Genomic DNA, 144,179 nt, shown 5'->3' on the forward strand with positions numbered 1-144,179 from the left:
TCCTTGTTTTGGTTGCTATGAGGACCAAATACAGCCTCAAATATACATAGTGTGAACCCAGCCTGAATCAGGAACCAAGTGTTATGATGTCAGTTGGAGTCAGGAAAGGAGTGGGCTGTGAATTGCAGAGAGACTGAAGACTCATGGGAGATGTAGTCTTCAGTAGATAAGCAGCAAGGTTCTGTGGGAACAAGGGAACATTGTCGACCTGGGATAACTCATAAAAAAACAAACAAAAAAAAAAAAACAGCTCTACCAGACAGAGTAAGTGTATATCAGAAAGCCGAATGTCTTATCTCAGACACGGTGCAGGTTGGATAACCTATTTAAAACAAACTAGTCAGGTAATATATTCTGACCTATTTGAGAGCATTACATGGTTGAAGGTGAGAAGCTCAGCTGTGCGATATATAGGTCTGGAGCAGAATTTTTGAGTTAGGGTATGTGCACACTGAGGAATTGGTGAGGAAATTCCTCCCATAAAAATATGTGCAGAGCAAAGTCTCATTTTTTGATGCAGATCTGCTTTTCGCCTGAATTATAAGAAAGAAATAGGAAAAAAAGGCGCCTTCTGGTGCACTATCACTTGGGCAGCTGGTATCTTAGAAATGTATGTGCAAATGCACTCACCTTTTGGTGTTGTGCTAGTATAGGCACAACACTATTGAAGGCTCACAATATACACCGCAGCCGGTACCACTCGGAGTAATCCAACTGACCCAATTGCCAGCGGGTAGATCCAACAAAAGTTCTGAGGGGAATCAAAGGACAGACTCCAACCTCCAAAGTGCTCCTTGAGTGTCGTGGCGCAGATGTACCGTGATGTCCACAAAATTCAACATCCAACCGATGGGATAATGATACAAAGTAGCGGTTTATTGATGCAACGCGTTTCGGCTTGTGTGACAACGGACAAGCCTTTCTCAAGCCATAAAACCCATGCTTTTTTGAAGAACTTCGGATAGCTGCTTTTAATCCAAAATCTGTCCTGGGGTCCGTTCAGCAGGGGATGCAGTTATTGTCATAAAAACAATTTTTAATCCAGCAGCGCTGTGTCTAACGGCCGGGGCTTACATTTGTATATGCATTAGGCTGGCACACCCTCTCTGTCCTTCCTCCCCACCCTCCTCATCATTAGGAATGCTCCAGGCAGATTGCTTCCTATTCTCCACCTGTGTGTATAATGAACATGGGCTGGATCGTTAATACACCTGTGCAAAGCTCAAACAGCAGTAAATGTTCCTGGATCATTCCTAATGATGAGGAGGGTGGGGAGGAATGACGGAGAGGTGGTGCCAGCCTAATGCATATTCAAATGTAAGCCCTGGCCGTTAGACACAGCGCTGCCGGATTAAAAGTTGTTTTTATGACAATAACTGCATCCCCTGCCGAACGGACCCCAGTACAGATCTTGGATTAAAAGCAGCTATCTGAAGGTACAAGTGGTTTGGGGGGGGACAGATTGTGGGTACAGAGTCGCTTTAAATTCTGCTTGAATTCCGATCAAATTCTGCTTAAGCTGAATAGGCGAGGAAATTCAAGCAGAAAACTTTCCTCTACAATTCCTCGAGAATTCCTCAGTGTGCACATACCCTAAGACAGTGAATCTGGATCTAGTCAAACAGAGAAGAGAATACTAAAAACCTACTAGGCATCATTGTCGAGGAAACTACAGTTCATCCGAACCACCACAATAATTCTTTGTCTCTAGCATCACCGAGATCTGTTCTTTCTCATATTCAGCTCCTCGTTGTATATCTACAATAAAAGGAAGCAGAAAACATTGGACTAACTTATATATACAATCTGGTCAGCCTTGGCAGTAGACAATGTTGGATGCCTTAACTCCAATAAACCTGTCTGAAGCCTTGGCTGCTATGTATGTATGAGCAACAATGACTGATCAAGAACATACAGGCTAGAAGAAGGGCCATGTAACATCCACACTGTCTATGTTCTTAAAAATTACAGGAATTGGGCTAGGATGCCCAACCACATGATAATACATACATAGGACCTACCACCATGTAGTTTAAATAGACTTTAGGTGTGTAAGTAGACATCACTGCGGGAGTTTACAGTGGGCTATGCATAGTGTTGCCCCTTTCACCTGTGGGAAGCCCCAGTGTCACCTTCACAGTCGCACTAGACATATTAATATACCTCTATATACACAGATTTATATAGATACACCTAGAATAGTTTTACTACAGACTCTAAATACCATCTGGGTGGTCTCTGGTTCTTAGATAATTGCAGGGCACCCGAGCTGCATGTAACAAAGGAAAGACACACCTAGAAATTGGTACTCGGGGTATTTATTAAGGGTGTAGAACATACAATTTGGATAGATTTTGGGTCCAGTTTAATTCTATTCTGTGTACACATACATTCACCAACCATGTTAGCTGAGAATATTCATCCTGGAATACGTTACTATAGAGCCATATGATTCTGGGAAGACTCTGACCTGCTAAATGCTGCGGTTATTCCAAGGGACACTAAATTATAGATCTGTATATACTGTACTAAAAGCGAGGCAGACGGCAGGAACCACAAACTGATGAGAGGTTTCCATTTAGAGAACAGGCAGCATTTCATTCTGTCCTTTCCTTTAATCTTGGTTGTACTGGACAGACCACAACTATCTCCATACATGTGTAGCCTACATAAAAAGCATCTGTACCCCAGACTAGCGTAACATGAGGTTTAAGCATAAGGGGATATATAGCAACGCAAGTAAAAAGAACTGCAAACTTTGATTTATTTCAGTATAACCCAGCTGTGAAGTATGTGCAGATTTCCATATGTAATTTCATTCCTTCATTCAGATTAAAGGATAACACTGCCCAAATGTCAGTAGCATAGTAGATGGGGATCAGATGCCTTTATCTACTGGCGCAAGTGTCCAGGAGGCATGGCCAAGTTGCTTAAGTGTTAAAGCGAAAAATTTCTTCTTTCAAATAAAGTGGTGTGAGAAAGTTATATAGATTTGCAATTTACTTCTTTAAAAAAAAAATCTCAAGTCTTCCAGTACTTATCAGCTGCTGTATGTCTTACATATCTACCGTATATCTATGTCTATGACATACGGCAGTTGATAAGTATGGGAAGACTTGAAATTTTTTAATAGAAGTAAATTACAAATCTCTGGCACTTTCTGACACCAGTTGTTTTGAAAGGAAATTTTTTTGCTGAAGTACCCCTTTAATCAAACAGAGAAGTAAGGAGTCTAGTGATGCTGCGGTACTAGAGCGGCTTGACTGTGCATATTGGATACTTGCGGCCATGGATAAAAGTTGATTTTATAAAGACACATGGCCATTAGTACATCAGTTAAATTCCCCTAAACTAAGCAGCAGTCCGTGATGGATAGACGCTCGGAATTGTAATTTAATTTCATTACTGAAGTTGTAGCCCTAAGGCTGCCTGGGAAACATGGATAAAGCCATAGGCCATAGTCTGTATTCATGTTTTCCAGGACTGCTTAGAGTAGCATCCAAAAAAGTGCACAGTACATAATACAATTATTTAACATGCAAAAAATGCATTTTGAGCACATAAACCCTTCAATGTGTTTGAAATTTGTAAAATTATTATTAAAAAAAAAAAAAGGTGTGAGCTAATGTGCAACACTGTGTACCAGAAATGTGCCAAAATCTGGATGAAAATGCTGGCATACTTAAAGGGGTTATCCAGCGCTACAAAAACATGGCCACTTTTTCCCCTCTCTTGTCTCCAGATTGGGTGGGGTTCCATTAAAGTAAATGGAGCTTAATTGCAAACCACACCTGAACTGGAGACAAGAGAGGGGGAAAAGTGGCCATGTTTTTGTAGCGCTGGATAACCCCTTTAAAGTATACTAATGACTGGCGTGAACTAAAAGCAGGTTAAAGCTGGACATACAACTTCCATTACTGACAGACGAACAATTGTTCGGCTGTTAGTTATCTCTCCTGCATGCTGCCTGTCCTCTTCACACACAGGTATGTTCAGTATGGCCGAGTTATCATGTGTTCTCTATGGGGAGGGGAGAGCTCTGGCAGCAGCTTATCCCTGAAGTAAGGGGTCTCGGAGTGATTGTCCATCATGCCCGACTCCTATCTCCACAGACATCATCTATCAGTGATTGTTCAGGAGAGCCTCATGCAGATTGACGTCCCAACTCGCTGCCAGCATTGGGAAACACCCCAATGGACACTTCTACCATATTCATGTAGCTATTAAAGTGGCTTCTTTACAGGATTCTTTTCTAGAACAGTGCATCACTGCAAACCACTGAAACATAAGGAAAAAATTATACTATTCTAGCTTCAGATGGGTGGCTGAAGTCAATAGGTATGTCAGCTGTATGTGGTGGGAGATTTCCTTACTCATACAGCAAACAGACCCCACTAACATGGTGAGAAAAAGAGTCTCAGCGCAAATGCTCATTTGTACTTTACCCAAAGAAAAATCATTGGGTAGCTGCACAGAGCTTTGTGATGGCCCTCTACCTGACTTCAAAAAAAAAAAAGAAAAAGAAAAACAAAGTTTCTTAATTAATGACAGGACTTTACATCATGTCCTTTGCAAGCAAACCATTAAAACAAGAGTTTCGTAAAGCACCGACCTTTTACATCAATTGTTTAGTTTAACCAAAATGGTTGTAGCACACTTACATAGGACAGCAGAATAGCAGTGACTCAGTAATCCTAAAAGTGGAGTTTGTTGGCTGGGAGCATAATTTTGTGGGCGACGGGGACAAATGGGGCAGTGTAGGCATCATAGGTTCCATGATCTGCTGTCTGAGGCAGGATGCTCATCTCGCCTCATAGCAGATACAGTCTTAAAAAGTGGTGCAACTTTAGTATTCCTTTATATTGTGTTCAAAGCCTTGGTTGGCACACCTGAATGCTGAATGATGGTCAATGGCCCAAGGACACATAGGCACTCCATAAAACACTATTTTCCTGTGAAGGTGTGTCAAGGAAAAAGGTCTTAATAATAAAAGATGCAAAAATATATACAAACATTTTTGCCTCCACATGTACAACAAATATATTATATATATAGTGCCAATGTATGGGTGGTTCACCAAGTTATTTATCACCTAGGTGAAAGAACCTCTGTCAGGTGCCACAACAAGAGCTAGGAGCTGTGATTTCCACTCCAGTCACTAGATGTCTCACTTTTCCCCCAGTGCACAGCTGCAGTATGTAAAGGTTTGGCTATTTGCTATGTATTGACCAATCACAGGTGCAGACCTTCTATCCTCACACACTCTATCTTCCTTCCTGTGATGCACACCCACCAATGGGAGTTAGACCCGATCAACCCGATCGGGGGGGGGGGGGGGGGTCGGGGGGGTCTTGCAGTTAGTTCCCTATTCTGGTGTGGGAGACAGACAAGCCAAAGTTTCCTGCTTGAGTAATTAAGCAGGCCTGGCTTAGACGGTCCATTGACGGTACTGAGACAGACTTCCAGGAGTGAGCACTACCAACGTGACAAAGCTACCAGAGCCCACCAGCATCGAAAGCCCCAGGCAAAGGCATATGTATGTATGTGTGGTGCCACTGTCTGTATTTTGTAAAATAAAACATAAAACAGGCTACACGCCTTTCTTTTACAACAAAACTTTATTAAGAATACAGTGTTTAAAAAGGATATAAAAAACTTTATAAAGGAAACGTGAATTTTTTATAATTTCACAGAAATGACAACTGAACCCATGGCTGGTATTCCCATAATATGTCACATTTTGTGGAAAAACCAGAACAACTTCAGATGAACTATAAATCTACCCTCAATGCACATCATATCCTCTGTTTCCTGAGATAATCCATCGCGTGCAAAAACCTTAGAGTTCAGGCCTGAGAATTGGCCCACCAATACCAGAAATGTTCTGCACAACTTTACCATCCCAGTTTTTTAGGCATATAATAAATTAGCAAATATCCCCCCCCCACCCCCACCCCCCAAAAAAAAGAAACTTACAAAAGCAAAAGTTTAAACTATATGTTATGACTTCTTAAATACAAAAAGGGGAAAATATTTAAATATTAAAAATTCGGAAACAAAAGTTAGACTAAGAATATGCCATTAATTTAAGAATAAAAAAACAAAACGACTTCAGTGTCTTTAGTACATTAGAAATAAGCTTCAGGTGTTTAAATGCTATTGCTTAGAACAATAGACCTAGAAGTATGGAAGCGACACCACCAAATCTACTTACCCCTGTAAAGACTAATAGGGTTCACACCAACGATCAGAAAAAGTCCACTGTGGAATCAAGCATCAAAATCCGAGTCATATCATCAGATTCCATGCCCAGTGGTGTGAAGCTAACCCAGATGGAAATACCCTTATAGTATTTTCTAATACACAGATGACAAACTGCAGCCTTCCAGCTGTTACAAAACTACAATTCCCATGATGCCTGGACAGCCAAAGTTTTGTCTTTAGCTGTCCAGGCATGATGGGAATTGTAGTTTTGCAACAGATGGAGGAAGGCGAGTTTGCCATCCCTTGTCTAATATGTCAAAGATGATGAATGGTCTTTACGGGAAATCTTAAAACTTGCTAATAACAGGAAAAGAATACTAAAGTCTGCATGTTACCATAGAAATAAAGGTTTCATAGCTTAGCTATGGAGAAGCACAATTTCCTAGTACCATAGACACTGAAGCAGGGCTGTGTGCAGGCAGCCTATAGGATATACCCTACATGCTGTTGGATTCTGATTTTGTGCTCACATATAAATAAGGTGGTAAAATTCTCTCTATATTGGTAATTGCTATAGGGTCTGATGGTGAGGAACAAGTGTAGCAGTGTCCATACAGATAACTAAGGACAGAGCAGCTTGCTTAAATATCTATGTACTATAAGCAACCCATTGACATGAACAGGTGGTGTCATGTAGTAAGCTGGCATCACCACTACAAACATAGCCGAGGGGTGTTCGCAGCCCATAATCAGCTATTGATAGCCTAACCTGTGGGTAGGCCATTAACATTTTTTTTGCCGGGTAAAGCCCTGTAATGTTAAGAGCAAGCATATGGCTACACAAGGCCTAGGCAAGGACATGGCTACACAAGGCCTAGGCAAGGACATGGCTACACACGGCCTAGGCAAGGACATGGCTACACACGGTCTAGGCAAGGACATGGCTACACACGGTCTAGGCAAGGACATGGCTACACACGGCCTAGGCAAGGACATGGCTACACACGGTCTAGGCAAGGACATGGCTACACACGGTCTAGGCAAGGACATGGCTACACACGGTCTAGGCAAGGACATGGCTACACACGGTCTAGGATTCAACTTCTGTAAAGAGATATAGAAAACCCTGGTGTATATTATGCCAAGCCCCCATTGCCCCTTCTCTGTCCTCATCAGGAACTTTGAGCAGAAATTTAGGTAATCTGAGACAGCCTGGTTGCTAGGGACATCAATAGAGCTTTTAGACACGTGGAACCTAGCAACCAGATGGGACAAGATCAGGACTGTGCCACTGGCAGAGAAGAGAAGGGCTCGACATCAGTCACGTATCAGACTATATTAGTACTCTATAAATTTAGATGGGGAACCTCAATCTGCTCATTTACATGTATAACTATAAAATGGGACCAACAATAGCATCATAATAATAACTTCATGAAATCACCCTATGGATCAGAATCTATTTGACACATGAGCATAGGAGCCAAGCTACCTATGTGCTCATGCAAGGGCACTTTTAACCTTACATGCATAGAAATGGATGGTATAGAAGTAGGCTTTGTAACATGGACAGCTTACACCCTTTCATTACTTGCCACACTTCAAAAACATTATGCACTACTTATATAATAGCCAAAAAAAGGAAGTGTTGTAGATACACAAAGCACAAATGATCTGACTGACTGCTAGAGTATATTAACCCGCTAACTTTATTAAAGTGACAGGAACACTATAAGCAGGTTACGCAGGTTGCAATGTATTATGGGCCATAAAACCATATCCTTAGCTTTTACTTATACATGAATGCACAAGAATAAAAAAAAAATTATAATAAAAAATGAATACTACATGTACGAATACTACGTGTACAAGATTTTTTTTTTTTTTTTTTCCAAACACAGCAACTTCTGTTCACGGCCACTCTATGTAATGGGATGTGCTGCAATACCAGACATAGCCAGAGGACAAGAGTGGCACTTTTTCTTTATAATAAAAGAGATCTTTCTTTTCTTTTTTTTTTAAAAGTGTACTTGACATTAAGTGAAACGTTTGGCGTGTCACAGAGACATGTTGAAAATTTTAATAGATCAGGGAGAAGCGCAGGGCTAAGCACTGGTGATCTCCATTTCACTGCTTGAGATGAACTTCATTACAAGTCTATGGAGCTTGTATTGCGTAGTGAGAAGGAAAATGGCTGGAGGGTGAAGCACTTCACTGTGTACTTCTCCTAGATCATCCTAACAAGTTTTAACACCCGAATCAAAACTTTTTTTTGTCTGTGTGACAGGTCGAAAGTTTTTTCTAATTTTTAAAGGAGTTAAAATATTTTGGAAAAGCATAAGTAAAAAAAAAAAAAAAAAAAAAAGAAGGAGCATCCTTTGTAAGTCAGAAAAACATACGGCAGCAAGTGTGTAGAATTCCCCTATACTAAATGCCAAAAACACAATTTTCCACTTCTACTACAAGTAAAGCTCTGAGGAGTAACACAAACCAGATGGCACTGGAAACCCGACAATATTAATAGGAATAAACAATACTGAAATAAGACATGATATACAATGGGAAATGTAACAATAAAGCTGCAGGAAAAGCAACAATGGGTTTCATTTTACACAATAGAAAATCCTATGGATTTTACAGCAGCTAACACTATTTTCTATACAGGTTCAGTAAAACTAATAGATTTATCACTGCCCCTTCTGCTAAACAAATTAGGAAAAAAAAAAATCTAATTGTATATAAAAAGAGGGAATAGAAACAATGATGTAAACCATTAATGGTATGTTACATATAAAAGCAATGAGAACTGGTACACTGGATATAAGTACTGGCTTACTAGATACATAGATACATGTTGTATGACAGCGCAATGGACAGCCGCCATGCATGCCGATGTCTGGACAATCTCAGTCCGATTACATGAAAACTAATCCCAGGCAGCTCTCATGGTGTCTTATATACAGGAAAAATAAGGCAGATGAACATTTGTTTCACAGCTCACGATAAAATTAACAGGAGATGTTTTGCACAGATCCGGATCAGAAGCATATTAACAGCGTAATGAATAGGACACATAACCGCGGCCTGCCCTTATTTATATGACAGCTTCCAGTATATCTGGATGACAGGAGAAGGTTTCCTGCCTATATCTATAGCACAACCGCTGCTACAGGGCAATAAGCAACATTAATTCACACAAAACATCAGCAAGAATTAAAGGAGCGCTCCAGTTCTAAGATAATATTTTTGTTCAATGTATTATATATAAGATATTTGATAAACTGCATAGTGTAGGTTTCATTAATAGTTTCAACATCTAGAAATGTAAAATTTCTAAAAATCCTACCGTCCCCTTATGTAAAATAATCACAATAAATAACTCTTAAGGATGATGTGTGAGTTCATCAAAGATACCCGGTGTGAGGGCAGCAACGTATAGAGGGGAAGAGGCCGAGTTCGGAAATATATAGTACCCTACAATTTATTCTGTGTTTTTAACTAAAAAAAAAAAAAAAAGAGGGAAATGTTGCCTGTGAGTCCGGCTTCCCCCACTCCCATAGAGAGCAAGTCTGTGAGTCCGGCTTACCCCAGCCACAAACAGCTTTTTCGTGAAAATACATAATCAAATCATAGAAATCGATATATACCTGAGCTTGGCATCTCCCCCTCTATCCTACACTGTCCTCAGATAGAAGACCAGACAGAATGGCTTTCAGTTAGTCTAGTTACATCGATTGGAACAAAGACAAAAAGCTGCTGAATATTGGCTCTGGAAGATTCACAGCTTCAAGACACAAGTAACAAAAAAGTTTTTGGCAATTTTATATACAGTTGCTTATGCATATATGCTTATATAGTTTATATTACTTTAGAATATACTATATGATCTTTTATAAAGCTGCTTCTTTCTAAATATTCCAATGTGCGATTAAGATAGAACAAATAAAAAATATAACACAAAATAGTAATATATGAAGAAGCCATTACTCTCTATTCATACAGAACTTTTGTTACCACAGGTTGCAGAACAATACACAGTGAATTGCACACTCACTTTATCCAGTCTAGAGTATATATTTCTATATGCTAGAGGATTGCTTGGAGGGGTTGTCCTAGTAATAGGCCCTGATTTCTACCCATGTAAACAGTGCACATATCCCACAAACCAAAGCCTATCAGACATTAGTTTCCATCGCGTACAAAAAAGTTTCAAGGTAATTTTTCATAGGTTTGGGGACAATCTGCACCTCACCAGGGCCCATCCAAAATTACTAGCCAGAACTCTCCCGATACACTACATTGTCACATGATCAGCAGATACAGTAAGAATGACAGTCGGACAGAACTCAGTTGTGTCCTACATATAGACCCAGAGCCCTTACAATAAGTAGGGACATTGGATAACAGACTAAGTCACTTGGTTATTTAGGTCTAGAAAATAGTGAAACGGTCAAAAGCTACATTTTGCCCGTTTCACCATTTTTGTGACCAGGCTATAGAGGCATAGGTGAAAGGTCAGGCCTACTTTGCATATGTCATGAAACACCGGAGAGAACCTTATGCCAGAGATGATCCAATGCTTTCCTATGGAAGAACTCTGAAGTTTAATGTCTCCAAGGGCTGTACAGCATAAATACTGCACAGAGCTCAGCTATGGAGGCCACAGTGATGCACAAAAAGGTCATCAGTTGTGTCCAATTCAGGCATAAAACAACGGGTTGGATGTAACGTCATGTATCTGAATGCGGCCTAAGAACTTTGGGAAGTTGAGGTTATGTTAGGGAAGGTTGTATAAAGACTGGTTGAGAGAGAATGTGATGGAGGGTAAATTCATGAATGCGTATGTTCTGAATGGAGAAAGAAGCGAAAACTGCTGCCAGACACCTCTGGCAATAGAAATCTAACAAGCCTAATATTTATTTCCCCAAATTCTGCTTGAAGGGAAACTCCAGCAATCCCCCCCCCCCAAAAAAAATAATAAAAAATGCACGAAAAGCATATAGGTGCACTCACCGATCCCCCACCGATTGTTTAACACCTTTCCCACTTGTCTACGCTGCTCCTAGCCCCAGATTCAAACTTTTACAAACAATCCCAATTTTACAACATGGCACCCGTCCAGCTGTTGTTTCCCCGCCCTTGGACAGGTTATCACTGAGTGAAGTCAGTGGCGGGCAGGGTTACAGATAAGGTGTTACAGCTTATCTGGCAACAGAAGTGACAGAGATCATGTGACCTCTGTCTCAGAAGGAAGGGGGAGGACAAAGGAGTGGAGACAGAGCGGACCAGGAAGTGAGGATTTTCTGCAGCTTCGGGGTGCGAGTCAGAATGTGCTGCAGAAAAATGGACCAATTCATGTAATAGAAATCTATTACACACAAGCTTACATTATGGGTGGGATTGAACAGGGTTAAATCGTTATTTAACCAGAGTTCCTTTTTATATTTTTCTGACATGCACATTAGATGGCTGGCCAGCCCCGCTAAAATTAGTGGGTTCAGCCGACACATTTAATATGTATGGGAGATCAGGCTAGCTAAGGTGGATTTGCCCAGTCAAGTCTACTGCTGTCACCTAGATAACAAGCCCTAGAATTGTGAGGACTCTACGCATCGTCCCTACTACATCTTACTGCTAAAAGTTATGTCTACAATTGACCTAAATGTAAAAGGCTAAACTACAAGTGGAGAGGATAGAAGAGACACAAGCACAAAACAAAATTACATTGTTAAAGTGGAGGGGAGAGGATTTGTTCTGAAAAGGAATAACTATGCAAGGTTCTAGTGCAAAAAAAATAAAAAAGCAAATAATAAAGTAGCCCAATACAGCTCCTCCAAGCTCGATCATTTCCTTTGCTATGCATTACACATTATGGCAGACTATAGTTAAGTTAGATGTCTTATATCTACGGCTATCTAGCCTTATTCACAAAGAAATATGTAAATTAGTTTACAAAAAAAATAGTAACAGCACCGAATGTAAGACACTGAAATATTGTTCTGAAGAAATTAAAAAATAAGCAAGCATATTGCGACACTCACAGCAGAAGTAACATTGGTCTATATGCTCTCCCATAACAGAACATGGTTCTAAAAATCCCTTTATTAAAGATTCGAAATGTTTGTGTCCTGCACAATATGCTTAAATGAAGGGGGGGGGGGAAACATAAAAGAATAAAAAATAAAACATAAAAATTGATGTGTGGTCACATCTAGATTAAAAAGTTGTAACAGATGAGAAGTCATTACGCCAGGTGATATTTATACTACGTATCCTCCTCCGCTTGAGCAGCACACGGGCGCCAGTAAAGTCCAAAGGTAGAGAACTACACACACCCAGCAGGACGCCATCTTGACCCAGAATGGGGACCAGCTTCCGACAAATAACTTTTCTATATCGGCGTGGTTATAACTGTTGAAGAAGAAATAAAATAACCTGAGACAACCAGCCTATGAGTAACAAATATATAACCCTTAGTAGTAGAGGAAGATTTCTTACAAATCATCATACTAGAACTGAATGGCTGACATAGAGATTTTAATGTCCTGATACTCACTGAAACCAGTTGGTGATTGTCATCATCATGTACAAAGTACCAAGGAAGAAGATGAAGTGGAAGCCGGCATAGCTGTATACTGTCTTTATCTCCTCGTCATAGGCCACCATCTGTCCTCCCCTTGCTTCAACTCTTTCCTCTTGGTCTGTTAAAGTGCAAATAATATAAGCTTTTTAATAGAAAAGTAGAACGCAATTGAGAAAAATGATTAGTGTGCACTATAATCATTTTTCATAGAGGTAGAGTGTGTTTACACTAGGGACATGCATAGCAAAAGATTATTACCGTCTTGATTGTTTCCGCAGCAAAAACAACAACGTGCCACCTATAAACAAAATAATGCAGACTATTAGACTGTGCACTGTACGTGTCCTGTTACCCGCTATGTCTTAAATGGTTGTAATGGCCAATTGTGCTTTCTCTTCCTGGTATGGAGGATGCTGTATGGAGGCTCAAAGCATATGGTATCATAGAATGGTAATAGTCACTCCTAGAAGTGTAACTTTTAGATGAGGATACCTCGATCATACAATATTTGATGGAATGCAGGAAAAACCTCCTTACGGCTTTGTATGAAATAGATATACAGTACATGGGTATTATAAGAGTGCAGCACACTGAAGTAAAAGTCTGTACAACTAAGGATAGGGTTCATAATAGGGGGGGGGGTGCTCAATATGGTGAAGTCTTTAAAGTTCCCAGAGAACCTGCTGATATGCCGTAGTAGCTATGTATGTCAGTAATACATAGCCACTACTTTTAGCCCTCTCCGCCCCCGCATTGTTGGTTAAATCACTAAATGGTCTTATGCAAATTACCCGCATAAGAGCATTTAGGGCGTTGCTCAGGGCCGGAGAGCAACGCCACAGCCCGCCCCCTCCCGTCCTGCCCACTATGCATATTCATAATTGCATGGCGGGCTGTATACACTGCGGCTGTGCAGGGAAGCACAGGCTGCTTTCCGCGCATGCGCGAACCCCCTGGGCCACCGCCAATCCTCCCGGAGGTCCCTCAGGATGCAAGTATAAGATAGACTTTATTCTTACGCCTTAAGGGACCTCCAGGAGGCTAAAAGTAGTAGCTATGTATTACTGACATACAAAGCTACTACGGCATATCAGCAGGTTCTCTGGGAAGAACCTGCTGATCGTGCCGCTTTAAAGGAATATTCCATTCAAACATAACTTTTCATATGTTGCTGACCATGGTGAGACTAACAATTCCTTCCATACTTATTAGAGATGAGCGAACCTCTAGCATGCGCGAGTCCATCCGAACCCGAACGTTCAGCATTTGATTAGCGGCGGCTGCTGAAGTTGGATAAAGCCCTAAGGCTATGTGGAAAACATGGATATAGTCATTGGCTGTATCCATGTTTTCCAGACAACCTTAGAGCTTTATCCAAGTTCAGCAGCCCCCACTATTCAAATGCCGAACGTTCAGGTATGGATGGATTTGAACCTGAACCCGGTTCGTTCATCTCTACTTATTATCTATTCAGTCTCCTTCCCCCAGTTCTGAGATGCTGCTTTCTGCTGAAGACACAAAAAAAACTGTGTGAGCTTTTCTCTCCCTTCCTCCTCCCCCCTACTCTGAGACGGCAGATGTAAACAAGTCCCTATCTGCAACTTTGTAGCAACTTTTAATGCAGGGAGGGCTAATCACAGTGACTTTATCAGCAACATGACCTCAGATTAACCCTCCCAGCATTACAAAGAAGCTACAAAGTCGCAGACACAGCCTGCCAGGGACTTGTTTACATCAGCCATCTCAGAAGGGTGGGGGGAGCAGGGGGAGACAGAGTGCAAAGCTCAAACACATTCTTTTGTGTCTTCAGCAGAAAGCAGCAGCTCAGAACTGGGGGGGGGGGGGGAAGAGACTGAATAGATAATAACAAGTATGGAATGATATGTTAGTCTCACCATGGGCAGCAATATATGAAGAATTACTGTATATTTAAGTGGAATACCCCTTTAACATCTTCGCTTAGATGCATAAGGTGCACCTCAAGAAGCAGAAAATGCTATTGCTATTGGGCTATCAATAGTACAACAATAGTAGTAGAACTAGAGAGTCATGTAAGCCATTCCTTCCAGCAAAGCAAACAACACGTCATGAGCTCTCAGAGGTTTTCTGTATTGAAACTGTAAATAGAAAGACATCACAGGAAACTGGGTCTCTGTGCCTTTGGCAGACATTCAGAACAAAGAAAAATCAAGTCAAAAAATAGGAGGAGGAAATGGATTCCACCATGATATAAAAAGAGGCAATGACTCTGCATACAATTATGTGCATTTCTGTCTTTGTTGCAATTTTACATGCAACGCAACAAATTTTCAAGAAGTTGCCCAGACAAGTGTCTCAATGGACCTCTATAGACTGCCACTACAATTGAACTGTTCAACTACTGAGTGGATGTCACTTATACTCAATGTTCTTAATGTGGCCAACATTAAACAACTATACTGACAACTATTCCTCATGACAACCTTCATGTGTTCTCCATGGGAGAAGGGAACAAGCTACAGCAAGACCCCTCCAGTGACTTCTTATCTTTTGTGAGCACAAAGGATTGGGCATGTTAAAATCCAATATCCTCCTGCACTGGTGGAACGTCAGGATAACCCTATACATAGGATGGTCAGACAGCCTCAACAAAATGATATTCACACAAAGCATATGGCTGCTGCCGATACAACTAATTCTCTCCTGGTCCCCATTTCAACACACTGCAAATGTCTGCTCAGCCAATCACATGCTGGGGCGGATCACTGATGGGGCAAGTGATTGGCTGAGCAGGTATTTCCAGTGTGTTGAGATGTGGACCAGGATAGGGATGGGGGTGTTAGCGATTATCAGAATGAGTTTGGCAATGTTCTTCAAACCTGGGCATTTGATGCCCTGTAGCTGAAGAAGTTGGATGCTGTCCTAGCACTGCTAGGAAAATATGAATACAGCCTATAACCTATAGCTGTATCCATGTTTTCTAGGACTCCCTTAGGCTAGGTTCACACTGCGTTTTTGCAATCCATTTTTTCATCCATTTTTTGCAATGTGTGCATCCATTTTAATCCGTTTTTCCATTGACTTCCATTGTAAAAAAAAAAAAAGGATCAAAACGGATTTTTTTAACGGACACAAAAGTAGTGTCAGCTACGTTTTTGTGTCCGTCAAAATAAACGGATCTGTTTTGATCAGTTTTTTTTTACAATGGAAGTCAATGGAAAAACGGATCAAAATGGATGCAAAAACGCAGTGTGAACCTAGCCTAAGGCTGCATCCAACTTTTGCAGGCGCAGGGAGCCAAGTGCCAAGGATTCGGGTTCGGAGAACATTGCTGAACTCAAACAGTTCGGCCATTAAGTATCACTTAAAGGAAGGAGCAAACACAGTACAATGACCAAACCAAGTTTTAAAAGGGGAAAGGGTGTCCGACTGCAGAGCTCAAGAGAAAGGTTCCTAGTGATAAAGCATAAAATATATTCAGTATAACTATGTCTGGATGATTAAATAAATAAAAATTATCACAGGCCCAACACAGGAAAGGGTTACTATATCTGTATAAGAAAAAAAGACACTCGAAGAACAGCTGCAAAAAACAGGAAGACAGTGTGAGCTCATGGTTTGGTCTTGTCAGTTTTGATCACGCCAGTAAAAAAAGAAATAAAAAAAGAAATCATATGGCACAAGACATTTCCTTCAAGGATGCAGATTGACCTCTTAGCTTGTATTTCTCAAACGCAAATACTTATTAAGTAATTCCAGGAGGAGAGGTCGCCCTGTAATACTCAAGGACTTCACATTCTCCTTATTGTAGGAATGTTCAGATCCTTACATGCCAAGAAGATAAGGTGACATTTACTACAATTCCCTTTAAAGTACAGATCTAGAGTTCTGGGTTCTAAGTATGTTGAGGCCGACCCCAGTAGACAGACCGTAACACTACAGATATCATGCATGCACATCTATACTCCATCTGTGGCTCATATGTTGTTTTTAGATAAATATACAGGGTGGTCCAAAAGTAGGTGGGCAGTATGTGTAATAGGGTTATAAAGGGGGAGATTTATCAAACATGGTGTAAAGTGAAACTGGCTCAGTTGCCCCTAGCAACCAATCAGATTCCACTTTTCATTTTCCAAAGAGTCTGTGAGGAATGAAAGGTGGAATCTGATTGGTTGCTAGGGGCAACTGAGCCAGTTTCACTTTACACCATGTTTGATAAATCTCCACCTTCATAACCTTATTACACATAATGTCCACCTACTTTTGGACCAATATTATATATAATATATATATATATATATATATATATATATATATATATATATATATATATATACACACATATACATACATATATATATATATATATGTGTGAACTATGAGAGTGAAGGCAGAGGTCTGATGGGACTTACTTCTTCTTCAGGTGGTCCGTATCTTCCCATGAGGGCATCACAGCTTGATCGTGTTGTAGAGGACAGACTGTATGAAAAAAACACAGAAACATTTTACTGTGAGATTTTGTAAAAAGAAAACTGGCTATGAATGAACGCCGGTCACCATAATGGGCGGATTCAACCATGATAGATTTTTTGCAGAAATAATTGAATCTTTCCCATTTATCTCCGTGGGGAAATGTCTGTGATGTGTGAATATACCCCAATCATGCGACTCCATTACTAACACAGTGTGTGACTCCCAGACTACAGGATAACAAAACTGTAGACTCGAGCCTTTAGAGTTCTCAGGCCAGTAGAGAAAGATGGCAATGGGCCCGCCTGCTAACTAGCCATACACATTAGGGCTGGGTTCACACAGCGTATGGCTATGTTCACACTACGTACAACACACGGCTGTATTTCATAAAACCGGCCGTAATGGACGTTATTTCACAAATAACAGACGTTGCTTACGCAATTACGGCTGGTTTTATGAAATACAGCCGTGTTTTTTATGTAGTGTGAGCCCGGCCTATGACAACGTTCACAGAACGGCCGGTGTCAGTGAAGTTTATCCCGGTCAGTACAGTACTGTGAACTTCATTTGTGCCGGATTAGGATGTGGGCGCATCCGTGTGTGCCCGTGTCCCAATTCAGCATAACACACGGCCGCACTAGTAGCCCACACGGCCGCACGAATAGCGGCCACACAAAACTGACTGGTTGGAATCCCAGCTATAGTATAGTATACACTCCGGCCAGGAATCCCTCTGACTTCTATGCAACGTATCTTTTGTATTAATCACGGCCATTGTTGCAAATTGTGAACATAGCCTAGGTATGTATCGCCCTAACATCAATGGAGGTTTCTCGACTCATCAGGTGATGTAAGGGGATAAAAGGGTCAGATAAGTTAGATTACAACTGGCTTTCTCCACCGCTCTGCTCAGACACATGCATGATGAGTCAAGCCGGGCATACATGTGTATGGGGATCAGGGGACATAGCTGTTGGCTGAAGGCTATACTATATGTATGGTCAGCTTTAGGAAAGGTCAGTAGTAACCACTGACCACTAGACTTCTGAGCACCATGCCACCCAACATTATACAGGTTATCAGGAAGAACTCACCACGAGTATAGTATACAGCCCAGCAGAATGACGGCACCCAGCACGGACACCCAGCGCTCATCCTGGCTTATACCATTAGCGAAGCTGGGGACACAGATCGTGATGTTCATTCCAGTATCATCCAGAACTTTACATAAGAGATAAAACAGAATGAACACAATTAAAAAGCACAAAGAATAAAAAGTATAAAAGAGCTATAGTCTAAATCAGGCATGTGGAACCTTTGGCCCTCCAGCTGTTGCAAAACTACAATTCCCATCATGTCTAGACAGCCAAAGCTTTAGCTTCGGCTGTCCAAGCATGATGGGAATTGTAGTTTTGCAACAGCTGGAGGGCCGAAGGTTCCCCAACCCTGGTCTAAATACTCAACATTAGACCAGCATTGTTAACACAGTATTGGATTACTACAAAGATATCTTTAAATGCTGACCAGGATTACTGAATGAAGAATACGCTTTTTATTTCTAAAACAGTGGCTATGGCCGGTATTGCAGCCAAACGCTATTAAAATGACTCGAGCTGACATGCAATGCCAGTCAATGGGCAAAAGGGGGCTATTTCTAAAAAAAGTAGATCTTTTATACTAATATTAGATGACCCCTTTAATTTTCTGTCAAATACAAGTGCAAACCACAAAAAGACAATGGTAATAGTTTATAATCTATATAACTGCAATGTTAAAGAATACAAGATTAGTTAAGAGGGCTTATCCAGGATTAAAAAAATAAATAAAAAAAAAAAGCACAGCTTTCTTGCTAAAACAGCACCACCGCTGTCCTCAGTTTGTCTGTGGTATTACAGCTAAACGCCATTCACATCAATGGAATGGAGCTGCAAAACCCAACTGAAAACAAGACTGAGGTTATTTCTGTTTGATAGCAGCCATGTCTTTCTGATCCTGTATAGCCCCTTTAAGAGCTCAGCAGTGACCCGGCTCACGCTAACACTGTGCTCCTCCAGCTGTGAAGATCAGCATGTCCTTAAGGCAGCAAAGTGTTATAGCTTCCCACCTGCTGTATATAGCCACTGGTTGTATACATGTATTCATAGGGGAGAAAACGGCGTACTTTTCACCTTGTCTGTGTGCATATACTTTTCTATATTTCATAGACCAAATTAAAATATGTGAGATATGGTCTCCAGCATGTAACTCCTATAAATATATTAATGGAAAAAGAACTTCCTCAGATCCAGCTGCCAATATGGTTCTGGAGGGCTTTACACTTCTAACACATCATAAAATCCAAGTGATCTCCAAAGCAGCTGCTTGTCCCTGTGCTACAATGCTGCAATTCTCTGATGAAATTATTATATATATATATATATATATATATATATATATATATATATATATATATATATATATATATATATATATATATACACACACACACACACACACACACACCAACAAAACATAGTTATCACTGAACTCAAGGAGAACAGTAAAAAAAATTCCAATGAAGTACTCAATCAAGAGTCTCCACTGATGCCCCCAAAAATTTAAATATGCAAAACAGGAGTCCGTGGAGCCTCGGTTGCGAGTCTCAAAACACGGGATAGCCAGATATCTCTAGCCTGTTGCCACGGGATACCTCCATGATGGGGAGAGCACCACACCACCCTGATAAATAGCCGCTTAAGTCCCACTCGGTTGCGAGTATTGGAACATAAATAGGGAAACACCAGGGTGGCCCCTTTTTGTCAATGTCTAACTCAAGGTGCGAGTATTGAGATCATGACAAGGGCTTGCCACGGTATATATACACACACACACACTACAGAAGAGGATTCATAGTGATATCCCATCTAGTGGCAGCTGTTCTCCACAGGGGAGCACGGGGCTGTATACATCTCTATGTAGTCATCTGGGCCAAGTCAGGCTACAATGAGAGCAGCTGTAGAGCCCAAACCGGACACATAGTAAGAAAAGTAGGAACTGATCTCAGGGGCAGCTGCTTTCCACTTCCCCAACTTTGGTCTTTAATATGAACAAAGTAGAATATAGATTTTTCTTAAAGGGAACCTCTCACATTAGAAATGCAGTCCTTTCTGCAGGTATCATGTTATATAGCAGAAGGACCTGAAAAAGACTCATATATATTTTTCGGGGAAAAAAAATTCTGTGTAACTATTAATTTATTGAGGTATATCTCTGTTTATTTGGAGCCTAGGAGTCCAGTGGGCGGTCCTAAACAGTGGCTGACATACTTTCCTGTATGATTTTACATACAAACAATATTTATCAGTAACTTTTTAGAACCACCCACTGGACTCCTTAGGGGTAAGATTTACATCAATAAATTACATGTTATCCTCACCTTTATATCAATCTGCTCAGCACCTTCTGCTTTATAACATATACCCCAAATTTTCTATATGAACAGTTCCCTTTAAAGAGTCACTGTCGTATTTTTTTTTTTTGCAGAAATCAATAGTCCAGGCGATTTTAAGAAACTTTGTAATTGGGTTTATTAGCCAAATCTGCCATTATCTGCATGTAAAAAGCCTTTTCCCAGGTCCCCCCCTCCTTCCTCTTTTTCATCCACTCTGAAAAATCTGAAAATTGTGACTTGTTGCAGGAGACGTACCCTGTCTGCTCTAGGGAGAGGGGAGGGGGGAGGAGGAAGGAGGGAGTTAGCCGGCAGCAGAAAGCAGATAACAGAGGATTACAGGCATGGAGCTGGGTGACAGCTGTAATCCGAGCTCAGACAGGTCACTGGTGACTGTCCAAGAAGATAACAGGTGAGATATTTGTAGATTAACTCTTTGTTGTCCTGTTTTGGTCTTTTCTTTAGCTCTCTCCATAGGAGAACAATGAAGACAGGGGGGAGAGCTTCAAACTGCTTTTTCATAATAAAAATGCATTTTTCGGATAATAAACCCAATTACAAAGTTTCTTAAAATCGCCTGGACTATTGATTTCTGCAAAAAAAAAAATTCACGACAGTGACACTTTAAGTTCCTTCTAATTGAGATACTACAAACATACAATGAAATAGGTCAAAGGGCTTATCCAGCATCAGAAAAACATGGCCACTGTCATTCAAAGATGGCAACACTCTTGTCTCCAGTTTGGGTGGGGTTTTTCAACCACACCTCAACTGGAGGCAAGAGTGGTGTTGTCTCTGGAAGAAAGTGTCCATGTTTTTCTAATGCTGAATAACCCCTTTAAAAGTTTTTTTTTTATATTATGAGGGACACTGATCACCTATCTACAAGATTGGTGTGGTGGAGGCAGACCACTGGGACCCTCCTCCCCTTCACAAGAATGGGGGTCCTGTGTTCTACCTAGTCAAGCAGTGGTCTGATATCTGCCTGAAGAAGATAGCTGGGGGCTATCTTGAACAGGCCCATAGAGTTTGACCTGTTGTTGTGATCAGTAAGGGTCCAAATAATAGGACATGCGCCAATCCCACACATATCTTCAGCTGAGAACAGGGCAATGAGAGTCCTTTGTGAAAAACTGTCTCCCCCCCCCCCCCCCCCAAAAAAAAAACAAAAAAAAAAAAAAAAAAAACCTTTCAAATCAACTGATGTCGGAAAGTTCTAGAGATTTATAATTTACTTTCTGAAAGAAAAAAATGTCTTCCTGTACTTATCAGCTGCTGTATGTCCTACAGGAAGCAGTTATTCTTTCCAGTTTGAAACACAGTGCTCTCTGCTGCCGCCTCTGTCCATGACAAGAACTGTTCAGAGCAGTAGCAAATCCCCAAAGAAAACCTCTCCTGCTCTCTTGACTGGTTAGAATACACCATTTCCTGCAGGAAGACTGGAGATTTTTTTAATAGAAGTAAATTACAAATCTTTCTGGCACTAGTTGATATGTATGAAAACCTTTTTTTGTGAACTACCCCTTTAAGCCTCAGCAGTATAAGGAACTACGGGAACACTATACAAGTGACCAGAGAAGGTAGAACGTACTGTATTCTGGTGGCTTGTTTGAGAAGGATGAAAAGGTGAGATACATGACATAGCAGCTGATGATTCCGGACTGCAGCAATCCAGACTGAGGGTGACCTGAAAACACAATAAAAATGGAGGCATTAGTCTTCATCCAGGATGCTACATAGGTGAACGCCTAAGGGTAAGCTGTAAATACGATAATAACTAGAGTAAGGCATTTTATTAAAAGTCATCAATACATCTAACAAACATGCATAAGGACACGGGCAGAGAGCTTTTATAAAGGATATAGAACCTGTCTCCAGTCAGGTGCCACCCCCAATACCCACTAAAAGTCAGCGACACCTGCACAGATGCCTCTGTATAGTACCATTCACAATTATCCCAATACAGAGACAGTCAATAGCCTCTAAAAATGCAATCATGTGCGGAAAACAGAGCCAGTCCGAGCCACTCCCTAAACAGTGGCAGCCATAATGTATTGCCAAAATAAAGCAGCTGCTGTATACCTACCACCGCCCTCCCGCTCCTAGTTATATGTGTGCAGTCATTGCCTACCAGTATGTAACCTACTTTTTTGTGCCACAAGCTGGCAGAGAAGAAGGAACTTTCTCATGGATTCCAGAGTAAATAGTCCTGAAGAGTTCATGCTAAAATAAGGGCACCATGCTTAACTCAATGGCTTTGTATTTATGGGCGTATAGCCAGATTTGGCTAAAGAGAGTCTTTTACGCCATGTTTGCTGGAAAAAGTATCCAAGACAGCTCTCTTGTAGAAGGAGGAAAACTTTTTAACATATATAAGGACATCTGGTTACCCTGTAGGTCAATCTCCAATGCTATAAAGTTACTTGATCTGTCAGGTTATCTGTCTATAAGACATGCGCTCTGTACTGTATATACGAATATGCACTACTGTAAGACACAGGTCATTGATTTCAGAGATCTTGTATCATACTTACTTTTCAGCACACAGGGCAGTATAGAAACTATGGCTAAGAGAACGCACAGGCCACCATTGAGACCGAGCAAGATTTTGTTGAGCAGGCAGTGTTCAGGATGGGTATAGAGCCAGAACAACAGGGCAAAGGCTCCAACCGCGACAGTATACAGTATTAAGATGACGATAGCCAAGGCTCCATTCCAGAGCTTATTGTGCTGTGCTCCGGCCGTCCTGATAGAGGAAAGTATACCGCCACGTTAGTCAATGAAATAATACAGTAAATTTGTTAAATGGGGTTGTCCAGGCTTAGAAAAACATGGCTGCTTTCTTCCAGAAACAGCACCAGTCTTGCCCTGTTTAGGTTTAAGTTTTGAACCTCAGTTCCTTCGAAATGAATAGAGCTGAATTGTAATACCACACACAACCTGAGGATAGGGGTGGCGCTGTATTTGCAAGAAAGTGCTTTTTCTAATCCAGGATAACCCCTTTAAACATTATAAAGGTCAAATGCACATGGATAGATGTCCCATGCTACTAGTGCTACTTCTCTAAATCTCTAAACACTCATTTAAGAAGGTTATTACATGACTTAGCCAGGGGGTCTCATGAATGATCACTGGATTTACTCCTTAAACATTATTTAGGGTGTGTTCACACATACAGGATCCGCAGCAGGTTTTATGACCCAGATTAGATTCAAAGCAAATCTGTAACTTCAAATCTGCTGCGGATCCTGTACGTGTGAACGCACCCATGAAGTCACTTTCTGGTGACACATTCCCTTTAAAGGAAAATACTTGCAATTAGGATTGCATAAAAGATATCTCCCCCCCCCCCCTCCAAAAACAAAAAACCAAAAAAAAACCTACAATCAGGATACTAGTGTGAAGTAAGCCATAGAGACCATTTCAGTATATGATGACATACCAGTTTTTATTCCATTTGTGAGCAAATTCCACCAAAAGCATCAGCTGGATGAGCAGGAAGAAAAAGCCGAACACTGCACCGATGAGACGCCACACTGCAAGAGAAGCGTCAAGGGTTCACAATGCATCCTATTAACGTTTAACGTGTAAGCTGGGAAAAAATTCCAAAATATACAGCGAGTGTACAGTGCCCACATATACAACTCTGATATATAGATTAATAAAAATATATGATTTATTCCAGCTTCCCACTGACCACAATGCATATCATAATAGTCTTATGCTTCCTATTGTGTCATGATGACTTCTCAGCTTTGCTGTATAGGCTGGGACACAGTAGAGCCCTCTCACTGGGTGAATTATAACCAGCTATAAACTTGAACTTATATTCAGTGTGTTCTTGCAGAATAACTACTGGACTATAGTATATATCTATCTCATTCTACAGGACGGCCCATAGGGGATCATTGTACGTTATACAGCGGTAACAGTAAAATAACATCTGCTGCAACAAAAAGGAAGCGAAAGTGGACTCTAAACATTTGTTTTAATCTGAACACATAGAAATAAACCGCAGTCATTGTGATATCTACTTCCATAATTACTCAAAACAGTCCCTGAGGTTAAAATTATGCAATGCATAGATGTTGCTGCGATGATGTTAGCTGTACATAGATATTATCAGACAGAGAAAAATTATTCGGAATTAAAGGGGTACTCCGGTGGGGAAAAAATTGTGTTTAAATCAACTGGTACCAGAAAGTTATACAGATTTGTAAATTACTTCTAGGTAAAAACTAAAAAGTGTTACAGTGCTTATCAGCTGCTGTATGTCCTGCAGGAAGTGCTGTATTCTTCCCAGTCTGACAGAGTGCTCTCTGCTGCCACCTCTGTTCATGCCAGGAACTGTCCAGAGCAGTAGCAAATCCCCATAGAAAACCTCTCCTGATCTATCCATGTCTGGACAGTTCCTGACATGGACAGAGGTGGCAGCAGAGAGCATTGTGTCAGACAGAAAAGAATACACCACTTCCTGCAGGACATCCAACAGCTGATAATTCCTGTTTGAATCCTGTCACCCCTCTCCAGTATAGAAAACCAAGAGGATTAGATTTATTTTTTTTTACAGTTTTTAGTTTACTTATCCGTTTAAACCAGGGGTGTCAAACTTTAGCTTCTGTGCAGAGCTGTGTGTCTCCATGGTAACAGACTACAAACACGCTCAGACTGATGGAACCTCAAATTTTCCAGTATAAATGTAAGAAAAAAAAAAACAACTTACCATAGAGAAAAGTGTCCTGATCAGGAATGAAGAAGGCTCCAGAACACATCCCTATGAGGAGCAAAAATTTGATAAACCAGAAGCTGCAAAGATAAAAAAAAAAACCAAGACGGTTACATCACCTGGCAAATATATTATGGAAGGACATAAGCTGTAAAATAAATCTTCTAATGGGAATTTTATTTACTGTTAGATCTAACAAAACAGAAGTATATTAACTTGGGAATATATTGTCTTTTTTTTCTTCTTTTTTTTACCGGTTAGAGATGAATACTGAAAAGTTTTTTAGTTTTTTTTTAATCTGTTTTTATGGATTATTTTTTACTTAATTTTAGTACATTATTATGCAGGCAGCCACCTTCCCTGGGCTGATGTTAACAGCATTTTGAGATATGCTTTAGGGCACCATGCACCTTATCATTTTGTCGGCCGTACCTGCCGTCCGCGACTAATGACAGATGATGTCAGTGGAGATAAGGGAGTGATGGAAAAAAAAAAAAAAAAAAAAAAAAATCATCTGCCTGACCCTTTTGTTCTAGGAGAGACAAGCTGCAGTCAGAGAGGTCAGGCTGCATTTTAACCCTCCTCATAGAGAACACCAGAATGCTCAGCCGTACCGAACATTCCTGAGCATGGGTGGAAGCAGAGATAACTGACAGCTGACCAATTGTTTGGCCGTCAGTTACTGAAGGTGTTTGCGGACCTCAAGACCCATGGAAAAAAAGCACAATTGACTGGTCTAGACACTATTCATGTGAATAGGAGAGGTTTCTGGGCATGCTCTGTCACCTATCCAGGGTCATTCTATAAGGAGGTGAGGGCTCCAATAATCGGTCAGTGTAAAAGTCTCATTCATTTCATCACACGCAGAATTACAGTGAAAGGTGACATCAATAGACAACACAACATAGAAAAATGCTTTTTTTCCCCCTCTGGTGTAAGGAGTCAAAGATGCTTTCCCAAGTTCCCTGCTCCCCCTCCCATTCCGGCTTGATTTAAAGTGAACTAGAGGCCAAGTCCTGCTTCCAAACCTTGATCTTGTGCACAATTGATATGCACAGTGCAGGAACAGGATCTGGAAGCAGAACTCCGCGCTGGAAGTTGTCAATCAAGCAGGGACAAGGATGGGAAGGGGAGCAGAGAGGCATTACAGCCCCAGCACTTCAAGGCCTTGGGAACACCTCTTTGACACTTTTGCACATTTTTCTACATTGTGGAAGCACAGGCGGATATATAACTAACAGTGTCAGTGGTCTGAAACATTACCAGCAGATGGCAAATTCACTTTAAAGTGACACTGTCACCCCCTTTGTTCATTTTGACATCTCTACACAGGTGTAAAGGGTAAATTTAGTGTTTTTCATACCTTATTTCATATCATATGTCATGGTGCTTGTTCAAGTAAAAAGTGTCCTTTTATCATCTGCAGATTGTATTAAGTGGGCGTGGCCTCGCGGCACTAGCGCCACATAACCCCGCCCACAATGGCACAATTGGCCCCGCCCCCTCGCCGGCCATTGGAACAGGCTGGCCAAAAGGTCTAGACTCCACCCCCTTTACGTTGGACAACCAATGGGCGTCAAGAGGGCGGGGCCAACCGTGCCGTTGTGGGCGGGGTTATGTGGCGCTAGTGCCGCGAGGCCACGCCCACTTAATACAATCTGCAGATGATAAAAGGACACTTTTTACTTGAACAAGCACCATGACATATGATATGAAATAAGGTATGAAAAACACTAAATTTACCCTTTACACCTGTGTAGAGATGTCAGAATGCACTAAGGGGGTGACGGTGTCACTTTAAGTAATGTATATAATAGTAATGAACAATGGTAAAATAACAAAATGATGTTTCTAGTCATTTAATCCAGTAAATTCCCCTTTACCCGTTGTGGAGGTAGGCTCGGCATCCTCTGCTGTTCTTCACGTTCATTGTAAGGACGAAGAGTATGAAGAAGAAGCAGGCCATGCCAAAGCAGACTCTGTACACGGCCGAGTACCCAACCAGCTTGTCACAGTTCACTCCAGCCTTAAGATGTTCACAGATGTCCTCATAAAATGGAATCTAGTATGATACAACAGGTCAGAATTATCTCATGTCATATGACAGGTTCACCTTTAATACACCTCTATAGTATAAAGCTATGGTGTGGTACACTGCATACATTAAGATACACTAAACATGCAGGCTCGCCCCAATGTCTATAACAAAGTTAAAATGAGGAATGTTCTCTGGTCCAAGACCTGTTCTCGATCATCTAACCAGAAGGTGATAGATTCCATGCACTATATATAAGAGAGGTTAAAGGAAAAGTCCGGGTCACAGGGGAAAGTAACAAAGTGTATTAACTCACCTTTCCCAGTGTCTCTCAAGCCCCCAGTCGTCAATACCGGTCCCCCGCTGGGCTACGGATGTGCACAAGTCACAACCCGACTGATGGACTGGCCTTTCAGCCAGTCAGTGATTGGGGTGAGTCATGATGTTGTTACAACTCTGCCTTCTGGCAGGGGCCCCGAGGCCGGTCCCGCCGTTCATTGTAGGTACGGCGAGAGTTAAGTTAGGACTGGTTATTACATCCCCCCCTGCCTCTGCTGTTTTTGAATATGGCCAGACTTCTCCTTTAAAGGAGAAGTCCGGCAAAATTTTTTATTTAAGTATTGTATTGCCACCAAAAGTTATACAAATCACCAATATACACTTATTACGGGAAATGCTTATAAAGTGCTTTTTCCCTGCACTTAATACTGCATCAATGCTTCACTTCCTGGATAACATATCGATGTCACTTCCTGGATAAAATGGTGATGTCACGACCCGAGTCCCAGAGCTGTGCAGGCTGTGGCTGCTGGAGAGGATGATGGCAGAGAGATGCTCAGTGTCCCTCCAGTGCCCTGTGTCCGTCAGTGTCCCCCTGCCATCATCCTCTCCAGCAGCCACAGCCCGCACAGCTCTGGAAGTCGGGTAGTGACATCACCATGTTATCCAGGAAGTGAAGCCTTGATGCAGTAGTAAGTGCAGGGAAAAAGCACTTTATAAGCATTTCCCGTAATAAGTGTATATTGGTAATTTGTATAACTTTTGGGGGGCAATACAATACTTTAATAAACATTTTCGCCGGACTTCTCCTTTAAGCCAACCAGAAGTGTTCTTGTGTTGCCCCTTCTGGCTGCACAGTCTTGTACATCGCTGTAAATCCAGCCTTGAAATACTCCATGCAATAATAGAAAATAGACTCTGGGTTTATTTAAGGCTAATGAGCTGCTATTTGCTTCCAAACCATTTCTGCCCATGGCTTCTGTCTCAGATTTTCCATCTGCTGCTGCCGTGAGAGGAGACACCGTGGCTGAGACAAGCATGCCGATTATTACTTCTAACTGGAAGACTGGGAGAGAGGCAGAGAGACACAGACAACTGTAAGGACTAGCCAGGCTTGTAATGCTCTATTCAGGGCTGGAAAAATATGGAAATATGGTAGCAAAGCACTGCAGCAACTACACTCGCAGCAGTCTGAAGGGGTATTTTAAGAGGCCTTGTCAGATCTCCAATACTCTTCCATATGAAACATAAATGAGTGTCTGGGCCTGGGGATAGGATATTGTTTTTTTGTTAACTGTTTCTAGTACAATAATATTTTAATGCTGCCTATAACTCCAAGAGAATGATTGAGAGTCCTACTGCTCCCACCCACAGTGATTGACAGGTCGCACTATATGAGTTTGTATAGAGGGAGGGCTGTCAATGCATGGCAGCATTTAAAGGCAATAGACACCCTTTAATTTCACATTTTTATTCTTATTTTGTGCAATTTTCTCTATAGGGCTTTATTAAAAATTTAGCTTACTTTCTTAATGTTTTCCCATATAGCGCTGGCTGCTCTGTCCTGGTCACAGTAAAATCTGTCAAAGGAACTAGAGCTACATAACATGTCCATCACCACCTTTGTTCTGTCATAAACCAGCTTAGAATATCTTTTCATAGACTGTCACTCCTAGTGCGCAGGGTCCTCTCTCCCTATGTACCAGTATGTCATTAACTTTATTCATATAGTTTTTTCTTGATTTTATGTTACACTCTGCATGTATGAATTCTGTATGTTAACTCCCTATCATTTTTAAAACACTTTAGAATCAAAAGCGCTTTACTACTACTACTACTACTACTACTACTAATAATAATAATAAGAGTAGAGATAAGGGCTGGAGAACAAGATAGCAACAAAGAGGGTGTAGAAGAGAAACTAAATAAAATTTTTAATAACCACCTATGATGAACACCATTTGTATACCAAAATAAGTACAAAGCAATATAAAAATAAAATCAATAGCATATTGTTACATAGTATATATTGTATTGCATGGTTACAGCACGACCTGATAAAAGTTACATTTCGGTGTCATTTCCTTTTAACAATCTGGGCATGTTCAGATCCCATTCCCCCAGTATAATCTGAGGTATAAATTTGCTAACTGACAAAAAGGTATACTGTCATATATTGTGGTGTACTGGCAGCAGGCCTATCAAGCGTAATAGATCAAACATAGTGTACTCATGACCACAGGTAGACCAATCGTAAATGTTTATTTTGAGAGGGCTGCAGCAGACCATGCTATTGAGTCTGCTAACAATAACAATATACATACAGGAAATTGAAATATTCAGATGTGGACTAAGTTTGATGTATTAACTTTACCGGGTCCACCGCCAATGCGCTGCAGTATATGTTGCCGATGTATACCTCGTGCATACTGAGGAGACGTGTTCTGCACATAGCCTTACATACTGTAACTTACTATCGACCATCTCTTCTGACAGGTCACACAAAACAGCTGCCACCTCTCAGGGCAAATTTATTTCATGTTTTGGTAACAGGGAGAAGGGAGTTGTTCTCTCTCTAGAGAGTTTGGTTTATACTAAGAAAAATAATAGCGGATCAAGTTACACGTCCTACAGTCAGCGTATTCAGTATCCTCTGCATTACACTGACCAGAGGTCCTCTGGTCATGATCCTATATAACCCCATGGGGGCAGAAGGCGCACATTGTTCTCAATATCTGTTTAGAGTGGGAGCTTAAAGGGATTTAATATCATTATAAAAACACTTAAAAATTCCTTTAAATCCCAATGACAAATAAAAACATCTGCCCACAATGGTAATGGGATACCAAAATATAGGTATTTATATTCTCCAGCTGTATATTGTAAACGCTTTGGATTTCAGTATGGTTTCTACATTGCAGCAGTTTGTTGCTCCATGATTTATTGGTGAGGCAGGTGACCACTACTTATAGGGAGACATCCCAATACAACTAGGTTTTTATACTCACATGATCCTCCATTAGTTTAGCCACAGTGGTAGACATCATGACGGAGCAGACAACGGTTACCAGAAAGAAGAACAAGGCGTACATGATGCGAGTGGTCGTAGACTGCTTGACCCTCGGGCAGCATGTACAGCACAGGGCGCAGGCCGCAGCCCCGCAGCAACACGCCACCTACAAAACAAGAAAGGAAAAAAAAAAGTGGTTACGGTATATTGCTTTCTATTATTATCTATATTAGCAGAAACAAATGGAGAGTATGTGATTAATTGTAAAAGACACATTTGGCTCCATATTAAAAATCAGACGCTTAAAGGGGTTGTCCAAGATTAGAAAAGCATGGCCGCTTTCTTCCAGCTTTCTTCTTCAGCTCAATTCCACTGAAGTGAATGGAGCTGAATTGCAATACCGCACACAACCAGAGGACAGGGGTGGTGCTGATTCTATAAGAAAGTAGATACATTCTTTCTAATCCTCGATAACTCCTTTAAAGGAAAACTAACAGGTTAAAAGAATCTAATCTGCTCTTATGTACTAGGAAACGCTGTAGAAGAAGGTTGTTTTTCCCCCTTTATCCTCAGCGCTGGGGGCAGGACTACAGCTCTTGGTGCACCAATCCACCCGCCCCTTCTCATGTACTGTACATTCACCTGACGCTTTGTGGTGATGAGCAGCCATAGTAATGTCAATACATTTTTGCCCAGTAGGACATTGCATGGTCTGTAAGACTCCACATTTCATCTAGGCGCTCTCATCAAGGAAGAACCCCAAAAGAATACAAAAAAGGGGTTTACTGGGCTTTACACAACTGTAAAGATAGACACCAAAGTATGACCGTTGAGTCCAAACCATATCACCCGGTTCACTAGAATTGGCCATGCTGTAGTACCAACCACTCTTGTATGGATGTCAGGGAGTCATGGCACTCCAGGGTGGGTTATACTCTAACAAGTAAACTATAGGGGTATAGTGCAACCAGGTGGTAGGGAAAGTTAATTGTATGCTGAGCTGTATATATAATGGTATACTGGGCTGTATATATAATGGTATCCTGGGCTGTATAGCTAGAGATATAACCAGTAGGAAGAGGGAGATTGTGACCCCGCTGTATAGAGCTCTAGTGACATCACATCTGGAATACTGTGTCCAGTTCTGGAGACCTTACCCACAAAGAGATATTTATAAAAAATAGAACGGGTTCTACACAAACGGTGGAGGGTGTGAGGTATAAAACATATCAGGAAAGACTTAAAGGGGTTGTCCGGCGCTAAAAAATTATTCACAGAATAACACACATTACAAAGTTACACAACTTTGTAATGTATGTTATGTCTGTGAATGGCCCCCTTCCCCGTGTCCCACCACCCCCACCCGTGTACCCGGAAGTATGGTGCGCTATACTCACCTGTCACGTGCCGACCACGGTCTCCGATCCTCAGCAGTGACGTCTTCTTCGGGCGGACGGCGGATCTTTCCGAGTGCCGGCCGCCCTCTGCAGCGTCATCCGAAGCTCAGCCGCGATTGGCTGAGCATAACTGTGCTCAGCCAATCGCAGCTGAGCAGCTGATGACGTGGCTGCGTCATCAGCCGCGATTGGCTGAGCACAGTTATGCTCAGCCAATCGCGGCTGAGCTTCGGATGACGCTGCAGAGGGCGTCCGGCACTCGGGAAGATCCGCCGGTCTCCCGAAGAAGACGTCACTGCTGAGGATCGGAGACCGTGGGCGGCACGTGACAGGTATGTATAGCGCACCACACTTCCGGGTACACGGGTGGGGGTGGTGGGACACGGGGAAGGGGGCCATTCACAGACGTAACATACATTACAAAGTTGTATAACTTTGTAATGTGTGTTATTCTGTGAATAATTTTTTAGCGCCGGACAACCCCTTTAAGGATCTAAATCTGTATAGTGTGGAGGGAAAAATAGGGGAAGGGGGGGATATGTGCCAAACCTTTAAATAAGTTAAAGTACTAAATAAGGTTCAGGAGGGAAGAGTTTTTAATAAGAAACTGAATACAAGAAAAAGAGGACACAGTGAGAGGTTAGTTAGGGGGAAAGATCAGAAACAACATGAGAGAATATTGCAAACACACAAAAACACAGAAAAATGCAACAGCTCACCGCAACACCATAGACATGAAAATAATTAAAAGCAGCCCCCCCAACTGCCCAAAAAATTATACGCCATGGAGAGGCCATAGTGTACATACAGTGTAGGGTCTGCCTCGATATGAGTCCACCTTATCGTGGTGAGGCAGTTTACGCTGTTTGCAAATAGTAACCAAGAGACTCATTATTTTTGTGGGAATTTTTTGGGCAGTGGGGGGGGGCTGCTTTTAATTATTTTCATGTCTATGGTGGGTCTGTATCTTGCTGTTGCGGTGAGCTGTTGCATTTTTCTGTGTTTTTGTGTGTTTGCAATTTCAGCCATGGCAACGTGCTCCTGCCTAGTGTGAACAGTGTTCTAGGAGAGCTGACCAATTTTTTCCTTTTTTTTTATGAGAGAATATTACTTTACTGAAAGAGTAGTAGATGCTTGGAACAAACTTCCAGCAGATGTGGTAGGTAAATCTACAGTAACTGAATGTAAGCCTGCCTGGGATAAACAAATATCTATCATAAAATAAGAAAAGGAATAATATAGGGGCAGACAGATTGAGCAGGTGGGATTTTTTTTTGCCGACAATCTTCTATGTAAAAACAAAACCACACACACACACTAAGCGCGGTTTTCTTCATCTGCAGACGTGTAATGCTGTTATTACCACAATCACAGCTTGAATAACACGGGTTATTAACAGCTCCTGCCTGTGCTGTAGTGCTACAGTATTCTTATGGGTGTATCACCCTGCCAGGTTATATATATATCACAAGAATCTGTCAGCATAGGCGCGAATAAACCAAAATGACTCAATAGCGATAATAATAGAAATGCTTCATCCACAGCGACACCATCATTAGAAAAGTATCAGATTACAAATCAGGATGTAGGACATGGTATCTGACAGCGTGGCCGTGTGAATGAGGTCAGGGCGAGGCCATGTACATCCATTGTGGTCTCCATACTGAGGCGACTGGTGTAAAAAAGGAACCTCAAAATTCACACATCCCAATGCATAGATGCATCAATCCAATCCTATACTGTAAAAGATTATTTGAAATTCAACCTAAGGACAGAATGAACAACATATACGATAACGCCATTTATATTGATGGCTTAACATTAGTCTTTTTGACCACATCCTATTTTCTACACACCTTCTCACATGGTCTAGCGAAGTGTAAAAACATAAGAAATCTGGAGCCAAGTGTTTGTTGCTATCTGGGCAAGAATTCTGGTGCCTTTTACTAAGGCCTAATTCGCATGTCCTGCCATGTACAGATCCTATAGAAATCAATGGAATCCGCAAAAAATAAAATAAAAGGATTTATAAACATATGGATGCCCAATCCGTCATTTTTAGGAGATTGTACAACTGTACGGGTGGATAGCGGGAGGAATCTACAGACTTGGAAAAAAATACTGAATGTGTGCATAAGGCCTAGTCTCAATATTCCCCACAATGGTCGAGGAAAGGGCATGCGGAAGCTGTAGCCCATTATATTATTAATGCGCCCTGGCAGCAACAAAACAAAGGTGCTACACAGAAATAGACAATGAAAGTCATGTGCTGAGCACTCAAACACATATAGGTACTAAATATAATACTCCTCTGTATTTATTATAAAATGGCAAATCATACAATCACATAGTATACTAGTGTAGAAGAACCAAAAGGTGACAGCATACTAATGTTAATATCCTAAAAGGTGTAAGTGTACAGTCATTGCTGTAATTGACAAAGCCTCTCTATTTCCAGGAGGGTTGGGCCACAAATCCGGGAGGATTCACACGGCCTGGAATGTGGAGACGATGGATGTTTTTCTTTCCTATAAAAGCAGCGCAGTCTAGCCAGTTCCCAGTCCAAAGAGTTCAGAAGCAAACATGGCCGGGGACTCCTGTAGAGAGAGCGTCAGGCCTACAGTGCTGCTAGAAACACTAGAGATGGGTCTGGTACTAAGATATATCCCATGTTACAGGTCCATGCCCTTGTGTTCCCAACAATCTTATTAGAGTCAATGAGAAGTGGAGTCTTCTTTAGTGACACTGATATAAGTAGTATCTGGCAGCAGCTTATTTCCCTTTTCCTAGGAGAACACATGTACACTCAGCTGAGCCAAGCATGCATGTCAGGAGGAATAGCTGTCTGACAAATTTATCTGACAGCTAAGTGAGTTGTATGGCCGCCATTAGAGAGGAAATAGGGACAATGGGGGGAGATTTATCAAACTGGTGTAAAGTGAAACTGGCTCAGTTGCCCCTAGCAACCAATCAGATTCCACCTTTCATTTTCCAAAGAGTCTGTGAGGAATGAAAAGTGGAATCTGATTGGTTGCTAAGGGCAACTGAGCCAGTTTCACTTTACACCATGTTTGATAAATCTCCCCCAGTGTACTCTGAGATAGATATAATTTTATATATATATATCTATATCATAAAAATCAAAGTCTGTCTGTCTGTCTGTCTGTCCTCTATAGACTTCCAAACGCCTGAACCGTTTGACCCCAAATTTGGCACACAGATACATTGGGTGCCCGGGAAGGTTTTAGCGAAGGTCCCGTCCCCGCCAGATGTACAGGAGGGGAGGGGGAGGGGAAAGAGAGGCACCCCATAGAGATGAATGGGAAAATCTCCTCACTGCAAACACAGGTGATATAATTAGCTGCAGCAGACACGGCAGTTGGAGCCTTAGCAACCAATAGCATTACTGCTTTCATTTTCACAGGGAGCAATGGTTGCTAGGGAAGCTGCCTCACAACATCCACAGTAATAACTGGTAGATCCCCTACTCCATCTATACAGTACAGGTATACAGGACCCCCTACTCCATCTATACAGTACATGTATATACAGGACCCCCTACTCCATCTATACAGTACATGTATATACAGGACCCCCTACTCCATCTATACAGTACATGCTACCCTACGCACCAGACCATGGGTGCCTAATGGTAAATACGACCCTGCAGGTATACAGGACACTACAGGTATACAGGACCCCAAAACTATACACTACAGGTGCACGGGACCTCCACCAACTATATACTACAGGTATACAGGACCCCAAAACTATAGACTACAGGTATACAGGACCTCCACCAACTATATACTTCAGGTATACAGGACCTCCACCAACTATATACTACAGGCATACAGGACCCCAAACTATACACTACAGGTATACAGGACCCCAAAACTATACACTACAGGTATACAGGAACTCCACCAACTATATACTACAGGTATATAGGACCCCAAACTATACACTACAGGTATACAGGACCTCAAAACTATACACTACAGCAGGCATGTCCAAAGTCCGGCCGGAGGGCCATTTGCGGCCCGCGTTCCGAACTTTTACGGCCCCCCAGGTATCCAGCTTGCTATTATCTGCCTGTGTTATAAAGCATATAGCATTTAGCATGTAAAATGGTCGGCCCTCGCACATGTTCACTTCATCAAATTTGGCACTCTTCGAAAAAAGTTTGGACATGCCTGCACTACAGGTATACAGGACCAACACCAACTCTATACTACAGGTATACAGCACCTTCACCAACTCTATACTACAGGTATACAGGACCCCAAAGCTATATACTACAGGTATAAAGGAACTCCACCAACTCTATACTACAGTTATATAGGACCCTCAAACTATGCACTACAGGTATACAGGACCCCCAAACTATATACTACAGGTATACAAGACCTCCACCAATTATACACTACAGGTATCCAGGACCCTCAAACTATAAACTAAAAGGTATACAAGACCTCTACCAACTATACATTACAGGTATACAGCACCAACTATATACTACAGGTATACAGGACCCCGAACTATACAGTACAGGTATACAGGACCTTCACCAACTGTACACTGCAGGTATACAGGACCTCCCTCAACTATACACTACAGGTATACAGCCCCCCCAACTACACACTACAGGTATACAGGACCCCCAACTATGTACTACAGATATGCGAGACCCCTAAAAGTATACATTATGGGTATACAGAACCCCTCCAACTATACAGTACAGGTATACACGAATTCCACTGATTAACTCAGATGAAACAATACCTTTAGCTTGGCCTCCTGTGCACCTTAGAACAAATCTAATTAACACACTGACACTTTATACCCGGGCAGCGCCGGGTACATTTTCTAGTATATAATAAAAATGAAAGTCTGTCTGTCCCAAATAGACTTCCAAACGCCTGAACCGTTTGACCCCAAATTTGGCACACAGATACATTGGGTGCCCGGGAAGGTTTTAGTGAAGGTCCCGCCCCCGCCAGATGTACAGGAAGGGAGGGGGAAGAGCGGCAGCCCATAGAGATGAATGGGAAAATCTCCTCACTGCAAACACAGGTGATATAATTAGCTGCAGCAGACACGGCAGTTGGAGCCTTAGCAACCAATAGGATTACTGCTTTCATTTTCACAGGGAGCAATGGTTGCTAGGGAAGCTGCCTCACAACATCCACAGTAATAACTGGTAGACCCCTACTCCATCTATACAGTACATGTATATACAGGACCCCCTACTCCATCTATACAGTACATGCATACAGGACCCCCTACTCCATCTATACAGTACATGTATATACAGGGCCCCCTACTCCATCTATACAGTACATGTATATACAGGGCCCCCTACTCCATCTATACAGTACATGTATATACAGGGCCCCCTACTCCATCTATACAGGACATGTATACAGGACCCCCTACTCCATCTATACAGTACATGTATATACAGGGCCCCCTACTCCATCTATACAGGACATGTATATACAGGGCCCCCTACTCCATCTATACAGGACATGTATATACAGGGCCCCCTACTCCATCTATACAGGACATGTATATACAGGGCCCCCTACTCCATCTATACAGGACATGTATACAGGACCCCCTACTCCAACTATACAGTACATGTATATACAGGGCCCCCTACTCCATCTATACAGGACATGTATATACAGGACCCCCTACTCCATCTATACAGGACATGTATATACAGGACCCCCAACTCCATCTATACAGTACATGTATATACAGGGCACTACAGGTATACCAAACTGTGACTGGGTAACACTGCCATACCAGACCTGACCAATACCGCCATACTGTGACTGGGTAACACCGCCACACCAGACCTGACCAATACCGCCATACTGTGACTGGATAACACTGCCATACCAGACCTGACCAATACCGCCAAACTGTCACTGGGTAACACCGCCACACCAGACCTGACCAATACCGCCATACTGTGACTGGATAACACAATCATATCAGACCTGATCAATACCGCCATACTGTAACTGGATAACACTGTCATACCACACCTGACCAATACTGCCATACTGTGACTGGATAACACTGCCATACCACACCTGACCAATACCGCCATACTGTGACTGGATAACACCACTATACCAGACCTGACCAATACTGCCACACTGTGACTGGAGAACACCACCACACCAGACCTGACCAATACCGCCATACTGTGACTGGATAACACCGCCATACCAGACATTACCAATACCGCCATATCCCCCTCAAAAAGACACCAGATTTTCTGGCAAGTCTGAACGGGAGGGTACTGCCCCTCTGTAAGGGGCTACCCTACGCACCAGACCATGGATGCCTAATGCTAAATACGACCCTGCAGGTATACAGGACACTACAGGTATACAGGACCCCAAAACTATACACTACAGGTGCACGGGACCTCCACCAACTATATACTACAGGTATACAGGACCCCAAACTATACACTACAGGTATACAGGACCCCAAAACTATACACTACAGGTATACAGGACCTCCACCAACTATATACTTCAGGTATACAGGACCCTAAACTATACACTACAGGTATACAGAACCCCAAAACTATACACTACAGGTATACAGGACCCCAAAACTATACACTACAGGTATACAGGAACTCCACCAACTATATACTACAGGTATATAGGACCCCCAAACTATACACTACAGGTATACAGGACCTACACCAACTCTATACTACAGGTATACAGCACCTTCACCAACTCTATACTACAGGTATACAGGACCCCAAAGCTATATACTACAGGTATACAGGAACTCCACCAACTATATACTACAGGTATATAGGACCCCAAACTATACACTACAGGTATACAGGACCTCCACCAACTCTATACTACAGTTATACAGGACCCTCAAACTATGCACTACAGGTATCCAGGACCCTCAAACTATAAACTACAGGTATACAAGACCTCCACCAACTGTACATTACAGGTATGCAGCACCAACTATATACTACAGGTATACAGGACCCCCGAACTACAGTATGCAGTACAGGTATACAGGACCTCCCTCAACTATACACTATAGGTATACAGCCCCCCCAACTATGCACTACAGATATGCGAGACCCCTAAAAACTATACATTGTGAGTATGCAGAACCCCTCCAACTATGCACTACAGGTATACACTAATTCCACTGATTAACTCAGATGAAACAATACCTTTAGCTTGGCCTCCTGGGCACCTTAGAACAAATCTAATTAACACACTGATACTTTATACCCGGGCAGCGCCGGGTACATCTTCTAGTATATATATATATTTTATATATATACACACACACACACACACACACTGTATATATTGTTGGACCCGTGTCCTCACAGTGCTATAACGTTCCCCTACAGTGCCATGTTAAACCTGTATCCAGAAAGAACAGTACCTTCACAGTGCTATACTGTACCCATACAGTGCCATGTTAAGACCTGTATCCAGAAAGAACAGTACCCTCAGTGTTACACTGTACCCATACAGTGCCATGTTAGACCTGTATCCAGAAAGAACAGTATCCTCAGTGTTATGCTGTACCCATACAGTGCCATGATAGGCCCCGATTCTGCAGGAACAGTACCCTTACATTGCTATACTGTAACCATAGAGTGCCATCACCCTCAAAGTGCCATGTTAGACCTGTATCCTGCAGTATCAGTACCCTCACAGTGCTATACAGTACCCAAACAGTTGTGTTTAGACCACTGCTAAGCAAATTTCCACCAATTTCAATTACAAGTACGATCATGTCTGCCACATATCTACCCAATCCAGGAGACCACATTAACTCAATGTCTGGTCTGCCGTCCCCATCCAGATGACAGGGCTCCCTCCACCAGTTTGCCCTGTGATCCCCTAATGGCAGGCTTTGCTAGGAATAGCCCGACACCCAGTAATAAGCTAAGTGTGCAGACGAGATGACAGAGCTGGTTTTCATCTGTTGCCAACATGCAGCTTTTATTTCATCTTTTTATAAGAAAGAAGCCTTGTTCATGGATGTGGATGTGAGTCTAGGAGCTCCATGGTATGTGATAGGACTCTCCCTGAGGATCCTTTGTCAGGATAACATCTAAGAAAACCACAATTGAAGCCCTTGCACCACAATGAGCCGCTTTGGTTCTACAGAACGTAACATTACAAGTATAGCCTTAGGGATTGTAACAATCCATAGAGCACACAGGCACCTCTTCTTTCTATGTCTGCAGTAGATGCCTCCTGCGTTTTCCTGTATGACAGACAGTGTCCATCCGCGTCTTCGTGTTCCTTCATTACAGCTCTGCGTCCAATCTGAGGGTTATCCATCAGAGCTTAGAACATGGCCGCCGTCCTCCAGAAACAGCACCACCCCTGTCCACAGTTTGGGTTTGTAACTCAGTTTCATTAAAGTTAATAGAGATGAACTGTAATACCACATTCTACCTGAGGACAGAAGGGTGGCGCTGTTTTTGTAAGAAAGTAGCTGTGTGTTTTTTCTTATCATAGATAACCCCTTTTATAGATATATTTTCAGTTTTTTGGAGCTATAGACGGACCAGGACCCTTAGTTGTACTCCATGGTAATACACATTAGGGTACACATAAAAGAGGTAACAGTAAAGGTCCATAGGTTTATGGCTGTCCTATTACTTAGCATTACTAGCACAAACTCTTGAGACCCCATAGACCTTATGCATCTATATTTTACCGCAATGCACAAACCTGCATACACACGGAAAGATTATCGCTTACATTTAGACGAGTTAACGTTAAGCACATTGGTGGCCTATTCTAAAAAGAACTTATAGCAGATTCCAACCCCTCCCCCCAACCCCCGATCAGTTGTGTTTACATGGGTACCACATGCCATACATTTAGTAGTGCTGATGTATAAATAAGACAAGGCTGCAATACCCTGCACAACCACTACTCAATGTATGGCAAGCACAAGCTATGTAACCGAGAGGCCACTGCACTGACCCAAGCGTGCATTGTTTCTTCAAACAGGCGAAAGGAGGTGCCAGAATCCAGCCCCCCAACCTATATGGTACTGATGGATACAGGTTTGTAGTGGTATAATGTATTGCACCAACAGAGAGGCAAATCCCTTCCCCCATCTTGTTCCAAAATTATACTCCCCATACCAGACAGCATTTCATAGGAAGAGGATTGCAGATAAGAAAGTACAGACGACTGTGGGTGCCCAAAATCTGTGCATATAGCTAGTTTACAGAAATGCAAATAGTCTCTCGTAAAACATCAAAGGAAACGGCTCAGGAAATAAGTTTCATGTGAGTGATAACAACTAGAAATGTTACTGCAACTTTCTGCTGCTAGAGGGGAAAATTTATGATTCGTGACGACCATTTACATGAATGACCAACTATGTTATACAGCAGGGATGGGGAACCTGCCGCACTCCAGCGGTTGCAAAACTGCAATACCCATCATGCCTGGACAGCCAAAGCTTTGGATGGGAATTGTAGTTTTCCGACAGCTGGAGGGCCACAGATTCCCGATCCCTGTTATACATCAGGTACAGCAGAGCGAGGGTAGTCACCAAGTATGAAGGCCCTATAGGCCCCTGACCCGGGTCATGGCGGAATTACAGTAAATAACAGATTATTACGATACTTATACATAATAAGGAGTAGTCTTACAGGAAACGGCGGAAATCTTGAGTTGTCTATAATTGTCAGCCAATAATGGGAAATGTCTTTCCATAAACTATTTGCAGCCCACACACTGAAGCGTAATGGTATTGTGCACATCTGCAGGAGGTCATGGGAAGAGAAGCCATATCTAGGTCACACAAATGTTCATTATCCCAACGGCGGCAGCGAAGGCTGATCCCCATCGTACCATAGAGAAAGGCAGACAGAACAGCCATGAATGTCCAGACCTGCCGTCCGCCATCACCATGAATGGATGATTTCCCAGAACTCTATTTATCCCCTTAAACCTACTACTTCTACAGCTTCCGGTACCTGCTTTCATCCATGTCTTATTCACACTTTTATATAATACTATACTGTACAATGTATGAGCGAGAGAAGACATACAGACTAAGGGCCCTATTACACGGGACGATTATCGTGTGAAAAATCGTTATATTGTTTGAATTTAAACGATAATCGTTCTGTGTAATTGCAAGCAATGATCAAAAAATCATTTGTGTGTCATTGATCGTTGATTTAGATCTGAACCTAAAATTATCGTTAATCGTTCGCTGTAATTTCACATTCGTTCCCTCAAGTTCCGCATTTTTTCACTAATCTTTCAGTGTAACTGCACACTGTTCATTGTTTTGCTGGGATCAGAAGGAGTAAACGATTACAGTAACGATCGCAATAACGATCGTAACTAACGACTATTGTTCTGTGTAATATGGTGAATGATTTCAGGTTAACTATAAACAGTCTTGTTTGCGATCGTTTATCATTAGTCGCTAATCGTTAAAAAACGCTCCATGTAATAGGACCCTAAGGGTCCTTTTACATCAACCTTGGGCCATCCGTAGCTGCAAAAGAGTGGCGAACAGTGAGATCAACGCTTGCTTGCAGTGCCTTAAGAAGGCATGAATATTCACATGGCCGGGTCGCAAGATAGATCACTGCCTCATTCGTGTGGCCAGTTAAATATTATGTTTCCACAGAGAGATGTATGGAGATAAATTTTTAGACCTGCGCAAAAGAAGCGATCAGATGATGAGCAGGTATTTTCCCACTCCTTAGCTGATCGCTCTCACTAATAAAGATGTGGTCAGCTGAAGACTGAGTGTGATCGTCCACTGGCTGATCACTGTGCTATTAAACAAGGCAATATACGGTATGTAATGAGTAATAAAGTGGTGAGGATTCAGGTACCCGGCAAACGTTTTGAGGTAGGAGAAAGTTTAAAGTGGCACTGTTAAAAAATTTTTGCAGAAATCAATAGTCCAGGCGATTTTAAGAAACTTTGTAATTTGGTTTATTAGCCAAATATGCCATTATCTGCATGTACAAAGCCTTTTCCCAGGTCCCCCCCTCCTCTCCTTTCTGTCATCCACTGCTCAGAATCAGGAAATCGACTGTTTTTTTCCATCCGTGGGACTCTGATCTGTCTGGTCTATGAAGAGGGGAGGGGGGAGGGGGAAGGAGCGAGATTAGCGGCAGCTGAGAGGGAGAGCTATTCAGAGCCCTAATTAGAGGTCAGAGAGGTCAGTGGTGACTGTCAGAGGAGATAGCCAGCGATGTGAATGTAAATTAACTCTTTGTTGTCCTGTTGCTTTTACTTTCTCTCTCCATAGGAAAACCATGAAGACAGGGGAAAGCTTCAAACTGTTTTTTCATGATAAAAATTCCTTTTTTGGCTAATAAACCCAATTACAAAGTTTCTTAAAATCGCCTGGACTATTGATTTCTGCAATTCAAATTTTAACGACAGTGACACTTAAATAAGGTAAGGGAGAGAATTCCAGACAGCGGGGGCAGCTCAGGAGAAACCTTGCAGTTACGTGAAAAGAAGCTGTGATGAGAGAAGAGAAGTAAATGAGCAGATAGTGGGAGAGAAAGGAAAGAGAGTATCTGTAGATATGGAGGAGGCTGAAGTTATGTCAAGGTAAAACAATAAATTAAATGATACATGCCCTGCTCTTCATGACATGCAAAGGAATTTGTTCCAATTAAAAAGAAAATTCCCAAAAACTATGCAATCCCATGTAGGAAATTGTCCTTTGAAATTAGACTGGATGGACACATAAGTAACTTGGGCTATATTGGTACAGATGGGAACCACGCAACAAAAAGCACAAGGGGAAAATAAGACTGAAGCAAGTATAGTTTTTATAATACAACAAAGAAGACGCATATATTACTAGTTATTTCTATACACCAGCTCGCATTCTGTGCCAGGAATCTTCACCTAGTTTGCTCAGGTTTCAGCCTCCTCCATTGTATAACTGGCTCCTTTGTTTTGTGTACGAGATAGCAGAAACTCAAGGCTGCGCCCAGTCTACACAGGAGATAAGGCCATGTGTGCAGCTGTGAGCTAGCAGCATAATAACAATGCCCTCAGCTCATCCGACACCAACTACACTGGAGAAGGGTCATTCTCATCGGGGGCATTTATGGCATATGGACAGGCTTGGCGGTCACTGACAGTATAGAGCAGGGGTAGGGAATCTTGGCTCTCCAGCTGTTGCAAAACTACAACTCCCATCATGCCTGGACAGCTGAAGCTTGCTTTAGCTTTGGCTTTCCAGGCATGATGGGAGTTGTAGTTTTGAAACAGCTGGAAGGCGAAGGTTCCCTACCCCTGGTATACAGTTTTCTGTATACACTGGCCTCAGTGCTTTAACCATAAGTTTGCTACAGGGCCCAGCCATTTTCTAGTTACACCCCTGACCGCAACGCAATCAGCTGTCCTGACAGGCAGGGGTTTTCTGAAGCCCCCCATAGATTTGCCATAGGCAGGGGCAGTGTAACAGGTGCCGGGCAGTTCATGTAATTCAGTGTACTGCATGAGAGATCACACGATGTTCAGGTGTCCTAGGAGGATGAATCATAAGTGTAAAAAAAATAAAATATATATACATATACACTCACCGGCCACTTTATTAGGTACACCTGTCCAACTGCACGTTACCACTTTATTTCTAATCAGCCAATCACATGGTGGCAACTCAGTGCATTTAGGCATGTAGACATGGTCAAGACAATCTCCTGCAGTTCAAACCGAGCATCAGTATGGGGAAGAAAGGTGATTTGAGGGCCTTTGAACGTGGCATGGTTGTTGGTGCCAGAAGGGCTGGTCTGAGTATTTCAGAAACTGCTGATCTACTGGGATTTTCACGCACAACCATCTCTAGGCTTTATAGAGAATGGTCCGAAAAAGAAAAAAACATCCAGTGAGCGGCAGTTCTGGGGGCGGAAATGCCTTGTTGATGCCAGAGGTCAGAGGAGAATGGGCAGACTGGTTCGAGCTGATAGAAAGGCAACAGTGACTCAAATAGCCAACCGTTACAACCAAGGTAGGAAGAAGAGCATCTCTGAACGCACAGTACGTCGAACTTTGAGGCAGATGGGCTACAGCAGCAGAAGACCACACCGGGTGCCACTCCTTTCAGCTAAGAACAGGAAACTGAGGCTACAATTTGCACAAGCTCATCGAAATTGGACACAAGAAGATTGGAAAAACGTTGCCTGGTCTGATGAGTCTCGATTTCTGCTGCGACATTCGGATGGTAGGGCCAAAATTTGGCGTCAACAACATGAAAGCATGGATCCATCCTGCCTTGTATCAACGGTTCAGGCTGGTGGTGGTGGTGTCATGGTGTGGGGAATATTTTCTTGGCACTCTTTGGGCCCCTTGGTACCAATTGAGCATCGTTGCAACGCCACAGCCTACCTGAGTATTGTTGCTGACCATGTCCATCCCTTTATGACCACAATGTACCCAACATCTGGTGGCTACTTTCAGCAGGATAATGCGCCATGTCATAAAGCTAGAATCATCTCAGACTGGTTTCTTGAACATGACAATGAGTTCACTGTACTCAAATGGCCTCCACAGTCACCAGATCTCAATCCAATAGAGCATCTTTGGGATGTGGTGGAACGGGAGATTGGCATCATGGATGTGCAGCCGACAAATCTGCGGCAACTGTGTGATGCCATCATGTCAATATGGACCAAAATCTCTGAGGAATGCTTCCAGCACCTTGTTGAATCTATGCCACGCAGAATTGAAGCAGTTCTGAAGGCAAAAGGGGGTCCAACCCGTTACTAGCATGGTGTATATTAATATATATATATATATATATATATATATATATATATATATATATATATATATTTTATTTTTTATTTTATTTTTTGGGGTGGGGGGTGAGTATATATATATATATATATAATCACTCACCCCCCACCCCAAAAAAAAAAAAAAAATCACTCCCAAAAATCACCCCCAAATAATCAAAAGTGAAAGTTTCCAACAGACTGGTAATCCGTACCGCAGTGCAGTTTTTGCCCTGACTTGGCGTGAAGCTACAATTTCATGCAGTTTGCGGTTACAGAGTATGATGTGGATTTTCTCCACATAAATTTTGCACCTGAAAATCTATAGTTCTGAGGATGCAGTCAGGTCAGGTCATTGGACCCACAGTAATACGGATGCTAAGACGCATCTGTATTATACTAGTGTGAACCCAGCCTTGTTTTTATTCACAACACTATATACAGCGTTCCTGCAAGCACTTCAGTTACAATATACTAGATATATGGATATATAGATATATGGGTATATGGGTACTCCCAGGTAAGCGGAAATAACCACACATTAAAGTATCTATAGGAGACGACGTATACAGCACAACAACGGATCCTGGAATTCATTGTGGATTTCTCTTCATTCCTGTCAGATTCGCTCTTTAGTAGAGGAAGTCATCTGATAATAACATCCAGAGACGCAGAGGAATTCTTTCGTTCCCCAAGGTTTCCGTAAGAATTTGTTAGCAGTCTGTAAACAGCTCCAGACCAGGGTCGTAAAACCGTCTGTATCATCCCGCATGGTAGCAAAAGGGATCAACAGTAACCCTACCCCCAATACTATGGACATAGAGCTGCCACATCTACAGCTGGAGTATATGTCACCTCCACTATACAATACTATATAATGCAGTGGACAATATGGAGCTGTATACAAGGCCAATTGTTCTCATGTAAGGTTCTGTTTCACAGATGAGGGCTTTACCTAGAAACACTGAAACCAACACCAGGGAGAACTCTGATATAGTATTAGGACTTAATCACGGGATAGTTCAGAGGATTTGTGGTTGGCTCAAGGATAGATATCAGAGGGTTGTTGGTAATGGTGTATATTCCGAGCAGAGACTGGTTACAAGTGGTGTGCCACAAGGGTCTGTTCTGGGTCCTTTTTTATATGTTTGTAAGCGACATAGGAGAAGTTTTGTGAGGTAAGGATAGTGACATAGGAGAAGGTTTGGTAGGTAAGGTTAGTGATATAGGAGAAGGTTTGGTAGGTAAGGATAGTGACATAGGAGAAGGTTTGGTAGGTAAGGATAGTGATATAGGAGAAGGTGTAGTAGGTAAGGATAGTGACATAGGAGAAGGTTTGGTAGGTAAGGATAGTGACATAGGAGAAGGTTTGGTAGGTAAGGTTAGTGACATAGGAGAAGTTTTGTGAGGTAAGGTTAGTGACACAGGAGAAGGTTTGGTAGGTAAGGATAGTGACATAGGAGAAGTTTTGTGAGGTAAGGATAGTGACATAGGAGAAGGTTTGGTAGGTAAGGATAGTGACATAGGAGAAGTTTTGTGAGGTAAGGATAGTGACATAGGAGAAGGTTTGGTAGGTGAGGTTAGTGACATAGGAGAAGGTTTGGTAGGTAAGGATAATGACATAGGAGAAGGTTAGGTAGGTAAGGATAGTGACATAGGAGAAGGTTTGGTAGGTAAGGATAGTGACATAGGAGAAGGTTTGGTAGGTAAGGTTAGTGACATAAGAGAAGGTTTGTGAGGTAAGGTTAGTCACATAGGAGAAGGTTTGGTGATGACAAAAAAAGTGTGCAATAGGGTTGATATTTCTGGAGGTGTCAGTAATATGAAAAATGTTTTAGCTTTACTAGCTAAGTGGTCAAAACAACGGAAACTGCAGTTCAATGTTTCCAAATGTAAAATAATGTACTTGGGAAGGAGCAGGAATCCTCTATCAGAGTATCATATTGGCAGTTCAGAAGAGAAGGATTTAGGGGTAGCGTTTTCTGACATCTATAAAATTAGTTAGCCATACAGTTACCAGTGCAACCAGGCATTAGGGAAAGCTAGGCTGGGCTGTATAGCTAGAGGTATAACCAGTAGGAGACTGTGATCCCACTGTATAGAGCGCTACTGAGACCACATCTGGAATACTGTGCCCAGTTCTGGAGACCTCACCTACTAAAAGATATTGATAAAATAGAACGAGTCCAAAGACAGGCTACAAAATGGTGGCGGGTGTCAGGCATAAAACATATCAGGAAAGACTTAAAGAGGTTGTCCACCTTAGGACTTAGTTGTCCTTTATCCACAGGAAAGGGGCCAAGTAAGAGATAGCTGGGAGGTCCGACCTTCGTACCCTCTGTCAATCTCCAGATATGCCCCTGGCTCCTTTGTTATAAATACAGCCAGGGGTATGGCAGCTGACCCACGGCTCTATTCATTCCTATGGGGCCACCGGAGAGAGCAGAGTGTCTCTCTTCAGTGGCTCCATAGTAATGAATAGAGCAGCAGGTCATGTAGATAGGGGACAATCTAAATTTGTATCGTCAGGAGGAAAGAATAATAAGGGGGACATGATTGAAACCTTTGCATATGTTAAAGGGATAAATAAGATTCAGGAGGGCAGAAACTGAACACAAGGACAAGAGGACAGAGTGAGAGGTTAGTTGGGCAACAGATAATAAGCAACAGGAGAAAAAAAAATGACTTTACTAAAGGAGTAGTAGATGTTTAGAACAAACTTCCAGCAGATGTGGTAGGTAAATCTACAATAACTGAATGTAAACCTACCTGGGATAAACATATATATCCTAAGATAAGAAGAAAGGGAAGAACAATCTTCTATGTGTCTATGCTAATGGGCCAGGATTATCTAGATCTGTGTGATACACCGGTGTGCACATGACCTTGCTTTGCAATCCTAATCTAACCACCCAGGCCTCAGCCATTCCTATCATAACAATGTTGTCATCCTGTTTAGTTCACCACAGTTTAGTTACTTTCACACTGGTGTCTACTTGCTGAAAGCTCCTAATGTGCACATGAAACATATCCATAGGCTCCTATCAGCACCTGGCGGTACACTGGGGCCATACCTCTTGCTTCTGCTGTATGGAATAGCACGGCAGAGTGCACTATATGCCAGATACAAACTTTATTCTGCATATTATACTTTTTTTATTCTTGTATTAATATGGGAGCCTACTAGAGAAGACTGGGTGGTCACCATCTCTTTAAATAGCCATTACCAAGGATACATTAGCCTGATGATGAAGTGATCTAGTAACACGAGCAGACATTCCCAGCTGCTGTCCTGTAAAACTGTCAGCAGCCATAGACTATATAGGTGGTAATGTACTGGAGGCAGGGTGGGTTAAAGGGGTTGTCCAGCAAAAAGCTTTTTCTTTCAAATCAACTGGTGTCAGAAAGTTATATAGATTTGTAATTTACTTCTATTAAAAAAAAATCTCCAGTCTTCCCATACTTATTAGCTTCTGTATGTCCTGCAGGAAATGTTGTTTTATTTTCAGTCTGACACAGTGCTCTCTGCTGACATCTCTGGCCGAGACAGGAACTGTCCAGAGCAGGAGAGGTTTTCTATAGGAATTCATAGAAAACCGGGACAGAGTTCCTGTCTTGGCCAGAGATGTCAGCAGAGAGCACTGTGTCAGACTGAAAATAAAACAAAGCTTCCTGCAGGACATACAGTAACTGATAAGTATGGGAAGACAATATTTTTTTTAATAGAAATAAATTACAAATCTATATAACTTTCTGATATCAGTTGATTTGAAAGAAAAATCTTTTCGCTGGATAACTCCTTTAAAGCAGGACTAAAAGCTGCCTGGTGTCTTCTTCCAAAAACAGCACCACTCTGGTATATAGGTTGGCTCTGGTATTGCAGATTGGCACAAGTGACAAGCCAATGGACAAGGGTGGTGCTGATTGTGGAAGAAGACAGACGCTCTTCTGATCCTAAAAAACTCCTTTAAAATAGAACAAGAAACAATGTTTCAACCCCAGGCACCAGACTAGAAGGTCCTCGCTTGTTCTCCTCCTATCTGATAAAGTTGTCAGGGCGTAATTTATGGTTACACTGACTTCATCTCAGACCCTGACAATGGGGACCATATAAATACAAGACAGCAGCCCATACTGTACAGTGAGAGCCCAGAGCTGACAAAGAGAATGGGAGTGATCCCAGGCGGAGTCCTCCGCACCATGCCAAGACAATACTGGACGCCCTCCAAGAAAACCAAGATGTGACTCACACACCGACTTGTGGCATTGTCATCAGCGCCGATACTATAGTTACAGAAACTTTCTATATTCATATAAACATTGTAGATGACTAATAGGCATCCAGGTTATACTGAATCTATGCCCTATAAGCAAACCAGCGCTCAGGGAATCCCCATTCTAGAGACTGGACCCTGACCAGTAGACAGGTGATAATTTATCATTGGAATACCCCTTTAAGGCTCAGACCTCTCCAGGAATGGCGGCTGTGGAGGTGTGTGTTATTATAACCAGTCTCCATTCCCTTCAATGGAACTGAGTTGTAATACCAGATAGAATCTGAAGATGAGAGTGGCACTGTTTCCAGAATAAAGTAGCTCACCGAATAGTGACATCTACCCTTAGAACAGGGGTAGGAAACTTTGGCTCTCCGCAAAACTACAACTCCCATCATGCTTGGACAGCCAAAGCTAAAGCTTTGGCTGTCCAGGCATGATGGGAGTTGTAGTTTTGCAACAGTTGGAGGGCCACAAGTTTGACACACCTATCTTAGGATAAATAAAGCTTTGTGCTATACTAATTCCTTCGGTAACTTGTTTATAGTCTAGACTGATGCACCCCTGCACATTCCCCCCATGACCCCCTACCAGGCTGCACCCATTCTGTGCCCTACACCATGGGAACCCAACATTTCTACATGTCATATAATCATAGTCCACACCCTGCGCTTGACTAGTTACCTTTATGGCATCACTCCGCACTTTTCTATCTGCATTGTCTGATATGATGGTGGATGACGGGTTAATGTGGCTTTATCTATAATCCCTGTGCCAACTGAAGGGGCTGTAAACCCATATAAAGTTGGAATGTTATACCTATTGTCTGACTTCTCCCATACCAGTAGACTGTAAGCTCTTCTGCACAGGCTCTCCTCTCCTATTGTTTGCTCATTTGTTTTAACTAGTCATCTTTCCCATGTCTCATCTCCCTAATTGTAAAGCATTGTGGTATATGACAGTCAAGAGCAGATGCCGGACTACAACCCCCATGCATGTAGTGTTCTCCGGGACCAGTCCTTGGGGTGATACCCCATGCACAAGTACTGGCGGGAAGGTGCCAAGTAGGTTCAGGAAAGTCAGACTTGAACACAACAAAGAATTTTTGCACCAATGCTAAAAAGTGTTCATCCAATGACCAACAACCCCCATCAGGCTATGACTGCAGAGGTAGTTGGAGCAGGGCAGTGCATCAGAATAATACTGCTGGGATACCTGCACACAAACACTTCAAGACTCCCTGTATGTCTATTGTAGTTACACATAAGTAGAGGATGATCACAACTCTCATCATCCACACCTTAATAGCCATTACTGTTATCATAGAGGTCTATGGTGCAATAACAATACACATAAGAGGATACAAAGCTTCCATAATATATACTACTGCTGCAGAGAAAAGTTTGTCATATGATTGCAAAAGAACTACAACCCCCATCAGATCAGAGGATTGATCACAGGATAAGGCAAAAAGCCCAGAAGGGGTGAGATGTGGGAATGAGGACATCGCCTGCATGCTGACGGTTTCTGTGTGTATGTAAGCACCTGGACTCCGCTGTAGTCGCCCCCACCACCATGACCTGCTGGGAGTAGTAGTACTACAGGCTCTTACCTGCCTGGCGCAGCATCCCGCAGACATGGTCCCGGCTCAGTCACACTCTCCAGCTGTACAATGGCTGCGGCACCGGACCTGCTGCTGCTCTGTGTCTGCCGGGAGTGGCGCTCACATATACCGTGTCTCCCCGCCGTGATACCAGCGCTCTCCGGTGTGCGGGCTCCGGTCACTGTCCCGGGGTGACCCGCGGCTTATGTGCGGCTCCGGGACCCCAATGCCAGGAGGCTCCTAGTGTGAACAGCCGCAGTTTCCGCTGTCGTCACCAGGGCAGGAGGATCGGAGGATGGGCCACAGTCCTGGGGATACACAGGAGGGGTATATAGCTATATACAGGGCAGGAGGAGGGGTATATAGCTATATACAGGGCAGGAGGATCGGAGGATGGGCCACAGTCCTGGGGATACACAGGAGGGGTATATAGCTATATACAGGGCAGGAGGAGGGGTATATAGCTATATACAGGGCAGGAGGAGGGGTATATAGCTATATACAGGGCAGGAGGATAGGTATATAGCTATATACAGGGCAGGAGGATGGGCCACAGTCCCGGGGATACACAGGAGGGGTATATAGCTATATACAGGGCAGGAGGATCGGAGGATGGGCCACAGTCCTGGGGATACACAGGAGGGGTATATAGCTATATACAGGGCAGGAGGATCGCAGGATGGGCCACAGTCCCGGGGATACACAGGAGGGGTATATAGCTATATACAGGGCAGGAGGAGGGGTATATAGCTATATACAGGGCAGGAGGATCGGAGGATGGGCCACAGTCCTGGGGATACACAGGAGGGGTATATAGCTATATACAGGGCAGGAGGAGGGGTATATAGCTATATACAGGGCAGGAGGATCGGAGGATGGGCCACAGTCCTGGGGATGAGGGGTATATAGCTATATACAGGGCAGGAGGAGGGGTATATAGCTATATACAGGGCAGGAGGATCGGAGGATGGGCCACAGTCCTGGGGATGAGGGGTATATAGCTATATACAGGGCAGGAGGAGGGGTATATAGCTATATACAGGGCAGGAGGATCGGAGGATGGGCCACAGTCCCGGGGATACACAGGAGGGGTATATAGCTATATACACGGCAGGAGGAGGGGTATATAGCTATATACAGGGCAGGAGGATCGGAGGATGGGCCACAGTCCCGGGGATACACAGGAGGGGTATATAGCTATATACAGGGCAGGAGGAGGGGTATATAGCTATATACAGGGCAGGAGGATCGGAGGATGGGCCACAGTCCCGGGGATACACAGGAGGGGTATATAGCTATATACAGGGCAGGAGGAGGGGTATATAGCTATATACAGGGCAGCAGGAGGAGGGGTATATAGCTATATACAGGGCAGGAGGAGAGGTATATAGCTATATACAGGGCAGGAGGATAGGTATATAGCTATATACAGGGCAGATGAGGGGTATATAGCTATATACAGGGCAGATGAGGGGTATATAGCTATATACAGGGCAGGAGGATAGGCCACAGTCCCGGGGATACACAGGAGGGGTATATAGCTTTATACAGGGCAGAGGAGGGCTATATAACTATATACAGGGCAGAGGAGGGGTATATAGCTATATACAGAGCAGGAGGATCGGAGGATGGGCCACAGCCCCGGGGATACACAGGAGGGGTATATAGCTATATACAGGGCAGAGGAGGGGTATATAGCTATATACAGGGCAGGAGGATAGGTATATAGCTATATACAGGGCAGCAGGAGGAGGGGTATATAGCTATATACAGGGCAGGAGGAGGGGTATATAGCTATATACAGGGCAGGAGGATCGGAGGATGGGCCACAGTAACGAGGATACACAGGAGGGGTATATAGCTATATACAGGGCAGCAGGAGGAGGGGTATATAGCTATATACAGGGCAGAGGAGGGGTATATAGCTATATACAGGGCAGCAGGAGGAGGGGTATATAGCTATATACAGGGCAGAGGAGGGGTATATAGCTATATACAGGGCAGAGGAGGGGTATATAGCTATATACAGGGCAGGAGGAGGGGTATATAGCTATATACAGGGCAGGAGGAGGAGTATATAGCTATATACAGGGCAGGAGGATGGGCCACAGTCCCGGGGATACACAGGAGGGGTATATAGCTATATTCAGGGCAGGAGGATGGGCCACAGTCCCGGGGATACACAGGAGGGGTATATAGCTATATACAGGGCAGAGGAGGGGTATGTAGCTATATACAGGGCAGAGGAGGGGTATATAGCTATATACAGGGCAGAGGAGGGGTATATAGCTATATACAGGGCAGGAGGAGGGGTATATAGCTATATACAGGGCAGGAGGAGGGGTATATAGCTATATACAGGGCAGGAGAAGGGGCATTTAGCTATATACAGGGCTGGAGAATGGGCCACAGTCCCAGGGATACAGAGGAGGGGTATATATCTATATACAGGGCAGGAGGAGGGGTATATATCTATATACAGGGCAGGAGGATGGGCCACAGTCCCGGGGATATACATGTGGGGTATATAGCTATATACCGGTCAGGAGGATGGGTATATAGCTATATACAGGGCAGAGGAGGGGTATACAGTTATATATAGGGTAAAGGAAAGGCAGCCAGTATACAGAGGAGGGGTATATAGGTACACAGAGAAGAGGAGGCGTATATAGTGATACACACTGCAGCCTGTATACAGATGAGGGGTATGCAGTGATATACAGGGCAGAGGAGGGGTATATAGCTACACAGAGAAGAGGAGGGGCATATAGATATATACAGGGCAGAGGAGGGGTATACAGATAAACAGGGCAGCCAGTATACAGAGGAGAGGTGTATAGATGCACAGGGCAGCCAGTATACAGAGGAGAGGTATATAGATACACAGGGCAGCTAGTATACAGAGAAATGGTATATAGATACACAGGGCAGCTTCTTCAGGAAATGTAAGACTTCTGCCTTCATGGTTGTGGTGTTCCCCAATATCAGTCTCAGGGGGTGAACATTTTATTGCACCTCATGCACAAGTACAATAAATGCGACTTGAAAACCACAAAGCGTTTTTGCAAAAATGATTAAAATTTTTCACCCCATGACCAACAATGTGCAAGTAGCTGGCAGTGTCCTGGAGCCGCCATAGAGATTTCACAGAGAGATTTATCTGACAGATTTTTGAAGCCAAAGCCAGGAACAGACTATAAACAGAGATCAGGTCATAAAGGAAAGACTGAGATTTCTCCTCTTTTTAAATCCATTCCTGGTTTTGGATTAAAAAATCTGTCAGATAAATCTCTCTGTGTAAACGCACCATTAGAAACTGGGTCCTTACATAGGACCTCACAAAGAGAAAAAGCATTGAGGAAAGTGTTACTATCGCAGCTCACACATACATACATGGTATATACATGGCATATACATATATACAATGGTACCTTGGTTTAAGAGTAATTTGGATTGAGAGCGTTTTGCAAGAAGAGCTCACAGTTTTTCAAAATTGTAACTTGGTTGAAAAGCATTACTTTTATTTAAGAGCTCCTGTACTGGGGGAGTGGAGGAGGGGCATGGTTTGCGTAGCGGGGTCTACAGCACTGTACGCTGACCCAGGAAGTCTCCCTCACCTTCCAAATCATAGCAGATCCACTTCAGGCTGGGGCTTGCATCAGGGGACAGGGCTGTGGAGGAAATCTCCTATAGCTGTAACCCCTCTCTCCCTGGATGGAGAGTGCTTCTATACTGGGCCCACATATACCCTGCTCATTCCCTCATGCTCCCTGCAGTCTCTGTCAGCTCCTGTGTTTCCCATCCTCTCCATTCCTGCACTTACACTTAGCTATACGCACTGCTGCTGTAATGTGCCTGCACTTACACTCAGCTATACGCACTGCTGCTATAATCTGCCTGCACTCACACTGCTGTATATAAAGTTTCTATCACTGTCCTCCTGCACAGCTCTGTGATTCTCACTTCCTGATTGGCCCATGCTGAACACCCCCCCCCCCCCTTCCCCATTGCTGTCATGTGACCACACAGATCTCTCACAGCAGCCCTGCTTCTCTGTTCTAGCCTGTTGTACTACACTACTGCATTATGGGGATCTGCATCTCCATTTGCTGCTGTGTTATCAGGTTTATGCACTTACTATACATTATACTCCACATGCTGATTGCTATACTGTGCAGTAACCTATAATATCACATATTTATCTGTTTCTACATGTTTGTTTCATTTGTTTTACATGTTCGGAATACAAAAAAACATTATTTTTGGGGTGTGGAACCAATTTTTCTCCATTTCAATGATTCCTTATGGGAAATTTGCTTTGGTTTAAGAATAGATTTGGATTACAAGCATGGTCCCGGAACGGATTATGCTCGTAATCCAAGGCACCACTGTACATACATGGCGGATCCAGGAGGAGAATATAACGTTGTGTCATGTTCCATCACATACTACAGGGATAAGAGGTGGAGCGTGTACAGCATTGGGAATGGCAGAAAGAAAGTCACAAGCCTCCTGTGCAAGAAATGGTTAAATGTAATGAGGCAGTAACATGTCACACTGGTCAAGTGGTACTTGGCATCCATAAAATAGATGGGGAAACGTACACAGTCCCTTTTCAGGACCAAATGTACGAAAACAAGAATTCCCCAAATAACCGCCAGCGTGCGAGCACAGCGACATGTCATGGCTTAATGCGGCCTGGAAGGGCCCTTTCATGGAGCCGGACCGCGCTGTCTGGCTCCCATCAATGCCGCCAATTAGGGAACAATTGAGGCCATTTCAGCCCCATATAAAAGGAGGAAGAGCAGAACTAAGGAGTCGCATTTCACCAGGGCCGGCTCTGAAAAGTGGCCATTCACACAGACGGGTGACCTCACAATGGCACGGCCATCCATTTGCATTTACACTGAATGTGTATATTGTCCCCAACGCAAAAGAAAACGTATTTGTTGAGGGAGGATAACAAGAGCTGGTGTTGGGGAGGGGGGCATTAGAGAGCTGGGGTGGGGGTGGGAGTCATCATACACACAGACATCATTTCTGCTTTAGTATTGTGTCCCAGGGGCCAGATGTAGGGACTGGTAAAATGCTATTCACAAAACAGACCTTTTAGAAGAATCGCGCGGATTGTTGCCTTTTCCATATTTCTGCCGGAGACGGCCTTGATACACTTATAATAGAGACCATCTCCTGCAGCAAGCCAGGGAGTGAAGCACTTAGCCAAGCGCTTCTCTTGCCTATATGCAACGAGTGCAATGTGTGAAAAGGTTAAAAAAATTAAATAAAGCGGCTTTATGTTACAAGATCAGATGGTAAATAATGGGTCAGTTAATTATTTGGATGGTCGTAATTATAGCTGTTATTCTATACGGTGTGGCTATTGCCGCCATTATTATATTGAAATAACGGCCATATTTTCTTTTATTTTATGGTGTGGTAGTAAGACCTGAAAGTCCTACAAAACCCCTGTAAGTGCTCTCATTGCACTAAAAAGAGCTTAGGCCTCATTCCCACATCCCGTATACACAGACAATGTGCTATGGAAAGGAGTTCAGTACTCCCGACACCAGAGCTTGACACCAAAGCCAGGAATGGATTTGAGAAGAGGTCAAATCATAGGGTCCATTTACACAGAAAGATTATCTGACAGATTATCTGCCAAAGATTTGAAGCCAAAGCCAGAAACAAACTATAAACAGGGAACAGGTCATAAAGGAAAGCCTGAGATTTCTCCTCTTTTCAAATCCATTTCTGGGTTTGGCTTCAAATCTTTGGCAGATAATCTGTCAGATAATCTTTCTGTGTAAATGGGCCCTTAGTCTTTCCTTTATGACATGTTCCTGGCTTTGGCTTCAATAATCTGTTAGATAAATCTCTGTGTAAACACACCATAATAGTGGTATAATGCGCAGTCATTTAGTACCACACTCGCTAATCCTCTCTGCAGTGTACCAGACATCATTGGTGGATTAGAGCGACTGTACACCAGGGGTATTCCCATGTCAGGATTTTTCTAATAGGTGCAATTTCTGTGCATTTCTCCTAAAGACTGTCACAAACATGACCACACTATGAAATCCCGGTGGACCACCTGCCACTCGCCCTTGCCTGCCTCTCCGCTGGTCCCATAGGCTTTATTCTATGGTTTGGCAGATTCCGCCATCAGCCCGAAGAATGGGCCTCCTCCACAGATCAGGTCACTGATGTCCTAGAGAAACACAACATCAGGGATGAATTCATTTTGCATCAGTTTTTTTGTGGATTAAAAAAAAAAAAAATAGGAAGGTAATAAATGGCAACTGGGAGTAGTCTGCCTAGGGGTTGCAGGGAAATGCAGCAGTTAAAACAGACAATTTTTCAGGTGGATCAATGATGCAGTAAATGATTGGCTAAGCAGACAAATCCTGCACAGTAATAAAAATACCTACAAAAAATAAAACAAATTATCAGGATACACCTGTGCTCACAGGTCAGTACCTCCTATCTTTCCCATTCTGTCTGCAGCAGTGATGGTGAGTGTAATACCATATTCATACTTGTGTTGTTTGGGGGCAGCCTTCTCCGCCGGTGGTGCTGGCCGGGTTTTGGGGAGGCACTTTGGGGTTTGGTCCTGTGACATTGGGGTTGCAGGGCCATTCATGGCCTCCCTTCCCTGCATGTGCACACTTTGCGGGGTTGGCGACCCATGTGAACCAGGAGACCGGCATGTGGTACATGGGGCAATATGGTTTAATCAAATTATATACCAACATCCTGGTATCAAATCTGCTGTGTATCGCAGCAGGAAATTCACTGCGAGTCGGTGTGTGTGAAGCTAGCCTAAGGGTACCATTTGTAACCAGATTGATTTATTTCAGAAAATTAAGGTGTCTTATCTACCTACCTTCCTTATCTGGCTGTGTAGGTGGGATTGGTTTCTATTTGGCTAGGTTTATGGGGATCAGCATTGTTATGTCAAATATTCAGCCATAAACCTCCCCCGTAGTGTCAACATTGAAAGATACAGTTGTTTGTTGCTGTCAAAACCTTGTAGCTGTAATTGTACAAGCACTTTGTTACTGATAATATGTACAAGGCCTGGGAAAAGAGGATTTTTTTTTTTTTGTAATCACCAGAAAATCCCTTTCTTGTGGCTTCATTGAGGACACAGCACCAGTGGGTATAGGCTACTGCCACTAGGAGGCAACACTAGACAGAAGTAGTGACTCCGCCTGGCAGGCTATACCCCTCCTACAGACACCAGGCTAACTCAGTTTAGTCACAAGCAGTAGGAAAAGTAAAGAGAACAGGCCAAAAAAAAAAATGCTGGTCCCGGAAACGAAAACCCAAGAACAAAACAAGCCCCGGGAGCAACAACCTCAAAACGACAGGGTGGGAGCTATGTCTCCCCATGAAGCCACAAGAAAGGGATTTTACAGAGAGTACAAAAAAATCCTCTTTTCTTGTGCCTGTCATTGGGGGAAACCGCACCAGTGGGACGTACAAAAGCAGTCCCAGAGGGTGGGGAAAGAAGATGACAATCCCCATGCGGCCTGCCTAATGAACGGCAGCCTGCAGAACCTTGTGGCCCAGACTGGCGTCAGAGGAAGCCAGGATATGGACCTGATAAAACTTAGAAAAAGTGTGAACTGAAGCCCAGATGGCAGCCTTGCAGACCTGGGACACTAAGGCCTGATGGCGAACCGCCCAAGAGGCCCCCACAGCCTGAGCAGAATGAGCAGTGACCCGAAAAGGAGCCCTGCCACGAACGCGGTAGGCCTCTGCAATGGCCACCCTGATCCTCCGCCCAATGGTGGTCTTGGAGGCAGCCAGCCCCTTGCGCGGACCTGACTGGACCACGAAAAAGGAATCCGAGCAGCGGAAGGAAGCAGTGACGGACGAGTAGATCAGTATGGCCCGGACAAGGTACAAACAATGCAGGGACCTTTCTCTAGGATGGGAGGGTGCAGGGCAAAAAGAGGGGAGAATGATGTCCTCATTAAGGTGGAATGCCGACACGACCTTTGGCAAAAAGGAAGGAAGAGGGCGAAGCACAACCTTTTCCTTGTGAAGGACGAGATAAGGGAAGCGACAAGAGAGCCCTGCCAGTTCAGACACCCTACGGATGGACGTAATCACCACCAAGGCGGCGACCTTCCAAGAAAGGAGATGAAGAGACACCTCCCATACAGGCTCAAAGAGAAGACCTCGAGGACTAAATTAAGGTCCCAGGGCTCTACAGGCTGTCAAAAAAGAGGGGCCAAGTGGACCACCCCCTGTAGGAAAGTCTTCACCTGAGGGCGAAAAGCAAGAGCCGGCTGAAAAAGAACAGACAGGGTGGAAACCTGAGAACGCAAGGTAGAACGACTGAGGCCCTTATCCAGACCAGATTGCAAAAAAAGAAAAAAATCTTGGGAGTGGAACACACCAAGGGGTGAAAATTATTCTGTTCGCACCAAGAAAAGAAGGCCTTCCACACGTGATGTTAAATCTGAGCCGACTGAGGCTTACGGGCCTTAAGCATGGTTTGGATGACTGGTTACGAGCACCCACGAAACCTCAATACCGTGGCTTCAACAGCCATTCCGTTAAACTCAGCTGAGGTAAATTGGGGTGGAATATGGGCCCTTGTGAAAGGAGGTCGACCCGCAGGGAAAGACACCAGGAGGCGTCGGCCAGGAGGTGCACTATGTCGGCGTACCCAAGACCGGCGTTGCCAGTCTGGAGCGAGAAGAATGGCGGAAACGCCGATTGCCTTGATGAGCTTCAGGACTCGTGGGAGAATGGACAGAGGAGGGAAGGCGTAATTCAGGGAGAACTGCTCCCATGGGGTCACCAAGGCGTCCATCGCGAACGCGCAAGAATCCCCGACTCGAGTCACATAGGTGGGGAGTTTGTGGTTTAGCCTGGAGGCGAAGAGATCCACGTCTGTGAATCCCCAACGCCGACAGATTTGAGTGACCCGCTCCTGACTGCAATGTCCCTAAGGACTCTAAACAGGACAACCCCCCCAAGTTTGGAGGAACCCCAAAAGGAGGGAAAAGGGAGAGACCCAAAAGTACTGAACAGGGGGAGATACTCCCCTGTCCATTGTCTTCAGGTACGCGCAGGGTCATCCCTTTGGTCACCTTGCACCTGGGTGGGGTACCGGCATCCTACCGCAGGGAGTGGGCGTTGGGGGACGGGTGACCGGCACAGGGAAAGGGAACTTTCTGTGCACCCTCAGGGGGAAGCTACGTCTTGTGTGGCAGCCCACACCGACGATCCCCCTGATAACCTAGGAAACAAGAAAAAGAAATAAGACAGGTGCATGGCACCATTGTCTACCTCCTACGGACACTAGACTAAAACGGAGTTAGCCTGGTGTCTGTAGGAGGGGTATAGCCTGCCAGGCGGAGTCACTTCTTCTGTCTAGTGTTGCCTCCTAGTGGCAGTAGCCTATACCCACTGGTGCTGTGTCCCCCAATGACAGGCATAAGTAACTTCCATTCATGGTCAGACATTTCTAGAAGCACATCACCCCCAACCCAAACTTACTATAAAAGCCGGGGGGTATGAAGCTTCTAGTCAGCCTCAGCTGGGACCATGGAAGGAAGGTGCCCAGCACCCTGGTGGTCATGGAGGAAAGTGGGTGTATATTAGTGCATAATATACAATGGGGCTCCCAATTTCATTGTGGAAGGTACAACTCTCCATCTGTAACTGCAGCTAAGTATCAGTACCTGTAATAAAGCTCTTATTTTTATAGGTTATTGCCTTCTGCAACTATTATCAAAAGCAACAGATTACGATTTTTTTTGGCCTTCAAAAAAAAAAAAAAACTGCCATGCCACACATAGCATTTTTTTTGCAGTTTTTTTTACTTTATTCAGACAATTTTGGGGGGTTTTAGCCATTTCTCTGTGCACCAAGATGGCTTAATTTTCCTCTGCCATCACATGACATAGTTGCTGGACCAAAAGGGTACAAAAGCAGCAGAAAAGAAAATGCCATAGATACAGCAATGGACGAGCAGAACAATCCCATTTCAGTCTATGGGAGACAAAAATGCCACAGTTTACCAAAAAAACAAAACACGCTAAGTTTGGAAAAACTACCAAAGAGCCTCAAAAACGCCAGAGAGGAGAGAAAAATGACGACCCCCCCCCCCCCCCCCCCAAATAAAAGGAAAAACTCAAACATATGTAATCATATCATAAACCTCCAGCTAACATCTGGCCGCTGACATTTTTATACGTTTTTAGGCATCGTGAAGCCAATCTAAAAGCTTAGTAAAATTCCCACAGCTTTCTCACAATAGTGGTGGTAACCAAAATAAATAAAAATAAAAGACTGGGGTGGGGTGAAGACTTATGCTGATCTGTTCTTGGACATGGTTCACACAACACATAGGCTGTGTGCTTTCTCGGCTCTCTTCAGGTGCAGTTGAGCTGCAGCACAATAACAAATCCCTAGTATAATGCAAACAAATAGCCCTGAATATATAATGTTGTATATGGGACACATCAGAATTATATTAAAGGACAACTCCCACGAAAAAAAAATTTCCGCTTATTTAACACACATTACAAAGTTATGTAACTTTGTAATGTGGTTAAATACCCGGTCTGGCCCCCTTCACTTTCGGACCCCCGACCCTCCCCCCCAGAAGTTAAAGAATGTATACATTACCTATTACGGTCATCACAGTCCTCTTCTCCCGGGCGGCATCTGGTGACGACTACGTCAGAGTCGGGGGGCGGTCCGGGTCTTCTTCCTCCTTGGCATCTTCATAGAAAGTGAATGGGATGTAAAAGGCTGCTGGTGCACATGCGCACCAGAAGCCTTTTAATTGGCTGGAGCGCATCACATGGCTTCCAGCTTGCTGGAAGAGATTGCTGGAAGCCATGTGATGCGCTCCAGCCAATGAAAAGGCTGCCTGTGCGCAAGCGCACTGGCAGCATTTTCCATCCCCTAGACCCGGAAGTCAAAGACATCGCTGAACGGCGGCGACGGAGAGGCGGGCGCATCGAGTGGGGATCGTCACCAGAGGGATGGGGAGTATGGTGTCTGTGTTTTGTTTTGTTTTGTTTTGTTTTTTTGGGCGGAGTCCCGCGGGAGTTGTCCTTTGACTTCAATCAATATAAACACATATACACATTATATATATATATAATATATATATACACACACATATAAAAATAAAAAAAACTAAATGCAGTTCTGCTTAATAATCAAAGATACCACCAGTCATTATGACATTTAATCTATACAAGTAAATGTTGCAGACAAGTTATCATTCGCATCTGTGTCACAGTAAACACTGTCACTTACCAATTACCCAATATACTTTATAAAAGAAGAAGAGCATAAAAATATTTTTGTATTGAATAAATACCTTTTTGGTGTCCAGTTACAGCCTCTCAGGGGGTTATACCACAAAATCAAGCTATGTTCTCGGTATAGGGCATAACTATCTTATCACGGAAGGTCTGAGCACTAGGACCCCTCATGATCTTGAGAACAGAGCAGTTGTCACACATGCTCACCACTGTGCCATTCATTCTATATAGGAGCCACTAGATATACCGAGTGTTGTACTCGAATAGAATGCATTATCACCATCACTCCAATCAGTGAGTTGGGTCCCTGTACCTGATTTTGCAGGTGGTCCCAGCAGTCAGACAACCCCCCCCCCCTACGATCAGTTAGTTATATCCTGCCCTGAGGATAGGCATAACTTAATTTTGTGGGACAACCTCTTTAGGGGAACAACAGAGTTAAAAAAAACAAACAATACAAGTACATAGAGGCTGTGCACACAGATTGTAGGTATTTCTGTATGTGCTTGTTTTGAAGGGAATAGTTTAGTAGAGATCCTACAGAGAATTCCTGATGATTTGATCAGTAATGACATTAGAAGGGGCGGCGGGGAGGCTTATACAGAATACTGGCCGATCTCCAGAACACAGAAGATTCTTTATAGCGGTTCACACTTTTGATTGCAGTAATAGAAAGTTCAAGGGAAAGAATGGGGTTATGTTTGTTTGTTTTTTGTTTTTTTAAGTGCATTCTCTATATTAAGAGTTCCTTTTAAAAAGAACATGTGCTGCAGTCCAGAGTTCTCAGAGGGACGTTTTTGGCCCAACCAGGTCTCCCCAATTTCAGTAACCATTTCTGTACATTGCAGCTCCGAGCAAATGTAGAAGTGTACAATAAATAAATGTAAGACAATTTGGGAATCTTCAGAGTAGATTTTTTTTTTTTTATACCGGCTTCCTCAGGTTAAAAAAAATATTAACAAAATATATTGTCACTAGCAAAAGTGGTACATAGTACGTATTATACAATATATTACAAGTCCAGCAGAGGTGCCCATGCCCATAGGCTGCAGTTCTCTGTGATAGCAGCGATTCTTTTCCCGTAATAACAGGGAGATGGCTCAAGTCAAAAGTTTAACTTTTTCACAATGTCCTCTGAAAAGGAGAGAAAAAAAAAAAAATAAAGTCAGCTAACCACAAAAGACAACATTACACAATACATTGGCAACTACAAAAATATGAAAAAAGGTATGCAAGAATAAAACCGCATTCATCATAGAGTAGGTCACAGCAAACACTCTGCTATATACTTTTTTTTTCCCCTTAGGGATGGGGGATGCATGGCACACTATGACTATGTCTTCTTGATGTAGAACCCCAATGGAAGGCTTCAATGGTGTGTACATACAGCTTTATTTTACTCGGTCTCCCTTTTTAAGCCCCTTTTACACTGGCCAATTATCTTCAAGGAGCATTGCCAGAAACGTTCCTTCAGCCGATAATCGGCTTATGTAAAAGTGTTACCAATCAGCAAAGGAGCAGGAAACCCCTATGGTCAGCTGATCACACGTTTTTTGCTGCCATTGGCCATACAGTACATCTCTCTATGTAAACAGGGGGATGTGTGGCCGATAGCAATATATTTAAATGGCAACAAGAATGATGATCATTTGTGAGGCCCACAAATGGCACTGCAAACAAGCACCGGTCTAGCTGATTGGAGCTGGCTTGTGTCCTTGCATAGCCCCATATTGGACCATGCAAAAAGGTCCACACCCCTTTTCCTGGCTGATTTTTGTAGCAAAAAAAAAAAAAAAAATACATAACGAATGAATTTTATACAAGTTTGTTAAAAGTTTTGACCACTTATATTTTGCAACAGTTTTTTTTTTCTATTTTATATAAATGGCCAAAAATGGCCTCAGCTCCTATTGAAGTGATATCCGGATTCCATTTCTGATCAACTATGACCAATGGTTTGATCCTGGAAAACATCTACCCCACCTTGTCTGCCCAAAGCCTGATTTTTCATTGATAACAATAAAACACATTTGAAGAAATTCTGCTGATTTGTACTATTTAACCATAAAAAATGCAATTTTATAGCAGGAAAAAAGTAGCCATTTTGTACTGCACGTGAAAATGGCCCTATGGTAGCAAGCATGCACATAGATTGATGCAGCACAAGTCGTCAGTGGCTCCCCCTTGAATTAACTAGTTATGGCGCAATGCAAGTGCCGGATTATGGGCAAGCTGAGTCACATGACTGACAGAACAACCGACCCAATAAACTATAGCACCTGTCAAATAGGTGGACAAAAAGCTGCACTGTTTTGCAGTTGTGATAAACCAAACCAAGTAGCGGTCAGTGACATACTTTGTTCAGGGCCTTCCACACGTTTCCTTTTGATACCCAGGGAAAGGTTTTGCTGCTCCTTCAGTGCTTCCACAGAACAGTTGGGTCTTGGTAATAAGTGTCCGGGTGTTGGCGGAGGTCTGTTAGTAAAATATTTTTTCCGTAATGCCTAAAACATGAAAAAATATATTGTGAACAGTACCAACGAAAGTCATCCCTGCAACAGGATTCCCAAATAGCAGTGGACTCTCCCCTAGCATCCTAGCACTGCAAGACCTAATGAGAAATATAGGGACTAGCCCATTCTTATGGAGGCTGGTCGTCAGGAGTCTAGCTATTCGAACCAACAACTGGGATAAACTATACAAGGATAGGGGTATGATGATGGTGCCGCCAACTTCCCCCACAGATACCCACTGAAGTAAGAATCCTGCAAGGGGAAAGAGTCACCTCTGATTTTGCCCCATTAGGAAAGGGGTTATAGAATGGAATGAATGATTAATAAAGGACATAACCACCTAATCTAATGAAACAAGTTTGTTCCACAGATACCTAATAAGAAGCAACGTACTTGTGAAGCTGTACATCTTGAACAAGGGTTGAAAGTGAACAATCCCTGTAGAAGCTCAAGGAGGTCGTCACCTGCTGCGCTGAATATGAGATGGAGCGGGGTTCCGGGAAAACTTTTAAAAGTAACATAATCTGGTAAACTAGACATGCCCTGAAAAACAGAACCGGATGAAAATAAATTAAATAGTATGGCTCTATAAACCAGATCTACCAGTCAGCGTCATACTACAGATATGGGAGTATAAAGCCTTATGGAGCTGCCAGCACTGAAGAATACTTCTGTAACCCGGCATCCAAAAGTGCATGTCGGTATTTTTAATGCTGTATTTCATAGGTATAAGGCACTTCCATAGTTCTCTGATTTAACACAGAAAAGACGACATAGGTTTTCAGGTTCTGTATGCCTCTAAGGGAATGTAACATAACCAACAAAAACACAGTAATCACTGAACTCAAGGAGAACAGTAAAAAAAACTCCAATGAAGTACTCAATCAAGAGTCTCCACTGATGCCCCCCAAAAATTTAAATATGCAAAACAGGAGTCCGTGGAGTCTCGGTTGCGAGTCTCAAAACACGGGCTAGCCAGATATCTCTAGCCTGTTGCCACGGGTGCCTCCATGATGGAGAGAGCACCACACCACCCTGATAAATAGCCCCTTAAGTCCCACTCGGTTGCGAGTATTGGAACATAAATAGGGAAATACCAGGGTGGCCCCTTAAGGGGCTATTTATCAGGGTGGTGTGGTGCTCTCCCCATCATGGAGGCACCCCGTGGCAACAGGCTAGAGATATCTGGCTAGCCCGTGTTTTGAGACTCGCAACCGAGACTCCCAAACTCTTGTTTTGCATATTTAAATTTTTTGGGGCATCAATATAACATAACACTGCAAAAATATGACAGTAAAGGGTGGGGTCCTTGTTAGTGAGTGAGACCATAAAAGAACACTGTCTTGAAAAAAAAAACAAAAAAAACAACATTTGAGACGTCAGGACAACACGTCAAAAGTTTTGATAAGTTGGGGTCAGAAAGGGTGCGAATAGAAGAACGAGTCGTGAGAAGTCCGCATGGCACAGGTTCACTCTTGACTTACATTATGGAGCCATCCAGGTCACACAACACACAGGCGGAAGAGAACGTGCTGCACACAGACTCCCCCCAGCTCATTCTACTGATCGGTCATGGTCTGAACACTCAGACCTCGACTGATATAATCTTTTGACATGTCAAAAGGTTTTTTTTTTTCTCATGACATGATAATCATACAGACTTGCTCTGGTGTGGTTGGGTGCTTTCTTTTGAGGAACTGAATGTCTTTAAATGTAAACAGATCACATATGCAAATACCACCATATTCCCCTTTAGTTAGGCAAAATGTACTTTGTAAGGTAGAAGATCAGTGTCCGTCATCCTCCACTAATGGATGCAATTGAATTCTGGCCAAATAAAACCTTTTGTAACACGGACAGCAGGATACTCACAGGCCACTGCTCTTCTGTCGGAGTGCCCAAAGTCTCAAATATTTTAGTAAGCTGATCCAGATCAGAATCTCCAGGCAGAAACGGGACCTAAGATAGTTTAAAAAGTATATTTTGCTTATATTATGCTACGGCATCTGTCCCAGTTAATTGAAATGACAGTGGTAGTTCCTGAGCTATAACCTGGATTTATATATAAAACTTACCCTGAGCAACAGTTCAGCTAGAATACAGCCCACCGCCCACATGTCCACACCTACACCATACATCCTGGAGCCAAACAGTAACTCTGGTGACCGGTACCACCTAAAACAAAGCAGAAAAAGTTTTCAGTTGATATAATAAAGAGTACCTGACATTAAAATAACTTGACATGTCATCAGGCAAGCTGCAGGACTCCTCAATTGTTTACATCATCAGGCATGGCAAAAGTTATTGATCACAGCAGGTCTCTGTGGGGGGGGGGGGGGGGGGGGGAATAGGCGGCTGAATTGCACTGCTGCCGCACTCTCTCCCTGGCTCGCAGAGAGATCCACTGTGATCGATACTTTTGACAAGCCAGATAACATATTAAAAGGTTATTTTTAATGACAGATATTAAAGAGTATCACTTATCCAATTAATAAAGAAGAATTACCATGAAAGGACCAAAACTGCAGGCGAGCTGGTGGAGGCAGGAAAATAATAAAGAACTGAACTTGCTTCTCCTCGTGCCACTCCCGGGCCCTGTTCGCAGCAGCTGGCTGTCAGCTCCCGCTGGAAACTGGCTAAAACCAGCGGAAAGTCACAGCCCGGCTAAGCAATCACCTGCTCAGCCAGTGACTGGGGTGATGTCCCACCCCAGTCACTGATTGGCTGGGTGGGCAATCGCTCAGCCGGCCTGTGACGTTGCAGCTAGCGGAGGTACAAGTCACCGACTGATACGAACGGAAGCCGGGACCAGCGGATCGGAGGCACGAGGAGAGTTCAGTTCTTTATAATTTTCCTGCCCCCACCAGCCTGCCTGTAGTTTTGGTCCTTCCAAGGGACTTCTCCTTTACTTTCACATAGGAAATTATTTGACTGTCTGGACACGATTTCCTAAAGCTCTATTAATGGTGTGACCTCACATTACCACCAGGCTACATACCTTGTTACCACTTGATGGGTATAAACCCTGTTTGGACTCCCAAATGATTTTGCCAGACCAAAGTCAGCCAGTTTAAGGACCCCATTCTCATCCAGAAGCAAATTGTTCGGCTTCAAATCCTACAAAAGACAACTGAATGTCAGAAACATCTAATGTCTGGTACCCTTACCCACCCTAGAGGGCAACAGGACCAATTCAGCACTCTAGTCCGATCACAGTCTTTTCATGCACAGTGGCAGCTAGCTATTAGAACGGCAGCACATTCCTGTTCACACTGTGCAGCTTACCTGCACACTAGGGTGGCTGGCAGCATTGCTGTGCAAGAAGACAAACCTGAAGGCTAAGCTTTGGTGAAATGAAGTGCAATGATGTCTCAGCCACAGCACAAACCTGGGCCTAAAGGATTATCTTACAGGTGGTGGGTTTATTGACTCACCCTATGCAGGATCCACAGATGATGTAAGTATTCCAGTCCTTGCAGTGTCATCAGCATGTAAGACTTTATATGTGCTGGGGTTAACACCAAGCTTGTATCCCTTATAATAGCCTGAAGAAATAATGACATCAGAACAGTATGAATCAGACATTGCCTGTGTAAAGGCTGAAGTCACCAGGTATACAAACAGAAGAGGAATTTCCCAAATGTACAGGAATGAAAAGGAGATCAGGGCTGATGTGATCATCATGAGTAGAGATGAGCGCAACTACAGCATGCTTGAGTCCGATCGCTTGGCATTTGATTACCGGTGGGTGGAGAAATTCAGCCCTAGGTCTGTCTGAAAAAGGTGGTTACAGCCATAGGCCATATACATGTTTTCCCAGACTAGGTAAGGTTGAGTTCACACGGAGTAAAACTGGCGGAATCCTGCCAGCCTCCGTCTCATACTGGCAGTCTATGGGAGGCTCGCATGCCTCCTCTCTCCGCTCTGAAGAATTGACATGACCATTCTTTCACTCCGTATGAACTGGCCCTAAGGCTGCATCCAACCTCTTTAGCCACCAGTAATCAAATATTGAACGATTGGACTCAATTAGGAGTCTATCCTTATGACTTGCCATCCACGTGTGACTAGTGTTCCAACCCTGGGACCTCCTACCAGTGGTTAACTAAGTACAGCGACTCTTTCAGGATGTACTGCTTAATTATCTCCACTCTTGTGAATGGTGGGGGTCCAGACAGTCATGGATCTGGTTATCGCTTACCTCTAGATCTGTTTCCATGAAATCAAACACCAGACTTATGTTCGACTTGTGACCAAACGCATCCAAGAGCTGCAATGACAAATATATATTCAGTTTGTGTATAAATTTATTACATATTGTAAAGGGTTTAATACACACAGGCACAAGAACTATAAAAACAGCCAGATTTAAAAAATAAAATAAAATTGTAAGGAGAAATATATGTAATATATACAGATGTGTCATCCAATGGCGCATCTCTCAATATTACATCCATTATCAGTGCTACAACATATACATCTCAACTCTATCAAAAGCATTGCATGATAGTGTGTAGTAAAACAACAAAGTAAGCATGGTAAGTGACACATCACCCTGCAGGCTGGGTGAGCCCACAACATACGCTTTGCCTGTGGTTTTTCAAAAGAAAAGACCACAAGGTAATGTGTTATTTGCCATGCTTACTATCCAGTAGCACGCACACTTCTGTTGGTCACAACTTTTGATGTTGTTTTAAAGTATATGTTGTGGCACAGATATTTATAGGGGGCCGCTGCTGTAGGTAACTGATGCAAGCTTCTGACATGTTACCATGACAAGTCAGAATTTTTTTTAAAATGATCGTTACAATTTAATGTGTTGCCCAAATTTAACTTTTCACAGTTCGCTCAAATCTAGTGACGCAGACTGAATCAACTGACAAGTAGCACAAGACCAGGTGAGTATAGGTAAAAGCCACCAAATGCTTTGCCCACGTGTAGACACAGGAATCATTCTACGCTAGGATACAGCATACTTACACCTATTATGTTTGGATGACTCAACTCTTGTAGGAGTTTGATTTCCCTTAAGGCAGTTCTATTTATACCTGCAAGATAAAAAATAAAATTACATTACCTACTGAGGTATCAAAACTACTAACACAGAGACGTACCACAATCTAAAAATTTTACTTTTATTTATTGTAAAAAAAACAAAAAAAAAAACTTAACACACCACAATTAGAGACGAGCGAACCTTAAACAGCTCCAAACCCAAACTTTCGGCATTAGCGGTGGCTGCTGAAGTTGGATAAAGCCCTAAGGCTATGTGAAAATCATTGATATAGTCATTGGCTGTATCCATGTATTCCAGACAACCTTAGAGCTTTATCCAAGTTCTGCAGCCCCCGCTAATCAAATACCGAACGTTCGGGTTTGGATGAAGTCGAACCCGATTCGCTCATTTCTAACCAGAATACATTTACTGTCATCAAGGTCAGCCAAACTGCTCACTTAGTGTAACCGGGTCCCAGAAGAGCCAAATGGAGGCTCAACATTTGTCTTAACCAACCAAATAAGCACTAAAAATAAGCTCAAATATAACTAAGTATTGCAAATGGAACTATCCAACGCGTTTCCCCATTTAATAACTAGATACTGCGGTTCATCAGGGGGTTAACTGTTCCAATTAGCCATATAGTGGGAGGCCATACGAGCAGCCACACGGGCTACCGAACTGCATGACATTGCTTACCACAGCAGGGCACAGTAAGAGGCTCCTATTATGTATTGTACCATTTCACCGGCACAGTGATGATGTTTGGTTAGGGACTCATGTGTATCAGAAGACCTGCACGTGGTACATGAGGCAATATGGTTTGGCCAAATTATATACTAACTTCTGATGTTGGTTTTAAATGTAGCTGAACAAGCTTTCGTGTCAGCCATGGGTGCGATGTGCAGCCATTTCTGTCTTTTTGGCTTGTGCATATTTTATGTATTCTGTCCCTTTTTTCATTGTGGCTAGCACTCGTGCTGTGTAAGACCCATGTGATCCAAATTAGCAGGAAGCACCTGTGTACATAAGAGGAGGATCTCCTAGTATTCTCCCATTCTACCTGCAGAGGAATGGAGAGAGGTAAGAGCTTGTTCACAGTTGTGTTGCTTGGCGTCCACTTTTTCCGCCGGTGGCGCCTGCGGGGTTTGGGGTGCCCTTTTGGGTCTGGTCCTGTGACAATGGGGTTGCAGGGCCATTCCGTGGCCCCTCTTCTCTGCTTGCGCACGTTTTGCGGGGATTGTGGTCGCTGACCGGCACAGTGATGATGTTTGGTTAGGGACTCATGTGTATCAGAAGACCTGCACGTGGTACATGAGGCAATATGGTTTGGCCAAATTATATACTAACTTCTGATGTTTGTTTTAAATGTAGCTAAACAAGCTTATGTGCAGCCATTTCTGTCTTTTTGGCTTGTGCCATTTCTGATGTTTAACTATCGGGTGGCAGTGGACTTGTATTGCTTTGCGTTACTGAGCACGGCATAAGTGTGGACAGGTGTCCACTGATACAACCGACTTGGATTGGTGCTGTACTGTAAAGGGGGAAACACGTTGGATAGTTCCATTTGCAATACTTAGTTGTATTTGAGCATATTTTTAATAATTATTTGTTTACATTGTGAGTTAAGACAAATTTTGAGCCTCCATTTGGCTATCCTGGGACACGGTTACACTAGGCGAGTAATTCGGCTGATCTTAATGACAGTAAATGTATAGTGGCGTTTTTAGACTTTTCTTTAATAATAAAAAATTAAACATTAGATTGTGGTACGACAGATATTTGTTGTTGTAAAGGGGTTGTCCAGGGAAAATCTTTTTCTTTCAAATCAACTGATATCAGAAAGTTATATAGATTTGTAATTTACTTCTATTAAAAAATCTCAAGTCTTCCCATACTTGTTAGCTGATGAATATCATGCAGGAAATGATGTCTTATTTTCAGTCTGACACAGTGCTCTCTGCTGACATCTCTGGCCGAGACAGGAACTCTGTCTCTGTTTTATATGAATCCCCATAGAAAAAGTCTCCTGCTCTGGACAGTTCCTATCTCGGCCAGAGATGTCAGCAGAGAGCACTGTGTCAGATTGAAAATAAGACATCATTTCCTGCATGATATTCATCAGCTAACAAGTATGGGAAGACTTGAGATTTTTTTAATAGAAGTAAATTACAAATCTATATACTTGTTAGCTGATGAATATCATGCAGGAAATGATGTCTTATTTTCAGTCTGACAGTGCTCTCTGCTGACATCTCTGGCCGAGATAGGAACTGTCCAGAGCAGGAGACTTTTTCTATGGGGATTCATATAAAACAGACAGAGTTCCTGTCTCGGCCAGAGATGTCAGCAGAGAGCACTGTGTCAGACTGAAAATAAGACATCATTTCCTGCAGGACATACAGCAGCCAACAAATATGGGAAGACTTGAGATTTTTTAATAGAAATAAATTACAAATCTATATAACTATCTGATATCAGTTGATTTTTGAAAGAAAAAGATTTTCTCTGGACAACCCCTTTAAACATGTACTTTTCTGCCTAGGTCAGTTGATGCATTAATACTGACGTTCTGTGATATACCTATCAAAACTACTAAACAGGATTATTGGACTGGCTAAACCTACGTGGGATTCATGTAAAGCTGCCATGAACTACAAGACAAAATAGATGCTGAGCTTTAATGTGGCTAGAGATAATTTTCAAAAATAAATAAATCAAAGTGTGTGTGTGTGTGTATATATATATATATATATATATATATATATATATATACATATACATACACACACGTTTCTACAATTCACCCATTTATATAGCTGACAAATCAATTTCCGCTGACCATTTACAAAGGCAGCAGAGACATCTCAGCCTAAGCTACCCTATATAGTTATTCCAAGTTCCCTTGGAGCTAATAACCAATGTGTTATACAGGATTTCCTGCATCCTTAGGTCTAGTGGTCATGAACTGAATAACTTTATTGTGTTCTACTAAAACTAGGGTAAAACTTAGCTGCAAACAGTAACAAGACATAAATCACTTATAACCAAAACTAAACATCGCCTACAGCCCAAGCACAGAAACAGAAGGTGAACAGGCCGTGGGGAATGAATACACACATACAGGAGCATGGAGAGAGGGGTCAGCGACCAGAACATTCCCAGACTTCTCCTCAGTAGCCACATAAAAGTGTATTATGAAGCTGCCCCAGCGGGAGGGGGTTACAGGAGAGGTGAGAGCTTCATCTGCATGTGAATAGGATGGGAAAGGACCAGATCACCAAATGAGCCTAATGCAGGGGTGTCAAACTCGCCACCCTTCAGCTGTTGCAAAGCTACAATTCCCATCATACCTGGACAGCCAAAGCTTAAGCTGTTCAGGCATGATGGGAATTGTAGTTTTGCAACTGCTGTGATTATTTATATATATATATATATATATATATATATATATATATATATATATATATATAGTTTGACACAAAAGTCTGATAAATCTAGACACAGATAGTATGTTTATCATGATAATCCCATCCAATCTGGGCTGCTTACAGGTTTTAAGCAGTAATACAGCTACATTTTATGACCCCTGAGGTTCTGCTAAGTCAAACTTACAGCCCCCATGGTAATAATACTAAATTGCATACAATGCAATACTGTATGATGGTTGTAAAACCAACCTATAGTCAAGTATATACAAAGAAAAAAGTCTGGATCAAGAATAATGAGACACTAGAGATCAGTAAGGAGCAGCCACCATCCTCCCCATGTTCTACTGGGACAAGCAGCAGCTGCTAAATATGTATTGCAGCTAAATTACCACACCGTTTATAAGACTAAAACCTCCATAGAGGCTACATAGCACCATCTAGGGGTCACAGCCTGTTACAGGACACCATCTGGTGGTTACAATTGAATACTACAACTATAGTTACTTAAAAAAATTACTGCCACACTATCCCCATCTTAAACATAATGTATTCATTAGGGAGCAAAAAGACCTAGAGATACTTTAGACTGTAAAGTCTCCAGAAAGGAGTTTCTCTTCCAGCTTGTAGTTGGATGTCCACAGTAATGTAGTAGAATATCCCCCTTTTTAATCCCTTTAGCTCCCCAGCAGCAGCTCAGTACTTCGAGTAATCTTTTTCTAGCCGTGCTGCCACCATTTCTTTTATTTCTGCTCACATAGCACCTAATGCATCAGTAATTCATTCTCCCTCACATGTCATCCAGTACTGTACTGTGTAAATCATTAGCACATTCATTTCAGCAAGGCGGCAGGAGGTCCCGGTGCTACACCTGTAATATGGATAGAACTCACACAGATAAATAAGACTGTATGCTTGTTACTGCCCTGAGGTACTGTAGAGTATGTTGGCACTATATACCTACCATCGTTGGCTTCTGCTCTGTGACCCAGCTTAATCTTTAAAAGAAAAGAACAATAAAGTAAGATTTTAAAGGAAATTCAGTTAAAAAAAAAAAAAAAAAAACACAACTCCTTCCCCCCGAGAGACATCAAAAGGTTTTTACCGGTTAAAGGGGTACTCCAGCTGGGGGGCATTTTTTTTGCTGGGACCGGGGAGGAGGTGGCTGAGGAACACAACGTCCACTCACCTCCCTGGTTCCAGCGGCAGGTCCTGCATCGCAGCGCTCCGATCCCCGCCCGATCTGAGCGGACTATAAACGGATCCAGCCTCAGTCACTGACTGGCTGAGCGGACCTGAGACGTCACGTCTCGGGCCCGTGTCAGACACCAGGAAGCGGCCGGGGACCGGAGTGCCGAGATGCAGGACCCGCCGCTGGAACCGGGGAGGTAAGTAGACGTAGTTTCCCTCAGCCACCTCCTCCCTGTCCCAGCACAAAAATGCCCCCCGCTGGAGTACCCCTTTAAGGTCTACGCTGCGCAATGACTTCTGCCAATTTCCGAACGGTCACAGTTTGAACACTCAGACCTGGACTGATGAAAAATTTTTTAACAAGTCTCTCCATCATGTCAAAAAGCTCTATTTAAAGGGAACCAATCACTACACGACATGGATGCGGACACCTTTCGAGCAAGGGTGAACTCATACGTCAATTCCACGGCATTGCCTGCTCTCTCCGGGGAGGAGGCGGATGCATTGGATTCCCCATTTTCAGAGGCCGAATTGGCGCTGGTCATTAAGAATACACCCAATGGGAAGAGCCCGGGACCGGACAGGTTTACTGCTCCATTTTACAAATTATTTTCTTCTTTGCTCACACCTTTTCTGTCCCGGGTCTTTAACTCTCCCCTTCCTGTCCTTTTCCCTCCCAATCCCTGATGGCCACTATTTTAGTGCTCCCGAAGCCTGGCAAAGACACGTCCTTGTGCGCTAATTATCGTCCCATATCGTTGATCAACTCCGATATTAAATTCTTTTCTAAAATGATCTCAAGTAGACTGGCCCCATTGCTACCTGCCATTATCCATACGGATCAAGTGGGCTTTGTCCCCCGCCGAGAAGCACGGGACAATCTCAATAAGACTTTGTTGTTGATGTCACACGCCCAGGGGACGCGGTCTCTAGCTTGCATGATTTCGGTTGACGCCGAGAAAGCTTTCGACCGCGTCCACTGTGCATTCCTGCGCGCTACGCTGCGGCAGGTTGGTCTGGGAGAGGAGATAATGGGCAAAATCATGGCCTTGTACGGAGGCCCCACAGCCAGGGTTAAAATCAACGGCCTTGTCTCGACTCTTCTGACAATCGCAAACTGAACACGTCAGGGCTGCCCACTGTCCCCGTTACTCTATGTCTTAGCCATGCGGTGGCTTTGCGGGCATCCCCTGACATTTCGGGTATCCGCCTGGGAGGCTCCCACTATAAGGCGGCACTCTATGCAGACGACCTGTTACTTTATGTCTCCGACCTGGTTGTATCTATTCCTGCGATCCTCAGAGAATTTGACCTATATGGCCAAGTTAGCAACTTCAAGGTTAATTACTCAAAGACCGAAGCCTTAAATGTCTCCCTCCCGGCCGCCCTGGTGCGGCGACTCAGTGACTCATTTTCCTTCAAATGGCAACCTCAAGCCTATAACTACCTGGGGGTGCGGGTACCCATGGATCTGTCCTCTTTATTTTCTCTTAACTTCCCTCCCCTACTGGCCCGTACGAAAACAGACCTAACTACAATCGTGCCTGCCTTTCCTGGTTCGGCAGGATTAATGTCCTTAAAATGGATGTCCTGCCTAGATTTTTATATTTTTTTCAGGTCCTACCTGTTTGCATCCCGAGCCTTTTTCTAAAGCAACTACAAACCCTTCTCCGCAAGTTTGTCTGTGGCTCAGTGCGCCCGCGCATTAAATACAAAACGCTTACGCGGGCTAAACAGAATGGTGGCGCTGGCCTTCCTGATTTCTCTTTATACAGCAAGGCCTGCATTTTGCTACGCCTAGTGGACTGGTTTCACAGAGCCTCTGACAAACAGTGGGTTGTGGTCGAGGGGGCGCTGTCCCCAATACCCCTTAGTTCATTACCCTGGATATTCCCTGTGAACCATCCCCCGTTGGCCTCTTTCTCCCCCCTCACTAGATGTTTCTTGCAGGTTTGGGACAGACTTCTCCCACTTTATAATCTTTCACACCGCCCAGGGCTCATGAGCCCTCTATTCAGGGACCCGGCCTGTGGCCGGGCCACCTTTCTGCTCTGGTCGGCCTCGGAGGGTGCCAGGATAGGCCAGGTTCTGGGGTCAGCGGCTATGATCCAGCCACTGCAGGTGCTACAAGGCCTCTGCCTGGGGGGGGGGGGGGGGGGGGAGGCTGTCCTAGTTGGAGTATGAACAATTGAAGGCGTATCTGGCCCGACATTTCCCGGGGGGTATTCGTATCCCTGACCAGACTGAGCTAGAATCCCTGCTCCTGCAACCGTCACCTCGGAGAAAACCATCTCTCAGCTATGTCGCCTCCTACTGGCTAAGGATGCAGATCAGACCCTACCTTATATCTCGGCCTGGGAACGGGAACTCTGTGTTACACTCTCTGAGTCAGACTTGGTGAAAATATTCACTCTTACGCATAAATGGCCTCTGGCCTGCCATGCCCAGGAGAAGAATTTCAAAATTCTTACGCGATGGTACCGATATCCCTCTATGCTTCACCGGATTTATCCGGATGTCCCAGATACGTGCTGGCGTTGCATGACTGCTGTGGGAACTATGCTCCACATCTGGTGGGACTGCCCCATGCTACGACCCTTTTGGGATGCGGTCTTCGAGATCTATAATGTAGTTACTGATAGAGATGTGGCCCCTACCCCTGCCTTGGCCTTGCTTTCTCTGGTCCCTGGCCCCCCCTCTGCTGCGCCACTTTCTGACGGCAGCTAGAACAGTCATTCCTAGACATTGGAAGTCCACAGAGGCGCCTTCTGTTGCTGAGTGGTTTGTTGAGATGGATTTCATTTACTGGATGGAGTCCTTGACAGCGGAGGAGCAAGGCCGTAGCAGAAAGGTGGAGCGCAACTGGCTTCCGTGGCTCACCTTTAAGGAAGGCGCCTCTCTGGCACGATGGCTGGCATAATAGCCCTCTGTGGGCGACTGGCGCGTGTTCCTGACATTCTGGGGTGTCTTGAGGTGGATGTTCCCCCTCCTCTTCTCCCCCGCCCCATCCCCCCCTCCCTCTTTTTCTCTCTCTTCTCTCTTTCCTTTGCTTCTCTGCTCCTCTTTTCTACATCTTTTCTCTCACTTTGCTCCCACAAGTTTATTTGTTTGCCATTTCTGCAGTTTACGTATTTTTATTAGGTCACTGGGTGACCCTCCAAACTAGCATCTGTTTTGCCATGTTGAGGCGACATTTCTTTGTATATGCTGTTTATGAGAGGCCTTGCTACCTCCCGTCTGCCTCTCAACGAAGAGCGGACCAACCTAGATGGCCTTTCATGGTATGTTTATTTTCTCTCTCTTATTCATTGTTTTCATGCTGGTACCTTTTAAGATTGAGATTGTACTATTCCTTCTTTGCTTGTTCTACTTTGAAAATGTATTAATAAAATCTTGATTTACAAAAAAATAAAATAAAGGGAACCAATCAACACGATTGTGCAGATATGGTTTCCTCCAGCACCGTATACAGCTACTGTGCAGCTTGCGGCACGAACCAGCTGCAGCTGTAGCTTTAGTAAGGAGAAAAAGTCGTTTTATTCCGCTGCACGAGGACAGGAGAAGGGCGGCAACTAGTAATCTGTGCGGGGAGAAACCCATGACTAGTCACCGCTCTTTGCCTGTCAGTGCGGGGATGATTGGCAGGCAGGCAGGCCACTAAGGGGAGCAGCATGTATTTGCAGCCTAAAAACAAAAAAAGTTTCTCATTCTGGGTATGGAAAGCGTAGTAAGCACCCAGTTACCATCACCCCCAGTATATCTGTCTTTCTTTGTGATCTAGATGCAAGTAAACACCTAAGCCCTCCGTCTCGTCTGATAATATGCGCATGTAAACACGGACATAAGCGACACATGTCTCATTGTAATGGTACACCCTGTCGTCTTAGGGTCTTTTTACACGCACTGATAAATTGCTTAAAGAGGACCTGTCACCCCCTGTGCCGAGGTGATAGGCTCCCGAACCCGTTAAACCCCCCTATACTTACGTGATCCCGCCGGGTCTCGCTTCCTGAGCCGGCCGGGTCCCGGAGATATCAGCTCCCGAAGCCCGGCGCGCACAGAGATGAGTCCGATGCCGGTAGAGAATGACGGAGCATCGGACTCCCCATTCATTCTCTATGGGCGTCTGACTCTGCTGTCAGCGTGCGCGCCGGGCTTCGGGAGCTGATATCTCTGTGACCCGGCGGCTCAGGAAGCTGGACCCGGCGAGATCACGTGAGTATAGGGGGGTCTAACAGGGGGTCGGAAGCCTGTCACCCCGGTACGGGGGGGGGTGACAGGTGTCCTTTAAGCGTTCATTTAGCAAACTATTTTTTCTTTTAATCGATAGGCATTTAGACGCAGAGAGAAAATCGCTATGAAAATTCGTTAATAAGATGCTAATATATACTGGGAACAATCTCCCAATCAGTTTCTTATTTAAAGGGGGTTGCCAGCAGAAAACCCTTTTCTTTCAAATAAACTGGTGTCAGAAAGTCATATAAATTTGTCATTTACTTCTATTTAAAAATCTCCAGTCTTCCAATACTTATGAGCCGCTGTATATCCTGCAGGAAGTGGTGTATTCTTTCCAGTCTGACACAGTGCTCTCTGCTGCCACTTCTGTCCATGTCAGGAACTGTCCAGAGTAGCAGCAAATCCCCATAGAAATCCTCTTCTACTCTGGACAGTTCCTGACATGGACAGAGGTGGCAACAGAGAGCACAGTGTCAGACTGGAAAGAATACACCACTTCCTGCAGGACATACAGCAGCTGATAAGTATAGGAAGACTGGAGTTTTTTTTAAATAGAAGTAAATTAAAAATCTAGATAACTTTCTGAAACCGGCTGATTTTCACTGGACAACCCCTTTAACCATTACCAACACATAGGAGCTGTAGATACAAAACTATAATAAACAATTGAAAAAAAATTAACTTAAAGTTACAATAATGCGCTGAGGGAATCGTACCTTCTTAATCGCCACAATCTTATCGGTGTTCTTATCTCTCGCTTTGTAGACGGTGGCAAACTAGAAACATACAAAACCGTAAGTCATATTACTGAACATAGAGAACCTTAGCAGATATAGCAGCAATATCCCATAGGAGTCACTCAGTAGGCTTGTGTAGAACTACAAGTACCAGAAGAGCCAATAGTCAATAGGCTTGTGTGGGACTACAAGTACCAGAACAGCATGGTTTATATCTATGCTCTCCCCCCTGCAGATGTCAGGGCATGCTGGGAGTTGTAGTTTTGCAATCACTAGAAAGAAACAGATTGATGTACACGTTTTCCTCCACATGGTCTAGTTCCCATGAAAGAGAATCCACTTACCTGTCCCTCCCCTAAGAACTCCAGCTTCTCATACTGTTTAGCCCGGGAGCGCACTTCTATACCTCCAGCCCCTATTGCCTCCATCATCCCTGGGTTACCTCCACCTGCCTGACAACCCCGGCATTTAACATTAGACCCCGCCTCCTCTGTACTTCCGGTCGCTTCAGCAGCGCCATAATGACGTGCAGCGTATCACAACGCTAGAGGGTAAATCAAACGGCGCCATCTTGGCGGTGATTTATGTCTGATCCTCTGCATAGAGACCGAATGGAATTCCGTCCTACAAAGGTAGACACTTTCCTTCGCAAACGTCATCTCTCTAGTGTTCATACACAAGTGGCTGTAATAACTGCCGCTAGTTCTCTCTGACTTCCGGTTAGCTAGGGACATGTTTGACCACGTGGTGCAGCTGTTGTTTCTATGGTTACAAACGTTCTAAAGACGCAAAGTGGTGCTCTCTAGGTGCTAGCTAGGTCAAAGGTTGTTCCCATGTGCATTGTATCTAGTCATAGAACCAAGTTCTAAATACTCACCATAGATTTATTGTGTAAATTATTGATTTAAGGAATTCGATAGGGATTAAATGTAGAAAAAAAATAACCTTTTTTGGATTATTTTATTTTTACACTGCTGTATACATTTCACGTACATGTTAAAGGGGTTATCCAGGATAAAAAAAAAAAAAAAAAAAAAATTATTTTGCAAAAACAGCACCTCTGCTATCACCAGGCTGTGTGTGGTATTAAAGAGACTCTGTACCCACAATCTGACCCCCCCCCCCCCCCCAAACTACTTGTACCTGCTTTTAATCCAAGATCTGTCCTGGGGTCCGTTCGGCAGGTGATGCAGTTATTGTCCTAAAAACAACTTTTAAACTTGCAGCCCTGTGCCAAATGGGAGTATCTGTGCCCTTACTTTGCACCACCCCTCCGTCCCTCCTCCCCACCCTCTTTATCATTAGGAATGGCACTGGAACATTTTCTCCATGCTGAACATTGCAGGTCCTTAACAATCCAGCCCATGTGCCAGGCTGCCACAGGTGAGGAATAGGAGGCAATCTGCCTGGAGCATTCCTATTGATGAGGAGGACGGGGAGGAGGGAAAGAGAGGTTGTGCCAGCCATGGCATGGGGCTGTCAGTTTAAGGTTACAAACCCACTTGGCGGGTCTGCAGCGAGTCTCCATGCTGCGTTTTTGCAGCGAGTCTCCATGCTGCGTTTTTGCAGCGAGACTCGCTGCAGATCCCGTCCCTATGCTTTTAATGGCAGACAAACACGCAGCAGGGATGTACATCCCTGCTGCGAGTTTGTCTGCAGCCCGCCCCATTAACCCCCCGGCCGCCGGAGCTGATACTTCACCTGATCCCGGCTCCGGCGGTTCCCGATGTCTTCAGCAAGCCGGAGCGGGGACCAGGTGAAGTATATGCTCCAGCCAGCCGCCCGCAGCCCCGGCCGCCCGATCGCCCCCCCCCCCCCCCCCCCGCAGCACCGATCGCACGCCCCCCCGCAGCCCCGGCCACCCGATCGCCCCCCCGCAGCCCCTGCCACCTGATCGCCCCCCCGCAGCACCGATCGCACACATGCCCCCCTGCAGCCCCGGCCGCTCGATCGGGTGGGCGTGCGATCGGTGCTGCGGGGGGGCGTGCGATCGGTGCTGCGGGGGGGGCGATCGGGCGGCCGGTGCTGCGGGGTGGGTCGATCGGGCGGCCGGGGCTGCGGGGGGGGCGATCGGGCGGCCGGGGCTGCGGGGGGGGCGATCGGGCGGCCGGGGCTGCGGGGGGGGCGATCGGGCGGCCGGGGCTGCGGGGGGGCGATCGGGCGGCCGGGGCTGCGGGGGGGGGCGATCGGGCGGCCGGGGCTGCTGGCGGCTGCCTGAAGCATATACTTCACCTGGCCCCTGCTCCGGCTTGCTGAAGACATCGGGAACCGCCGGAGCCGGGATCAGGTGAAGTATCAGCTCCGGCGGCCGGGGGGTTAATGGGGCGGGCTGCAGACAAACTCGCAGCAGGGATGTACATCCCTGCTGCGTGTTTGTCTGCCATTAAAAGCCTAGGGACGGGATCTGCAGCGAGTCTCGCTGCAAAAACGCAGCATGGAGACTCGCTGCAGACCCGCCAAGTGGGTTTGTAACCTAAAAGTTGTTTTTAGGACAATAACTGCATCACCTGCTGAACGGACAGATCATGGATTAAAAGCAGCTATACGAAGATACAAGGGGTTTGGAGGGTGGGGGGGGGGCAGGGCAGATTGTGGGTACAGAGTCACTTTAAACCTTAGCTCCATTTACTTAAATGAAAGTGAACTGCAAATAACCGCACCCAAACTGAGGACAGGAGAGGTGCTATTTCTGAAAAAAGGGGCTATGTTTTTTCAAGCCTGGACAACCCCTTTCCCTCCAGCATACATTCTGGGCCTTAATGCTAAAGTAATTTTTTCCATGGTCTCCTCCCAAACAGTGTAACTTTTTTTATTTTTCCATTAACATAGCTATGTACTGCTGCAAGGTACACGGTTACTGGAAGTACCATAGACAGTAAGGAATCCCGACGGATCACCCACCGAGGATTCCGCAGCTTGCCCCTGCTCGCATCTCCGCTGGTCTCATAGGCTTCATTCTATGGTTTGGTAGATTCCGCCGTCTGCCCGAAGAATGAACCCTCATTCCGTAGTGTGGACATACCCTAAGACACAGGGCAGAACTTACAATTTAAGTATTTGGGGTAGCTTAATGACATCTATGGTTGAGGTTGCGATGTCTAAAAGTTGGGGTGTTGTATATGCCCCACTTATGGACACACATACACAGCCCGGAATGGGTTAAGGTGATGCATGCAGTTGACCCTTCCTGACGTTGGGCACATACCTATATATGAATGTGATCTAGTGAGTGACACCATGTCAGCACAGTGTGGCGTGAATATTAGTGATGTTGAGTTATGCGATGTATCACTCTATAGCCACCCTGTTATGGCCCTCTGATATTTACTGTTGTTACCATCTTGGATGTGTTATGGTGCATTTACACAGAGAGATTTATCTGACAGATTTTGCAAGCAAAAGCCAGGAATGGATTTGAAAAGAAGATAGATCCCAATCTTTCCTTTATAACCTGATCTCTGTTTACAGTCTGTTCCTGGCTTTGGCTTTAAAGATCTGTCAGATAAATCTGTCTGTGTAAACGCACCATTACGTGCGGTCATGTGATATGGAGGGTTTAAGAAATTTTTGACCTGATCGGACACGGTTATCCATCATTTTTTTCTACTATAGTTTGTCTGACAGGGATCCACAGTCTGAATAAAATCTGCACCCTCGGGAAGCTTATGTGGATTTGATTGCTGTTGATTTACTTTTGTTTTTTGGTGGCAGTCCAAGTAGTTTTTTTTCATAGTTCACTGTGCTGTATAAATAATAAAATGTTATTGTAAGTTGTTGCTATGGACATGGCAATACCTAATGTTTTTTTTTTTTAATGGTTTACGTAGAAAAAGATAATGTAAATTATTTTATATACTTTCTTTGTAACTTGTTTCTTGTCCCACAAAGGAACAATTACAGAGATCATCAGAATCACTACTATAATACACTGCTCTAGTACCACTGTATCTGGTCATGCTGCAGACACCACCAGGCACTCAGGCATTGATGGCAGGCCTGGGAGCATTTACAAGGCCTCTGTCTGCCAAGGAGACCCATTGGCAGTGGTCATGTCACTGTGAAGCCGATGAGTAAGCAAGGTGAAGCATACTCTTTACATGTCATGTCACAACCTGACAGCATGTAAAGGATTCCTGGTAGATCCAGCAGACAGCCAAGCTCCCACGGGAGACCAGCACCACTTCAGCCGGTGAACGGCTGAGTGGGCTATCACCACCGAGACGGGCTTGTCTCGGTGGTAACAGCCTGCTCAGCCAATCACTGACCGCAGCATTGAACCATTTGAGTCAGTGACCAGCTGAGCTGGCTGTCACTACCGAGAGTCAGTGCGAAAAATTGTTATTTCATTTGAATTTTTACAATAATCATTTCATGTGAAGGCAATTGAAAAATTGTTCATGTGTCGTTGATTGCATCTTTTGAGCTGAACCTAAAATCTTTGCCCAAGATTAACATTTTAGCCATTCTTCGATCAATTCAAACCATAGTCTCCATTTCTTTCACATTTCAGTGGCCACATCAAGGGTATTGGAGATCATTTTAGCCTATAATTTGCTTCACTTCTCTGTGCTATTTTCCCCTATCCAGCCAAAATCCATTTTTCTGACACACAGATACACAGGGCCCAGACACACATCTGCAATATACAGTCTCTGTATATACAGACAGTATACTGCACACCAGATCTCATAGCTCCCAACATCACATTTCGTTATTATGTCGGGAGCTCCCAAACTGTTTAAATATTCACAGTACTGTACTGACAAAGCTATAACAATAACTGGATGCTGGACCAAACCAAGGCTGGTCCACTACATTAGGTACTATGTATTTGTTTTAGATACATTACAAACGATTCAGCTCATTGGAATACGCAGTAATCCTTGGTAGGTCCCTGGTAGGGACCAAAGGAAAGGGAGGACAATAAACAAGATTCATTGACTGAAACCAGTGCAGAACACAAACATGAGGCTAAAGCCCTAAACTAAAAACGAAATATATTCTGGAAAAACACTGGTCATATGGGCAATTCATATACTCGCCATCACATTAAAAGAATGTTGGGGGAATATTTATTAAAGGTGTACTCTGGCCAAAATTTACTGATAAGCACAAGATAGGTCATTGGTAACTAATTGGCAAGGTCTGGCACCCAGCACCTGCACCGATCAGCTGTCTGGCACCACACAACACACTGAACCGAGTTTGTGTCCATTCATTGTGTAGCGGTGGTGATGTGCAACTGCAGCTCAGGTCTTATTCAAGGGAATTCAAGCTGCAGTTGCACATCACCACTACTACACAATGAATTGGTGTGAGTGCCGGGTGTTGGCACCCCACCGGATCAGTTACTGACGAGCTACTGATTACAATAATCAGGTTAGAGACATTAACAGTAGTGCGACTTTACGTTGCATACATAAAATATTTTTTTTTAGCATGGATAAATGTGTGTAAGTGTCAGTATAGTGGAACTCAATATCACATGTAAGGAAGCCAGGTGATTCCTGCCTGAAAATATTTTTGGACTATATTAAAGCGAATGTACCACCGATTCTAATGGAAACGCGTCACAAAGGGGCTGGGGTTTCCTCCCACTGGGGGGTGCCTACAGTGCTTCAGCCCCGCCTGGTGCCCGGCACCGCCTTCCCCGTGCTGGCGCCGTTCTATTGATATGTTACACTTAAAGCGAATGTACCTGATGGCACATTCGTTTTAAATTGCCTGTAACATGGTTGTAAAGGAAGCCGCATTTACCATGTGTCCTTCTAATACATTTATATGGCAAGAGAACAGGACATATTTGGATTGCTCAATCTAGATATAAAGGGCAGGGAAATAATAGGGCCCCTTATACGCATCTGTAATTTGTAATGTGCAATCAGCTATGGACCAGTGCATGATTAAAGGGGTTATCCAGTGCTACTAAAACACGGCCACTTTCTTCCAGAGACAGCCGCGCTTTTGTCTCCAGTTTGGGCGGGGTTTTGCTGCTCAGTTCCATTAAAATGAATGGAGCTTAATTGCAAACCGCACCTGAACTGGAGACAAGAGTCGTGTTGTCTCTAAAAGAAAGTGGCCATGTTTTAGTAGCACTGGATAACCCCTTTAACATGATCCATGCATTCATCCAGAAAAATCTATCTATACTAGACTTTAGCCCCTTTTCCATGTGCACAGTCCATTGCTGTGGGCAGCTCACAGACAGCTGCCCACAATCACTGACCATGAACTACGAAGACAAACAGGGATGTGTAAAGAGCACAAACCCCCATGGGCAAAATCCTTGACTGCAGATTACAAGTAAACTCCAGGACTAAGATTACAAAACAATTCCTTTTAATTCGATAATTACATTTATACAAAATGTACTGATACATGTTCTATAGGTAAAAGGCTCCTGTAGATAGTAAGTGAATACAGAGGTGGAAAGCTTTCCATGTGTCACTTCTTCCTTTATTAAATCCTTTCATTTACAATTATGCAGAATTACACAGATCCAGGAAAGCTGTAACAGGTGTATACTGGAAGTGGTTTGGGTGGCCAATGTTTCATTCAGGACCTCCGCGCTGAAATACAGAACCAGAAAAGCAATGGTTACTTACTCTTTTCTTACACTTAAAATGTCAAGCAAACCTACCATTCTATTCTGATTGTAGATTTGTTTCATTCTATATCTATACATAATTGGGGATTGTGGGTTGGCCATCTTGCCTGAACATCTTGATAGCTAAGGAGTACTCTAACAAACAATTTTTCCGGATGCGGAACTGCATCTGAAACCTTGTTACATTTATGGAGATAATGGGGTACTTAATTTTTGATAGACAACATAATAAAGAGCCTATTACTACCTCATCGCACTCCCCCTGACCTCCTGTGGCATCTTCAGGTCACCTGATGAATGATTTCACTTCCAAAACAAGCTTGTCTCAGCAATGACAGCCCACTCAGCCAATCATTGGCCTCAGTGCTGTCCCACCTCAATCAGTGATTGGCTGAGTAAGCAGTCACTCATGCAGCGGATCGTTCAGCAGGGGACCCGGAGGCACCGCAGGAGGACACTGGGGAAATGTGGCAAGGTAAGAATAGCATCTTTATGTTGTAAATAAAGACAGCATTATATAAAAAGTTTAAAAGTACCCCTTTAAAACCTCCATGACATGAATAAAGTGGCAGAAGTCCGGAGTGCACCTCTTCTTGATACCGTTACTATATGTGATTGTTGCACCCCCAGCAGTAAGGGATTCGAGTGTAAGAGTTCAGCTATAGCAAGCTTCATTTGATAAGGTAGCTATAAAATATAAAGTGGTAACATTCAGAAGGAATAAGGTATTAACTTTTTATTGGCCTCTGTTAACGTTAAATGGATAGTTCAGCAAAAAAAAAAAAAAACCAAATTCTCACACATCAACTGATGCCAGATATTTGTAATTTACTTCTATTATAAAAAAAAACTCAAGTCTTCCAGTACTTAATAGCTGCTGTATGTCCTGCAGGACATGGAGAGCAGTAAAGGATTTCTACTGTTTTGGACAGTTCCTGACATGTACAGAGGTGGCAGCAGAGAGCAATGTGTCAGACTGGAAAGACTACACCACTTCCTGAAGGACATACAGCAGCTGATAAGTACTGGGAGACTTGAATTTTTTTTTTTTACAGAAGTAAATTACAAATCTATATAACTTTCTGGTACCAGCTGATTTCGAAGAAAATATTTTTTGCTGAACTACCCCTTTAATGCAGCACTTCCCAAAAGTGGGATAAGGGTCTCACTAATGAGGCCGGCTCCACTGCCAATCAGCTTTTTGGTACCTGCACTGCAGTGGGAACATCATTACCATGTTCTGGGTGGGGAGGCCCAGGTAGAAGAACACTGCACATTGTACTAAGAAAACCTGCCTGGCTTTGTTAGATTAACCCTTCAGAGAGGATTTTAGTGCTCCCGCTCAGTTATTGAGACCCTGAGGGCCCCAGCAATTTCTCATTCTCTCCCATTTCAGGGGTCAGGATCAGAGAACACTTAAATTTCCTTCCCCTTACATACTTGTCCAAACACAGGACAGAACATACCCCTCTCTGCTGTGCCATGACATAGTACTGCGGTGCACTGAGCAGGCTGGCACTGTGCTGGGTAATGATTTACAGTAACAATACTACAGATGGCATGTGGGGAGAATATTGAACCCATGCAAGGTCCTATGTGAGCAAAGAGCAAATAACAAAACAGCAGTGGAATCACATCAGAAAAGCAGCATATGTTATAGAGTAGGAGGAGCTGAGCAGATTGATATATATCCTCACGGGAAAAAAAGTCAGTATTAGGCTGGTTTCACACTACGTTTTTGCAATCCATTTTTTTGCAAAAAAAAAAAAAACAGCTGAAAAACGGATGGAAAAAACGGACGCAACTGTGTGCATCTGTTTTTCCCATTGACTTCCAATATAAAAAAAAACGGATCAAAATTGATCCGTTTTGATCCGATTTTTTTTTTTATAATGGAAGTCAATAAAAAAACGGATGCACACAGTTGCATCAGTTTTTCATCGGTTAGTGTAAACCCAGCCTAACTTAAAAATCGAAATCTCTGATGTTTCCATGCTAAGCAGTCCAGTCCATTGAGTGACACCGCCCACTGGACTCCTTATCACAGAATGATCAGGGATTTCCATTTTTTTTTCCAGGTTAGGGAGTCATTTTTGAATAATGATGTGATGTACAAATATGTTAGAGAGAGTACACAGGCTATGAAACGGACAGCGACTGTTTAATGTTGCCGGACAATAGTGCTTTAGCATAAGCCTTGATCTTAAAAGTCCAAGTGAGTAACATTACCAGCGACTTGCTCTCTTTACAACTAGGAGTAATCAGTGTAATATATTATGGCATATAAAGAGACCCTCCTGCTTCCAACATCAATGAGGCCTCTGTGATATATGAATCTCAGCCACAAGGTTCCCTCCGGCTACCATCATTTATCACCAATATCATAAGACTAGCAAATAATAGACATAAGGGGGAATTACTGATCAATCCTGTGTGCAGGCTCCACACAGACTAGTCTCTACATAGTGAGACCAGACCATTGTCAGGACTCAACAGCACGCCAGTTGTGGTTGTCTTACTTGTATATAGTCCATCTCCTCAGCAGATACAGCTTTTCTCCTGTATTTCTGAGGAAGTGACTTCAGTAGTTCGCTAGTGTCTGGAGAGCCATGTGCTTTATGGACCGGTGCAGGATTTGGGGCTCCCGGAGGGTTTTCACTGCTGGCCTGATGTGCTGTTATTGGTGGTGCGGTAAATGGGTAGATCATAGACTTCAAGGCTTCTTGTACTATGGATAAAAGAACATCAAAGACACTTAGGATTACCAATGGATGCCTGATATGTGTGTGTCACTATAATGTGATCTATGGAACTGTGTATGTAAGCTTATTATGGAATACAAAATTCCCATATTTCTGGAAGTAAAGTCAGCACATATTTATAACTAGGATTTAGCATGGTTGATGAATCAGAAAAAAATCTGCTGTAAATGCATCGGCCCTCACCATTTGGTTTTGGACTGCCTTTCCTATCGGGGAATCTAATGGCTGGCACATGCGGCTTCACAACCTGTATGAAAACAAAGACAAAATGAAAAAAATCATTTTCATAACAACTAACATAGAACTTCAGATTTTTTTTTTGGCTAATACACGGGTTTAATAAAGTTATATTACTTTGTAACAGGGGTGTAACTAGCGCGGTAGCAGCTATAGTGGTAATACACTAGGCCCCCTAAACCATCATCATTTGCAGCACCTGGTGGTCGAGCGGCCTTCAGGGTGCTGTAAATGTCCCTTTAAATGCACGCGTTCCTGGCGAGTACTTGCAGTTAAAGTGACTGTACCACCAGGCCCAGGCTGAAGCACTGGAGGAGGCCCGACCCACCCTTAGTGGGAGGAAACCCCAGCCCCTCTATGATAGGGTTCCATTGATTCTAATGGAGTCACGTCATGGAGGGGCTGGGGTTTCTTCCCACTAAGGGTGAGTCGGGCCGCCTCCAGTGCTTCAGCCTGGGCCTGGTGGTACAGTCACTTTAAAGGGGTTATCCAGCGCTACAAAAACATGGCCACTTTTCCCCCTACTGTTGTCTCCAGTTCAGGTGCAGTTTCCAATTAAGCTCCATTTACTTCAATGGAACTGAGTTTCAAAACCCCACCCAAACTGGAGACAACAGTAGGGGGAAAGTGGCCATGTTTGTGTAGCGCTGGATAACCCCTTTAAAGGGAATATACCATCAGACCCGGGCTGAAGAACTGGAGGGGACCGACCCACGCCCAGTGGGTGGAAACACCCGCCCTTCTATGATACGGCTTCATTAATTCTAATGGAGCAGTGTCATAGAGGGGCGGGAATTTCCTCCCACTGGGGGTGGTTTGGCCCACCCCCAGTGCTTCAGCTCGGGTGTGATGACTACCGTACAGCGATATACAGAGGGGGGTCCCCAAGCTAGCGTACATTTAAGTTACAATATACACTAGGTCTCTGGCGTATATTGTAGTAAATGGGTCTGTGCTTAGACCACACCCCTTTGCCAGAAGCCCCATCCACTTTTATTAACCAGCATAAAGTTGCCAATCAAGCAGGTCAGCACTCGCTTATTCAGCCGTGTAATAGGGCCCTAAGTGTGTCTGAGGAAAACTTCTATATAGAGTACTTGGGACTGTCTAATATTGCACGTAGAGGGAAGCAGCACTTGGGCTCTTCTCCCTGCTGGTTCTAGAGATCAGTTATAACAGTTTTTTTTGTAGTGACAGGTACAACAACAGAGGAGCAGCACAATACAGGATATTTATTATATGTATAGCACCAACCTATACTGCAGCAGTGTACAGTGATTGTCACCAATAAGGGGGATGTAATACCAGAGTTCTCCTGCAGAGGGCACAGCTGGATAGAACCCTGCTGGGATCACCCACAATGCACTGGGCAGCTGTCCGTACATACTGGGGTCTCACCATATAGCTCTATAGACCGGTCACCCTCGAGCTGTCTCTAGGCTACAACCCCATCATACACTGACAGCTGTCCGGACATGATCTGGAGGGCCAGGCTCCCAGTGTCACCCTGACGTCTCCTCTGCCAGGGTCACCTCCATTACCTGCTCATACAGCAGCGCACTCCTCCGCCCCTCTCACAGCTCCCTCCAGCAGACGGGCCTCCCCGGCCTCCGGGCACCGAGGACAAGACCCGGGACATCCCTCCCCTCTACTTCTCTTCTTACCTGAACGACCCTGCTGGCCGCCGCCATCTTACTCCCCATGGCGACCCCTAGCGGCACTTGCGCAGCCGGAAAGGGGAAGAGGCTGCGTCACGTGATAGTCGACAGTCACGTGTCACAGCGGCCGCTGCATATATATGTGAATGGTAAAGGCAAAAATACCATACCTCAGAAGGACATTTGATGACGTCATGCTGATGTGGGCGGGGCTATCCTCAGTCTGCTGCGTTTCTGTGCTTTTTTTTTCCTTCCAGGGAGATCAGCCAGGATAACTTTTCTATGAATAAAAGTGTTTATGAGATTGGATTTTATGTTGTTTATGTGTGTGTGTTTTTTTTCCCTCTCTGGTTTAGTAGTGAAAGCAGTCTGATGGTGTCCACTACAGATGCCCGAATTTGCAGTAGTCACAAAGCGGTTCACTAGCCTGTGCCGCTCCTCTCCGGGTGCCTGGAAAAGCTGGATCCAGTCCTGGAAAACTGTGAGAAGTTTCCCAGGACTGGATCTAGCTTTTCCAGGCACCTGGGGACTTCAAAGGCAGCCGACCACTGGGCCTAGCGAAGCGCTTTGTGGCTCCTGCAAATCATCCCTATTGTCCACTACTAAGGCCTCAGTCAGACTTCCATTGATTTTTCTGGGCCACAAAAGCCTCCGCTATTTTTTCTCTGCAATCCGTGGAAAATTATGTTTTTTTTCCACATCACGTCAATATGTATTCCATGTTCCTGAAGACCTGGGCGGCTGCTCAAGGGGGTGCATTCCCCACGATCCCATATCATCTAAGACCTGGCAGTGCATCCCCACAGATGACCCAACCTGGCAGCGCATCCCTATCAAACTCTGTCACTGGCCTCTGTGTCAATGATGTTCTCACTTGCAACCAGCCCCTAAGGACCCTATTCCACCGGACGATTATTGTTCAGATTATCGTAAAATCGTTCAAATTGAAATTGAATCGTTCGGTTGAAATGCAGTTAACGATTAACGACCGAACGAGAAATCGTTGATCGCTTTATAAGACCTGGAACTATTTTTATCGTTGCTCATTCGCAAAACGTTCGCATTGAATAAGACATTGTTCGGTCGTTCGCAATAGCGAATAAATAGAGAAGAAAAAACGATCGCAATAACGATCATAAGTAACGATTATCGTTCCATGGAAATGAGTGAACGTTTTCAGGTCTTTCGCAATAGCGGTCGTTTGAGATCGTTAACGATTATGCAAACTATAATCGTCTGGTGGAATAGGGCCCTAAGCCCAGACGGTCCCACTGTTCTAGGACACTAGTTCAGGCCTTTCTGTCCCTGCCTGCAATCAGCAACCTTTCCCTAATGTGAACACAGGTCGGAATCTGTGGATGTTTTCACCCCCTCCTGCTGTCTCAGTGATGTTCTGGCAGCCACCAGCTCCTCAGCACAGATGACCCGAGCGTTGTGCTCTGAAAAGGGCAGTTAGTAAAGTTTTCGGCCTACCTATCTCTCCTTGCCTGCAGCGCCAACCTCTCCTTACACTAACCAGCAGAAGAATGGCGGCATTATTATACACCAGGGTCATGTGTCCCACCTGACCAATCCCAGGTATGCCCCGAAATCAGCACAGCATTCCTTCAACAAACTTTATGGGAGAACGAACAGATACACAAACAAATGCGTTGGCACGAACACAGTGACTGTCCCACCAGGCCCAGGCTGAAGCACTGGAGGCGGGCCAACCCACCCTTAGTGGGAAGAAACCCCAGCCCCTCCATGACGTGACTCCATTAGAATCAATGGAACCCTATCATAGAGGGGGTAGGGTTTCCTCCCACTAAGGGTGGGTCGGGCCGCCTCCAGTGCTTCAGCCTGGGCCTGGTGGTACAGTCACTTTAACTGCAAGTACTCACCAGGAACAAGTGCATTTAAAGGGACATTTGCAGCACTCTGAAGGCCACTCATGGCCGGCGTTAGGGGGGGGCAAGCAGGGCAAATGCCCAGGGCCCCCATCCCCCAGGGGCCCCCTCCCGCAGTTCCAGTAGGAGAGGAGAGCACAGACAGCGTCCTGCAGCGTCTGGGAGTGATCCCTGGCTGCTGCCATCAGGGGTCACGCAGAGGCTGCAGGACGCTGGGCTGGTGTCTGCTCCGTGTGTGTAGCTCCCCCTCCCCCTCCCTCCAGCTCCTCTTACTGCACGTGACTTCCTGCTCTGGTGTGGAGCTGTCGGGACGATGGAGGAGAGGGCTGCCGGGTGAGGATGACAGCCTGCTGCTGCTGCTGCAAGGTACATGAGGGGGATGTACCACTACACCCAGCATGCTAGAGGGGGTAAGTATACTGTACATGTAGTGTGTAATGTGTATGAATGTAAGTGTATAATGCATGAATGTAGTGTGTGTTACATGTCCTGTGTATAGTGTGTGGACTGGATGGTTTGTATCTGTATAATGTGTTTTCGTGGATGTGTGTGTGTGTGTGTATATATATATATATATATAGCTGTGTGTGTGTATATATATATATATATATAGCTGTTTGTGATTGGCTGAATAAATCCTCACTATACACTACTGGAGTGCCGTCCTCGTGTTCAATTTTTATATATATATATATATATATATATATATATATATATATATAATGGTGTGTGTGTATATATATATATATATATATATATATATATATATTATATATATATATATAATGGTGTGTGTATATATATATATATATATATATATTATATATATATATATAAAATGGTGTGTGTGTGTGTGTGTATATATATATATATATATATATATATATATATAATGGTGTGTGTATATATATATATATATATATATATATATATATATAATGGTGTGTGTGTATTAGCACTGCTGACTCCAAGTGTTGAGGTGAATAGACTGTATATAGGAGCTGCAGCCATTCTCTGGCCTCATCAGTCCTATGTAATTGCTGCAGGTGACCACTGAGGCCGCTGATTGGCTGCAGCTCCTATGTATATAAGGCAATACGGTGAGAAAAAAAAATAAGGTGGTATTCAGTCCTTAGGTGGTGGTCACTGTATGGCGGTAATATTGGTCTGTATATAGAGTCATTATGTGGCGGTCACTCTTTGGCATTAATATTGCTCTGTATATAGTGTATATATAGTCATTACTGCCATAGATTGACTACCACATAATGACACTATATACAGACCAATATTACCGCCATACAGTGACCACCACATAATGACTATATACACTATATACAGACCAATAGTACAGCCATAGAGTGATCGCCACATAATATTGGTCTGGATACAGAGTCATTATGCAGTGGTCAATCTATGGCGGTAATATTGGTCTGTATATAGTGTGTATATAGAGTTATGTGGCGGTCACTCTATGGCGGTAATATTGGTCTGTATATAGTGTGTATATAGAGTTATGTGGCGGTCACTCTATGGCGGTAATATTGGTCTGTATATAGTGTGTATATAGAGTTATGTGGTGGTCACTGTATGGCAGTAATATTGGTCTGTATATAGAGTTATTATGTGGTGGTCAGTCTATGGCGGTAATATTGGTCTGTATATAGAGCCATTATGCGGTGGTCACTCTTTGGCAATAATATTGGTCTGTATAAAGTGTATATATAGTCATTACTGCCATAGATTGACCACCACATAATGATATTGCCAAATTGCCGCCATACAGTGACCACCACATAATGACTCTATATATAAACTATATACAGACCAAAAGTACAGCCATAGAGTTACAGACACATAATATTGGTCTGTATACAGTGTATATAGAGTCATTCATTATACAGTGGTCAGTCTATAGCGGTAATATTGGTCTGTATATAGTGTATATAAAGAGTCATGCGGTGGTCACTCTATGGTGGTAATATTGGTCTGTATATAGTGTATATAAAGTCATTATGGGGCGGTCACTTTATGGTGGTAATATTGGCCTATATATAGTGTGTTTTCTTCAATAACGGTATGGAGGTAATATTTGGTCCTGATTATAGTGATTTTTTTATTTTATTTTTTTAATGCAATTCATATAAATAGTTCTTGTGTTTACACCACTAGCGGCAGTCCTGGCATGTAGTGGCAGTCCCATAATGTAGCGGCAGTCCCATAATGTAGCGGCAGTCCCAGAATGTAGCGGCAGTCCCAGAATGTAGCGGCAGTCCCAGAATGTAGCGGCAGTCCTGCCATGTAGGGGCAGTCCCATAATGTAGGGGCAGTCCCATAATGTAGCGGCAGTCCCGGCATGTAGGGGCAGTCCCGGCATGTAGCGGCAGTCCCGACATGTAGCGGCAGTCCTGACATGTAGCGGCAGTCCTGACATGTAGCGGCAGTCCCGACATGTAGCGGCAGACCCATAATGTAGCTGCAGTCCTGACATGTAGCGGCAGTCCTGGCATATAGCGGCAGTCCCGGCATGTAACCTTCTGAACTGAGTAAGGGCCCTAATACATGGAGCGAAAATTGTCCGAATCAGGACGCTATCGCTCTGAGAGGACACTGGGGAACATGATCAGGTAGTATATATCACAGACAAGGCCTGAGGACACCGGGGGACCTTAATCAGGTAGTATATATCTTTATTGTTTACTATATACAGCAAGGATTGCACACACATCACTAATGATATACTGTATATATACACATAGGGGGGGAAATTTATCAAACATGGTGTAAAATGAAACTTGCTCAGTTGCCCCTAGCAACCAATCAGATTCCACCTTTCATTACTCACATTCTAAGTAGGTGGAATCTGATTGGTTGCTAGGGGCAACTGAGCCAATTCTTCTTTACACCAGTTTGATAAATCTCCTCCATAGCTTTTGCTGCATCATAAAAGAGCCATGTAGTAGGCTCTCTAAGCGAGCTCCATTCTACCAGATTGGCGCTCGCTTCTGCGGAATATCAGGCCGTGTAATACGGCCTTAAAAGTGGCCGTATGCTTCCAATAACTGCTGGCTGAACAATCCTTCAGCTGACAATTATCTGTCCCATCCGGTCCCGTCCTCCCCATACACAGAAATTTGGCACATCTGAGTGTTCCTGTGTTCTCTATGAGAGGGGAAAGCCATAGCCATACAGATCTGATGCCGGCTTATCTCTCTGAGAACAAAGAGGTTGGGCGTTGATTTTCCATCAAGCTCGACCCCCTATGTCCACTGATATCATCTGTCAGAGGACTGTCCAGAGAGCCCCATACACCTTACGCTGATGGCCGAACCCACCAGGAGCAACAGGTACCACCAACAAAAGAGTAACATGTATGGGGACCTTAAATTGTTGCTAAAATATTTCAGCATTTGGGGCCCCACCTTCAACTTCGCCCAGGGCCACATCTAGTCTAAAACCGGCCCTGAGGCCACTTGGCCACCAGGTGCTGCAAATGATGATGGTTTAGGGGGCCTAGTGTATTACCACTATAGCTGCTACCGCGCTAGTTACACCCCTGTTACAAAGTAATATAACTTTATTAAACCTGTGTATTAGCCAAAAAAAAAAAAAAATCCGAAGTAATCCGAAGTTCTATATTAGTTGTTATGAAAATCAATGGAACCCTATCATAGAGGGGCTAGGGTTTCCTCCCACTAAGGGTCAGCCTGGGCCTGGTTGTACAGTCACTTTAAATTTTGCAGTTCAAGTTCACTCATCCCTTCTCCTGGGGTATGGAAAATAGTACAGTGGTACCTTGGTTTAAGAGTAACTTGGATTGAGAGCACTTTGCAAGAGCTCGTTTTTAAAAATTGTAACTTGGTGTAAGAGCATTGCTTTGGTTTAAGAGCTCCCTGTACTGGGTGGGAGGGGCATGATCTGCACAGGGTGGTCTACCTCACCTTCCAAATCATGGCAGATCCACTTCAGGCTGGGGCTTGCATCAGGGGACAGGACTGTGGAGGTAATCTCTCCATAGCTGTAACCCCTCTCTCCCCGGACAGAGAGTGCTGCATGTATGTGCCCACATCTGCCCTGCTCATTCCTTCATGCTCCCTGCAGTCTCTGTCAGCCCTTTGTGTTTCCCATCCTCTCCATTACTGTACAGTAACTTATAATATCACATATTCTGCTGTTTCTAAATGTTTGTTTAATCTGTTTTACATGTTATTCAGAATAAAAAAAAATAACCAATTGTCTGCATTTTAATTATTTCTTATGGGAAAATTTGCTTTGGTTTAAGAGTGATTTGAATTGAAGCACGGTCCCGGAACGAATTATGCTCCTAATCCAAGGCTAAATACCACCACTCAGAAGGACCTATCGTACGTGACACCTTCTCAGTATATAATAGATGAAAAAGGTCCTTCTGGACAGTGGGAATTAATTTCTAGATGAGGCGTCTAAATCTCATCACTCAGAAGGAGCTCTCTACTTATTGTATTCAGATGAGGGTTGCATAGTGACTAGAGATGAGCGAACCGGGTTCAGGTTCGAGTCAATCCGAACCCGAACGTTCGGTATTTGATGCTGCTAAACTTGGATAAAGCCCTAAGGCTATGTGGAAAACATGGATATAGTCATTGGCTGTATCCACATTTTCCAGAAAACCTTAAGAGCTTTATCCATCTTCAGCAGCCACCGCTAATCAAATGCCGAATGTTCGGGTTCGGATGAACTCTAGCATGCTCCAGGTTCGCTCATCTCTAATTATGCTATGTATTAATATTGTTCCCGTTTGCCACTGAAATTTAAAAAAATGCTAAAAATAAAATTACTATCAAGATTTTATTATCCACTGGTGTCACTTTATTCAATGCTACAAACTGAACCAAATACAAATAAAAATGTCACCGCAGCTTTAAGAGACCGGTCCTCATGGAGAATAGGATTCAACGTGAAGAAGCTAAATACAGTGAAAGATCAGGTCCAGACCAATAGGGGAATAAATGGTCCCTGCAGATAACGGGAAATAGACAGCTGCTATAGAGCCGGCTAATCCCCATGACTGGAGACGACCAGGTCCTTCTGAGTTATGAGAAATGGCAAATATACTATGAAATGGCTAAATACTGGATCTACTCAGGACCTGACCACTAGGGGGCGAGAAGGTCCTTCCCAGTTATGAGAAATGGCTGCGGTGGAGTCGGCTAAACCCCATGATTGGGGAGGACCAGGTCCTTCTGAGTTATGGGATTAGTATAACCTCTGTATACTGCACAGAATCCTGCAGGACATACAGCAGATAATAATTACTGGATGACAGGAGATTGTTTTAATAGAAATAATTTAAAAAAACCTATATAACTTTTAAGACACCAGTTTATTTGAAAACCTTTTTTTATTCTTTGGAGTACCCCTTTAACTTTCTCCTTTTGCCCACTGTGTCCCTGCCTTGTCTGCTCCACTAAAATAAGTCCACTCACTGCTCTTGATTGTGTCTAAGATGGCGGCAGCAATCTTGTGGCGGGGGGAATGGGGGCACTTGCGTTCTCGTTGGTGCAGGCGGGCCTCTTGCAGGTGCGGGCTGACTGCGATCTTATGGGTGGGTTGTATGGGGTGAGTGTGTGGTCCTACTCTGACCTGCAGGAGGAGCAGCTTGCCCGGATCACCACTGCTCCCCCTGCAGGTCCGAGCGCACTTTTTTTTCCCTTTGAAAATCGAATTTACTATTTTCAAACAGATTGAAATAGTCAAAACCTAGGCGGATTAATTCAATTAATCACCCAGCCCTAGTGTGACTGACCCACCTCTGTGACGCTGACAGCCAGAAGTAAAGAACGTTTTTATAGAGGAATCCAGATCACGCAGCATTGCTATAGGTATGTATGGGATTGGAAACTGGCAGAATGGATATAAGCACGCCCATACTGTCTGTTTCCCTTTAGGCTATGTTCACACGTGATTCCCACGGAACTTACGTAGTGCTGCAGGCTGAAGGGATCCTGGCCAGACTGTATACACTCCGTTTGGGATCCCTAGCGGTGCCATAGAAAACTGACATGTCAGTTTTCTGCGGCCGCTATTCACTTTTCTTGCGGCCACAGAAAACCCTGTCAGTGTACACAGTGGCGTGAGCTGCTCTGAACTCACGCTCCATAGTGTGCTGTGGGGAGTTCTGATGTGGGTACACACGGAAGTGTCCACATCAGAACTCTGCGGTGCTAAAGATTATCTTGATGATCTTTTCTGAGACCGGCCGTTCCATAACCCTGGGTCACGGAACGGACGGTCTCTTATGTAGTGTGAACATAGTCTAAATGTGTATGACAAAAAACGTATCTTTTTATTATTCATCCCGTTAGCAAGTAAAACAAATCTTACCAAAATAGATGTAAGCATAGATTTTTTTTTTATATCCAAAATTCAGATACAGGAACTGTTGCAAAACACCACTGGTAACTAATATAAAATCATCTAGAAACAAGACGTCCCAATAAAGTAGTAGTAAAAGTAGAGCAGGGTCAGATTAAGGATAATAATGTTAAAACAACATACATAAAATAATTAAAAAGATAAAACTATACATAAAAGTATGACTAAATTAAGACAGGATTAACGCCCAGTGTGAGCACAAGATTTTTCAGCTTTGGATCCTCTGCCCAGTTGACTTGACTGCTGAGAATTATTCTCTGAAGAGAGGAGGAAAAAAATAAAATAAAATAAAGTTAGGAAAAACTGTGACGGCCAACAGGATTTTATTTTAGACTTATCACAAGAAAATGTTTAACTTGGAGAATGTGGATTGAATGACAAAGCAAATCTCTAAAAGGTATAAAGAATCGATACTTAAAGCAAATGTACCATCACGGCACCGGTCTATTACTGAACACCAGCCTGGGCTGAAGTACTGGAGGAGGGCCGGACCACCTCCAGTGGGAGCAAACCCCGCCCCTCTGAGGCAGCTCCGTTAAAATCAATGGAGGTATTCCGCTCAGGATTTTTAATATGTGGCTGCCCATTCACAGAACATAAACAGCCTGATCGTACCTCTCTTTGCTTCCCCGGTGTCCTCCTGCAGCTTCAGTCCCTGGCGATGACGTAGGACGGGGGACCAGGGGGAGTGTCGAGAGGTAAGAATAGGCAGTTTATGTTCTCTGAATGGGCTGCAACACATTAAAAATTAATGCTGAGCAGAATACCTCTTTAAAGAATACCGGTCAATAATAAAAAGCTTTGATATATCAGCAAGACAGATCAAAGGGAAGATGCAGAGCAAAGAAGAGAAGGCCAGGAGCGGGGAGAATTAAGGTATCAAGTGTTTGGGCAATCGTCAGCTGTCGGCCATGTTTCATTGGCTGATCGCTGTTTCTAATACACTGAGCGATAATTGGCCGATTCGGACAGTATATCAGGGCCCTAAGCCTATGGAAGTCTCCTGCAGTGAGACTGAGGGGGACCTCAACCAATCAAAACTTCTGACATGTCAAATGTTTTAGGGTTTTTTTTCAAAACACAGGAAAAATTTAAAGAGGTACCGTCACCAAAACTTTTGTTACAACAGAGCAACATATCTAAAAGTTTTTATTGTTCTGAGACCCAGACCGATCAGGGGAAAGAGCTGGAAGAAGCTTGCATGCGGCAGCATAATGTAAGTCTATGCGGCCATCTCGCTCACATAGACACAGAGTGGAAAGAGATGTGTGCATCTTTCTCCGATCACTCTCCTGATCGGTCGTGGTCTGAACACTCAGACCATGTCAGAGGAAAACTTCTGAAATGTCTCTCTGACATATCAAAAGTTTTATCCATGACAGGAACAGTTTAGGGCTGTGTACACATATACGTCAGATTATTAACTTCAGCACATATTAACATAACAGCAAATTCAAAGTCTAGATGTTCCCTTACCTGAAAAACATTCTGGACCACAGTCACTGTGTCAATTTCTTGTGCAATTAATTTATTTAAGTTCTTTAACTCCTCACTTTCCATTTGAGTACGGTTGCTGTCTGCACTTTCCTTTGCGGCTTTAAGCTCCGCCATCACTGCCGTAGAGGTTTCTTTAAGTTCTGCCCATAAAACAGGATGACAAAAGATAAATGTATAGAAGCACAAGTTATGGAGGACTAGAGATCAGACAAGTAGAGATCAGAATAGGAGTAGGCCACACAACTGTTGCTACTAAGCAAAAGTTGTGTGGCTTACACCTATTCTACCTAACTGCCCTATATCCATACTACAGTACTTTAGAGATACCAACAGAGAAGTGGGAGGAGGATGTTAAGTGTGCAAGAAGAGGTGGAGGAGGATGTAAGTGTGCAAGAAGAGGTAAGCATCCATGCTGTTAGGGTGGACAGATCATACAAGCCCATGGATACCAGTCTGCAGGGGGGAGGGAAGAGATCAGAGTTTGTGTATTTTTATAGAGGAAGAGAAAACCTAGAGTAGAATGGGTTGAAAGTGCACACTCCTTAGCATCAGTTTGTCAGCGCCGCAGGAGGAGACGTGAAGCTGTGCTAATATACGATAGATGGTCCATCCCTGGGACATGCCACATGAGAAAAGTCTGATACTACATTCAGTATGCAATAGAGTATCAGAGGTGTGACAATGAATGAAGACTGTAACCTGAGAGGGCAAACTCAGGCAAACTAAAAATAATTATTTCAATGTCTTAAGTGTCCAAAGTAGCTTACCCAACCTCTTTTTTCTGACCGCAATCAATTTTTTTTCCAAAGTGAGGGTTTTCTACAAGGAAAAAAAAAAGTCCATTAAATTATTCATATGTATAATAAACAGCATTTGTGAAATTTGATGCAAATAGTCATGTAAAATTACTATCCAGTGGAATGGAGTAGTGGTAACAATATTCCTTCTCAGAATTCAAAGTCTAGCGGAAATCTTTTATAGTGGCAAATTACCAACATAGGAAGGGAATGTTCGAAAATCCAGATCTCAGACAGCCTCTCCTGACAGGCAAGACAGGCTCCCTTCAAAGCCAATGTACCACATATTAAGGTTTTCATATGCCTCCATGGGTGCCACTGCACTAATTCTGCTTGCGTGAATCTTTCTTCAATCTGCCGCCCAATTCTCACATTCTGCGACGTTTTCTAAATAAGCAAATTAGGTAGCTTGGAGTACTGGAGGTGGGCCCAGCACAAGTTTTACAGCAAGGCTCATGGACATAGACGACAAGAGTCTGTCCCCTTGAGATGAATGCGGAACATTACTAAGCGCACTCAAGTGCAAGTAATTTCCTGATGACACATTCCCTTTAATATGTCAATTGAAGTTTAAAAATAAGGACTGCTTTAAAAACAAAAAACACACAACTGAACCATGAGTCTGGCTTCTCTAAGGCTGGCTTTACACTGTGTTTGTGTTTACATGTTTACAATGTTATACAAATTATTAATATACACTTATTGCAGGAAATGCTCATAAAGTGCTTTTTTCCCTGCACTTACTACTGCATCAAGGCTTCACTTTCTGAATAAAATGGGGATGTCACTTCCTGGATAACATAGTGATGTCACTTCCTGGATAACATAGTGATGTCACTTCCTGGATAACATAGTGATGTCACTTCCTGGATAACATAGTGATGTCACTTCCTGGATAACATAGTGATGTCACTTCCTGGATAACATAGTGATGTCACTTCCTGGATAACATAGTGATGTCACTTCCTGGATAACATAGTGATGTCACTTCCTGGATAACATAGTGATGTCACTTCCTGGATAACATAGTGATATCACTTCCTGGATAACATAGTGATGTCACTTCCTGGATAACATAGTGATGTCACTTCCTGGATAACATAGTGATGTCACTTCCTGGATAACATAGTGATGTCACTTCCTGGATAACATAGTGATGTCACTTCCTGGATAACATAGTGATGTCACTTCCTGGATAACATAGTGATGTCACTTCCTGGATAACATGGTGACTCCCAGAGCTGTGCGGGCTGTGGCTGCTGGAGAGGATGATGGCAGAGGGATGCTCAGTGTCCCTCCAGTGCCCTGTGTCCCTCAGTGTCCCCCTGCCATCATCCTCTCCAGCAGCCACAGCCCGCACAGCTCTGGTTTCAGTCATAATCAGGCAATGGGGGGGCAATGCAAAATATATATACACACATACACATATATATTTTGCATTGCCCTCCCATTGCCTGATTATGACTGAAACCAGAGCTGTGCTGCACCAGTGCTATAACATAAAACCAAATTTGTAAACTCCAAATGCTATGTGAACAAAGACTAAGGACCCTATAACATGTCTTGATGACTTTCTGTAAGTGAGTGACAATCCCCTATAACGGTGCTCACTTACTGAGCCAATACAGTGCCCGATAATCAGCCAGCAAGGGCTGCACGAACATCCTTAGTGATGTCCAAACAGGCCTTGTAAAATAAAAAACTCCTACATATCTCCTCCACACTCCCTGAAGTCCTGCTAGCTTCGGCTCGCTCCTGGCACTGTGTGAAGTCACAGGGCGCTCAGCCAATCACCTGGATAGTGTTGCAGTGATTGCCTGAGCGGTCAAGTCACTTCACACAGTGCCAGGAGCGGGCCGAAGGTAGCAGGACGCCAGGGAGTGTGGACAGGTATGTAGAAGTTTATGTATTTATTTTACACAGTCACTAGCCGTCTGCCACACATTGCTATTACACATAGCAATGCACGCTCTGCAATTTTAGGTCTGGATCTAAAGAAATGATCAGCAGATTATCGTTTCATCAGCTGATCCTTCTCTCTATTACACAGAATGATTATCACTCTGTGTAATAGGGCCCTTAGTCCCCATGAACTGCTGCTATTGCCGTATACCAAAGCACTCTCCATTATAGAGCAGGGTCCAGAGTCCGCCTCTTACTAGAGCATATGAACACGGGTGGTTGTTGTGAGACAGCCCCTTTGATGCATTAAGTTTCATAACTTGGCCAAGGAAGAAATCCCAGTTAAATCCATGAGACATAACATACTGACATGGAGCTCCGCTGCTCCTGCATCGTGCCTTACCTTATGTGACTTTAGTATCTGTCTGCAAAGATTCCTACTGTGCTCTATGGTCTCATGTATGAGCCTAAAAAATAATTGATAGGAATTAGCAATTCAGCTCCTACTGCAAGGCTAAGTTCATACTTGTTTTTTTACGGTTTCCGTTCATTGAATTTTAATGTAAGTAATTTGTGTACATTAAAAAAATTTATTTTAAATGATAGCTCTGAGTCGCCCCTTGCCTCCTCTTCCCATCTCCGCTCCTATGATACTTGTAAGTCCTGCCATTTTTAACTTTAATCTTAAAAAAAATTATGTAAATTAGTACATTAGGAGCACTGGGGGCTTTTCTCACCCCTCCAGAGCAACGTTTGCCTCGCCTGTTGCCTCTTACATTCATGCCTACATATACAAGTATGCATCAGCATGCCGGTCTTAAGTAGGCATGGATGTAGGGGACTGAAGGCAAGCCGAATGGTGCTCCGAGGGGCCGGGGAACACCCCCAGTGCTCCTAATGTACTAATTTACATATTTCTTTAGGAGTAAAGCTTCAGAGGAACGGTAAGAGAAGGTAATGGGATACTGGGAGCTATCAGCAGGTTTGTCTGCATAACCCTGCTGATAGTGTTCCTTTAAACAATGCTAATGGCGCCACCCACCATGCACATATACTAAGCAGTGGGTCATTATGGGATGTTACATTTCTCTTATAGGGTATATTCACACGAACGGACCGAACGGTCTCGCAGCGAGTATTTAATTCTACCACCCTTAACCCCTACTGCTCCCGCCCGGCTCCCCCGCTGTAAGCATACATTACCTCTCCTCGCTGCAGGGGTCCGGCGTCCTGCTCTCCCGTCAGTCAGTGTGTTGCCCAGCCGCAGCTACTGATTGGCCGGATGGGAGAGCAGGACGCCGGACCCGTGCAGCGAGGACAGGTAATGTATGCTTACAGCGGGGGAGCCGGGCGGGAGCAGAAGGGGTTAAGGGCGGCAGAATTACATACTCGCTGCTGTCGTTCAGACCGCAGCGAGTATATAGTGTGTGGGAACTGCCAGGACCTGCCGGACTCACAGCGAGAATCTCACTGCAAGTCCGTTCGTGTGAATATACCCATGAGCCAATTTTGATACATTGATCACATGCAGAAGGGATATCCAATATAATACACATAAGTTACACTTACTTTGACTCGGGGTCCTTCTCTAACAACTTCCTATGTATGGCATCATACAACTGTATCCTGTAATGTAATGAACATAAAATTGTAATGAGAAGGTCACACAGCTCTTTAAAAGCTAAGAAAATGAAAAATTGAAAGACACACTCCCCCCCCCCCCCAAAAAAAAAGTCTTATAAGGCAAACATGCCAGCACACTGCTTTTACATCTGCCCACCACAGGAGATACCTCCGTCGTTTGCCCGATCTCCTGGGATCCATCAACAGGCCACTGCCCACCCTCCACAAAGCTCCGGCTCGCTGGTCCAGCAGCCGCCAGTGACTTCGTGTATCGGCCGATGCTGCTTCTCCCGGACTAAGGACTCACCTCCACCCACCTGCCCAACCCGATGAGCCTCTGTTTCCTGCTGCCAATCTTGCAGCGGTCGGTGCCAAGTTTAAAAAGCCGCCGCTCCTATTTTCTGCCCCTGGCTTCTGTCATCAACTCCTGTCCCTACCCTAGTCCCACTCAGTCACCCCTGTCTGCCCCAGTCACCACTGGTCCCCTCGGTCACCCCCAGTCACCCCACTCATCTCCAGTCTGCCCTTGTCGCCCCAGTCCCCCTCATCTATACCTGTACTACTACTACTACTACTACTACTACTACTACTACACCCTACATAGATAGAGGCACAAAGAAGATCTCCTATACTATATGGGGGCACAGAGTGGCACATATTTGGCAAACCTACTTATATGGGGCACAAAGGGGACTTGTCTACTACGTGGGGGCACAAGTGGAGCACTGTTACACTGTGAAGCAAAACAGTTGTCCCCAACGGCATTAAAATAGTATCTGACACCGCAAGGAGAAAAATGTTGTTTGTTTAGCAAAAAATGGAAAAAAAAATAAAAAAAATAAATAAATCAAGATTTAAATCAGGAATCGTCCCAAAAAAAAAAACAACAAAAAAACGAGATTTAATTTTTTTGCCCATATCGCCTAGCCCTAACATCAGGTTATGTTTTGAATTGGCGGCACATACTTGGACAGCCTATAAATCCCATTCGTTGGGCCAATATCCATTTAATCCCAACTTGAACTGGTTCACTGTTTCTCCTCATGACTCAATGCGTCCAGTATACAATATCTGCGACATACTCCTCACGAACAAAGTGTTAATCCACAGGGGAGGTGCCCCTGTATCTATTGAGTCCACGATCTGAAGTTATAGGATCATCTACTTCTACAAAGCACTACAGCTGGGGGTAATACTTGCCTTCGTAGTACCAGGGACTTGTTTTGGTGAGCAACTTTCAGCTTTTCTATGTCTTTTTCTAAAGATGCAATTCTGTAAAATACATAAATAAAATTGAGATATTAGATAGGAATAAATATATTTTGTGCATTGATTGGCAGCAGTAATGGGCAACACAGTCCCTCTGCTGCCACCAATGGCTGTGTCAGGAACTGCAGGGCTCAAGCCCTGGCCCTTCAGTTATTATAGCAAGTGCTGCTGTATGCACCACTAGAGATACTGAGCCTTCCCAATGTCTATTCTGTTGTATATTAGCAATATGCAGTAGTAGTAATGTATATTTTAATTCTAACATGCATCAGAAGAGACATCAGGCTTAGTATCTGGAAGGCCAGACTCACAAGTCTGTGATATATATATATATATATATATATATATATATATATATATACGGTCCATAAGCTGACTGTATATCACAGATAGTGATAGTTAAAGTTTTACACTACTGTACTGAGACGGCTGTATCAGTTCAGTAGCGGAGGGTCTAAGCTGTTACGGCTTATGGACCATATATCAAAGACTGAAAACGGATGTGTGAATCTGGCCTAACAGTGCCAGGTCCCGGGGTTGTGCAGCCCTGCATTTCCCAAACCAGCCATTGGTAGTAACATTGGCCTTTATTGCTGCTTTACAATCAGCTATTTTTTCTGGCCCATAAAGGGAAGCACTAACTGGGGGGCCTCCTCCGTGTGAAATACATAAGCCCTCCTAGAAAAGAAGTTACCTACTTAAAAGTGGTACTGGTGTCAGATTTGTAATTTACTCCTGTTCAAAAATCTCACGTTTTCCAGTATTTATCAGCTGCTGTATGTGGTGTATCTGTAGGAAGTGGTGTATCCTTTCCAGACTGACACAGTGCTCTCGGCTGCCACCTCTGTCCATGTCAGGAAGTGTCACTCCAGAGCAGTAGCAAATCCCCATAAAAAATCTCTCCTGCGTTGCAGACTGGAAAGAATACACCGCCTTCTGCAGGACATACAACAGCTGATAAGTACTGGAAGTCTGGAGATTTTTAAATAGAGGTAAATAAAAAATCTCTGGCACCAGCTGATTTGAAGAGAAAAAAAATTGCTTTAATGAGATAATCCGATAAATAACTTACGCCTCAGTCATAAACTCCTTTGTGAGGTTCTTGGAGGGAAAGTCGTCTGCTGATATTTCACCTGCAAAGTAAAACAATAGGATCCATCAATCCACTATCCCACAATGATCCAGGAGAACAGTCTGGGGTATGAGCTGCTGGAGGTCAACTCAATATCATTTAACAGGTTTTCTGTAAAGTTTAAAGTTCTGCAACATTCGTGTGGATTGGGCAAAACTTCCTCAGATGGGGAATACCCCTTTAAAATTAAAAGGCACAAAGGTTTCACATAGACTGTGCAGTGCAATGCAGAATCTGGATAATCTATATACTGCAGGGGTGTCAAACTCATGGGCCTACAGCTTTTGCAGAACTACAATTCCCATCATGCTTGGGCAGGCAATGCTAAAGCTATGGTTGTCCAGGCATGATGGGAATTGTAGTTTTGCAACAGCCAGGCCACCAGTTTTCCACCTGTGCTATGCACCCATATAGACATCATATATTGAGTGGTAAGATGACAGGAAGCTGTATACTGTATACTCAGTACCTGCTCTGATCCTGATCTCCAGCACAGACTTCTGCTGTTTCAGCCGTTCCAGCTGTCTGGGAAAGAAACATCATGAGCCAAAGCCAACATGGAAGAACATACATGGGAGATCTGTAAGGATACTGGGGAGTGCGATGTGGGCGACGCTCTGGTATATGAAGGAGCATTGGGAAACTGGACTGGAGGAGATGGCCTAACGCTTGGTAGTCAAGAAAAAAACTTAATAGACATCAATAGAAAACCAAGCAAAATGTTAGGAATTAATGGGGTTATCCAGAGAAAATCGTTTTCCTTTAAATCAACTGAAAGTTATATCGATTTGTAATCTACTTCTATTTAAAAATCTCAAGTCTTCCAGTACTTATCAGCTGCTGTATTCCATGCAGGAAATGTTTTCTTTTCAGTCTGACACAGTGCTGCCACCTCTGTCCATGTCAGGAAAGTCCAGAGCAGCAGAGGTTTTCTATGGGACTGCTCCGGACAGTTCCTGTCATAGACACAGGTGGCAGCAGAGAGCACGGAGTCAGGCTGGATAAAATACACCACTCTCTGCAGGACATACAGCAGCTGATAAGTATGGGAAGACTTGGAATTTTTAAATAGAAGTAAATGACAAATCTATATAACTTTCTGACACCTGTTGATTTGAAAGAAAAAGATTTTTCCCTGGACAAGCCCTTTAATGAGGTTCTGGCCTTGGTCTTCTGATTATAACGTAAAGCTACAAATAAGGTTTTGCAGCAGCTGGAAAGCAAAAGGTTGGGGAATCTACGGTAAGGGATGCTGGGAGTTGTAGTAGATGAGGGGTGTGTACTCACTGGAGCAGCAGCACGGGGCTGACTGTAGGCTGCGGCTTGTGCTGGGCGCTCCCTATCAGCACCACTCTGCCCAGCTCTATACTCTGCTGCTGCAGCGATGCCAGCGTCTCCATGTGCCCCTGTGCCCGGTGATCCGTGGCAGCCTGTGCCCGCTTCATGATGCCGCCGCCTCCTCCCCGTTACATAAGAAAAACACGGGACAATCAAACTACTTCCCGCCGACCGCGAGGCGTGGCCTCACTGTACCTACTGCACCCAATCACGTGACCGCGATGTGCCAGAAGGGGAGGAGTCTAACACTTGATTGGCGAATTCACTGGCTGGCCGTCATGTGATCTAAAGATTATCGTCCATTTGTTGAAAACCACTAAAGTCTTGTAAAGGGAGGAGGCGTGGTTATGGCCATGTGACTAGCAATTGTTTTGTTTCTTTTTTTTTTTCCCAATCCAACTTTATTAGAATTTATACAAAAACAGAGAAAGTCCTCTTTGAGTATTGGGAGAAGTGCAAGATTTTTCAGCATTAGTTTATTTTCATGTAAACTTTAGTAAATTCTCATGTATATATATATATATATATATATATATATATATATATATATATATATATATATAATATTAGAGCAGGGGTAGGGAACCTTGGCTCTCCAACAGTTGCAAAACTTCAACTCCCATCATGCCTGGACAGCCAAAGCTAAAGCTTTGGCTGTGCATGCATGATGGGAGTTGTAGTTTTGTAACAGCTGGAGAGCCAAGGTTCCCTACCCCTGTAATGGAGATGATGTCCGTGCTCGCAGTTGGTACAGAAAACACTGTAGTACTACAAGGTCCAGCGTACAAATAGGTAAGTAACCGCTGAACTAACCTGTAGGTGGCTGCTGTAGAAGCGGATAGCTGTAATGTAGCAGTCGCTATTGAAGTCCTATTGATTGGTAGTTCCAGTATTCAGCTTCCGTGTCAGCTTCTTAGCAATCTTGAGAAAGGAGAGCGTATTCTCTTCAAAACATGCTAAAGGTAAGGATGGTCCGAACCGAGTTCGTACGAACCCGAACCATCAACAATGATTACCGATGTCTGCCCGCTCCCTGCAGCGGGCGGATCCAGCGGGAGGAACGCCTGGAAAACTGGGATACAGCCATAGCCATAGGCTGTATCCCAGTTTTCCAGGCGGTCCGCCCGCTGCACGGAGCGGGCAGACAGCGGTAATCCGATGCCGAGCGTTCAGGTTCGGACCATCCCTAGTTAGAGGCCTCCTGGTCCTCTCAGGCATCCGTACATGGTGTGACGTCACATGACTTCTGTTTGATAGTTTGGAAGTACTATCCCTACGAGTGAGATCGCACCACCCTCGGCATTCACTGGAGAAATAGTAAAAAAACTTCTCATTTGGACTCGGAAGCTGAATATTGGAACTACACACAGCAGCCACCAACAGGCTAGTTAAACGGTTACTTACGCACTCCTAAGGAGCACATACAGTAAATGTAGCTCCCGGCCCTGTCAACCACTCTTTTGGATGGAGGCAGCATTATGCCTTTAGCCACAAGCCCCCCCCCCCCCCCCCCCCCCAATGTGCTTCAGCATACGAGTGACTTCATTCGTGTTTCATAGTGCAGAAAGGGACGGGAGAAACCAGAGGAGGGCACCACTGCAGCGGTGTAGTAGGTAAGTATTGCTTTTATTTTTTAACTTCATGTTTTACGGTTAGGAAATACTGATGGTTTCCTGAAGTCTCCTGATCAGTATTTCCTGACCGTACAAACGGCCACAGATATGTGCATGAGGCCATAGTTTTAGGCATAGTGATAAAATTGAAAACTCCATCATTTTTATAATATAGACAGTAAAATGCAAAACTAAAAACAAAATATAAATGTTTAACATAAAAACTTGATTTCAACAATAGGTTGTTTGATAACATATTCCCTTCAAGGGCCCTGTGAGGTGCCGGGAGAGAAATTCTCACAAAAAACAGTGGGAGAATAACGTTTTAATAACAAGAACAATCACTTTAAAGCGACTCCGTACCCACAATCTGACCCCCCCAACCACTTGTACCTTCGGATAGCTGCTTTTAATCCAAGATCTGTCCTGGGGTCCATTCGGCAGGTGATGCAGTTATTGTCTTGAAATACTGGCGTGGCTTAGAGTGTCTGTGCATTAGGCTGGCACAACCTCTCTGTCCCTCCCCCCCGCCCTCCTCATTATTAGGAATGCTCCAGCCAGATATTCTCCTATTCCTCACTTGTCTGAACATTGCACAGGTGCCTTAACAATCCAGCCCATGTGCTGTGCTGACACAGGTGATGAATAGTACAAAATCTGCCTGGGGCATTCCTAATGACGAGGAGGGCGGGGAGGAGGGTTGGAGAGGTTGTGCCAGCCTAATGCACAGTCACTCTAGGCCACCCCAGTTTGACACAGGGCTGCAAGTTTAAAAGTTGTTTTTTAGGACAATAACTGCATCATCTGCCGAACGGACCCCAGGACAGATTTTGGATTAAAAGCAGCTATCTGAAGGTACAAGTGGTTTGGGGTGGGCAGATTGTGGGTACAGAGTCGCTTTAAGGCTTATTGTGAAAAACATCCATTTATGAAATTATATTATTGGTTTTTGCATTTGTAGTGTAATACAAAACATAGATATAGATAATATACAAATATATACAGACGAAAAAGCAATAGATTCTGGAAAAATACATTTACTAGTACAAAAATAAGGATCAACTTCGTATAATTATTATGATTGTAGCAAAATATCTATGTAAATCTGCTGTTTAAGAACAGATTCTCTGATTAGGAAGACATATTGGGACATTAGTAGAGATGAGCTAACATACAATAAGTAACTCTCAGCAGTGGACTCCTGGTGGCTGAAGATGATGGATGCAGCCCCAGGGCTACTAGGAAATCATGAATACAGCCCATGGCCATAGCCCATTATAGCCCATCCATGTTTCCCAGCACTCCCTAGGGATTCATCCAGCTTCTCCAGCATCTAACCTGCTAATATGTCCCTATAGTGCTGAGGATGAAGGAAAGTTTCTTACCTTGATCCTCTGACCAGTTTTTACATATGTTATAAATTAATTGGGCAGATAGGTGCGCTGAGGGAGGTAGCCCCGCCCCCAGTGCACAAACTGCCTCATTAGCATATGGATTATAGTACAAAGTACATTAAAAACAGTGTAGAGGATCAAGATAAGAAACTTTTCCTTCATCCCCAGCACCTTATGCACTATGGGTACATATCAGCAGGTTCATTTAAACAAATCTGATGATATAACCCTGTTGCTCTTTACCGCCTCTTTTTGGTGCTGCTCTTCTCTTGTTTGTATGTCCTACCATTTTCGAGTAATTTAATCCCAAGAAAATCCCAATGTAAATGAGCCCGCCCACCACCTCCTGTGGTCTCACCTATTTATCCATATTCAAGTATGCATAAGCAAGCCGGTCTTCGAAGTGCATATGCAGTAACAGCATCAGACAGGCTGCTGGTCCTGCGTTTACATCATTCATACTGTGTTCCTGCAATTAGCGCCCTGTTACTTATTGCACATGGGCATCAAAGACTGGTCTGCTTATGCATACTTGAATATGTATAAGTAGGCTTGACTGTAGGAGGTGGTGGGCAGGCCGAATGGTGCACTTAGGGGCTGAAGAATGCTCCCCCAATGCACCAAAGGAGCTCATTTACATATTTCCTTTGGATTCAAATACTCGAAAAAAACGGTGGGACATACAAAGATAAGAAAAGCAGCATCGGGATGATGAGGTAGGGGGCTAGAGGGACATATCATTAGGTTTGCTTACACCAAACTGCTGATATTTTCCCTTTAACATAAATAAGTGTGCCAGGATCAGAGCTTGATGAGCCCTGCAGTTCCTAACACAGCCACTGGTTGCAACAGAGGGGCTGTGTAGTAAAAAAAAGAAAAAAAGTATACTTTTTTGTATATAGTTTTTCTTCATTGTGGTAACAGAGTACATCTGCCGATAAGTTAGCGACCAATATCTTTCAACATACATCACTATGTGTTCCGGTCACACTAGACTTCTTGGCACGGAGAGTAATATTATTTTATCAAATAAAAAAAATTACATTTTAGAAAAAATTAAACAAAAATAAATAAATTAAAGGGAAATTTATATATATATATATATATATATATATATATATATATATATATATATATGTATTTTAGAATATGAAAAAAAGGCAAACATGAATTAATTTTGGCAATTGCAGTTCCTATCATAACATAATATTGAGGTTATTGAAGATAATTCCCTTTGATTCTAAGGATTCTTTCCCATAATGTAATAATATAATCATTTTCACCTATACACAAGACCTAAATGTGTTTCTGGATGAAGCCTTCTAGATTTTTCTTTCAGGTAGTCCACACTGAAGCCAAGATCTTGTATGCTGGAATGGTAAGTCCTTCTGTCCGGTAGGTCAGAATGGAGTTTGGCCTCCTCCAGTCTGGTGACCAGGGCTCGCAGTTCAGTGTTCAGCTTCTGTAGAGCTTCATTCTCATTATGCAGAATATTCTTCTCCTTAATGGCGAGGTCACGTTCCCATTTAGCTAAAGTTATCTTCTCCTCTAGTTCCTGCAATCTGTAAGCACACAATGGTACAGACAGCTGAAATACACAGGAACCAATGGCAAATACAATCGCTGAGAATTATCTGAAATGTCAGCCAGCCATAGGGTGGCCATCAATGTCTAGAAGGAATCTTGTTACTATATCTCTAGAATATAAAGGTAAACATGGAAACATAAAAATGGATGTACATCTGTCTATGTTTATATGGAACCAGCAATGTATACTCTACATTTCTATGAATTAGAATGGAAGTTTAGGGTACAAACCCACTTGACGTATTTGCTGCGTGAATCAGTCTTAAAAATAAGCAGGCAAAACGCAGGTTGGCTTTATACGATTGTTCTGCGTTAAAATACGCAATTGCGTATTTTTGAAGCGAGAAAGTTGTTGTTAGTAAAGCATCAGTTGTTAACAACCTGTGCGAAAAACGCATGTAGCTTCACGCTTCAAAAATACGCAATTGCGTATTTTAACAACTGATGCTTTGCTAACAACAAGCTTCACGCTTCAAAAATACGCAATTGCGTATTTTAACGCAGAGCAATCGTATAAAGCCAACCTGCGTTTTGCCTGCTTATTTTTAAGACTGATTCACGCAGCAAATACGTCAAGTGGGTTTGTACCCTTAGGCTGGGTTCACACTATGTAACTGTGCGGCTGTATTTTTTATGCGGCTGTAAATGTGCGGGTGAAACTCCGGCCGTGGGAAAAAATAGACATGCGGCTCAAAACATACGGTCATTTACTTGGAAATCTGGTTCAACTAAAAATAACAAATAAAATGTTAAGAAAGTGATGGAAACACCTCTGGATGCATCTGGGAAAGCAGGGAACACAGTTTACATGAATCGCTATTACCGGGGTTTGCGATCCTCTGCACTAATGCCGATGTCTCTCATGGTTAATATATTGAATTAATAAAACACATTTTCTGTCTAATAAAGTCCCTTTTATTGTTCAATAATTAAATGTAAACGATTCCATCATTTTGCAATTAAATATACTGTTAAAATAAATATATATATAAATAAATGTATATTTATATATATATTTATTTTTTGACAGTATATTTAATTGCACAATGATGGATTCGTTAGAATTAAATTATTGACCAACGAAACTGAATTTATTTCCACGAAAATGTGTTCTATTCATTAAATATTAATTAGTACAGGAAGCTCCATAAGCCGTTAATTCATATGCCGGCAATAGAGCATTCTGTACTAATCATCACTTTACTTTAATGAAAACATCAAGTGTTTCTTCTAATTATGTTATGACAATAGCATTATTAGAAGAAACATTTAGAATTATATGTGCGCTCAGCTGATTGGCTGATCGGCTCAGCGCACATATGATTAGCGGGTCCGCAGCACAGTGACTTCATTGTGCTGCGGACCAGCGAAGAGGACACATCGGGGTGAGTATAGAGCTCTCCCCACCCCCTCCCCAGCACTGCACCCCTCCCAGCAAGGAAGGGGGGTCACTTAACCCCTTCCTTGCTGGGATGGGTGCAGTCTGACATCAGTCTGGCCCCCAAGGGGTTAAGGGGGATGCAATACATCCTCCCTTAACCCCTTGGGGGTCAGACTGTAAGCAGCGATCTGTAAAGATGCTGCATACTGTAAGGAGCACAACACCGCTCACAATGATGGGTGTTGTGCTCCTGTTTGTGTGTTTTTTGTGTGTTTCTCCCTTTTTGTTTTTCAGATATCGGTATCCTGGGGATTACGTCGGATTCCATGGACTACGTCGATGACCGGCGGTTGTTCTTTGAATTTTTTTAATAAAATGGTCAATGAGGGGTGTGGGGGTGTTTTTATTTGAATAAAAAATATTTTTAACTTGTGTCTTGTCTTTATTTCTTTACTTTATAGACTTAGTAGTGGAAGCCGTCTAATAGACGGAATCCATTACTAAGTTGGGGCCTAGTGTTAGCCGGTATAAAATGGCTAACACTAACCCCCTATTATTACCCCAGTACCCAATGCCACCAGGGGTACTGGGAAGAGCCGGGTGCCAGTGGTCCCGGAGCGTCAAAATTGGCGCTCCTGGACCGGGCGGCAGCAGGCTGGTAAAATTTATGCTGGGGAGGGCCTAAAACAATGGCTCTTCCCACCCTGGTGTTACCAGGCTGCTGTCGTTTGGTTTTTAACCCGGCTGGTTATAAAAATAGGGGGGACCCTATGCGTTTTTTTTTAATCTCAGCGCTCGTTTGCTCCTCGTTCCCCGCTCGCTGCCGCCGCTCATCAACGCGGCAGCAGTGAGCGGGTGAGTGCGGGGAGCTTCGGTGTGGGGGGGGGGCTGCCCGGGTGATCGCTGATCGTCCGGGCAGCCCATAGGATACAGCAGCGTCTGCTGCCAATGCACCTATTCAACGGAGGGACGGCAGCAGATCGTTGCTGTATCAGTCACTTGTTTTTCAACATGTTGATCATTGCACTCTATTCCACGGGACGATTATCATCTGTAGCGGCCGATATCGGCCGAATACGGACGATAATCGTTCTGTGGAATAGGGCCTTAAGTTCATAGATAAGCACTGACCTTTCTGACCCCAGAATCCTGCGTTTTAGGTGCCCAGACAGTCTACAAACAGCTGACCTTCATGTCACCTCTTCCTGCTCCCTCATCTCCCTCGGCCCCTCCCCCCTTCATAGGCTTACAATGGAGAGAGCAGAACCCGTCTTCACTGGCTTCTCTGTAATGAAGACGTGTTTTCCTGATAATGCACAGATAAGAAGTCAGGGGGGGGAGGCTGGGAGATTGCTTCTTGAGTACAGAAGGAGGCTTTTTTGGCTAATAAAACCTATTACAGAGTTTCTTAAAATCGCTTATACTACTGATTTCTGCAATAAAAAAAATATGCATACCTCCCAACTGTCCCGGATTCCGCGGGACAGTCCCGTTTTCGGGGTGCTGTCCCGCGGTCCCGGAACGGCCCCCCGTGTCCCGCATTATATGTGGCCCCAGCGAAAAAAACATTAAACCAGTAACTCACCTGTCCGCCGGTCCCAGCAGCTCCTCTCCCGGCAGAGCGCGCACTCCCGTCATCCTCCGGGGCGGGCAGCAAGGTATAAAGACACTGACTGTGCCAGAAGTGACCTGCAGCCTCTTTCATGAATCACTTCCGGTACAGTCAGTGACTCTGTACCCCGCTGCCCGCCCCGGAGGATGACGGGAGTGTGCGCTCTGCTGGGAGAGGAGCTGCTGGGACCGGCGGACAGGTGAGTTACTGGTTTATTGTTTTTTTCGCTGGGGCCACACTAATGGGGGGATTGGCTACTCTTTGGGCACTATATGGGGGATTGGCTACTATATGGGTGGATTGGCTACTATGTGGGCACTATATGGGGGATTGGCTACTATGGGGGCACTATATGGGGATTGGATAATATGTGGGGCACTATATGGGGGATTGGCTACTATGTGGGGCATATATGGGGGATTGGCTACTATGTGGGTCACTATATGGGGGCATTGGCTACTATGTGGGGCATATATGGGGGGATTGGCTACTATGTGGGGTGCTATATGGGGGCATTGGCTACTATGTGGGGCATATATGGGGGATTGGCTACTATGTGGGGCACTATATGGGGGATAGGCTACTATGTGGGCACTATATGGGGGATTGGTTACTATGTGGGCATATATGGGGGCATTGGCTACTATGTGGGGCACTATATGGGGGATTGGCTACTATGGGGGGCACTATATGGGGGATTGGCTACTATGTGGGCACTATATGGGGGATTGGTTACTATGTGGGCATATATGGGGGCATTGGCTACTATGTGGGGCACTATATGGGGGATTGGCTACTATGGGGGCACTATATGGGGGATTGGCTACTATGTGGGCACTATATGGGGGATTGGCTACTATGGGGGGCACTATATGGGGATTGGATAATATGTGGGGCACTATATGGGGGGCATTGGCTACTATGTGGGGCATATATGGGGGCATTGGCTACTATGTGGGGCATATTTGGGGGCATTGGCTACTATGTGGGGCATATTTGGGGGCATTGGCTACTATGTGGGGCATATATGGGGGCATTGGCTACTATGTGGGGCATATTTGGGGACATTGGCTACTATGTGGGGCATATTTGGTGGCATTGGCTACTATGTGGGCACTATATGGGGGCATTGGCTACTATGTGGGGCATATATGGGGGCATTGGCTACTATGTGGGGCATATTTGGGGACATTGGCTACTATGTGGGGCATATTTGGGGGCATTGGCTACTATGTGGGCACTATATGGGGGCATTGGCTACTATGTGGGCACTATATGGGGCATTGGCTACTATGTGGGGCACTCTATGGGGGATTGGCTACTATGTGGGGCATATATGGGGGCATTGGCTACTATGTGGGCACTATATGGGGCATTGGCTACTATGTGGGGCATATATGGGGGCATTGGCTACTATGTAGGGCACTATATGGAGGGATTGGCTACTATGTGGGGCACTATATGGAGGTATTGGCTACTATGTGGGGCACTATGTGGGGGGATTGGCTATTATGTGGGCACTATATGGAGGGATTGGCTACTATGTGGGGTACTATATTGGGATTGGCTACTATGTGGGGTACTATATGGGGATTGGCTACTATGTGGGGCACTACATGGGGATTGGCTGCTATGTGGGGCACTATATGGGGGCATTGGCTACTATGTGGGGCACTATAATGGGGGATTGGATACTATATAGGGCATTTTTGGGGGATTGGATACTGTATAGGGCACTATTCAGTCAGCAGCATGTGGTGACTGTAGGGGAGTGGCTATGGAGGGTTGCTATGGGGGCGTGGCTATGGAGGGTTGCTATGGGGGCGTGGCTATGGGGACCGCGGCGCACATGTCCCTCTTTGTGCTTTGCAAATGTTGGGAGGTATGAATATGACAGTTACGCTTTAAAGTGTCCCTGTCACTAAAAAAACCAAAAAAAACGTTTGACATTGTCCAAGAGACATGGAATGGTGGTGAGCGGCAAGGACTGAACGGTGGTGGCGGTGGATCATGGCAGGTGACTACTAATTTGTTATGGATGGCTACTATTAAAGGGGATCTGTCAGCAGGTTAGATGAATTGAACCTGCTGATAGCCACCTATAGCGTAGAGGATGAAGGTATGTCTCTCACCTTCATCTTCGGCGCCGATCCGGTGAAGTTAGTCGTTTTCTCAATGGTCAGGGGCAGATCGTTAATATGGGGCAGGGCAGTGCTCCTAATGGTCTCACGGGACTATGGAGCAAACAACTAACTGCACTGGCGTGTTGCCGTGGATGAATGTCAGAGACATATCCTCAGCGTCTCCTGCGCAATAGGAAGATAGCAGGTTAGATTTGTCTAAATTGCTGATAGTTCCCATTTAAAAAGTTTTAAAAAATCTTTAAATGCTGTGGATCCTTCAGAAGAAGTGCTGTTAGTTTCAGCCGATTTCTGCTTTAACAGAAGGAAGTCTTGAGTGGTGAACACCACTTTATTTTATCTATGTAACTAAGCGCTTTTCAAACTTTTTCTACTGGAGCCTTATCCAAGGGAGCAAAGTGATGCCTGGGTCTCTCAACATTGACCAATCGGATGCTGGAGCCTCACCAGCTGTGGTGGAAGTCAATGCAAAAATAAAAACTATTGCTCAGTCAACCCTACATTTGTCTCCTACACTCTTTATAACCTTAAAATAAGTACAAAATGACCAACAACTAGGAGACACCTCACCAACAACTAGGAGACACCTCACCAACAACTAGGGGGCGCCTCACCAACAACTAGGAGGCACCTCACCAAAAACTATGGGGCGCCTCACCAACAACTAGGAGGCACCTCACCAACAACTAGGAGACACCTCACCGACAACTAGAGGGCGCCTCACCAACAACTAAGAGGCACCTCCCCAACAACTAGGAGACACCTCACCAGCAACTAGGGGGCGCCTCACCAACAACTAGGGGGCGCCTCACCAACAACTAGGAAACACCTCACCAACAACTATGGGGTGCCTCACCAACAACTAGGGGGCACTTCACCAACAACTAGGAGACACCTCACCAAAAACTATGGGGCGCCTCACCAACAACTAGGAGGCGCCTCACCAACAACTAGGAGTCACTTTGCCAACAACTAGGAGACACCTCACCAACAACTAGGAGACACCTCACCAACAACTAGGGGGCACCTCACCAAAAACTATGGGGCGCCTCACCAACAACTAGGGGGCACCTCACTAACAACTAGGAGGCACCTCACCAACAACTATGGGGCGCCTCACCAACAACTAGGGGGCACCTCACCAACAACTAGGAGACACCTCACCAACAACTAGGGGGCACCTCACCAACAACTAGGAGACATCTCACCAACAACTAGGGGGCACCTCACCAACAACTAGGAGGCACCTCACCAACAACTAGGGGGCACCTCACCAACAACTAGGAGACATCTTACCAACAACTAGGGGGCCACCTCACCAACAACTAGGGGGCACCTCACCAACAACTAGGGGGCACCTCACAAACAACTAGGAGACACCTCACCAACAACTAGGAGGCACCTCACCAAAAACTAGGGGGCACCTCACCAACAACTAGGAGGCACCTCACCAACAACTAGGAGGCACCTCACCAACAACTAGGGGGCACCTCATCAACAACTAGGGGGCACCTCACCAACAACTAGGGGGCACCTCATCAACAACTAGGGGGCACCTCACCAACAACTGGGAGGCACCTTGCCAACAACTAGGAGGCACCTCACCAACAACTAGAGGGTGCCTAACCAACAACTAGGGGCACCTCACCAACAACTAGGGGGTGCCTCATAGTTTGAGAAGCACTGGTGTAACCTGAAAGGGCATATGATAATTGGTATATACATATATATATATATATATATATATATATATATATATATATACATATGTACATACACTCACCGGCCACTTTATTAGGTACACCTGTCCAACTTCACGTTACCACTTTATTTCTAATCAGCCAATCACATGGCGGCAACTCAGTGCATTTAGGCATGTAGACATGGTCAAGACAATCTCCTGCAGTTCAAACATCAGTATGGGGAAGAAAGGTGATTTGAGTGCCTTTGAACGTGGCATGGTTGTTGGTGCCAGAAGGGCTGGTCTGAGTATTTCAGAAACTGCTGATCTACTGGGATTTTCACGCACAACCATCTCTAGGGTTTACAGAGAATGGTCCGAAAAAGAAAAAACATCCAGTGAGTGGCAGTTCTGTGGGCGGAAATCCCTTGTTGATGCCAGAGGTCAGAGGAAAATGGGCAGACTAGTTTGAGCTGATAGAAAGGCAACAGTGACTCAAATAACCAACCGTTACAACCAAGGTAGGCAGAAGAGCATCTCTGAACGCACAGTACATCGAACTTTGAGGCAGATGGGCTACAGCAGCAGAAGACCACACCGGGTGCCACTCCTTTCAGCTAAGAACAGGAAACTGAGGCTACAATTTGCACAAGCTCATCGAAATTGGACAGTAGAAGATTGGAAAAACGTTGCCTGGTCTGATGAGTCTCGATTTCTGCTGCGACATTCGGATGGTAGGGTCAGAACTTGGCGTCAACAACATGAAAGCATGGATCCATCCTGCCTTGTATCAACGGTTCAGGCTGGTGGTGGTGGTGTCATGGTGTGGGGAATATTTTCTTGGCACTCTTTGGGCCCCTTGGTACTTTCAGCAGGATAATGCGCCATGTCATAAAGCTACAATCATCTCAGACTGGTTTCTTGAACATGACAATGAGTTCACTGTACTCAAATGGCCTCCACAGTCACCAGATCTCAATCCAATAGAGCATCTTTGGGATGTGGTGGAACGGGAGATTCGCATCATAGATGTGCAGCCGACAAATCTGCGGCAACTGTGTGATGCCATCATGTCAATATGGACCAAAATCTCTGAGGAATGCTTCCAGCACCTTGTTGAATCTATGCCACGAAGAATTGAGGCAGTTCTGAAGGCAAAAGGGGGTCCAACCCGTTACTAGCATGTGTACCTAATAAAGTGGCCGGTGAGTGTATATATATGTATGTGTGTAAGACAGTTCCTTTAACCCCATTGGTGGATTTTCACTATACACAGATGCATAGTGAATAAGGCCAACGTCACAGTGCACCTTGCAGTATCTATCGCTGGTATACTTTGGGATTTTCTGATGTATACCACCTTTAAATAATACTATATAGCAGCGTGACACCAGCCTATGTTATACAGGATGAGGTTACAACATATGTGCGTATTGTGTCAGAATATGAGCCCTCTATTGACATCAATGATGAATAATGATCACGTACTTTGTCATATATTTGCTTTTCATCCGCTGAATTTTCCTCCTCAGATGCAGATTTTCTTCTTTGAGCGTCCGGTCGTATTCCCTGTGCAGCAAAGTCACTTCATTGAGGACTCGTCTCTGCTGTGAGATGGTTGATACTTAGGAGGAAAGAAGATTTTATCAACCATTTAGTGTCATAGGAAATGTAGATTTTAGATATTAAAGTGTACCTGTCATGACACCCGCTGCCGGATCAGGGTGATTTAATCCGGAAGTTCGCGTCTCCTTGGATACCAACACGCAATGAGACCGTAATGGCTTCGACTCCCATTGGATCCAATGGGGGTCACACATATCACAGTCTCATTGTGTGTTGGTATCCAAGTAGACGCGAACTTCTGGATTAAATCACCGCTGATCCGGCAGCGGGCGTCCTGACAAATACACTTTTAGCTGGGTTCACACTACGTATATTTCAGTCAGTATTGTGGTCCTCATATTGCAACCAAAACCAGGAGTGGATTGAAAACACAGAAAGGATCTGTTCACACAATGTTGAAATTGAGTGGATGGCCGCCATTTAATGGCAAATATTTGCTGTTATTTTAAAACAACGGCTGTTATATTGAAATAATGGCAGTTATTTACTGTTATATGACGGCCATCCACTCAATTTCAACATTGTGTGAACAGATCCTTTCTGTGTTTTTAAATCCACTCCTGGTTTTGGTTGCAATATGAGGACCACAATACTGACTAAAATATACGTAGTGTGAACCCAGCCTAAGATTACATTCCTCTTGTCAAATAAAGTGATTTTACCTTCAGGTAACAAGCTTAATCTGTTACTTGATGCCTTCTGTAAAACCTGGGCGAGGTGATGGTGACCGGTGTCATGAAGTACGGCACAGAAGGAGGTGAACATGTGAGGGTCTTTACTTTTTAGCACATCAATAAGTTTGGAAACTTTTTGTTCTGGAGACTCTTCTAGCTTTATTTTATAAAATAGACACAGTAAAAATAAAGTTTCACACAGAAAATTCATGCAGTATAATGAAACACTTTGATAAGGGATGATATTTTGAGCATTTGTGGGCCTGTGATCTGTTGGATTTGCTCTTCCTTATACAGTTCCTGTTGGCTTAATATAAAGGACACAAGACAAGGGAATTGATGCAAATCTGAGCATTCTTAGTTGTCTTCTCCATTGTTATACACTGATCAGCCCTTACCAAAATTTGTATAAATCACAAGTACAACAAAATAATATGAAAATTTGTAATATATCTTATCAGACAAAAATGCTTCCTTCTTCTATTATCAAGCATCTCTTTCCCCCACAAAACTGTCATGTACTCTAAAAAATAGCTTAGAAACTACTTTTATTTACTAATTATGACCTATCTAGATAGCATAGGGATCAGACTATAAAAAATAAAAATGACTATGGAGATGGGAGGTGGAGTACCTGGGAAAACACATGCTGCCAAGAGAGAGAGCAAAAAGACAATGTACCGAACCAAAATTTATAGAAAAATGCCATATACGAGATAAATAATGGTCAGACCCTATTATACGGAGCGATAATCTGAATAATCAGGCCGATTTGGCAGAATTTTGACTTTTAACATGTTGAAAAATCATCACACATTGCTGATGAATGGTTGGCAGTGATAAATGTGTAAAAAAAAAAAATAATAATAATTATACATACCTTCCGGCGTATGTCTGCCCCCCGCTGTAACTTCTGAGCGTGTCTCTGAAGTGACAGGCCGCCCAGCCAATCACTGGGCGTGGGGCTGTCCTGTCTGAGCCAGTGATTGGCTGAGTGGCCTGTCACTTTAGAAACCCGCTCAGAAGTTTCAGCGGGGAGCAGACAGAAGCAAGAAGGACACCGGGGAGCACGGAGAGGTAATTATAAAGTTCATTATTTTACAGTTAAGACAAGGGCTGCACAGATATCACTAACATCACATATATAGCCCTTGCTGCATGATTATCGATTCGTGAAATAAGCTCAGTAAGCGAGCAGTGATCTTGCAGATAGGCACTAGCTAACATTAATGATTACATAGCCCATAGTGCTGATCCTCATGTATACACAAAGGACAGCTTATCATAAGACATCATGAAGCGTCAGGTAACGCATTGAAGTTGTGAGTGATGAGTGTATATAGTGTTATTGTTTGAGTGCTAGGCGTGTGGCTGTGTATCTTACTGTAATCCAAACAAGAAACTAAACTAGTTTTCTTCCTTACCTCCAGCAATCCTATCTGCTCGGTTGTCAGGATTCCATTTTCTTTCAGCCTTCTGTACACAGGAGACGTAAGAGTGAGATGTCTCACAATGAGCTGATGGTAATGTTCCAGAACACCTGAATGGCCGATAGTCTGTCTTCCTGCAGAGCCCACTAAAATATCACAAGAGAATAATAAAGTCTGTTGTTACTAAATTTTAATTGAAATCAACATAATGCGTTGAAATCAATGGACCGATGGCCGCCCAAAACACATAGGGGGACATGTATGAAACGGAGTAAAGGCGCAGATGGGGCAAATTGGCGTAAAAATATTCGCAAATGGTATTTTTGTGAATATTTTTTTCCCATCTGCGCAACATTCGCCAGTGGGGCGGAGAGGGGCTGTTACGGGGGGTGCGGCAGGACGCAGAGGGGGCACGGCCTCTGTGTGCACCGCATTTATCATTTTTCCGGTGGAAAAATGATACTGAAACCTTCAAAATTTCAAAATTTCCGCACGGACGGGCTCCGTGCAATTGGGATCCCACGACAAGCAGGTATACCATCACACTGTGTGCTGAGTTAGCATTGGCATCACACGACAACCTCATAACCGGCTGAGCTATATTCCACTGACCAACCACCATAGAAGTGGCGTCACAACTCAATAGGTGACCGGTTGAGCCACACCACAAAACTAGTGGTCATGACAATTATTAACAGATTATATTTTTAGTTGTTCACACACCTTTTTCTCACCGTCTTTACTACTAAATTCAATGGACCTTCAAAAGTAAACCACGCCCAAAAGGGATTGAACTCGTATAATGAGCCAACAGCCTTCATTGTAATGAAATGATGGACGTCATTTTAAAAGAGAAAAAAACAGACAGAAAATAGTCACGTGGACATAGACTTTTAGTGGTGTTATTTAGTTACTGCATGGCTATTGTATAGTGCTATAGGGTAGCTTCACACGTACCGACTCGCTGCGTTAAAGGGGTTATCCAGTGTGTGGGCACTTTTTTGGGGGGACCGGGGAGGAGGAGGCTGAAATAAAAGACGTCCACTCACCTCCCCGGTTCCAGCGGCGGGTCACTCATCGCGGCGCTCCGGCATCCGGTTCCCGGCCGCTTCCTGGTGTCTGACGCCGCTCGAGACGCTACGTCTCAGGGCCGCTCAGCCACTCAGTGAAGGAGGCGGGATCCGTTTGAAGTCCGCTCGGATCCCGCCTCCTTCACTGAGTGGCTGAGCGCCCCTGAGACGTAGAGCTTTGGTCGGCGTCAGAAACCAGGAAGCGGCCGGGAAAGTGCAGAAAGTGCCCCCACGCTGGAGCACCCCTTTAATAACGCTGCGAGTCGGCTAGGTCCTGGCAGATCACTTTCACTACATACACACAGCGGTCTGAACCTACAGCTACGTGTATGTAATTCTGCCGGCTGCTTAACCCCTTCAGCTATCGCCCGGCTCCTGCTCTGTATACATTACCTGTCCTCGCTGCACGGGGTGCCGGCGTACTGCTCTCCCGCCCGGCCAATCAGTGTGTTGCCCTGCCGCAGCCACTAATTGGCCAGGCGGAAGAGCAGTACGACGGGACCCCGTGCAGCGTGGACAGGTAATGTATACAGAGCGGGAGACGGGCGGTAGCTGAAGGGGTTAAGCGGCCGGCAGAATGACATACACGTAGCGGTCGTTCAGACCGCTGTGTGTATGTAGTGAAAGTGATCTGCCAGGACCTAGCTGACTCGCAGCGTTATTAACGGTACGTGTCGGTACGTGTGAAGCTACCCATATAGTGTTTTTTGCTGGTAGTTTTGTGCAACACATTTTCTGTTAGAGGCAGCCCTGATAAGAGAGGATGAGGTCACAAATTACCCTTTGAACACTCAGAAAACCCAAATAAGCATTAGATCTTTAAGACCATATTCCATGGAACTTTTTCGAAACGATTATCGTTCATAAAATCGTTCAAACGACCGCTCGTTAACGATATTCGTTCTGTGGAATAGCTGTAAACGAGCGAACAACAACAACGAAATCGTCGTTGAGTCGTTCACTATTTTTTTTCAACATGTCGAAAAAAAAATCGTTGGTCTTTCAACAATAATTCGCTAATCTTTTCGTTGAATAAAAAAATCTTTCAGTCGTTCTTGAAATGTCTACTACATTTCCCCATGTTTTAAACGACCATGTAACGATGTAACGACCGCAAAAAAATTGTTACACTACAGATATCGTTCACGTTCCCACACGTATTATGTGTTATCGTTCGCTTAAAAAAATTGTTAAGTGCTCGTTAACAAGCGGTCGTTGGACGATAATCGTTCCGTGAAATAGGGCTATTAGTCGATTCTTGGTAAAATCCTTAGGAGCAACCAATTTTCTTCAGCATGTTTATTGTAGGTAAACTTAGGTGACAATAGCTTAGAGGTAATTCTTCTGGTCAGGCAGGAAGTCCCAGGACAGAAACTTTCCTAGAGACATATTGTAGGGTATAATGTCCCTAAACATAGTTATTGGTACATAGATATCAGCTGCGTCTTGTAATCTTCTCAGGTATGTGCAGTCAATTAGTAGCTCCAATATGTAGAACATGTGTGACATGCCTGTGATCTACATTGCTATAACCACAAATAGTCCCTGTCGCTTTGTGTTGTGTAGTTATACTTAGGCCCCTTTTCATGACAGCCTTTAGGCTATGTTCACACAATGTCTTTTGCAGTGCTCCAAAGGCACGTGGAGAGGTAAGTAATGATTGTGTATTATGTTCCCCCTGCTCCTGCTGTTTGAAATTTTGAGTGAGACCACACAGCCACAATCCACAATGTACTCTATAGGGAATTTGCCAGTAGTGCATGTCCCATAGCATATATATATATCATAGATGGTGCTCTATCCCATCAGAGTGTAGATGCAAAGTGCAGAAAACAATCAGAAAATGAATATAATGGCACTCACTAAGTAGTATTAAAGGAATATTCCACTCAAACATAACTTTTGATATGTTGCTTCCCATGGTGAGACTAACAATTCCTTCCATACTTGTTATTATCTATTAAGTCTCCTTACCCCAGTTCTGAGCTGCTGCTTTCTGCTGAAGACACAAAAATCTGCGTGTGAGGTTTTATCTCATAGCTGATGAACCCACTATGATTAATCCTTCCGGCATTACAAAGTTGCAGATAGGGACTTACATCAGTTGTCTCAGAAAAAAGGAGGGACAGATGGAGAGAAAAGCTCACACACAGATTTTTTTGTGTCTTCAGCAGAAAGCAGCAGCTCAAAACTGGCAGAAGGAGCCCGAATAAATAATAACAAGTATGGAATAAATTGTTAGTCTCACCATAAACAGCAACATGTGAAAAGTTATGTTTGAGCGGAATTCCCCTTTAAATCCACACCATAGATACTTTATTAGTGCAATAAACCAAGTGCAGGGGAAAAGACATGGGCAACAGCCATTTTGTGGATTGTTCCGCTTCATTTGGCCATAAGAAGTGGAATAATCTACAAGACAGATGTCGCCCGTGTGTTTCCTAATGCAAATTCATTTATTGCACCAATAAGGTAGGTGTCTATGGTCTGGATTTCATACTACTTTGTGAGTGGCATACTATTCATTTTCTGATTGTTGTCCAGAATATCACAGTATATTACGGTACCAGCACTGTGAATTATAGATCAGAGATTCACAAGCAGAATAAACATACAAACCTGAGAGATTGACCACTAGTCTATTGGTTTTCACACAATAACAAAGGTAATATTTGTGGCTGGGTTCACATTATGGGGGAGATTTATCAAACATGGTGTAAAGTGAAACTGGCTCAGTTGCCCCTAGCAACCAATCAGATTCCACCTTTCATTTTCCAAAGAGTCTGTGAGGAATGAAAGGTGGAATCTGATTGGTTGCTAGGGGCAACTGAGCCAGTTTCACTTTACACCATGTTTGATAAATCTCCCCCTATGTATTTGCAATTCGTTTTTTTCATCCGTTTTTTTGCAAAAAATGCATGAAAAAAAACGGATGCATTTGTGTGCATCCGTTTTGATCCGTTTTTCCATTGACTTCCATTATTAGAAAAAAAAGGATCAAAACAGATCCGATTTTTTTAACGTACACAAAAACATAGTCGACCTCATTTTTGTGTCCGTTAAAAAACGGATCAGTTTTTTTTTTTTGTGTTTTTTTTTTAGAATGGAAGTCAATGGAAAAACGGATCAAAACGGATGAAAATAACGAATGAAAAAAACGTAGTGTGAACCCAGCCTGATTTCAGCAGAGATCCAGGTACGGAATAGTACTTACAGAACATGGGCTCCTCATTAAAAGTCACCTTCTTCCTGCTGGTTCTCATTCCGTACATCATCTCATATCGTCCTATGTACCACTATCAGCTGCGGTGTACATAGCTGGAATATCTCTGGATCGCTCAGTTCTCCATACCTATAGCATAGTGCACCCATATACTATGTGTGTAGAGCAGCCGCCCCATTGTGTGCTCTGTGGATGTCCCTGCTGCGCAGTGTTTGAGCTCTCGTATTTCATGTTGCTATGTGAGAGCGAGTTACTCCTCCACTTTAAAAGAACCCATTAGAAAAGTTGCCTAGCAGTTTTATCTGCAGCAATATAATCCCTTTCATGCAGTGTTTGTTTGCTCTTACTTCCTAGTATGTACATGGAGTTTACATTTCCATTCACATATATGTCTTAATTGAAGGGTGAGTAAAGCCGCACACTAGAGATGGACTGGTAAAGCTGAAAACTACCATGTCCCTACTGAGAACCCATAAGCTGTTGTCATCAGAATTTGCAAAAAAAAAAAAGTTTTTTCAATTCAGGAACCTTGTATTCCCTTTTTTTAATATATCATTATTGCATTTAAAGGAGTACTCTGGCAAATAATTTATTTCTTTCTTATTTTTTTCAGTTCAATTGGTTTCAAACAGTTATATAGATTTGTAATTTACTTCAATTTAAAAATGTCATGGCTTCCAGTACTTGTCAGCTGCTGTATGTCCTGCAGGAAGTGGTATTTTCTTTTCAGTCTGACACAGACTGCCACCTCTGTCCTAGACAGGAACTGTCCAGAGCAGGAGAGGTTTTCTATGATGATTTGCTACTGCTCTGGACAGTTTCTGTATCGGAATTGTTCCGGCAGGACATACAGCAGCTGAAAAGTACTGGAAGACTGGAGATTTTTAAATAGAAGTAAATTACAAGTCTATATAAGTTTCTGAAACCACTTGAGTTGAAATAAAGAAATTTTTGCCAGAGTGCCCCTTTAAGAGGGAAATTTTCACAGAAAAAAATGCAGTCCATAATGGCATAATGTAATAAAGCAGGAGGAGCTGAGCAAAGTTGTGGGAAAGATACCAGAATAAATTGTCATTTTTCTCTATAAATCTCTGCTCATTCTGGGCTAAGTAGTCAAGTGGGTGATCCTACTCTGTGACTGACAGCTCTCTATATACACAGTTCTAAAAAATGGCTACCCATGACTACTTAATCCAGGATGGGCAGAAATTTACCTGAATTAATGACAAGTTTTGCTGGAATATTATATATCTATCTGCTCAGCTCCTCCTGCTCTGTAACATGACGCCTGCAGATTGGACTGAATTATAAATATGTCCCCTTTAAAAAGAGGTTTCCAGATTCTCTATCAATATCTGGTTCAACATCCCCACCCATCAGCTGTTCTCCAGAGCCTCAGCACCCACACTCCACAATGAAAGGGGAACAAAGTAACCCAGTACAGACACTACATAATGTATGATATCTGCCTCACTGTGTAGAGCGGGGTCCATGATTGTGGCAGATAGTTGATCAGCAGGGTTGCTGTGTGAAGAACCCCCTCAACCCACCCTGATCAGCTGAGTAATTCGTGTCCAATGAAAAACCCTTTAAAGGGGTTGTCCGGCGATAAAAAATTATTCACAGAATAACACACATTACAAAGTTATACAACTTTGTAATGTATGTTATGTCTGTGAATGGCCCCCTTCCCCGTGTCCCACCCCCCCCACCCGTGTACCCGGAAGTGTGGTGCGCTATACATTACCTGTCACGTGCCGACCACGGTCTCCGAGACCGTGGACGACACGAGATGCGGTGAGTATAATGCACCACACTTCCGGGTCTAGCGTGGGTGGGGGGAAACACGGGGAAGGGGGCCATTCACAGACATAACATACATTACAAAGTTGTATAACTTTGTAATGTGTGTTATTCTGTGAATAATTTTTTATCGCCGGACAACCCCTTTAAAGCGACTCTGTACCCACAATCTGACCCCCCCCCCCCCCAAACTACTTGTACCTTCGGATAGCTGCTTTTAATCCAAGATCTGTCCTGCGGTCCATTCGGCAGGTGATGCAGTTATTGTCCTACAAAACAACTTTTAAACTTGCAGCCAAACGGGAGTATCTGTGCCCTAACTTTGCACCACCCCTCCGTCCCTCCTCCCCACCCTATTCATCATTAGGAATGCCACTGGAACATTTTTTCCATGCTGAACATTGCACAGGTGCTTAACGATCCAGCCCATGTGCCGGGCTGACACAGCTGATGAATAGGAGACAATCTGCCTGGAGGGCGGGGAGGAGGGACAGAGAGGTTGTGCCAGCCTAATGCATACACAATCTAGGCCACGGCCGTTGGGCACGGGGCTGCCAGTTTAAAAGTTGTTTTCTAGGACAATAACTGCATCATCTGCCGAGTGGACCCCAGGACAGATCTTGGATTAAAAGCAGCTATCCGAAGGTTTGGGGGGGTCAGATTGTGGGTACAGAGTCACTTTAATAATATTATATATAAGCTGATGGAAGATCCCAGAAACAAAGGATTGGTGGCCTCTATGTAAGATTATCTTATGTGCACTTTTGTTTAAAGGGGTTATCCAGTACTACAAAAACATGGCCACTTTCTTCCAGAGACAGCCCCACTCTTGTCTCCAGCTTGGGCGGGGTTTTGCTGCTCAGTTCCATTGAAGTGAATGGAGTTTAACCCCTTAACGACGCATGACGGGTATACCCGTCATGCGGCCGCTAAGGGTGATCAGAGAGGGCTCCCGACGTGAGCCGCAGCCGGCTAATTAACTATTCAAATGCAGCTGTCAAAGCTGACAGCTGCATTTGAATAGTGGTGGTGCCCCATGTCACTGGTGTCAAGTGGGGGATCTCCCCTCCGCGATCGCGTTGTAATGAGCTGATCCCGGCTCGGCAATCCATGTAGATGGTCTGCTGCAGACCATTATAATAGAGCACCGATCTGATGGATCATTGCTCTATTATATACACAGGATTGATCTCAATAGGAGATCAGTGCTGTGTATATAGAAGTTCCCCAGGGGGCTTCTAATTACTGTATGTGAAAACAAAATTATTTATTAATAAATAACCCCCTCCCCTAATAAAAGTTTGAATCTACCCCCCCTTTTCCCATTTTATAAATAAAAATAAATAAATAAAAAAAGAAACATGTTTGGTATCGCCGCGTGCGTTATCACCCAAACTATTAAATTATTACAATCCTGATCTCACACGGTAAACGGTGTAAGCGCAAAAACCCGCCAAAGTGCAAAATTGCGCATTTTTGTTTACATTAAATCCAGAAAAAATGTAATAAAAAGTGATCAAAAAGTCGAATATACACAAACAAGGTACTGAAAGAAAGAACAGATTGTGGCGCAAAAAATGACACCTCACACAGCCCCATAGACCAAACAATAAAAGCTCTATAAGGATGGGAATAGAGCGATTTTAAACACATTTAAATTTTTAAAAGGCCATCAAATAATATAAAAGTTATGCAAGTTATCGTTGTAATCGTACCGACTTGAGGAACATGGATAACATGTCAGATTTACCATAGGGCGAATGGCGTTAATACGAAACCCCTCAAAATAAAAGGAATTGCACCTTTTTTTCAAATTTCACTGCACATATAATTTTTTTCTGTTTTTTCAGCATATTTTATAGAAAAGTTAAGATTGTATTTGCAAAGTATAATTGGTTTCGCAAAAAATTAGGGCTCATGTGGGTCTGTAGGTGGAAATATGCAAGCACTGTGGCCTTTCAAACATGAGGAGGAAAAAACTGAAGCGCAAAAATGAAAACTGGCTCCGTCCTTAAAGGGTTAATTGCAAACCACACCTGAACTGGAGTCGTGTTGTCTCTGAAAGAAGAGGCCATGTTTTTGTAGCACTGGATAACCCCTTTAAACGCACTTAAAGCACAGAAGCTTATTGCCGGTTTATGGGGCAACAAAAGGCTTTGGAGGGTTATCACATGATTAGGAGGGCACTCCTGTTTATGTAGTTCTTCAATGGATGGCACCATAAGTTATTTAAAAAGGATTCTCCAGGAAATGTTTTTTTTGTTTTTTTTTAAATAAACTGGTGTCAGAAAGTTATACAGATTTGTAAATTTGTTCTATTTAAAACTCTTAAGGATTCACATTCTTATCAACTGCTGTATGTCCTGCAGGAAGTGGTGTATTCTTTCGAATCTGACACAGTGCTCTCTGCTGCCTCCTCTGTCCATGTAAGGAACTGTCCAAAGCAAGAGAGGATTTCTATGGGGATGACACTTCCTATCATGGATAGAGGTGGCAGCAGCAAGCACTCTGTCAGACTGAAAAGAATACACCACTTCCTGCAGGACATACAGCAGATTATAAGTAATGGAGACCTTCAGATTCTTAAATAGAAATTAGTTACAATCGTGTTTAACTTTCCGATGTCAGTTGATTTAAAAAAAAACAAAAAACAAACCATAGTCCCTATAACGTGTCAGGCTGCTTGAGAATCCTGACACAGGGACACCAAGAAAATACTCAACAAAAAAAAAACATTCCCTGAATATGGCCCACAGCCAACAGGCTCTCAGACTAGATCAGTTACAGAGAGGATAAGTATCTGCCCTTCTGCACTGCTTATGGGAAAGAATTCTGGGGTCCAACTACAAGCCCCACCAGGTCCAGCCTAATACCTGGGTGAATTCCTATTGAGACAGCAGTAACTAGTGTATTGGAACCAGTATAAGACAGCCTTCTATATCAGTGGTCCACAAGAAGGTCTCTGGTTCTGCCACACAACTATGTGCCAGAAGCCATATAACATGTTTGCGACTACCTCAATATCCATGTTACCAACATGCTGCACAATATACAGCTTCTTTATACTTAAAAACTCTCCCCCGGTGTCTACACTGCTTGACCCTTATCCCAGAAAAGTAACTTGTTTTATGGATGTTACTGTTGTATGATTTACATCTACTGTAGACCACTGTCCAAATGTGCTAAAGGGTGTCTGGTCTCCTTCTTTTGTCCTGGGTTAAAAGGAGTAATGGGTAACATGGGAAATGCCCTAATGGAAGCCTCCTTTCTGCTCAGAATTGTAGAGCAGATCTTATAGATACAGAATAATAACGGTATTCTGATTCCAATGGTTTTTGAATTAAGAATTGAAAGGGAGGATGAAGAGATTTTCTTGAAGGGGTCTTTAACAGCAGTTGTTTCTTGCTTGGTCCAAACTCAAATCTGGCCACCATAGCACAGAAATAAATGGTTCTCCACCAGTGATCAACCAACACCACAGTGTAGCAATAAGTACTTCTCCACCAGCTGCAAACCAACACCAATGTGCTCAAATAATACTGCTCCAACAGTGGTAACATTCCTTACCTGTTCTTCCTCTCCCTATCTGTCCTCACCTTTGTACCTGTTCTTTACCTCCTCACCTGTGCTCACCCCCTTCATCTGTCATCTCCCCTCCTCGCCTGTACTCTTCCCTCCCTTACCTTTACTCTTTCCTCCTCACCTGACCTCACCTTCCAACCTGTCCTCTCCCCTCCTCGCCTGTACTCTTCCCTCCCTTACCTTTACTCTTTCCTCCTCACCTGACCTCACCTTCCAACCTGTCCTCTCCCCTCCTCGCCTGTACTCTTCCCCTCCTTAGCCTTACTCTTTCCTCCTCACCTGACCTCACCTTCCAACCTGTCCTCTCCCCTCCTCGCCTGTACTCTTCCCCTCCTTAGCCTTACTCTTTCCTCCTCACCTGACCTCACCTTCTTACCTGCCCTCTCCCTCCTCATCTGTACTCTTTCCTCCCTTACCCATATTCTTTCCTCTGCACCTGTCCTTACCTTCTTCCTTGTCCTCACCTCTACTCTTCCTCTCCCCTGTCCTCACCTTCTTCCCTGTACTCTCCTCTCCTCACCTGTACTCTTCCTCTCCTCACCTGTCCTCTCTCCTCCTCACCTTTCCTCAACTTCTTACCTGTGGTCTCCCCTTCTAACCTGTCCTCTTCTCCTCCTTACCCATTCTCTTTCCTCCAGAAGTGCTCTTCTTATTTGTTCTCTCCTCTCCTCATCTTCCCTCTTTTCTCTGCCATTTACCTCCATGCCATTTTTCCATTCTCAAACCCAAGTTCTGTTGTAGAGAAATAAGGAGCACCCAGGAGCTGGAATCCTTACCTGTGGAAGGTAACAGGACAGGATTATTTATCTGGTAATAATAGCCAGGCTACCCAGGACACGCTGGAGTTAAGAGGGGAAAGGACAGGAGGTCTTCTCACCTATGCTCATCTATCTGTAGCTCCCCCACTCGGCTGCAGAGGTTGAAGGACCTGTGAGCTCATATGACCATGACATTATAAGGGGTGAACCTGCTAACCCCCCTCCTGGAATGACCCAATTTCCAACACAAACCCCAAGAAAACACACACAATATTCTTGGCATAAAATTTGCCCTTTATTAACTGTAAGGATAAAACCGGGGAGGCCCGATACAAATCACGACCCTTTATCCAGAAACTAGAAAGTGAGTTCTAACTAAAAAGTCCATTCTGAGGGGTGTCCGCCTAGACATTGCCTCCCCCATTGACAGCAGCCGGCCGCCTAGCAGAACTGTCCCTGCCAAGGGGCCCCTAGCCCTACAGCCGTATCCCTGGATGAAGGATCGTGATTTCCGCCTCACAAAGTGATTAACCCTTTGAGGACCAGGCCCAAAATGACCCAGTGGACCGCGCAAATTTTGATCTTAGTGTTTCCGTTTTTCCCTCCTCCCCTTCTAAGAGCTCTAGCACTCTCAGTTTTCTATCTACAAGCTATGTAAGTGCTTGTTTGTTACAGGAATAGTTGTACTTTGTAATGGCGTCATTCATTTTACCATAACATGTATGATGGAATTCCAAATATATTATTTATGAAGATATAAATAGGTGAAATCGTAAGAAAGAATGCAATATGGTAACGTTTGGGGGGTTCCTGTGTCTACGTAATGCACTATATGGTAACAGCGACATGACACTATTATTCTATAGATCAGTACGAACACAACCATATGCAGGTTACACAGATTCTCTAATGTTATATATATATTTTTTTATGAAATCCTTTTTTTTGGCAATTAAATATTAATAAAATGGGCCTATTGTGACGCTTATAACGGTTTTATTTTTTCACCTATGGGGCTGTATGGGGTGTCATTTTTTCCGCCATGATCTCTAGTTTTTATTAATAGCATATTTGTGAAGATCGGACATTTTGATCACTTTTTATAGATTTTTTTTAATATATAATGTAACATAAAATCGGTAATCTGCGCACTTTTTCCCCTCTTTTCGTGTACGCCGTTTACCGGTCGCAATGACGCTTGTTATATTTTAATAGATCGGACAATTACGCACGCTATGGTATATTATATGTTTATCTATTTATTCATTTTTATATGTTTTATTTATATAATGGGAAAGGGGGGTGATTTAGACTTTTATTGGGGGAGGGGTTTTGGGGTAGTGTGTTAGTGTTTTGAACTTTTTTTTTTTTACACTTTTGAAGTCCCTTTGGGGGACGTGTACATCCAATACTTAGATTTCTACACTGATGAATGCTATGCCATAGGCATAGCATTGATCAGTGTTATCGGCGATCTGCTCATTGAGCCTGCCTGTGCAGGCTCAGTGTAGCAGATCGCCGATCGGACCGCATGGAGGCAGGTAAGAGACCTCCGGCAGTCCGTTTCAACGATCGGGACCCCCGCAGTCACACTGCGGGGGTCCCGATCGGTAAGTGACAGGGGACTCCCCCTGTCACTTACACTTAAACGCTGCGATCGCGGCGTTTAAGGGGTTAATGACACGCGGCAGCGCGATCGCTGCAGCGTGTCATTACCGGTGAGGTCCCGGCTGCTGATTGCAGCCGGCCCCCACCTCCTATGAAGCGCGCTCCGCTCCGGAGCGCGCTTCATAGCGGGAATAACACCCATGACGTAAGGTTACGTCATGGGTCGTCTGGGGACAGACTTCCATGACGTAACCCTACGTCCAGGGTCGTCTAGGGGTTAAACAAAACAGAGCATACATTATAAACATATCCATTATAAACATATCCATTATAAATACATACAGTACAAAAAGATACAATACATAACAAACATGCATTATACATACATTACCAACAAAAAACCTATGTTACAAAAACACAGGGTGGGTGGGATCTGGAAACCTTTTGTGTCTGACCAGCCTTACCTGTCCCCTTTTATACCAATAAGCCCCGCCCCCTCTGGTCACCTTATATCTCCCCCAGGTATTCCCTCCGCATAGCTAATCCCTTTGTCCCCACATAAAGCCCCCAGCTACATTCCCTCCCCCTGTCTGCCCTCCAGCGGCCATTTTAAAACACACCACAGTATTTTTTCATATCATCATGCTGGCCCATTTCCTACCCTCCAGTGGCCATTTTACTTTACCATCGCTCCATATGACCATGTGGGACCCATTTGCTATGCTAACAACCCCTTAATAACCCCCTGGTCATGGTCGCAGGCCCCTTACCCCCAACTCGTCACCCTTTGTATGTCCATTGCCTATTCCAAACAGAGAGTTTAATGATAATGCAGGTCTAACGTTATCAGTGTATTCCCTGCTTAGTGCCAATGTCATGCACAGGTAGGAACCCCATGTCTCACCAGACAGCAGGCTGTGCCTTACAGTTCAGGTAGTGCGGGTCCAGAAGGCCACTGTTCTGGGACATATTTTCTTAGGTTCCTCTCCTATTTCCGATAAAATGAATGAATCCATTTAATACCGTCTGATACTAAGAACACTGATCGGACAATGTCAGGGTGGTTACATAATCAATCAGTTATTAATATATTCACATATGCACATTTTATTCATATTTCCAGTAGAAATAATAGAGAAATGGCATAAAATGGCAGAAATGGCATAGAGTTTTTAATAAAAGAAAAAAGAAAAAAAGATCCAGTTATTAAAATATAAAATATTCCTAACTTTTATTTTTAACCTCTCAGACAGCCCCTTTAATTCTATGTGTGAACTCTAAAATAATGTGACCGCCATAATGTCCTGCTGTGATGATGTTATAGTAAATTTTTCTTGTGTTGCCTTATTTGCATATTATGACATCACGTTATGATGATGTCATGACGACACATACCATAAGACAGTGTGTAAGGCTGTAGAATGTGTCAGTTCTAGTCTCCTCTTTGTAGGGTATAGATCTGACTCTGGCGACCAGTGGCTACTGGAAGCTGTTTATGTGATTTTGATTGATTTACTATTATCATACAATGATGATGTGGCACTGGGCATTAATAACATTGATGCTAGTAGCCCATTGTCTAGGCTGTATCCCATGTGACAAACATGGGAAGGAGGCCATGGAGAAATACATCATGCTTATCCGAGACCAACAGCTGGAGAAAACCCTGAAGGGTAATACCACCATAATGCAGATAGCCAACGCTGCCCAAACCCAGCTGCTGAAATACCTGGGAAAGGAAGTCCAGATAATGGGTACAGGATTTACTTACTTTTATTATAATATCCGTATGAAGATTCAAAAAGAGATTAATGAAAATAACTAACTCGGTTATGTTTTCCAGATAAATTTGCCATAGCGGACATTGTGTCTGAGTATAAGAAGGCGGTGACCAACATCGGGGAAATGGAATTTAAAGGTAAATACAGAATTTTCAATGTAGATGAACAGAATGTGATGGAAATAAGCAGAAATGAAATGGAGAAGAGACTTATATCGGCCCTTATTATCTGTCTTCATGTATTCCAGGCGCCCAGCTCCTTCACACCATACTGTTCCAGTTCCAAAAACTTCAGGAGCGATTTAAGGAAATTGTTGAGGAGGCGGAGAGAAGTAAGTGAGATATTTCTTCATGTCTATACAGAATCAGCATTGTTATTAAATACACAGCATCACCTGGATGTTATATCTAATACCGATACTTATTCTGGCTTCTATTGATGGAAACCTGATGTAGCAGAGCTATATGTATCATTAGCTGCCACTCATTCCTTATTATGGCTCTTATCTATTATAACCGTCCATTCCCCAACCAACCAATCCTGCTGCCTCTAACAGCCGCTCCCAGCTCCGAGGTTAGAATGTTGGCAGCCGGACAATATATGGTTGCTATGGCAACAAGGCCCGGGCAGCTGGGCAGTTAAGATCAATACTAATGATAACATAATACATTACAATACATGTACCTGCAATGCTATGGAGAACCATGGAGAACAAGGAGATTATAAGGAGTGGGGCCAAAGACATTCAGCTCCTTGCTATATGGTTTTCTTTCAGTCACCAGATGTATTGCACAGCAGCAGTGACTTTGCTTTTACAAATAGTAAAAAAAAGGCCAAGAAATGCTTCCATTGTCTATATCTTACTAACAGATATATATAGGCAAATAACATCTACTGTGTGGTGCAGCTTTGCAGACATATAAAGAACCTATAAAACCCCAAAACTAATATGACCCCAAATACTAAATAATCTAAAAAAAATGTAAATGTTTCAAGCAAAAAAAAAAAGAACTTTGTTGTATAGCGCTGGTTTTTCCTATAGCCCCCAAATGATTTATAAATAATGTTAATTGTTTCATAAATGCTAAACAAGTTTTCAGTTGGAAGGTTTATTGTCATGGATTCTGTGCCAAAATTAACACCAAATTGCAGCTATACTTTTCCACAGAAACTGCAGAAAGTAAGACCCCAACACTTATTCTTATTGCTGTAAGAAATACCACCATCACAGGACACTATATGTGAATAACAGAATCCAATGGGGGAAGTATGGCGAGTTTCTGGGCTTTATGGGGGACTGTAAAACATCACAGGGTAATATACATGTATACCATATCATAGTTAGGCTATGTTTGGGAACATATCGGGCAAAGTCGGACATGTGGTTATAATGATCATTATTAGCGGCCGTCTATATAACACACAGGCTTCCCTTACCTGATATGTTCCTGAAGTGGAAACAGTGTGTCCTGAAGTGGAAACAGTGTGTCGCTCATCTGCTGTTTTATTTTTTTTATCACTAACAATTTGCATTTCTGTGTTTTACCTATTAGGAAGGTGCCCAAACAAGCAAGGTGAGTTCTTATATTTTTTTATTAGAATATTCTGTATTACACGTCCACATTACATAGTAACAATACATAGTGACCTTGTGTAGAAAAACAAGAAATAGACACTTACAGCGCAACAATTCAGTTATTTAGAATTAGAAATCTCCTCCTTTCCTAAGACTGGGGAATTACTAGGCTCCTCACATTTATCAAAACACAATGGTCAATTCTAGACTGTTACCCCTGGCAGTATATTTCCCATCCATTAGCCTGTATACCAATGTCATGGGCTAAATACAATGTAGTCCAGACTTACATTTCTTCTCCAGACACATTGACGACTAAAATTGTTCATTCTTATACACAAAATGGAAAGAAAACTTAAAAAAAATGTTTCTGGTTTATGAATCTGACAATGTAATCCTAATATTTCTATTTTTCTGTTATTTCTCAGATTTTGACAACTGTGGTAAGTAGATTTATTTTTCATATAAATGTTATAATATCTTATATTCAGTAATTATTACATGGGCAGTAACTGCAGCTAAGTGTTTGCCCACATGTCTTACCATTGTAAATGTATAAAACAATTGCTTCTCCCCAGGCTTACTTGTGCAGACCTACACCCGCTGTGACACCTGTGAGGAGGAGAAGGTGATATGTGCCGGGGGCCCTCCAAGTAACCAAGGTATGGATAATAGGAAGATTTCATCATACAGTAGCTGATAGTAACATTCATCATGGTGGCCAGAATGACGGGTATCACCATCTGGCTGGGATGTTATCGGGGCTTGTAGTCTGGACATCTGTACATGGCACTTTATAGAGGGCGCTGTATAGAGAATAGACCGGACCATATATGATGTAAGATGTTTCTCTCTCCTCGCAGAATACTTGGACCAGTGCAGCTGCGTCTGCACCCAGCACTCATGTTTCGGTAAGTATCTGCTTATATTCTTATATATAAATTCATATATATTAAGCGGCACAAAACACAGGACCTGAAATCCCCTTGTACACTTTATTAGTAGTATTCAAAATCCTTCGAATGGTCCATAGATCATGGAAGAAAATATTCCTAGATGAGAAGATATATACATTAACCCCTTAACGACAAAGAGCGTATAGGTACGCCCTATTGCCGGTAAGGGCGTTCAGAACGGGGCCGCGCGGCGACCCCGCTCTGAACCGCGACGGTCCCGGGTGCCGCGTGTAGCCCGGGACCGTAGGTATTAGCGGGCACGGTCCGATCGCCGTGCCCGCTAATACAGTAATCAGATGCAGCTGTCAAACATGACAGCTGCATCCGATTACCGGATCCAGCATCTCCCTGGTGTCTAGTGGCGGAGATCGCTCCTCCGGGATCTTATCCCGGAGGAGCGATCTCCGTTTCTGAAGCCGGCCGGGGACCGCTCCAAGATGGCGCCGTCCCCGGCTCGGCACTCGTTTGTTTCCGGCTGCAGCAGCCAAAAGCAAACGAGTGCCGATCTCATGGATCTCTGCAGCATATCTATGCTGCAGAGATCTCAATGAGAGATCAAAGTGTATATACTAGAAGTCCCCCAGGGGGGCTTCTAGTATATGTGTAAAAAAAATAAGAAAAGTGTTGTTGTGAATAAAAAGCCCCCTCCCCGAATAAAAGTCAGAATCACCCCCCTTTTCCCAGGTTATAAATAAAAGTAAATAAATAAATAAATAAACAAACATGTTTGCTATCGCCGCGTGCGTAATCGCCCGAACTATTAATTAATCACATTCCTGATCTCGTACGGTAAACGGCGTAAGCACAAAAAAATCCCAAAGTGCAAAATTGCGCATTTTTGGTCGCATCAAATCCAGAAAAATTGTAATAAAAAGCGATCAAAAAGTCGTATATGCGCAATCAAAGTACCGATAGAAAGAACACATCATGGCGCAAAGAATGACACCTGACACATAGACCAAAGGATAAAAGCGCTATAAGCCTGGGAATGGAGCGGTTTTAAGTGACGTATATTTGTTGACAATGGTTTGAATTTTTTACAGGCCATCCGATACAATATAAGTTATACATGTTATATATCGTTTTAATCGTAACGACTTGAGGAACATGCATAACAAGTCAGTTTTACCCCAGGGCGAATGGCGTAAAAACACATTTCCCCCAAATAAACAAAATGCGTTTTTTTTTTCAATTTCACCACACTTTGAATTTTTTTCTGGTTTCGCAGTGTACTTTATGCAAAAATTCAGCCTGTCATTGCAAAGTACAATTAGTGACGCAAAAAATAAGGGCTCATGTGGGTTTCTAGGTGGAAAAATGCAACTGCTATGGCCTTTTATGCACAAGGAGGAAAAAACGAAAACGCAAAAATCGAAATTGGCTCTGTCCTTAAGGGGTTAATATAACTCTCCAAAAAAGAATCCTTCAGCTGCCATAAGCATAATACAGGATCAGGATTGGGGCATCCGGGGTTTGACCATGTGACTTTGAGATTTATTCTAAAGAAATATAAAACTTTACCAATATTTGACTTTTTCTCCTTGTATCAGACCTAAAGACCGGAGACCAATGCACACCGTGCAGGGATCACGCATCTCATCTGGCAAATGTTATAAACTGTGGACGTAAGTAGATAGTAACTGTGTTATTGTGTCCTATCAGTTATACTGTACAGACATCTCCCTACACTGACAAACACCCACTAGTTAAAAAATGGAGACTCCAATATATATATATTTTTTTTATCTAGACAAAAGCTTAGCCATTGCTGAGGGGGAAGACCTAATCCTGAAGTGCCATAATAAATGGTTCTCCAGCCTCGAGGATGGATACAAAAACCTATTCTATAAGGTAAATACAGCAACAATGCACAATGTATTTTTATTATTTTTGTTTACTGCATGCACCAAGTGGTATGAATAATAGTTTTATAGCTTGGTGATACCAAATCTGTATAGGTATTTTTTTATGTTTTATGTAGATGTTTATTCTATATGGGAAATATAATGTTATTTTACTATTTGAGGGTTATTTATTTTATTATGTTTGATTGCACATTTTTATTTAACTTTTTTTTTAACTCATCACTGTGATATAATCTTTGTTAAAATCCACTGAGACATATAGGATTCTAATTGTCTCTTTTCTTATCCCGCCAGAATGCTAAACTCGAGCCTAAAATTTCGGATGACCCCTACCCAGAGATGAGGGGGATTCACAGGTCAGATTCAGGAAAGTTCACATGTATGACCATACTGAACTCCGGCATACCAGTGGCTAAATTTACCTACAATGTGGAAGGTAGGTGCACATTATCACTGACACTGTACTGAATGTTGGATTTGGATCTACTGTGTTAATGTCCGACTATTGTGTTGTAGAAGATTCTAGTTCTTAAATATAAAGTGTGACCCTGTTCACACACCACTTGTTGAGCTGTTTTTCTACCTACAGTATGTGACCTGTATAGTTGTACTCACCCAGCAGGTCAATGCTTTTTTATTATTGTGAAACTCCTTTATGACTGATTTTTATATATTGTTTTCTTGATGGTTTCTATTATTATTTTTTTTTTTTTAGTTAAAGAAGGATTAGGAGAGTTAAGTGAAGAAACAGAAAATGATCCACTCCCTACACGTCCTGATGATCTTCAACTTCCCGGTGGGGGATTTACCACAACAACACCAAATCCACTAAGAGGTGCACTCCCAACAAGTCCTGATGAACTAGACTTCCCTGTGTCCGTGTCTAAGCTGCCAGAACCAGTAGTCATCCATCATCACCATCACAATAACAAGGTGTTTCTGGCCATATGTGGAGCTGCTGCCATCACTATGATTGTCATCTCTGTTATAATATGGTAAGTAACACTTATAAGATACTGTCAGGATAAAAGAACATGTAAGGGCCCTTTCACACGTCATGGAAATCCGGATAGATTTTCACACCTGATTTCTGTATTATGACATTTTTGAAACTTATTTTATTTAGTGTCTGTTCACACTGGAATTTCCATCTGTTTCCTGTTGGATATTAAAAAAAGATAAGTGTGAAATGAGACCTATTGGTTCTCTCCAGTTATCTTCAGTTCTGTTAGGATTTTATTGTCTATAAAGTGTAGAATATCCTTTTAACTAGCAAAAATGTAGACACCTTATCAATGCCGTTACAGGCCATGAGATCTGTTAGAATATATGATGGGTTTCTCTTGATCTGGCAGATACAGATCTGTTATGGCTCAATCACATTCACAAGTCTTAATGTCATTTTGATGGAGGATTAATATTTATTACAATTACATAAGAAATACGATCAATAGGATCAGTCATCATATACAGCACATAA

The 144,179-nt window shown here is 43.5% G+C and overlaps 5 protein-coding genes across 6 annotated transcripts in view; 1 reads left to right on the forward strand and 4 right to left on the reverse strand.

Moving 5' to 3' along the window:
* Positions 1-5,599: 5,599 nt before the first annotated feature.
* SERINC5 (serine incorporator 5) lies at positions 5,600-52,077 on the reverse strand. Its single transcript, XM_069963042.1, has 12 exons — positions 51,822-52,077; positions 30,715-30,882; positions 27,276-27,454; positions 25,390-25,472; positions 24,109-24,202; positions 23,201-23,412; positions 22,258-22,353; positions 18,334-18,460; positions 17,179-17,245; positions 13,046-13,085; positions 12,761-12,905; positions 5,600-12,615 (listed from the first exon to the last, which is right to left on the reverse strand). The coding sequence occupies exons 1-12, from the start codon at positions 51,846-51,848 to the stop codon at positions 12,465-12,467; spliced, it is 1,389 nt and encodes a 462-aa protein (XP_069819143.1). The 5' UTR covers positions 51,849-52,077; the 3' UTR covers positions 5,600-12,464.
* Positions 52,078-63,056: 10,979 nt separating this feature from the next.
* Positions 63,057-80,925, reverse strand: CDK7 (cyclin dependent kinase 7). The gene is made up of 12 exons (XM_069964715.1): positions 80,558-80,925; positions 80,193-80,252; positions 75,014-75,047; positions 70,606-70,673; positions 69,827-69,895; positions 69,060-69,170; positions 68,624-68,742; positions 67,701-67,800; positions 67,498-67,584; positions 66,019-66,168; positions 65,469-65,616; positions 63,057-64,246 (listed from the first exon to the last, which is right to left on the reverse strand). Exons 1-12 carry the CDS (start codon positions 80,642-80,644, stop codon positions 64,218-64,220), a joined length of 1,062 nt encoding a protein of 353 aa, XP_069820816.1. The 5' UTR covers positions 80,645-80,925; the 3' UTR covers positions 63,057-64,217.
* A 5,610-nt stretch (positions 80,926-86,535) lies between these two features.
* Positions 86,536-91,589, reverse strand: KGD4 (alpha-ketoglutarate dehydrogenase subunit 4). The gene is made up of 4 exons (XM_069964717.1): positions 91,484-91,589; positions 89,766-89,829; positions 89,340-89,548; positions 86,536-86,782 (listed from the first exon to the last, which is right to left on the reverse strand). Exons 1-4 carry the CDS (start codon positions 91,520-91,522, stop codon positions 86,765-86,767), a joined length of 330 nt encoding a protein of 109 aa, XP_069820818.1. The 5' UTR covers positions 91,523-91,589; the 3' UTR covers positions 86,536-86,764.
* Positions 91,590-98,594: 7,005 nt separating this feature from the next.
* CENPH (centromere protein H) lies at positions 98,595-109,572 on the reverse strand. The gene is made up of 9 exons (XM_069964718.1): positions 109,288-109,572; positions 108,470-108,525; positions 107,941-108,001; positions 106,800-106,871; positions 105,546-105,602; positions 104,380-104,443; positions 102,045-102,096; positions 101,257-101,417; positions 98,595-100,037 (listed from the first exon to the last, which is right to left on the reverse strand). Exons 1-9 carry the CDS (start codon positions 109,443-109,445, stop codon positions 99,945-99,947), a joined length of 774 nt encoding a protein of 257 aa, XP_069820819.1. The 5' UTR covers positions 109,446-109,572; the 3' UTR covers positions 98,595-99,944.
* Positions 109,573-128,656: 19,084 nt separating this feature from the next.
* Positions 128,657-144,179, forward strand: part of LOC138787420 (izumo sperm-egg fusion protein 1-like) — a 15,869-nt gene continuing 346 nt past the window's right edge. Inside the window, exons 1-11 of one of the 2 annotated variants that reach the window (XM_069964720.1) lie at positions 128,657-128,743; positions 138,365-138,439; positions 138,550-138,633; positions 139,856-139,876; positions 140,307-140,321; positions 140,457-140,540; positions 140,742-140,789; positions 142,385-142,459; positions 142,585-142,685; positions 142,994-143,135; positions 143,415-143,694. In XM_069964720.1, coding sequence (XP_069820821.1) covers positions 138,427-138,439; positions 138,550-138,633; positions 139,856-139,876; positions 140,307-140,321; positions 140,457-140,540; positions 140,742-140,789; positions 142,385-142,459; positions 142,585-142,685; positions 142,994-143,135; positions 143,415-143,694 — 863 coding nt within the window. In that variant the 5' untranslated portion in view covers positions 128,657-128,743; positions 138,365-138,426. Of the gene's footprint in view, positions 128,744-137,962; positions 138,276-138,364; positions 138,440-138,549; positions 138,634-139,855; positions 139,877-140,306; positions 140,322-140,456; positions 140,541-140,741; positions 140,790-142,384; positions 142,460-142,584; positions 142,686-142,993; positions 143,136-143,414; positions 143,695-144,179 lie in introns of those variants that run through there. The other variant, XM_069964719.1, reaches the window with a different exon arrangement.

This window comes from Dendropsophus ebraccatus, chromosome 3, assembly GCF_027789765.1.
Source record: "Dendropsophus ebraccatus isolate aDenEbr1 chromosome 3, aDenEbr1.pat, whole genome shotgun sequence".
NCBI classification, from domain to species: Eukaryota; Metazoa; Chordata; class Amphibia; order Anura; family Hylidae; genus Dendropsophus; species Dendropsophus ebraccatus.

Excerpts from the sequence above, each read along its gene's own strand:
- KGD4 (XM_069964717.1), bottom strand. The coding sequence starts at position 91,522 with ATGGGGAGTAAGATGGCGGCGGCCAGCAGGGTCGTTCAG. Across the intron at positions 89,830-91,483 it reads CGGCCAGCAGGGTCGTTCAG|GTTGTGAAGCCGCATGTGCC; the intron begins GTAAGAAGAGAA and ends GTTTTCATACAG. Across the intron at positions 89,549-89,765 it reads AGGCAGTCCAAAACCAAATG|TACAAGAAGCCTTGAAGTCT; the intron begins GTGAGGGCCGAT and ends TTTTATCCATAG.
- CDK7 (XM_069964715.1), bottom strand. The coding sequence starts at position 80,644 with ATGATGGAGGCAATAGGGGCTGGAGGTATAGAAGTGCGCTCCCGGGCT. Across the intron at positions 68,743-69,059 it reads ATCTGTGGATCCTGCATAGG|GATTTGAAGCCGAACAATTT; the intron begins GTGAGTCAATAA and ends TGTCTTTTGTAG. Across the intron at positions 65,617-66,018 it reads CAAGATGTACAGCTTCACAA|GCATTACGGAAAAAATATTT; the intron begins GTACGTTGCTTC and ends TTCATGTTTTAG.
- CENPH (XM_069964718.1), bottom strand. The coding sequence starts at position 109,445 with ATGAAGCGGGCACAGGCTGCCACGGATCACCGGGCACAGGGGCACATG. Across the intron at positions 105,603-106,799 it reads AAGTCCCTGGTACTACGAAG|GATACAGTTGTATGATGCCA; the intron begins GCAAGTATTACC and ends ATTACATTACAG. Across the intron at positions 101,418-102,044 it reads GGTCAGAAAAAAGAGGTTGG|AACTTAAAGAAACCTCTACG; the intron begins GTAAGCTACTTT and ends TTTTATGGGCAG.
- SERINC5 (XM_069963042.1), bottom strand. The coding sequence starts at position 51,848 with ATGTCTGCGGGATGCTGCGCCAGGCAG. Across the intron at positions 23,413-24,108 it reads CACAAATGGAATAAAAACTG|GACGGCCGGAGCACAGCACA; the intron begins GTATGTCATCAT and ends TTCCTCTATCAG. Across the intron at positions 12,906-13,045 it reads CTGCGGAAACAATCAAGACG|ACCAAGAGGAAAGAGTTGAA; the intron begins GTAATAATCTTT and ends GCACTTTAACAG.